General features: G+C 38.5%; 2 protein-coding genes across 4 annotated transcripts; both read left to right on the forward strand.

Annotated features, from left to right (window-relative positions):
* Positions 1 to 19,340: 19,340 nt before the first annotated feature.
* On the forward strand, positions 19,341 to 80,165 carry SOGA3 (SOGA family member 3). 2 transcript variants are annotated; one of them, XR_009223527.1, is made up of 8 exons: positions 19,341 to 19,981; positions 21,865 to 23,060; positions 23,528 to 23,752; positions 25,528 to 25,686; positions 53,789 to 53,860; positions 59,665 to 60,840; positions 62,483 to 62,789; positions 80,126 to 80,165. XR_009223527.1 is itself a non-coding variant. In XM_058566325.1 (7 exons), exons 2-7 carry the CDS (start codon positions 21,960 to 21,962, stop codon positions 62,591 to 62,593), a joined length of 2,844 nt encoding a protein of 947 aa, XP_058422308.1. In that variant the 5' UTR covers positions 19,341 to 19,981; positions 21,865 to 21,959; the 3' UTR covers positions 62,594 to 67,976. The 2 variants fall into 2 exon arrangements, 1 of the variants encoding a protein (XP_058422308.1); XM_058566325.1 differs by lacking the exon at positions 80,126 to 80,165 and having other exon boundaries at positions 62,483 to 67,976.
* Positions 62,733 to 90,838, forward strand: KIAA0408 (KIAA0408 ortholog). 2 transcript variants are annotated; one of them, XM_058566328.1, is made up of 6 exons: positions 62,733 to 62,789; positions 80,126 to 80,366; positions 84,355 to 84,717; positions 84,804 to 84,883; positions 86,662 to 87,994; positions 90,347 to 90,838. In XM_058566328.1, exons 2-6 carry the CDS (start codon positions 80,232 to 80,234, stop codon positions 90,518 to 90,520), a joined length of 2,085 nt encoding a protein of 694 aa, XP_058422311.1. In that variant the 5' UTR covers positions 62,733 to 62,789; positions 80,126 to 80,231; the 3' UTR covers positions 90,521 to 90,838. The 2 variants fall into 2 exon arrangements, with proteins under 2 accessions (XP_058422311.1, XP_058422310.1); XM_058566327.1 differs by lacking the exon at positions 62,733 to 62,789 and adding an exon at positions 74,242 to 74,820.
* The last annotated feature ends 53,341 nt before the right edge of the window (positions 90,839 to 144,179 follow it).

The following is a 144,179-nucleotide window of genomic DNA, read 5'->3' on the forward strand; positions in this document are numbered from 1 at the left end:
CAATATGGTCACTATCTCTGTTGTCAGCAGAGAAGATGAAAATTTCCTCTCTGGGCCTACTGTGTCTTCTCTCCTCTGCTCTCAACTCCATGTGTCCCCTGATTTCTCGGCTTCTAGCCCCAGGTTCATGCCTCTTCTCCTCAGCCTGCCCTGGTACATGTTGTCAAGTGTTCCACTCCATCAACTTCCTAGGACCTGGAGTTATGGGTGGAGCAGTAGGAAGCAAGTGGGAAACAAGGAGGGCTTCTTCTTGCAAGTCTCCTTGGGGTTATTATGCCAAATTTGTCACCTCCTCCTCCCTGCTTTACATTGTATTTCCAAAAGCTGACTTCTTATCCAAGATTTGCCTTATACTTGATCCTAGAAAGGATAGATGTAGAAAACACGGTCACCAATGGTTGTAAAAGCGGCAATCTCAGGCTCAGGAAGTGAGAACAATGGTTTAGTAGAGAGACTGGTCTCTCCACTGCGCACTCTCTGGTGAGGAAAGTCTTCCACCTCCTGGTAAATGGCACACTGAGAAAGAAATCCAGTGCCTAATGTGCGAGAAGAGGAGAAGAGAGTAGTAGAGGGGAATGAAAATCTGTGTGTCCGCAGGAAGCACGGGCAGATATATGCAAAAGTATAGTTGTACGTTCTCCTGGAGAAGTTGGTCCTGTGGATTTCCAGCAGGAAACTGAGGGTTGAGGAAAATGTGGGAGATGTATGTAGAGAACATAGCAATTTGAAGTTGATTCTCATGCTAGGTCCACAGGGGGAAAGTGGGGAGGATTTCATCAGTATTAGGGCCCCCATCAGAAGGAACCCATTTGGAGAGTCCACTCACTTGGGATGGTGCTCCGTGGAGGGGATATAAAGACTGCCTGGAACCAGAGACTTGGTTCACAAAATGGATTAAAGCATACCTTCTTCCCAGCCTCATCCCCCTTCTTTGAATTATCCTACAGAGTCTCTGGAGAAAGAGGCCTATTCTCCTTTCGTTTAGTTTTCGTCATAAACCCAACTCAGCTAAGGGCTGGGGTCCTGTCAGCATTAGTGATGGGCCCAATCAACCTCTCCTTTTAAAGACTGGCCTCAGGTAGAGTCATGGAGGCAGCAGTGCTTCTAAATCTTCAGCTGAGGTGAGATGCAGGGCCAGGCACAGCTGACCCAGGCAGGGACTATTCCATTCTACTAGAGGAGGACCCCCGACAGCGTGGTGAATATGAGCAGATACCCTCCATCCCTTAAACACACCTACTTGGATCTTGCTCTAGCCGTACCTGAGCTGACTTATCTGTTAGTGTCACTGAATAATTTGTGAAACTGTTCCTGATCACTGCAAAGAGCAGGCTAGGTTATGTCTTGCCATGAAGAATTTGGTGAATAATAGTATTATTCCTTTTTACTTTTCAAGGCTATAGAACTTGCCTCTAGGATGGCCAGGAATCCTACATCCTGCTTGGGTACAGAAGGGCTCTCCATACACTTTCCCAATCAGGAAAATACAACCAAATGCCACTTTTTCAGGTTCCCCAAGCTCTTGACCCCCAAGTGTATATGTATGAATATTGATTCCTGATGCATCCCAGGAGATTTCTGTGTCACCTCCAAATTTCTCTGGAAGGACGGGATGGGGTAGAGGGGGAAATATTTCAGGAGCTGCTGCTTTCTATATTCCTTGTGAAACATTTTAAAATTGTGGTTATGTGACGCATTTTTAAATAACTGCTAGGAAGCCAGATGGTTTCAATAAATATCCCAGATATACCTAGTAAAATATATCACCCACACATTTATACCAAATTAAATATATTAATGATTACATGTATATATTTTAAGGCTCCATTACAAAAAAACTTTGGCTTCCACACAAATGAGATTTACATTCAAAATGTATCTAATTTTAAATCTTACCACTCAATCAACAGCATTCATCAGCCCTTAGTTTACCAATGCCGCTAAAACCTGTTCTGATGCTGGCGGTTGATATAGGAATTGAAGATGAAACTAATTAACAAGCTGGAGTAGCAACTCTTTTTCACCTGAGGGAAGGACAGAACAATATTTCCACACATAATGAAATCTTGTTACCTCAAGGGAAGAAAACATCATATTCAAGTTACCTACTTTCTCATGATTTTTTCCCCTTGTAGATCATATCAAGATTTGAATGATCTCATCAAATAACTGGAGAGTCATCAATATTAGCCTGATTCCAGTCTCATACAGCATGGTATGGTGAATTCTCTAAAGATATGTAAATGTCTTGTTACACATCTAGTGCTCCAGGAATAAATTTATTGCTCACATGCACTATGAAATATTTCTGCAATAGAAATGTAAGCTTATACTAAAAATCATCAAATGGTGTTGAACTACATATAATCTTAAAAATATTCAGTCAAGTGGTTGTTATATTTATATAAGGAAATTAGGTTTCCCTTACTTTAAAAATTGTGCTGTAGTATGTAGAAATAATAAATACTAGAATCATATTATTTTAAATCACACATTTATAAAAGGGAAGAGCATGGCTACATTGTATCAAAATTGTTCGTGGGACCAGAGTGGACATGAGAATTCAGAACCAGGCTGACTGGCCAGTCTGCGCCCTGTGGCTCCCTCTTTCCTCTCCTAGCAGCAAACAGAGAGCAGATCTACTGCTGGCCTCTGGAGGAGCAAGCAGGTGCTCAGAAAAGGCCCCTAGTGCGTACCTACATTTTACTGCATTCATAGTAGCAACTATTTGTTTCCCAGAAAGATGACTGTGTGTCTTACCAGACTGTTTGTTGCAAACCTTGAAATCTGGCTCATTTTATACAGGATATGAAAACAAATGGCTATTTTCTGCAAAAGAATTTATCCCCAATTTTTTAAATTTCAAAGTTGTTGTCAACTTCAGCACTACAAAGCTGGTTTATTGAATATTAATTGGAATGATCCTTTAAAGGGTGATGTTCTCTTCATAGGCCCATGAAATATGTAAATTTGTTATTATAAATATATTTCCAATTTATGACACCTTTTTAAAGATTACATTAAGCAAAATAAAACTTCCTCAGTTATTACATAGAGTGAAATACGAATAATGATGAAATTCTCTAGATCATCACTAGATGGTACTATGTAACCTAGTAAATATAGTCTAGACCCCCTGTTTTTGCTGCTCTCTGTTTCAGGCCCCTCTCAGATGACTTTTTAATGATTGCAAGTCCAATTATAAGTATAGACACTGATCAAATAGTATTGCACTAGATGAGTGGTCTTGGACAAATCGATTATTCTCCCTGTGCCTCAGTTTCCTCATTGACAAAATGAGCAGATCTTTGGTCCTCATGCAGGACTTCACATCACGGCCTCATGGTCTTGGCTGAATATACCAAGGGTGAGCCTATGACCTAAGAGGACTGACTCAGAATCCTTCCCTGGGGTTTCTTCAAACTAGAATTAGCAAAAGCCAGCCAGTGTCTCCCTGGCCGTGGGAGCACCGTGATGTAGGATGCAGGTGAGGAGAAACAGGGCAGGCAGCTGTCCTTGAGCAGGGAAAAATGAAGCTGAAAAGCAGAGAGGCAGAGACAAGAGGCCGAGACAGAGAGTCCTGGCAGTGTTCACGTCCCCTGTTCCAGCTATTCCCAGACCCCCGAGACGGCCCTGGCCTCCCAGAGACTGATTAGTCACACTTCTTCAGTCACATATGACAACAAGGTGTCCCTCCAGTAGATATCCCTCTTGGCTCCAGCTAGTTTGATTTAGGTCACCAGCACTTTAACCAAAGGAATGCTTACTAATCCAGGTGGCCACTCATTTTATCCATTCAAAAGTGTGACCAAGCAGTTTAAGTCCTTACCCCACAGTCTGTTCAAGCCTAACTCCCATTGCGTTTAATACCAAAAGAGGAAAAATGCAAAGAGGGCAAAAGGCAAAATAAGGAGAATTAACAGCAAAATCACCTCCTCCAAACAAGCTGAACTTCCCACCTTTGCCCTTGTTAGGAGTGGCCCAACAGTTTCCAGCTCTCCAAGATCACAGTATTAGGACTGTCTATGAAATACCACTTCCCTCCACCCACTATCGTTAATTCAGCCAATTCATTTTTTGTCCCTTTTGAATTCATTACTTTTCTCCATTTCCACAGCTATTTTCCTAAACCAGATCCCCATGAGCTCAGATTGGATTACAGCAGTCCCTTCCTTACTCTCTTTACCTTCCTCAGATTTACCCTGTCTCTGACTGCGGGTAACCTGACTCCTTTCCTCAAGTATCCATAGTGTATCTCTGTTGCCTTTCCTCTCAAAGCAAAATTCAAATATTTTTGAGTGCTTTCTAGGCTCCTTTGTCCTGGGTCCTAGGGATAGAGGACTGGGAAAAAAAAATGCTCTACCATCTCAAAGCTCCCAATCTAGAGCAAGGAGGAAGACAGGAAACAAATCAATTAATACAGAATATGTTAGATGGAGCTAAGTGCTATGAAGAAAAGACTAAAGCACAGCAGAGAGGATGGAGATTGTTGAATGGGCACAAATGTGTATCAAGATGTCAGAAGACTGGGGCAGTCAGAGAAGGTGACATTTGAAAAAAGACCAGAGGAGATGTAGAGATGAGGCAAGCAATGATTTGGAGGAAAAGCATTCTTAACAGAGGGAAACAATGCTTCAAAAGTCATGAGTCAAGGGGGTGCTTGTAGTGTTGGAGGAACAGGATGGAGGCCATGGTGAAAGGGGAGCATGGGACGAGAGCAGGCAGAGAGAGTGAAGGAGCTAGATCATGTAGGGCTTTGTGAGCCAGATCTGCGCCTTGGGTTTTGTCTGGGAGAGATGCCACACCATTTCAAGGGTTGGGCAGAGGAGTGACATATGTTCTGGCTTATCATTGAAAAGATCACTCTTGTCGGTGTGTGGACATTACCTACACAAGAAAGAGTGCAAGGGTGGAAGCCAGGAGGTCCTTTCAGGTGTAAGTGATGATTTTCCTTTGGAATGCAGTGGTAGCAGCAAAAGCAGTGAGAAATGGATATATTTGGAATTTATTTTGTATTTTGGGCTGAGAAGACTACCTGATTGCTTGAGGCAGTGTGTAAGGAGAAAGGGAGGATTCAAGAATTTTGAATTAAACAACTGGAAAGATGGAGTTTCTACTAACCGATGTTGGAAAACTGCTGAAGATACCCAGCTACCCCTTAACAGAAAGATTCTGCATCTTTCAGTTTGGCCTCCTTCCTTGCCTTCATCTGTATCTGTCATTTCCTTTACTTAAATTCATCCTCTCATCCACAACACTCTCATTCAATTGAGAAAATCCATGAAGCATTCACAATTTGCAAAGCCCTGTGCTGGAAACTGGGAAGGAATGTAAAAATATGTAAGACGTGGCCCCACACTTTCCTAACAATCTATCTAAGAAAAATAATATATATATTTGTGATAATATAACAATATAACACAAATATGCAAATTTTTATGGATAAATAGCCTTTTGTGAGCAGACAGTGCATAGGTACAGAGGCATGTAGGGAAATAACTATGATCAAGACACAGCCCCTGTTCTCAAGAGGCTCATAACTGATGCTCAAAGTGTGACAGGTGGAGGTACCATGCCAGGGTTGGGATGTAAGAGTTTTCCACTAAGCACTAAATGAAAAGAATGAAACATCAGAATTTAAGTGGAAAGAGATCACTGTCAGCCAGGGAATCCAATAAATGGGTCAAACCTGCAGTTCTTTCAAGGCCAACTTCAGCTTTACTATTCCATATGTTTTCCCTAACTGAACGCCCCTCCAATGCGTTTCCTCAACACCTACATAAAATCAGCACTAGTCTGATTTGCACTTGGTTTATGTTTTCTTAGAAGTATACATTAGTTATACCCTAGGATGTAAACTTGAAAGCAGGAGCTTCACCTTATTTAATTTCCTTTGAACTTTATAAATACTAAATAAAGATTGTGAAAAAGTTATAAAATATACCTGAATATTATCAAATCTCTTACATTACTTTAAAATGCCTTCGGAAAAGGAATGTGAGAGGGTAAAGGAGGCTTCCCAAAAGTCCAGAAAACTTCCCTCTTTTGGAATATATGTATATTTTGCAGCTCAAAATAAGAATCGACTAAGTATTCAAGAGAATTAGTTCAGTACTTGGCCCCTAGTTCTTTAGTTCTTGGACTTTAAATCAAGCAATTGTGCTATTTCCACATATTCTGTACAATTTCTATCAATCATGAGATGTGTGATATAAAATTTCTTGAATCTGGCACTGCTTGTTTTAGTTTCCTCTGAAATAAGTCTGATTTAAACTACTATCACTTTGTGATAAAGATTAAAAAATAACAATATATGGAAACACTGTCAAGTTTCAGGCATTCTGTAAAGGTAGCATATTTTTATAAACCACTAAAACCTGCTCTTATGCAAGTTCTGTCTTCTCCTGGGAAGATGTTCTTGGTCAAGATGGGGCATTTCATCTAAAATGGCTGACACCAGTTTTTTGCTTTGCTGATTTTGCTTTTCACACTTTAGAGGTATACGTTTATGTGGTGTGTGTGTGTGTGTGTGTGTGTGTATTTTAAACAAATATACTTTAGATTTTCTCAGGCATTCATAGTATGAAGTCTGACTTTGAAAGTTGCTGAGATTGACAAAACATAATGGGAGAAATCACTGCACAAAGCTGATATTTTCACTTTCAGTCAGGCACACGCTAGTTGATTGAGCAAGAATCAAGATTATCATAATAATATAAATTGACATGTCATTTTTTCCTTAGGCTTTATTATGTTAAAGGAAAGAAAAAGCCAAAAAAAAACAAACAACACAGCAAAGAAAAAAATCATTCAAATGAAGAAAATTGGTTCACATCCACATGGACTGGCTCATAAAATTTAGTTGCTTTAATGGGTTGATTCAGTGCATGTTACACTTCTTCTCTTTTCCTTCTTTTTTCTATTCATTCATTTAGGCAACAATTTTATATTCTTCATTTCTAGAGGAAATCCAAAAGGCTTTTCATAGTCTTCATTTAGAAAAGAAATGTAAAGTAGTAAAGGAAAAAGCAATGATAATTTATAAGATCATTCATCTACATGGCAGAGACAAAAATCAACTAATTATAGTTTTCATGCATAGCAATAAATAATTGGAAAATATAGCTAAAAATATGCTGTTTACAATTGAAACAAATATTTTAGAATACATGAAAATAAAACCAAAAGAAAATTGCAAAACTATAACAACAACAACCACAAAAGAAACATTTTTAAGGACCAGTTTAAAAAATCAAAATCAACGAATAGATTATGTTCCTATACAAAAATATTCTAATGTTATAAAGACATTAATTTTCCCAAATAAATGTGTAGAGTCAGATAATCATAGCAGGATTTTCATAAAACTTGAGAGGCTAATTCTGAAGTTCACACAAAAGAGAAAAAGGAAATAAATGGACAAGAAAAGATTTAAACAAATAAGACGGGACATGCCTTACCATATATCAACATGACCTATGAATTCATTGTAATTAAAATAGCATACATTAGCATAGAAATTGATCAATGAACAGAGTGGATAGTACAAAAAAGACATCCACTAATATTGAAATTTAGAATATTTTAAAAATAGCGTGATAGTTAACAGTATGCATTCTAGAGCCAGAGCGGCTGGGTTCAGATCTGATTCTGACGCTAATTGGCTGTGTCGCCTTGGGAAAATTATTTAATCTCACTGAACCTTGATTTCCTAATGTGTAAAAAGGGGGATAATAATGAGTACCTACCTACTTTTAGGATTAAATTAGTTAATTCATATAACTAATGAAAGGCTAGACTATCCTAATCAGCAACAAAAAGATGTTATTTATAGTAATCATCATCATCATCATCATAGTAAGAAGAGCAATGATTACTATTATCAGGCCAGTGCAGAAAGGGTAACTTGTTATTCATTTGCTTAAAACGTACTTAAATCACTATATCATGTCATTCACAAAAATAACTTCAAGATGTATTTGAAACAACTAATCATTCAAAATAAAAACAAAATTATATTTGAAATTAAAAGTATGCATGAGAGTACAATTATAATTTTGTAATGGGAAGACCTTTCTAAGCTAGATGCAAAGCCCAACAGCTACAAATATAATGATTAAAAAATACGTCTGCATACTAATTAAAAATTTTGGGGCCAGCCCGGTGGCGCAAGCGGTTAAGTGCGCGCGCTCCGCTGCGGCGGCCCGGGGTTCGCTGGTTCAGATCCCGGGCGCGCACCGACGCACTGCTTGGTAAGCCATGCTGTGGCGGCGTCCCATATAAAGTGGAGGAAGATAGGCACCGATGTTAGCCCAGGGCCGTCTTCCTCAGCAAAAAAAAAGGAGGATTGGCGGATGTTAGCTCAGGGCTGATCTCCTCACAAAAAAAAAAAAAAAAAAAAAATTTTGTGCCAAACACCATAAGATCAAAGGGCAAAAGACAGTCTGGAGAAAATATTTATGAATAAAATATAGAAAAATTTATTAACCAGAATATTAATAAACTCCTAAAAATCAATAAGTAATATTGAATCCAATAGAAAAATAAGTGAAGATAAAGAGGCAATTCAAATACAAATGATACATAAAAAGATGCTCAATATTACTAATAATCAGAGAAATGTATATTAAATAAAAATGAAATATAGTTTTTTATGTAATATAATGGCAACAATTAAAAAGATATCTGGTTTTGACAAAAAGGGGAAAAATAATTCTTCTCAGGCACTGTTAGTAGGAAAACATACTAGTAATGACATTTTAGGAAGTAAAAGGGCAAATCTTTAAAATATTAAAGGAACATTTACTTTAATCAGTAATTCACTTCTGGATATCTATTCTGCAGAAAAAACAGGTGCACGGGGGCATACGTACAAAGTGGGTTTTTTTACATTATTATTTGTAATAAAAAGTTAGACAATATAAATGTCATATGTTGGAATATTCATGGCGTGATGTACTAAGCATCAACTGGGAAGGGAAAGGTATCCAACTCATATTGTTAAGTCAAAATAAACCATTTGGCAGAACTATATGCATAGTGTGACCACATTTTATTTTTTTGATCCATATATTTGTAATAAAAATTCATAAGAAAGGCCAGCAAGCATACACAGTAAACTGCCAGCAATTATCACCTTTGGGTTGGGAAATAGAACAAGTGGGAGTGGTATATGAAGGTAGACTCACTTTTTAGTCTATGTATTTGTATATTTAAAAAAATGTTTTACAATAATATATTTAGGCATCACTTATATGTAAATAGAATAAATAGATAATCCATAGTAGACCTTCCCATTCTACAAGTCTCCTTTTCAGCCAGCTTTATGATATTTTTGCTGCCCCACAGAATGCCCAGTCTCACTGATTTCTCTTTCTCCATCTAAGATTTTCTGCCACGCAAGGAACTTCAACCCCTTCCCCAACTATAATGCAGAACAATTCAACTCTGCCCCATTTTGTACCTCAAATCCAGTGTATAGAAATGTGAACAGAGTTGTGGTATAATCCCTCTCTTAAGCATATAGTTGAAGTGTTTCATAACTACTCTGAGAGTGTCTTGGTACGAATAAAATTATGGCAAGTTTATAATAGACTAATCTACTCTCTTGAGAACCCTCCACCAGCTTTCTTTCCCTTTAGACATTGTGCCATGTGGATGTGGTGCCTTAAGCCAGAACAGGGATCCTGCTACTACAAGAGGGAAAGCCAAGAGAATGTTAGAGAAGGTGAATCAAAACCTTACCACTGTTGAGTTATGAAATTAACTATTACTGAGACTGACTAACTCCGGAAATCTGCAGATAAAAATATTCTAACTAATATATTCATCAACATAACCAAAATAAATAGGTGGGTGGTATTTCCGCTGATCAAATTCCTGGGTTTTATATTTTAGAATTTAAACTTCACGTTTCAAAAACTTTTTTTTTCTATCTCTGACCTATATAGACTAGAGAGTTCAAGGAAGCTAGAAGTCCCAGCCGTCTTGGGTGGTCCCAGGACCTTCATTCTGAAAGCCTCCACTCAGGACCCTTCTTATTAGCGGCATGCTTTACCCACTCCCAGGGCCCTGCTTATCAGGAATTCAACTTGTAGTGGCTGTATTAACTCCAGCTCTCCAAATCTAAATTGATACCTCAAGTCCATCCTTAGAATTTAGTTCTGTTACCTCAGAGCAGACAATTTTGTTTCCTTTCTATTTGTAGTAGAAGCTTCATAAATGATATGAATTCTGGGGGTCCTATGGATTTTTAATGAATTTGTAATTACATGGACCAGTAATGATGTGGAGTCAGTTGTTCCATCATTTACTCCGAGTCAGATTTTTTAAAGTGTATCGCATAGTGCCGTGGTATCTTGTCATACATAGATGGTAGTCTTTCCTCCCACTTACTAATTTCTGATCAGAATTCAACTAAGCATCTAAGCATCTTAGAGACTCTCTTTATTATCAACCACCATTTAAAGATTGTCAGGTATTTGATTCAGAGACAGAGTCATTGTTTGCCTTAAGACTGAAGTACACATCTCTTGTTTTGGCATCTCAGCATCAATAATATCCCATTCTTTGGGTAACAGTGCCTTAACTTTCCTTCAGAAGACCATGAATCCTCCATTCTGTCCATGTGGACTGGTGGGATGACCCTAACACTTAAGCTTAAGCAGCTAACACATGGCGCGGACCTAGTAGTGTTAATTGCACAACCCCACCACCAATGCAAGAGTGGACTCAAGACCCAATGTGGAAAAATGAGAGTCATGCCTGGAATTTCGTTGGAGCTACTAGAAAACAGATGTCTTTATTCTTCAAAGATTGGTAAACCTGGGGTTGCTGGTAGTCCCCATAAATGGAGAGCCTGCTCGAGATGGAAGCCAACACAAGGGAAAGCAGAGACACGAGAGGAAAAAGACAAATGGGAGATATGTCTTGAGCACTAGAATCCAGGTATATCAACTGTTCCTGAAGCTGGTTCTGCCCCTAATCTACTAATACTCAGAGTTAACTACTGTCCTGAATTTTGTTCTCATTTCCTAGCTTTTCATTCTAGCTTCATTTCTATGCATGCGTCCCTAGATAATACATTGCTTAGTTTCATAAGTTTTAAACTTACATGTGTAAAATTTTTTGTGGATGTATTTTGTGATTTGCTTCTTTTTCTTAGCTCTGTATTCTTGAGAACCATCTATGTTGTTGTTTGTAGATATAGTTTATGCATTCACTGCTCTACAGTAATCCATTGAATAAATATATCACAATTTTAGTTGTTTAATTTCTAGGTTTTTGACATTACAAATGTCTCTATGAACACACATCCTGGTAAACATACAAGAAATTCTATTCCTATGACGGGTGGTGCCAGATTGTAGAAACTGCATTCCTTCAACATTTCTGCATAACATTACACTGTTTCTCAAAGTGACTGCACCAATTTATAATCTTATTTAATCTTACACTAATTTATAAGACTTCCTGTTGCTCCATATCCATTTCAATATTTAGTTTTATCAGACTTTTTAATATTTTTAAAATATGGTGGTTACAATACAGTAGTCATGTTTATTTATATTTTCTCTGTTACAAATAAGATTGAATATATTTTCTATATTTATGGGCCATTCGTGTTTGCTCTTCTGTGAATGCTTATTTGTGTCTTTTGACCATTTTTTTCTATTAAGCTGTTAATCTTTTTCTTACTAATTTATAGGAACACTTTGAGACACTCTGAATACTAATCTTTTGTTATTATAAATTTTAAGCAACTCCTCCCAGTTTGTGACTTCTCTTTTCATTCTTATTTTCATATTATCTTTGATAAATAGAAATTCCTATGTTTAATAAAGTCTAATGTACTAATCTTCCCATTTGTGTTATACACTTTTTGAATCTTATTTTTAAAAAATCCTTCCTTATCTCAGACTAAAAAATATATAGTCTCCTAATCTTTCTTTTAAAAATGTTAGGGTTTTGCCTTTCACATTTTCATTGTAAATCCATTGTTAAGTGGTTTTTCTTCATGAGGAAATATAGTGGTCCAATTTCTTTTGTTTCCACAGATTTAACCATTTGTCTTAGTATCATTTATAAAATAATCCGTCATTTCCTTGCTGATTTTAATGCCACCTCTGTTACTTCCCAAGTCTGTTCCCTCAGTTTCATCCCTGAGCCAATAGCATACTAAGTGTTATAGTTTAAATATCAATATATCATAGGGTATGATAACTCACTTTGTGTCACGGCTATTCTTGGTCCTGACACTTAGCATATAAAACTCAGACTCAAAGCGCTAAAGTTCAAAAAATAAACCTGGGGCATTTTGATTGGTATTCTTTGAACTTAATTAACAAGGAAAAAATTGACATGTTTAGGATAGTGAGTCCTCTTATCAACATTCATTAACATCAATCTATTAATTGACTTAGACCTTATTTAAGTTTTCTGAATAAGAGTTTATCATTTTTTTCAAAAAATATTATACATTTCTTGTTACATTTATTGATAGATACGTTAAATATTTTTTAGTTACAATAATATGTATCTCTTTAAATCATACTATCTATTTGTTACTGTTGTAATGACATGCATTGTAAAATGATCCTTTTATTATACAGCAATATTTCCTAACTCTAATGTTAGTAATTTATCTGCATTCTTTAGGATTTTGGGGGTAGACAATCATATCAATAATCATATCATCTAAAATGATGACCATTTTTGCTTCCATTACAACACTTAAACGTATTTTTTCTTCTATTGCTCACTGTAGAACCTTCAGTACAATATTAAAGTGAAGTAGTGATAGTTCTTCTATGTCATGGCTCTAATTTTAAATGGAATATTTTTAATTAAGCATCATTAAGAATGCTGCTTGCTATGAATAATTTTGTGGAGATACTATATCAAGATGAGAAATTTCTCATTTATTCCTAATTTGGCAATAGCCAATTATCACTATTTTTATTCAATATGAATCAGAGGTCCTGGCTAGTACCATAAGAAAAATATGTTTTAGCAAAAGCATTGGAAAGAAGGAAATTAATATCATTATTTTAATGTGATATAATTATCTACTTAAAAAATTCTTCTACAGAAAAGTTTTTGGAAATTATAGAAGAATATAGCAAGGTGTGTGCATGTAAGATCATTACACAGAAGACCATGGCCATTCTATACACTAACAACAAGCAATTAGAAAATGTGCTTAAAAAGAAGACACCTTTGACAATAGCATAAAATATAGAATACTTAGGAACAAATCTAACAAAGAACGTATAAGATCTCAAAAACAAAAAAAAAGTTATTGAGATTCAGAAAGACAATCTGAATTAAATAAAATTATTATTAATTAAATAAAAAGATATATCATGTTAATGTGGAGGTAATATTAGTATCATAAAAATGATAATCCCTTCAATTGATTAATATGCAATTCCAATGAAAATACCCACAGAGAAAATTCATTACTGGTATTGGAAGAAAGAATTCCAAACATATGTTTTTTCTGAAAGTAGAAACTTTAAGATCACCACCTTATATAAAAGATATGAGATTGTGAGGGACCTAGTAATGTTAAAGTCTGAGTTATTGATACTATTGTTGCTTATTGTGCTGAATATCTTGCATTTGACTCGTTCAGATCTCCTTTCCAACCAGGATGCTGGCCAGAATGGATCACATCAAATGGCTCCATAGTCCTCTGGATTTAATTGGATCAACCAATGGAGAGTTTCAGCAGGAGACCAGAGGCAGGGAGGAGAATGATATCATCTTGGGCTGACTGTCACCTAGTAGAAAATCACTGTTCTCCTCAAGGTGGCACGCTCCTCACAAATCTCTTTTTTCTGGTTCCAGTGACCACTCTGTCTCCTCATCTTTTTAGTACTATTGCCAATGATGTCCAAGTGTGATGATAGCTCCTACCTGTTACTTAACCACAGGTTATTGAAGTATCCATTGTGGTTTCTCCTACGTCTGATCCACATCTCGTAAATAGTTCCATTGTAAATAAATGCTCTTCAAATTATCTTAAATTAAGTGTGCTTGAATGAACACCTATGTACAATAAATATCATTGAGTGAAGAAATCAAGTCTAAGTAATCTAGCATGCTGTCAGATAAAAGAGTACCTCAGTCTTGACATGACATATTGTATTATACAAAACTTTAGTGACTAGACATTGAATAAAAACCTCACTGATATTTAAGAACAACAAGGAAAACAAGATATTAAAATATAAAATATAGGTGGCATTTTGCTTATCTTTTCTATAAGTAGACCAGTTGAATATTAAAATATTACTTTTCCAGTTTACTTAACAAATATTGAGTATATAATAATGCAAAAAAAACCCTACCAGATCTATTTACAGTTAGTAGGATCCTTGTTTGATTATGTCTATGCAGAGGACCCTTAGACGTTTTTTTCAGACAGCATGGAGGAAGGTAGGAAGTAGAAATGAAAAACTTGTACTAAAATTTCCCCGTGAAATACAGAGTAACTTAGGATGCCATCCTTGTTGGTCTGGGATAATGAGAATTAGCCTACTGTACTCATATTAGGCCAGTTTAATTATTGAAGAAGGAGGATTTAGAGTAAGTGAGATAAGTGATTATTAAAGCACTGCTATAGAAAATTTGACAATTTTGAGTTATTAAACTAGTGATATCAGGGGAAATTTAATGGTAATCTTAAATGTGTATAGCATTTACATAATAACTACCTGATTTGTTAAAAAATCTCCACTAAGATTAAGATAAGATTTAAAATGGAGTGGGGTTGAAATCAGAAATCTCACAGTATTTTGGCTATAATAAGTGACTAGATATTACCTTGAATTACCAAGAGTGAATATTCATAAGCATTTATACAAATAATACCATAGAAGTTTGACTATACAATATCCAACTCAAACTTAGACAACAGCAAAAGTATAACTAAAGCATCCACGTGGAGTAGCAACTTCTGCCATTCACAAAGCAGCCTTAACTCAATATATGAGTTAAACCATTAGTTTTTGGTCATAATGTCAAGTTATAACATGTGAACATTTACTCTGAGAGATCGTAGAGTATACTTTATTGAGATGCCTGAAATTTGGCTAAACCCAAAGTATCATATGGTTTGGGTAGCCTGCTTAGAGATAAAAAGATGAATCATGGTGTTTACAGCCCAAGGAGTCTATGATTCATAAATTATTATCTAAAATGTAATCTAGAAAGAAAATTTGGCTTGTGACTGCATACATATGTCAGTAAAGTTTAAGAAAGTGGCATATATATGCAAGCTAAATTACTCTCCAAAAACAGAGGATGGATCTGAAAACATCAGCTTTTCTCTGACACTAGAAGTCTACCAATCAATCCAGCCCCTACACTGACCAGATTCTATGTGCCCGACTCCCTGCCAGAGATAATGAGGGAAACAAGAGTCTTATTTTAAGATATTTACCATCTGGGTGGACAAGTATAAAATAATCCAAGACTAACCAAGTGTTTCTAACAATGTGACATTATTTATTAGTTCTATGGAAATTCAGAAATGGTAGAATTTGGTGTAAATAAATGTAATAATATTCCTAAAATATGAATAATGACAATAATAGCTAATATTTATTGCCACCTTACATTGCCAAGCACATAGTAATCATCACCTATCATTAGTTATGATTATTGTATGTCCTATGCACTGTGATAAGAACTACTTTCACCATTTTATAATAGTAATCACATAAATTGGGTACTATTGATGACATGAATTCAACAATATATGTTAAATGTATAGACAAATGAATGGATGAGTGAGTAGCAAAAACCTGAGGCTCAGAAAGTTTAAATAACTTTCCTAAATTCATATGACAGAAGGATTTGAAACTTAAGCTGAGCCTTAAAATACGAGTAGCTTTTGGACAGGAAAGGAAAGGGGAGATGCCAAATATGGGAAACGGCAAGAGGAAAGGGTACACAAGCAGGATGAACTCCACATGCTTATGAGAATAAGAGAGATTACGTCTAATCTCTCTTGGATTAGACAAGGATTTGTGTGGTGAAGTAATAGGGAGTACATTTTGGTATAGGATGGGAACAATACATTTCCTTGAAGTCTAGGATGAAGAGTTTGAACATGATGCAGTGACTGTAAGCAGAGAGACGTGAGGAAATTTTTGTTTAATAAAGGTGTAAACAGGCTGCATTGGATAGTGTGGATTTGACAGAAAGAACCTATCCAATATAGGAAGAATTTGCAGTAATCTAAACATAGAATTATGAAGGTCTGGATTTTGGTAGTGATCGCACAGGAAATAAAAAAGAAAAGCCTAAGAAATATTTTGAAAGAAAAAAATGGATATAGAAGAGAAAGAAAAAGATTAAGCAAGGAAGAAACCAGTGTTTAGTGGGCAAGTATATCAAATGATGATTTCACTAAAAGAAAAATAGACATAGAATATGTTGTCTTTCCTCCCTAAAAGAAAAAAAGAAAAGAAATCGACATCAGTTGAAGGAGAGAGAAAAATTTAATATTGAGTTTAAGGGGACAGTGTTACCTCCAAATGTAGATAGTCTGTGCTTAGGTGAAAAGATCAGATTAAGATACAGGGACAAAAATAGGCTTAGGGAGACAGATTTTTAAGTCATGATAGGAAAAAGAGGCACATGGGAAGAATATAAAAAGCAGACTTGATGGAAGAGAGGACCCAAGTTCAAGTTCTGACTGTGAAATTGAACTTGAGTTAAGTCGCTTAATATCTCTGAAACACAGTTACTTTTTAAGTGGAGAAGATAGTAGTTATTTCACAGTATTCCGAGCATGCAAAGACAAAGGGCTCTGCAAGCTCTAAAGCTGTGTAGATAAAGATGCTTTATATGGTTAAGGTCATGAAAATGGAAGAGTAGCTATTTCAAGCTACGTATTTCTTAAAGACTTTGAAGTTGAGACTTCAGCCTCCCTTCCTTGGCTGAAGTTCCACTTCTTACTGTGTTAGAGAGCAGATGAGTCATTACTACAGACATTAAAAGCAGCAGTTGGCCTGTCTGCTTCCAAAGCATAGTAAAAATAATACCAAAGACTTTCTAAATTCTGACAAAATCTTTGAATAATCATCTTTGGGGATTGCTTAATTAGAGAAATATAATTTTAACTAGCAAAAAAAGGAATAAGCCAGATAAATTTCCAGTTCAAAAATTATTTTTATGGCATATTTACATAAGTAAAGAAGCATCCTGAATATCACTTATATTTATCCTTTATTATTAGATTTCAACTCTGAAATTGTCTAATACTAAATTATAAATTGACACATTTCAGCACATTGAGCATGCAAGATAATCAATTCATTGATTTTATTAGACTGTTTTTTTTTTTGGTGAAGAAGATTGGCCCTGAGCCAACATCTGTGCCAGTCTTCCTGTACTTTGTACATGGGATGCCACCACAGCATGACTTGATGAGTGGTGCATAAGTCCAGGCCTGGGATCTGAACCTGTAAACCCTGGGCCTCTGAAGCAGGAGCGCATGAACTTAACCACTATGCCACTGGGCTGGTCCCTAGACTTTTTAAAGTTACTATTGCATTGAAACAAATAATACTACCTTAGGAAAAATTTGAAACATAGATGCCTGAACAGAGTACAAGCTCTTAGAGAGGAGGGACCAGGTAGGTTTTGTGTCCTTAGAGTATGTTTATAATATCAATATTTTATTTTTTTTATTATTTATTTATTCTTTTTTTTGGTGAGGAAGATTGGCCCTGAGCTAACATTTGTTGCCAATCTTCCTTTTTTTGCTTGAGGAAGATTGGCCCTGGGCTAACATCTGTGCCCATCTTCCTCTATTTTGTATGTGGGACGCTGCTACAGCATGGCTTGATGAGCAGTGTGTAGGTTTGAGCCTGGGATCTAAACCCACGAAGCCCGGGCTGCTGAAGCAGAGTGCCCAAACTTAACAAGTACACCACCAGGCTGGCCCCTCATTATTTTATTTTTAACAACTAATCTGAAAAAATATTTTTGGTTGGATGAGATCTGTGGATCTTGGTATTTCTTAAGGAAATCACAACTCAAGTGTGGGTACATAATGACAAATTGCCTAATATAAGTTCCAAATAAATTGTGATTACATTTTACTTTCTTATTTTCCTTTATTTTTGGTATGCTAGTCAAGGTCAGAGCTATTCATTATAGATGTCCATAGATATCACAATTCCACTTTCCAAAAGTATTCATAGAATTATACGGAAATTATTCCAATTCTCATTAATATGCTTGAACTTCCCCAGAATAGAACTATTTAATTTAGCTTTGCATACCCAGCACCTTGGACAGTGCCGGGCGTAAACTAGGCACTTACTATCTATTTTGGAGCAGACGAATACATGAATGATTTTGTCCTGATACTATAGTTGTCTTATATAAAGCTGGAGATACTAATCACCAGGGCTTGGATATCTTTTTTATTTTGCTGTAATGGTGTTGCTTGTATGCAAACTACTCCTAAATTGTTTTTATTTTATTTTTAATGCAAGATGTTACACTTAGAAAATAAAATCTCTTACACTAATATTCATGCTGGCATAAACAATTAGTTTTTCAAGATATTGATCTCCTTTTACCTACAAAACCACGATACTGATGTAAAAGAAATTTAATTACAAAAAATCCCCTTTCTAAAGCAGTCCTTACTTTTATTCTCATCTTCAAATTCACCAAGGAATTCTTAGCTCCCCCCTCCCAAAAAGAAAAAAACGAAACTGGAAGAGAAAAGAGAATTTTCCAGTCGTATTTTAAAAATATTATTACTGTGGAATGCTATGGTTTAGTGTACATTGTAAAGGCATATATTCTGAATTCCCTTTTTTCCCCTGAATTCTCTTTAAGCTCATATCTTATAAATACACTCCTGATGATTCCTGTTATCCTCATGCACCACTATAAAGATTACGGATCCTAGCAATTGTTCCTTGGATTCACAGTGGAAACTAGAACTTCATAAAGGGGAGAAGAAAATGTACCGAAGGCAAACCAGTCTTTAAACGATCTCTGTAAACCGATATTTATTCGGTTTGCACTAAATTAGTCGTTGCACTAAATTCCACAACAACCCTTTGTCCGCGGGACGGTGGGTCTGGCAACCATTATCTCCTCGTGGAAACGACGTCTGCTGACTCCGCCCGGGCTGGGGGTGGGGAAAGTGCACCGCGTGGAGAGCTCCACTGAGAATTAAAGTGAGCGAACAAAGAGAACTCCCAGCAGCCGCCCGCCAGCGCCTCGCAGCAGCATCATGAGACGTCAGTCACGCCCAGGACGCTGTTGGAATCCGCCTCCCTGAGAAAAGAGCTCGAGTAAATAATTGATGGAGATTGATCCAGCCCAGGACAAAGCTTTACAGAAAACCAGTGCTTCCGATTTCGAGAGGTTTGGGAATCTTCTACCAAGTACAGGATATGGGACTTTGAGCGCGACCACTGGTCTTCCATCCTGGGCGTGGCTCTGGCCTTTTTGTCTTCTTGCCCACCCACGCCTCCTCGCCCCCGTCCCTGCCTTCTTCTCTTTCCTCTTGAAAGTAGCCTCTCTTTGGTGATTTCTACCCTGTCCTCCCTTGCAATTCTGCCCCCTCCCCTGCGGGGTCCGGTGAGGTCAGCTCATGAATATCTGTGCACTTCCTGGGGAGCGTCTGGCACGGCTTGGTACCTCGCGTGTTCGCCTCCTCTGAGCCGCAGCTCCAGCCCAGCCGCGGACTGCCCGGAAGGAACTCGCTCTGGGGCTGCTGAGTCTGCACGTTAACGCCATTGTTTGGAGAAATCGAGTGGGTGTGGAATTGGAGCGAGCGGGCCCAAAGTCGTGCTCAGCCAGAAAGTCGCATAATATACTACGAAGTTAAACTTTCCTCGTCTCTGAAAGCCACAGTAATAAACCCTGAGATCCCTGGAAGATCAAAAGGAAAGGCTGTTGATTTGCATCAACTTCGAAACATCGCCTCTGCTGAGAAGTGAGCAGTTCCTCTGGATTTCTAAAGGGATGGGGATGAGAGACGGGGTGGGTCAGTGGGCAGATAAAACTGGAGTTTAAAAATGCTGGTTTGGGCCGCGCGGGGGTTGCTTGGTTGGTGATTTCCACGGGTGAAGCTTTGAAGAGACACAGCTTGTCACTTTGTAAGAACCACGTGACAGAAGCCAGATTGTGGGAGCTGGGTTCCTGGAACCCGAGCTTTCTCCTGGGTTAGAGCTGTATGGGGCCCGAGTTGAAGCGTTCTCTGGTGGCACTCAGTTCCAGAGTCATTCTGCCTAATTCAGAACAAAAATAAGGTTGTGTTGGCAATATGACTTGTTTGGTCCACATTACTGTGACCTGTGCTGATGAACTGGGCTCTACCAGGAGCATGTGGCTCCAGGAGAACATGTAGAAAATAAGTTGACCGGCAACTTTTTTTTTTTCTCTAACGTCTTCTTTGTTCACTGTTGTTTTCCAAACCTAGTTGGAAGGAGATGCTGGAAAGAGAAAGGGAGGTGGACAAGGATGCTTCCAGTGATATTCCTTTATAAAATGAGGCATTACCGCACATTGACAAATAACAGGAATAATGGGAGTAAAGTAACCAACAGGCATCTCCTCTCCTAAAAGGAGGAGTTTTTTTCTAAGTAGAACTTTCTGCCTAGTCATGCCCTTTTCAGTACTTTAGAGAGAAATTATAGTTTTAATGAAAAGGCACCTGATTGACTAGCTGACTAGCTAGCTGGATCACTAGGGAGAAGAACCCAGGAGGCAATGGCTTGCTATTTTCCGGATTTTAAAAGCCAGTGATGGATTTATCTTAGAAAAAATGCACAATGCAATTTGACCTTATCACCATGAGTGAGGCTGCACCAGCTGCCTTGGGTGCAGGGTCATTCTGCCTCAGAATTTGGTTCCATAGGAGGGACTGGGCACTTTAAAAGTACAACTTTGCTTATGATATGCCATGTAAGAAGATGCTTAAGAATGAAAATATTTTATATCTAACAATTACACTTAAAACTAAAATGATTCACAAAAACTATGGAATTTGGATAAGTTTAGAAAAAGTCATCACCTGTAATTTAAGAAATTGTGCAGAGCCTCGAATAAACTTTTCCAAAAGCATTTTAAAAATTATTTCCCCAAGCCAAAAAAAATCCCTTTAGGGTTGCTAATGACTAGACCATATAGATGATTCCTAATGCCATTATTTTCTTGAAACTGAAGTTGATTTAAAGTCATTCATTATTTATATATTTTTTAGTTCTACTCTAAAGGAAATTGGATGCATTTCTCTAACCAAGAACAACATTAAGCGTTAGAACTGTTTGAGAGAAGTGCCATTTATCCATAGCAAATTTTCTCTAGGAACCTACATCATAACTCTTTTCCTCTAACTGACCCTTGGGAATATTAATTAAATAAAACCATCTCCACTAAACTAGGCTTTAAAGTGCAGGTTTGATAGTGAGGAAAAGCAAAGTTGAAAAAGCAGGGCATTGACAATGCTAGCATGTAGACATCTCCTTTTCCTTCTGAAGCGTTGTCTTGAGCTTATCCTCTTTTTTTTTTTTAATCTCTCTTAACAATCCTTTCTGACTCCATATCTCGCCCTTGCCAAAACCTGCTCCCGTGAAGATGTTAGGTTTAGCTGCTTTCCGATCGTCATCATTCTGCTGAAGTGGAGTGAGATGGAGATAGCGCCTCCCTGGGCGAAATGAGAATTGACAATTGTGCATCCTATTCCTAAAGTCAAGGGTTATATTAAGCGCCTTCCAAATCTCATTTTCTAGGGCCTCTCTTGCTTAAGAAAATCACTCTTTGCTCTGTAACAATTCAGACATGCCGTGCGCTTCCTTTCTTTTGTTTCTGTCCCAGACTAGAAAGAACGGTTGGTGGCGGTGAGGAGGAAAGAGAATGATCCGGTGATGGACCATTCTAAATCGCATCCGGTAGATTTTTCCTAGACTGCCATGAGTCAGCCACCGACGGGGGGCGCTGCCCCTGCCGCCACCGCAGCTTCTGCCGCCACCGCTGCCACAGAAGCTCGCCTGCACCCGGAGGGCAGCAGCAGAAAGCAGCAGCGTGCTCAGTCACCCGCTAGACTGAGGGACAATTCCGTCCGACAGACAACCGCGGCCACTCGGTCCCCGGCGGGGGCCGGCACTAAGGTCAATTCTGTTCGACAGCAGCAGCTGCAGCAGCAGCAAGGCAACAAGACCGGGAGCCGCGCGGCGCCTGCGGCCAGCGCCCGAGGCGGCGGAGGCGGGGCGGAGAAGGCAGCGCCCCTGGCGCCCAAAGGGGCCGCGCCGGGAGCTGTCCAGCCCGCGCCTGGTGCTGAAGCGGCCCCCGCGGCGACCCTGGCCCCGGTGGGAGGCAGGAGGCCTGGCCCGTCGGAGGAGCCGCCCCGGGAGCTAGAACCCGTGTCCTCTAAACTCGGGGAACCCCCTCCGCTCGGGGAAGGAGGAGGAGGGGGTGGGGAAGGAGGAGGAGCCGGCAGCGGCTCCGGGGAAAGGGAGGGGGGCGCTCCGCAGCCGCCGCCGCCGCCCAGGGGCTGGCGAGGGAAAGGCGTACGCGCCCAGCAGAGGGGCGGCAGCGGCGGGGAGGGGGGCTCCCCTTCGCCATCCTCCTCCTCTGCGGGCAAAACCCCAGGCCCTGGCAGCAGAAACTCCGGAAGCGGCGTGGTGGGGGGCGGCAGCGGTGGCGGAGGGAGCTACTGGAAGGAAGGATGTCTGCAGTCTGAGCTCATCCAGTTCCATCTCAAGAAAGAGCGGGCGGCAGCGGCGGCGGCCGCGGCTCAGATGCACACTAAGAACGGCGGTGGCAGCAGCAGCAGCCGCAGCTCCCCGGTCGCTGGCGCCCCTGCCGTTTGCGAGCCCCTCGCAGTCCCTTCCTCCTCCCCAATGGCGGCGGCAGCAGAAGGCCCCCAGCAGAGCGCGGAGGGCAGCGCGAGCGGTGGGGGCATGCAGGCGGCGGCGCCCCCTTCGTCGCAGCCGCACCCGCAGCAGCTCCAGGAGCAGGAAGAAATGCAAGAGGAGATGGAGAAGCTGCGAGAGGAAAACGAGACTCTCAAGGTGAGGAGGGTGGGGGGGAACCTGGTGGGGGAGGGGTGGTGTGGGCCTCGGAGGATTAGGGCGTGTCCGGGCGGGGGTGAGAGGCTGCTAACCTGTTAGGGAGCCTTAAAGAGGGAGGGGAACAGGAAATGAGGGGAGGGGGTTCCTCGGCCTTTTCTGGATTTAAAACAGCCTGAGATTAGTAGCGTCTGGTTTTAATTTAAATCCAAATCTAGGCCTTTGTTTCTCTAATTATCATGGCTTGTCCCACTTTTTCATGGAGAAAGCTAGAGTAGGAGAGAGAGAGAAGGCCTAAAGAGGGCCCATTTTTTTAGTTTCTTCTCTTTCATTCAGCTCCGTGTCACTCCTGTCTCATGGAGAGGAGGCAATAAAGCTGAGAATTTGGAGTTGGGATGGGGTGTACGCGGAGTATGTCGGAGGGGTGGAGGGCGAGTCTCATTTTGACCCACGGCCTGTCACCGCCTCAGAACGAGATCGATGAGCTGAGGACCGAGATGGACGAGATGAGGGACACTTTCTTCGAGGAGGATGCCTGCCAACTGCAGGAAATGCGCCACGAGTTGGAGAGAGCCAACAAAAACTGCCGGATCCTGCAGTACCGCCTCCGCAAAGCCGAGCGCAAAAGGCTCCGCTACGCGCAGACCGGGGAGGTCGACGGGGAGCTACTGCGCAGCCTGGAGCAGGACCTCAAGGTCTGCGGCGCGGGGCTCGGGGGCGCGCGGCAGGGGCGGCGGCGGGGGGGCCTCTGGTCAAGGGCTGTCTGTGCTGAAGGGCTTCAGTGGTGACTGGCAAAGAGCTTTAGCGACACGGAGCTTCGCAGCGCTGACCGCAGAATATCAGGATCCGGGAAGGGGAAGAGGGAGAACAGACAGGTGGGTCTGAAGACTCGAGTATGTGTGGAAGGTCTTGACGCGAGAGAGGCCTGTGGGCTCTCCTGGGAGTAAGAGAGACTCTTCCAGAGGTGGGAGGAGGGCGCCTCCGTCCCTAGCGGAAACAAGGGCGTGGCAGGGCGCAGGCTCCGGCCTTGATCTGGCCTCCGGAGGCTGCCTTCCAAGTGAAGGCCGGGTGGAACCAGGCACTCAAGAACAGCGCGATGAAGACTTCTCTGGAGGAGTTGAAGCCCAGAATAGGAACAACACTGGGAAGATATTAGAGCTAAGATTTCTCTCTGCAAGAGCCCCGGCCCCCTTCTTCTGGGACTCCTTCCTTTCTGTGCTTAGCACTACAGTAACTTCCGGAAAGGAAAACTCTCCGCTTGCGGCCCTTCTTGGAGAAGTGAGGGGAGAGGGAACTAAATGAAAGAACCTCATTCTTAGTGTGAAGTTGCTCCTTCAGAATTAGGCCGGTGTGGGCCGTTCAGTTCAATTTGGCTGTAGGCAGATTCACTGACAATGCAAATCAGATGTTATCTTCATAGCCGTGGACAAAGAAACAAATATAATTTTGATTGTATTAACTTCATCAAGATATAAAAAATCAAGTGTAAGTATCCTATATTTGTTTTATTGAAAACTATGAGAAAATATTTTATCCAAGTCATTGTAGTATTTCTCTTTTTTTTCTTTTCCTGACGTTTGTCAAGTGCTCACTATGCACCAGGCACTGTGACAAGTACTGTTACACATATTATTATCTCATTTAGTTTTCAAGGAAAAAAAAAACTATAAGGTAGAGATTATTAATGGCATCATTTAACAGGTGCCCAAGCTGAACCTTTTCCGGAGGTGAAGTGCCTAGCTTCCAGACCTGGAACTCAACTAGTAGGTGGCTAGGCTCGCTCTCCACTCAGTCTAACCCCACAGCCTGTCCTGAGCCACTACACCAGACTGCTCTACTTTCTTCCAAGCCCTAAAATTTTCCAGATAACTTCAAAACTGGAGGCAAAAATGCACACTGTCATTTTTTTAAAAAAACTTAATCTCAAGGACTGAAATGCTTCCTAAAACTAAGCACATGGAGATACAGGGTCAAAATTCAAGCCCCATACCCCACTTGTGAAAACTTTGTTTTCTAGTCTTCAAAATGAGTATTAATAGAAGCATCTACCTCATAGTTTTTTTGTAGAATTAGAGGAGATATGTGAAATTTCTCTACACATAATAAAACACAGTTGAACATTTATTATCATGGTGTCATGTAAAGGTTAAGGGAGCAGAGTTGAGAGCCAGACTACCTGGTCATTTGTTAGCTGTATGACTTTGAGCATTTTACTTCAAATCTCTGAGATTCAGTTTCCTCATCTATAAAATATAGGAATAATAATAGTACCTATTTCATGGGATTGTTGTGAGGATTAAATGGTTTCTATGTGTGAATGGCTTATATGTAAAGCCTCTGGAAGGATGCCTGGCGTATGGTGAACACTATATAAGTATTGGCTCTTACTACTTTTAATATGAATATCACTTTAGGTCATTTATTTTGTTGTCTTTAATTATATTCTGTTGTTACAAACGCTTTCATTTAGGTTGCAAAGGATGTATCTGTGAGACTTCACCATGAACTGGAAAATGTGGAAGAAAAGAGAACAACAACAGAAGATGAAAATGAGAAACTGAGGCAACAGCTTATCGAAGTTGAGATTGCAAAGCAGGCTTTACAGAATGAACTGGAAAAAATGAAGGAGGTTAGTGTTCGATTATCTCATAATGTGCTATGTATTTTAGCTCCTTAGAAAAGATTCCCAAGGACTAATCGGACTATTAAAATAATTCAGTTTTTTTATGATTGTAGGAAAGTTAGTTGTTCTTACCCAGTATAGTAACAGATATATGATTTCATACTAATAAATAAGTAGCAAAGGAAAAATTTCGGCCTTAGCCCTGCCTCTAATTTGACATATATGAGCTGTGACTGATGTTTCATCCTGCGTCATCTAAATGTGTATGTTAATTAAATAAATTACACAGCTAAACCAAACACAAAGTGTGTCAAGAGTATGAAGAAATATGCCTTGTATTAGTGGAGGTAAAGAGCTAGTCCTGTGAGATTACTACTGAGTTCGTAGAACCACAGACTTTTAGGATGAAAAAGGTCATTTAATCTAATCTAATCATTGCTTGAATCCTTGTTGTAACAGATCCCCCAAATAATCTAATGCTGAGAGCTTCACCAGTGATAAACCCTTAAGATCTTCTGCAGAAGCCAGTGCTATCACAGCATAGCTGTTTAAAGGCTTTCTTTAGTTGAAATCTATTTAATTATAACTTTCGCCAGTTCATCTGGGTTCTACCCTTTAGGGGAGAAGGGTCAGAGTTCTCTTCCACATCAGCTATTTGAAGATTCCTACCATGTTTCCCCTGTTCTTCTCAAAGAACAAAATCAGTGTCAAAGAAAATAATTGGAGGAGAAAAGAAACTGAAAAGATCTAACAAGAAATAATTAGCTTTGTGATAAGTTACAATTTGAATTAAAATAATATTCTTCTTTGAAAACTGCCTGAGAATGTACAGTGCAACTTGTGAAAGCTAAAGAGAATTAGCAAATGCATACGTGGTACTTGGAACATTTTCCTCTGCTTAAATATGCAGAATTTAAATGAAAATCCGAATCTTTCTGTGAACTAACAGAAATCACACCTTCCATTGCTGTGCTTATCTCAAAATGGAATAAAAATATATCTACCATGTAACGGTGAAAATATCAATAGTCTGATTAATAATATTTAGTGGCAAGAATTTGTAGAAAACCGTTTCAGTGGAATGAACTATTGTGATCTAAGTTTCTACTTATTCTTATATTATCCTGACTTGAAACATTTTTTAACATGACAAATTAGGGCAAAATCATTTTAATGATATGTAATTGTTGGCTAATACCTAAAGGTGGCTGTGTGTTGCAGTAGAAAAACATGGAGACTGGGAGCCATGTGACTGTCTTCACCAGTAACTAACTGGGTGACTTAAAAGGCCTCTAACTTCTACTTGCCTCTGTTTATTCAGTTGTAAAATGCTGTTTTCGATGATTCTCAACATCTCCTGCGGCCATCATGACTTTTATCATGAAACCCAAGACATTACCATTAAAGAGCAGCATAGATTTTTTTCTAAAGTTAGGAGATCACATATGAAAATAATATAGATTTAAATATATGTTTCCTCAGCAATACTTGTCAAATATGGAAAGTTTGAGTTCCAAGAAACAAACTGAGTAGGCAGGTGTATTAGTTTGCTAGGGCTGCCTTAACCAAATACCACAAATTGGATGGCTTAAACAATAGAAATCTACTTTCTTACAATTCTGGAGGCCAGAAGTCCAAAATTTAGGTGTTGGTAGGGTTGACTTCTTCTGAGGGCTGTGAGGGAAGGATCTGTTCCAGGCCTCTCTCCTTGGCTTATAGATGGCCATCTTCACATTCACATGGCATTCTCTCTGTAGCTGTCTGTGTCCAAATTTCCCTTTCTTGTAAGGACACTGGTCTTATTAGATTAGGGCCCACACAAATGACCTCAATGTAGCTTGATTGCCTCTGTAAAGACTGTATCTCCAAGTAAGATCACATTCTAAGGTACTTGGGGTTAGAACTTCAACATATGAATCCAAGAGACACAATTCAACCTCTAACAGTAGCTATTAAATACCTTGTTACGGGCCAAGAGAAAGTTCATTGTCAGTTCCATTAGGCTTCATTCCAGTTTCATACCTCTCTTGATTTCTTCCATATTCTGTGTTTATACAATTAAAAACATTCAAGTCAAAAAACTTCACTTGATTAACAGGGATGAAAGAGAAATACCTTGTGATTTGGTATCATATGAATGTGTTTCAAGTGGGTATCTGGAAAGTTGAATTTAAGAATGGCATAAGAGCTTTCTGATTTTCATCCTGTTCCAGGAAAGGGGAAAATGCCTGTAGACTGGCTGTCCATTAGCCAGACAGATGGGATCTCTCCCATCTTCACATAAAAGCCAAAATAATCTGGCTACCAGAAAGAAGGGCTGAAACCTGGGAATGTCCTCAAGGAGAATCATTGTGAACCTGCATTTCCTTGATTCGGTTCCCCACACCCTTCCCTGTGACTATTTCCTCCTTCAGGGCTCTAACTCTGGATTGGGAAAACACTTGGAATACCAAGCAGTTTGGGTAAATATGTTCATGCCAAAGAGGCAATTCACATTCTCCTTGGAGTTATAAAAGCCGAATGCCAATCCCTCATTAGGGACTACAACAGTAAAAGTGTAAGGAATTTAGGAGCAGGTATGCAGAACATCAGCTTTTAAAGTAACCTTTTATTAAAAAGATGAGCTCTAAAATAGCATTTACAGGTTGGAATATGGGTGGTGGGGGGGGAAGAAATAGAACTAGAGAGGAAGGGTGAGTGAGTGCAAGATGAAGATCTGAGGGGTTCTAAATGTAATACAGGGAAAGTGAAAATATTCTGGCAGGAAGTTTTATAATCATTCATTTGAGGTTGACCTTCACAGTGTTCAGAAAAGTGTCAGAAGTAGAAAAAGTAGTTTAAAATTATTGTTTAGAAATCAGAAATGGTCCATTAGAATGAGATTTTTGTAATGGTAATTTCATTATCCTCCAAGAAGAGACCGAGCTGCAGTAATAACTGGCTCATTTTGCTGGGTAGGAGCTGTAAGTTTGAAGCCTGAATTGTCCTTGTATGACTGCAACAGCTCTAGTTAATCATTGGCTTCTGGGTTGTAAAATGAAAGCATATTCAAGTCCTTGGTGGGTTTTAACCACACAACTGTCATCCCTTTGTGGCATTCTACCAGTGGAGAAAATAGAGCCAGCCCAACCTTTCCATTATGAAGAAAAGACACTAGTTATGGAGTAAAATCATAAAATGTGAAATAGAATATACTAGAGAGAAGCAATCCTCCAATTCCCAGTTTTTAGTTTCTTGTATGGAGTCATATGGATGCTGAACAGCACAACTGGGACCAATAAGCCATCTGCTGAAGTTTGGAAACCATTTACTAAGAGTTTAACTGGCTTTGAGGGTGTTGATCAATTGCTCTCAAGGCTAGTGGCTGCACAAGGTCTTATGCACCTGCTCACATCCATCTGCTTATCTTCTCCCCCTAAGATTATGGAGTAGGCACCTCGAGGTAAGAAGAGTTGAGTAGAGGTAGGACAGAGGTAATTACTGAGTCTACTGCAACTCATTGCTTGTATCAAAACAGCTGATATTCTGCCAACTGCAAACTAGAGGGACCTCTTAGGATGCTGCCTTAGAATCTTAACGGCATTCTCTTCCTGATTATAAAACATTGATTGCCACTAGCAGTATGCTTTCTTGCAGTAGAAAATGCCTTTACCTTTATGTAACCTGGGAAAAATGATGGTCTATCTTTCAGCATCACAAACAACTAGAGAGACAGAGGTTTTTGTAAAAGTTATTTCATGGAAACTACGACTAGCTCTTTGAATGCCAGGGTGAGTTAATGCATATATAGCATTAAGTGAGGACATGGGGGAAGCTGGTGTAATAGGGAGGAGGCTCTGTGCGCGGTGGCTCTCTGCTACAGTTAGTTGAGGGTCACTGCCCTCCATGAAGTCCTGTTTTTCAGGACTTTATTTATTTTCAAAGCTCTATTTCAAAACCCCTTTGCTGTGCACGAGGTGGGAGGTCTTCTCATGTCACCATTAAAGGTCTGGTGCTTGGAGAAGCGCTGATGATAGATGTTTGGGAAAGAAAGAATCAGCAGAGGACCTTTGAAGATGGAAAAGGGAGAAAGAGTAGCTGAGATGGTGATGATGATGAGAACTGTCTGACAGATCTTTTTCATTTCAGAATCTGTACTCTGTGTTATCTCATCCCTCACCCTCACACAAGGGACTTAAAAGAAAATGATTTCCTTAACTTTTCCTGGTCTTTGCTCTAGAGGGCTCTTAACTGGCCTACTGCAATAGTACCATCTGTCTTGGGACTTTAGTTTTCTGTGCACTTGGTTAATATATCCTATCCATTACAATGAACTTTCATTCTAGAGCACAAAAATAATTAATACTATAAATTTCAACAGTAGTGCCTCTGTTTTTTCGGTTTTTTTTTTTTTAAGAATACATGGGGAATACGTCTGTTTACTCAGACTCTCTTTACAAGATAGAACACTTTAACAAACAAATGCTTGTCCTGCCTGTTTACAATTACCTGTTTATTTTCTTATGTAAAATAAAGAACTATTCTAGCTATATTTGGTTTTGATAAGGCATGTTTATCTAAGTTTTAAAGTGCAAAAAAGAAATATTGAGTGGTAAATCAGCAAAGAAGCGGCTCAAGAGACAGTTTTTTTTTTGATTTTTTAATAGTTTATAACATTGTGAAATTTTGGGTTGTACATTTTTGTTTGTCCATGACCATATATAAGTCTCCCTTCACCCCTTGTGCCCACCCCCCACCCCCATTGCCCCTGGTAACCACAGTACAGTTTTCCCTGTCCACGTGTTGGTTTATATTCCACATATGAGTGAGATCATACAGTGTTTGTCTTTCTCTTTCTGGCTTATTTCACTTAACATAATACCCTCCAGGCCCATCCATGTTGTTGCAAATGGGACGATTTTGTCTTTTTTTATGGTTGAGTAGTATCCCATTATATATATATACCACATCTTCTTGATCCAGTCATCAGTCAAGGGACACTTAGATTGCTTCCACTTCTTGGCTATAGTGAATAATGCTGCAGTGAACATAGGGGTGCATAAGCCTCTTTGGATTGTTGATTTCAGGTTCATTGGATAGATTCCCAGTAGTGGGATGGCTGGATCATAGGGTATTTCTATTTTTAATTCTTTGAGGAATCTCCATACCGTTTTCCATAGAGGCTGCGCCAGTTTGCATTCCCACCAGCTGTGTATGAGGGTTCCTGTTTCTCCACATCTTCTCCAACATTTGTTGTTTTTTGTCTTGGTGATTATAGCCATTCTGACGGGTGTGAGGTGATATCTTAGTGTTGTTTTGATTTGCATTTCCCTGATTATTAGTGATGTTGAACATCTTTTCATGTGCCTATTGGCCATCTATATATCTTCTTTGGAGAAGTGTCAAGAGACAGTTTTAATGGAGAATTTCTTTGGCATTTGAATATTTTCCCCTGGTTCTGGCAGTTAACTTATAATTTGAAAAAAAATGGAACAGCAGTCATTGATATTTTTTAATGAAATTGCCATAAATATTTTGAAATGCATCAATTGAACACCGTGACTTTAGTCACGTGTTCTCAGAGGCAGCAGTTTGTTGAACCATGTAGGCAGGAATAATAGAGACTAAATTAAAAACAAAGAAGAACATGCCAGGTAAGCATAGGAAGGCTTGTTTTCTGGGTCACCATATGTTGTGAATGCATTTTTAAAGATGTATTTATTTAGTAATTATAAACTTTATTGGATTTTTTCATGAAATTACATATGCAGTTGCATGCATTCTGAGGTGATTTCCAAGATGCAGTCTTGGCTAAGTGGCTCTTTCTTTCACCCAGATGCCAAGCCTCCAGCAAAAGCAAAGTAGTACACAGATGAGAAAATCTCTGTTGGTGGATTATTTTGTGGAAGATATTGAACTTTTATTATAAACTTCAAATTTCTGATTTTCTACATGAAAATACACATCAGCATCACACACCCTACATAGTTAATTAGATTCCAGTTCCTTTCTTGGCTGGAATGCTGAACTTTATATTCTTGAAACAGTAAGACACTGTACAACTATGGATTTTACCTGATTAAGCATCTCCTGTTGAGTATATATGCAGTTCCCATTTAAAATATCTGTTGATTTTGATGTTTGCACTGTCATGGCTTCATAGAAATTGTTTAATAAATGTATGTTGAAATGTTTGTTGCATTTGCGGTAAACCATATCCATGAGAACTAAGTTTTCAGCACTGGACTCTGCCAGTTTAACAGAGGTCTGGGGCTCTAGGCTGAACTTTGAATGATCTGCCCCTGAGAGATGAGCAGCTTATCAGTGTTTAAATATCTCCATGGAAGTATGTTACCTACATAGTTATTGAAGAGTTGTTTACTTCTTTACTTCTCTGACTTCTATAACCAACCTACCTTAAAAGGGGATTTGAAATGGTTCACAGTGAATTGTAACCATTGAAATCAGCGTTTAAAAATTTGATCAAGTTAGAATTCTGAGAAGATGAAGGAAAACTTAATCCAAGAGATGTACATTGTTATGAAGCAGCTCTGAGTTTAATAGCAATCAAGGCAGGGAGAGAAATATTGAAAGAAATTCTTTCCTTGCTATAACCAGATGTGGAGGCAACATCGAATTTCATGTGAAGCCTACAGAACAAGCATGAAGAAAATCAATTATGGTACAACAAAATGTTGACAATTATAAACAGATTTTACATGGCAACCAATGAATGGATGAGCCTTCTAAACAGTTGTCAAGTTCTCATCTATACAGTCAATAAATATAGGAATTGAAGTTTTGCAGAAAATAAAATTAAGACATTTTGTCATTAGCTAGAAATTTGGGTGTGGTTTATTAGAAAGTGCCTGTGTCCTGGAGGCTGGAAATTAGCTTCGAGGGCTCACCTCTCATTCCCTGTGACCTTGTGTAAATAACTCAAAATTTATAGGCCTCTGTTTCTGTATTCCTAAATGCAGAAGTTAAATGGAGTGCTCTTAAAGGTTCCTATAAAAATGGCACATTCTACTTTGTCTCTGTTTCTACATCTCTGTTCTCCCTGGAAGTTTTATTCATAGTCAGGTATGCCATTCCATTTCATTGTTATTATTTTATTACTGTAATTATCTTTTTCATTTATTCAATCAACATCTATTTATTGAACGACAATTTATAGACCTGCAGTAGTGTGGCCGTATAGATACTACAGATGATACAAAGATACAGATATCAAAGCATTGCATTAAACTCAGAGTTTGCACTCGGTGAGAGTTCTACTGAAGGGTTTTTAACCACAAAGACTAAGACCTATAATGTTCTCTCTGGTTGTTGTTTCTACTCAGCATTCAGGCCCTGGTTTAGGGTAGAAATCAGAACTGAAGACCTGATGCGTCGGGCTCAGGACAAGTGGAGCCATCCAAATAATCTGAGCCACACTTTGGATGTAGCCTTAGCTTTCCACCCCAGGAGGCCACAAAGGTCTCGTGGTAAGCAAAGAATTCCCCAACCTTTTCCAATAAGAAATAAACCAGAATATTGAGTGATGGTACCTAGACATGCTAAGTTGTGCGGAACATCTCTGAGGAGGGTTCTTTAACTACAGACTCTGGGGTGGAATCTGCCCCTGGAAGACTGCCAGGTTCTTACCATAGGGGGTGTGGCCCTTGAGTTAGCCAGGGCTGGTCTCAGTTAAACATCCAAACATTTGTTTTTTGCTGTTATTGAAATTTATTTTCATCCCCCTATGACTTCTCTGATGTTTTCTGAAGGTGAAAGTCTTTATGTTTCCGAGAGCATAATGAGAATCTCTTGAGGTCACTTGGCCTTTGTGAGTATGATGGACAAAAACCTCATGTAGAACCAACTCCCATTAAACAACTTAGTCCCTTCCTTAATGGTCTCTGAGGGGTGTAGCTGTGACCTAACTAGTCCCTGTGGTGCCTTCAGGCTTTTGGGCAGTAATTAATGACACTAATCTCTACCACTCCCCTCTACCATGACCACCCTTGGCTGCCTCGGTGGCAGAAAATAGCATATACTCTCTATCTCAGCCCTTTCCTCAAGGCTAAAAACCAAAAAACTTTGATCTGACTTTAATTTAGGAAACATTTTTTAGCAACCTTTGATTGAGTATATATATAATCTGTAAGGGGGTTAACAGTTAGTGTCACCATGAGAGTAGTCCCTGACCTCAAGTTAACTATTTTGTGATAGAAAAGACAGCCTTGTAGAGGCTGTACTTTGACAGTAGTTACCCACATGCTTTACTATACTGAATACTTTGATGGTGATTATCTCAGGACGGTGAGCTCTATGAGGACAGGCCTGATACGTGTTTTGATCGCTGTAGCATTCTCAGCATCCAGTTCAGTGCCTGCGTTTAGTCAGTCAGACCACATTCTTCTGTAACATTATAACAACCGTTATTTCATATTTAATTTGTATGTATCTTTTTCCTGCACTAGACTGTAAGCTCCCTGCAAGTAAGGACTGAGTCTGTCTTATTCATCAATGTGTCCACCACAACCGGAAGTTATTGATACAAAGTGGATAAGCAATAAATACTGTTGAATGAGATGATGAATGGAAATTAGGAGAGGTGTTTCAGGCCCTATTTTGCAGAGAGAACATGAAATGTGACTCAGAACTAGGGCTCTTTCCACGGTGCTTAGTGCCATACAAACAAGATGAGAAGGAAGCAGATGAGTAACTGCAGCCTCACCCCACTTCCAGAATTAGAGGCTTCTTGAGACGTTGTTACCTCCTAGAAACTAATAGTCCTTTAACTTGCTTCTCTCAAACCCCAGTTATTCCCCAGAATCAACAAGTCTTCCCTGAAACAAGGTCTCATAGGCTTCTTGGAGGACAAGTGAGAACAGGAGCTCAAAAACAGGAGGACAGCTCTGATACCCTGGATGTCAGCTCTGCAGTTGAACTTCTCTGTGCTTTGAGGAGTAAATGTGAAATGCAGTTTTAGAGAATGAGAGAAGACTGCAGATCTTGGCACTTCCAGAGACTATCCAACTAAATTAGCTTTAAATCATCAAGATTTGGGACAGTCAGTTCAGCAGTTAATTTGACTGGAGAGAGATGGAAAATTACTCCAGGGCTGCAGTTGCTCAATAGCCACCAGTGTTGGGTGCTAATTATAAGCCAGTCACTGTGCCAGATACTTTATGAATAATTATGCTGTTAATAGGTTCATTTTATTTATTTATTTATTTTTTCCCCCAAAGCCCCGGTAGACAGTTGCGTGTCATAGCTGCACATCCCTCTAGTTGCTGCATGTGGGACGCGGCCCCAGCATGGCCGGAGAAGTGGTGAGCCTGTACGCACCCGGGATCCGAACCCAGGCCGCCAGCAGCAGAGCACGCGCACTTAACCGCTAAGCCACGGGGCCGGCCCAATAGGTTCATTTTAGAGATGAATACTCCAGGCTCAGAAAGGTGAATTTCACTAGTCAGCAGGCTGGGTCCACACCGGTCTGTCTGCTTCCAAGCCCATGGCCTCCGCTGGCCAATGCTGCACGACCTCTCTACAGGGACTCAGGCTGTCCCTTCCACAGCCACTTCCACCTTCTTGCCCCACAAATGACCTGCCCTCTTTAGGGACCTCAATACCAGAATCTCCAAGTTCTGTACCTCTAGCCCAATTTAGGAAATGCTCTGAGCAAACATTGAGAAAAGGCTTCCAAGGTGTCTACAGGAAAAATCTATTTTATCTCACAGAAAGAGAATCTTTGGAGGAAAAAAAACTAGGAACATAGGGCTAAAAAAATGTTTTCAGGTCTGTTGATTGTGTCTCTTCTTTTTACAGACTTAACACCTGTGTTATTTCAGATAAGTCCCTTAATAGCTGACTCTCAATTTAATCACCTCTTAAAGGAAAATAAATATTTCCCCTATCTAGTCTATTCACAAGGATAACGGGAGATAATATGTGTGAAAGTGCTTTATAAACTGTAAGATACAGTATGGACATCAGATGATGTTGTTATCGCTAGCTCTAGATTAACTGATTAAGACTTAAATCCTAGAAAGAATTTTTAAGTCCATGAGATTGAATTTTAGATCTATCTAGGATTCTGATTCATTTATACACACCTTTGAAACACTTGTGCCTTCTCTTTTCCCATGAATGTCTACCACTCTCTGAAGCTCCCCTTTACATCTCACTTCACTTTAAAGCCATTCTAGCTTCCTCCTCCTGTCCCGTTTCCTCTTCCACCGGGCATGTGCTTAGTCCTTACTGCTTCACCATCCATTAGCTCACATTTGCAAAGTTCAGGGGGACGTGCAGATAATGCGGCTGCACTATTTGTCCCTGCATTCAACGGGGCTAACAATGCTGGTGTGTCTGGATAAATGTCTCTCTCCTACGTTTGCTGCTCTATAAATATTCCTCTTAAAGAGAAACACCTTAACAGAGAGAGAAGGGCTAGTGTATTCAAGCACAAGCTACTTTAGGTTGTTTTGTAGCTTTTACTGACTCCACAGCTAAATTCTATGCTCTTTGAATTTAAGAGCCATATTTCTATTTAATTCACACACAAAGACTCTTGTACATACAAAAAGTATCAATAAATGCTTGGACAAGAGAAGAGGTGTTTAAGAAAATATGATTGCTGTCAGAGGAGCTCGTCTTTAGTCCTTAAATTAGAATTTACTCAGTTCCTGTTATTTCCAGTACTTGTGTTACATTTGAGTAAGTATAACATGCAATTTCACTGTATATTAGGAAGTATTTTCCCAATTGAAAATTCAGTTATATCATGAAGATTTTAGACTTGATTGCATTTTAATGGAAATACAATCACTTATTTGATACGTCTGTTCTAATTCCATTTTTACGTTTCAGGGTCAGTTAAACTGATCTTTATCTGGATGGTAAATGACATTTGAAGATGACATTTAAAGATGTCATTTAGCTTCTCTCTTGACATTTTCCATTTTATGCCTATATATTTCACTTAATGGGGTCATTTATATTCAGCATGATTCAACTCAGAAGTGCTTAAAGTTAAAAATTCACAGTATTCTATATTCATCTGCTGCCTACCTCCCTAATTTCCAATATGTCTAGCCAATTAATTGTAGTGGTGAGTGGTTAATAAGATAAACTGCATTATTTTTTCTTTCCTTCACAAAGTAAGCATTCTTATCATTACATTGGCCAAGAACCTTGAATAATAGTAGAAATAATTAGACAGCCAAATTGATTATTATAGTCAAGTGTGTAATGAGCGACTAATGTGTTGGTATGTGGTTGTATGCACTGCCTCCTTGCCTATGGAAGAAGAGGTTTTCATAGAACTTTATCAAATGGTAGCCATCTGTGTATATTTAGGAGGATCTGTTATATGGGAAGTATTGTCTTTCAAGGATAAACTGCAGCTATTGAATTCATTTATTTAGAGGTATGGCTAGATTTAAATTAGAATAATTATGTTCTGCAATGATTCAGAAGGTAGCTATCCTATTTTTAATTCTACGGGTGGTAGCTATCCTATTTTTAATTCTACGGGTGTTAACTAAGTTTTTTTGGTGACACATGTATGATTCTCAATTTTTCCAACTACCAAAATCAAGAATGAAATAAGGAATTAAGAATTTTTTCAGTTAGTCCAACCCCTTGGATTATTGTCTGGCCTTTGTTAATTTAATATGGGATTATAGACTAAGATGGTTACTATTAAATTATTCACTAATATAGTACATAGTTTCAATTTAAAGGATATTTTTTACTTCACATGTAATTATATTGTTATATCAACAATTCTACATATCCAAACAATTTCAATACTTACTGGCAATGATTTTAAATCATAACTTCAACATTTCTGAGACCTCAATTTTAAATAATCTTTAATTGATTAGATAATGCTCTTGATTTTCTTTTTTAGGAAAAGTTTGTAGATATATTTTTTGAGCCTTTGTACTTTTGAAAATAGCATTTGGTTGACTTCACACAGGAATGGCAGAATGGAATTATTGAGTCAAAAATTTTTCTTCTCACATTATCTACTCTGTTCCATTAGCTTCTGGCATTTGTTTTGCAGTGGAGAAGTGTGAGATCTGTCTGACTTTGATTCCTTTGTAGATTAAATTATTTTCTCTCTACATATTTATGAATATTTTTCTTTACCCTTTATATCAATCAGGGTCCTCCAGTAGGGAATAAAATTCACCCTAGTTGGATCAAATAAGTAGGATTACTCACAGTGGTGAGGGCAGGATTAAGGGAACATATTCTTAATTTGGGCTGGTGAGGCATTCAGAGAAGACCAGCAACACTTGGAAACCATCAACATCTCTAGAGATGAAGATGCTGCTGAGGAAATATTGGCACAGGGGCCAGTGAAAGCTGGAACTGTGGAGGAGGGTCCACTCAATGGGAGCTGTCCTCTGGAGGGGTCTTAGCTACTGCTCAGATGTGGGGTTGAAAAAGTGAGGGAGCGAGGAGAAATACCCTGAACTGTCTGTCCTCCCACACTCCATTCCTCAGCATTTCTACCAGTGCCTCTATCGGCCAAACCCAACTGGTCGAGGAGGGAGCCCAGGTAAGAGTATGCAGAGGTTAGCCTCCTGGAGCTCAGAGCAGGGCAGAGAAGGGGCAAGAATGAATCTCAGTAGCTAAAGGAGAATAACCAGTTCAAAAGTATTGCCAGGGCTTATCTGGGTGATGGTCTTTGTTTATAACATGTCTAGAACATGTAAACCCTTTATTCTAAAAATTAGCATTTATTTATTAATTATCTCAGAGAAGCTTTCTTGAATTATAAGCTTGATAATCACATGCACTCTATTTTTTCTTCTTAGGATTTTCTTCACTTCATACTCTTTACTACTGTCTTCTGATCCTTTAACCTTCTTTTATCCTTTTCACCTGTATCCTAGGACAATTTCTAATGTTTGTTCTCAATATCAAGTGAATTTTCTGCCATGCCAGTTGGGCTTTTTGAAGACTCCAGTGCAAAATTTAATTCTTGTGTTGAATTTTAGTATCCTCTGTGAGTTTTCTTATTCCCAACAGTTCCCTACTCTTCAGAGCTTAATACTCTTTATGACCTTCTATTTTTAGTTCATAGAAGCCGTAGTTGTTATCTTATTAAGAATCCAATATTTTCTAAAGTTGCCTTTTGTTTTTCAGATTAAATAATTTTCAGACATATATTTTTGTTTTTTTCCTTTCTTTTCAGCTGAATGCTTTTTTTATTGACTCTATACATTTTAACAGCTTTATTGAGGTATAATTTACATACCATAAATTCACTTGTTTTAAGTGTACGATTTAATGGTTTTTAGTAAATGTACAGTTGTTCAACCATCTCCATAATACAATTTTAGAATATTTCTGTAACTCCAAAAAGATCTCTAGTGCCCATTTGCAATGACCTTCTAGTCTTACCTCTAACCCTAGTCAAGCAGTAGTCTGTTTTCTGAATCCATAGCTTTGTATTTTACGATTATTTCATACAAGTGTAATCATACAATATGTGGCCTTTTGCGTCTGGCTTCTTTCACTTTGCCAATATTTTTGAGGTTCATCCTTGTTGTGGCATGTATCAGTACTTCATTTCTTTTTATTTCCAAATAATGTTCCATTGTATGATATACCACATTTTGTTTATCCATTCATCAGTTAATAAACATTGGGTTTTTTCCATTTTTATTGAATAATGCTGCTATGAACATTCACATACAAGTTTTTGTGTGGATGTGTTTTTATTTCTCTTGGGTGGATATCTAAGAGTATAATTTATGGGTGATATGGTAAACTTATGTTTAACATTTTTGAGAAAATGCCAAACCATTTTCCTAAGTGGCTGCACCATTTTACATTGTCACCAGCAGTGACATGAGTGTTCCGGTTTATCAACATCCTTGCCAGCGCTTATTGTCTTTTTATTATAGTTATTCTATTGAGCATTAAGTGGTATATCATTGTGGTTTAAATTTGTGTTTCCCTAATGATGTGGAACATTTTTTCATGTGCTTATTTTCCATTCATATGTCTTCTTTTGTGCAATATCTATCCAAATTTTGGGGTCATTTTTAATTGGACTGTTTTTCTACTTGTTCTTGAGTTCTAATTTAAGCTCTGTATTCTGGATGCAAGTCTTTTATCAGAGGTATGATTTGCCATGTTTTCTTCTGTGGCTTATCTTTTCACTTTCTTAATGGTATCTTTTGAAGTGTAAAAGTTTTTAATTTTGACGAAGTCCAATTTATAATTATTTTTCTTTTATCACTTATGCTTTTGGTATCTTATCTGAGAAATCTTTGTCTAACCTGCAGGAAAATTCAGTCTACTGCTTTTATCTAAGAGTTTTCTAGTTTTAGCTCTTACATTCAGGTCTATGATCCATTTTGAGTTAATTTTTGTATATAGTGTGAGTTAGGCATCTAAACTCATCTTTTTGCGTGTGGATCTCCAATTGTCCAGCACCATTTGTTGAAAAGACTGTCCTTTCCCATCGAAATGCTTTCATCCAATGCACTTTTATGTCCTTTTCTACTTTTTCTTTCTTTTTAGAAAACATCATCATTGAACATCAAACTTTCTTTTTAAATACAATGTTGACTCAAGACACTCACTGGGTAACTTTTTTCTTAGTCTCTCTCACTGCCCGCTCTCAGATCCAAAGCTGTAGTGCAACTTGATATGCACACTCTCCCCCAATTTCTGATCGCTGGTAGACATTCCTGTAATTCTGGCCTATTCTGAAGGAATATAGGAAAGTCTACTACTGCAGCACTCAAGTACATTGACTCTGAGGAAAATTTGAAGCAGCTTGTAGTTGTTCTTTGCCTACCTTTCCTATATGGGAAACAATAAACACTGACATTGGTGCTCCCAAGGCTTTTCTCCCTATGCTTCTACCCAGGAAACCCTGAATAAGAAAAGAATATATCTCATGATTCATTGCACAATTAATCACCTAGCTCCTTCCCTGTTTTGTTCCTACTTGTACTGGAGTTTTAATAACCAGAGAGTTGCTGATTGCAAATGGGCTAGGCCACTTCTCCAAATACATGATAAAGCAGTGTCTGTGCAATATTTATGCGTGTATTGGGGAAGGTAGAGTTGGGATGTAGACGTGCCGGCTGCCTATTGTTTGTGTTTTAATAACTTTATTAAGGCATGCTTTACATCTTATATAACTAACCCATTTCAACTGTACAATTCAGTGATTTTTTAGTGAATTTTCCAAGCTGTGCAATTATGATGGTAAATCAATTTTAGAACATTTTCATCACCTCAGTAAGATCCCTCATGCCCATTTACTGTTAATCCCCATTCCTTCCCTCCCTCTCGCTACTCCAAGTAACCATAATCTACTTCCTATGTCTATTGATTTTCCTTTCCTAGACATTTCATATAAATGGAATCATACAATATGTGATCTCTTATGTTTGACTTTCTTCACTTAACATAACGTTTTTGAGGCTCATCCATGTCATTTCTTGTATCAGTAGTTCGTTCCTTTTTTATTGCTGAATAATATTCTATTGTATGGATACCATATTTTGTCTATCCATTCACCGCTAGATGGACATTTGGGTTGTTTACAATTTGGGGCTATTATGAATAATGCTGTTAAGAATATTCTTGTGCAAGTCCTTTTGTGAATACAAGTTCTCACTTCTCTTGGGTATATACCTAAGAGTAGAATTGCTGAGTCATATGGCAAATTTATGTTTAACCTTTTAAGAAACAGGGATGTCTAGTTTTGATTGGTCTGCATCTCCAGTTCTTCTGTTTCAGACAGTAAAGTCTACATAAAGGATAGTTTATATTTCCTGGTTGAATTCCACTGATGCTATTGCTAAAGGAAAATTTTCTCAGATTCTGGCAAATGCTTGACTATTAACCTTAGTTTCTGGTGTTACTACATCTACTTTTTTTTATCTCTGCCTTTAAGTATATTTTAATAGGAAGAAAGTCATTGTTTAAAGCCGTATTAACCCAAAATTCTTTCAATTTGAGTAACAATGTGAAAAGGGTGAATTTTCTTAAAAAAATACTTTAGGAAATGAATCTTGTTCATCTATGATTACTTTTCATAACTTCCTTAATATGTGGAATATGTTATTCCTATTTCAGTGATATCTCATGCTCTTATGTTCATGTATGAATTCCCCAGGTACTTATTTATTATTGATTAAGGCATTACTATACGTGTAGCTGTTAAGTTGCTCTCATGTCTGGAAGATGTGTGTGCATGTGTATATTCTTTAGCATTATTCAAAGGACTAAGTAAATTTACTTAGCCTAGAATATGGTACTTGTTTTTGTCCAAATTAAAATTTCAGAAATTTAGTGATTGTCTATTTATTCCAAAATAACTTTGAAATGAGCTGATTTGATCAAATACAATACACTTCTAAAGGGTGTCAAGATACCCCTTAATATAAGTAAAATCAGATTATAACTTATTTCAGTGAGCTTGTTTTCTGATATCTGTAATAGATTTCAAATTGTCTGTTTGGTATATGGATAGAGGTTACAGATTTTCTGATTGTTCTTGTGTTTTAGAATTCACTGAGCAATTTTTAAGATGTGCTGAAATTCCTTCCAGGACCTAAAACACATACGTACATACACATGCGCATAGACATGCGTGCTTCAACACATACACACACATATTCACATATACGCATATGCACATAGACATGCACAGACCCTCAAACTCATTTGCTCTGTGAATGTGCACATACACATACAAACAAAAACACACTCCGTGGATATGTTATTTTATTTTAAAAGCTTAGGTGCAAACTTATTTGTCCTTTTAAATATACTCTGTGAATTTTTTATTAAGCCAATTATTTCTCTCTCTACTTCTTTTGTCTTTAAAAATGGGAAAGGGCTAATTTCCCAGAAATAGTTGATATCATTGAATAAAACCATGGGAACAAGATTTTTTTCTAATCCATTTAAATTTGCAGAGAAAATATTCTATAATCATAGTTTATTCATGATTTTTACTTACTTGGAACATGGGTAGAGGTTACAGAAATTATGCTTGTCATGCTTTATTCATAAATATTTTCATGTTTTCATAAATTTGGAATCAGAAGTTAGCTCAGTCTTTCTTCTTATGCCATTTGTTTTCAAGTTATTTCAACTATGTCTCTAATAAATAAAAGAACAGCCAGGCAGAATCCTCCTTAGTAGCAATCAAGAAAGATACAGGCAAGGACAGAACAAATAATCAGAATGATGTCAACATACTGGAATGACAAACTCAAATTAATAATATGACATTTAATATGAATAGATGTGGTATCCTACAGTTTTTTTTTTAATTTTACACAAATACAAAAGGAGAGAAATATATTCATAGCTATTTACACAAAAAAAGGCTTAGGGAGTTTAGTTGACCATAAGGTAGACAGGAAACCGTCATGTGATGAATGCTTGAAAGAACTGGGGAGAATATATAGTCTGGAAAAGAAAATACTTGAGATGTGGTCACTCGCTTCCTGTGTTTGAAGGGATTTAATATAGAAGATAAAGTAGACTTATTCTTTGAATCACTTTAAGTGATTTCTAACTATAAGTAGATTTGAGATCAAAATAAAGACGTTTTATCCATTAGAATCACCTGTAAAGGACTGCGTTGCCTGCCTCCTATAGAAGCAAGCTCCTGGAAAAGAGCAGGCAGGGTCTAGGTGGTGCGGAAAGGATTCCTGTAAGGTACGGGCTGGAAGACTGCATTTCTTGAGCCCCTTCCACATGCATGAGCTTAGCAGTCCAGGGCAGAGTCTGAACTCTCCACTGTTACTAAGGGCCAAGCAGGTTATATGAATGAGTGAAGCTGTCTGTGGTAAGAGTGATGGGGCACACTGGACATTGTATGTCTCAATATTCAGTTCCAGCTCAAGGTTGCCATGCCATAACCAAGACCCAACTTTAACAGATCTTCCAGTTTTTCAAGTGAAACTGGAAATCTTGATATTTAAAATGTAGATTGTTTACATTTTAAAATTTGGCAACTAATTCCAAAATTTTTAAAGCACAATTGTGGGCTATCACTTTTTAACATAGTCTAGGAATTACCCCAGAAAATTTCCCTTTCAGTGCATTTTGGGAATTATTGAATACTCTGACCTTTAAAATTTTATCATAAAATATCTTAAATGTGTAACTGTATAAAGAATAATTTTAAAGCACCTATATAAATAATACCTACCTGCCATCTTGTAATGGTACTTGAAGCGTATCTCTTACGAGATTCTGAACTTGATACAACAATGATGTTAATATCACTGTGTTAATAAGGTAGAGGCTAGTTGAGACACAATATACAAATGACTGGACAAATCATCATTTCAACTTATAAATGCTGGCTTCAGTTTTTTTTTTTCTTTACCTCATTATAGAGAAAGGCCATGAGGAACTTCTGTCACTGCCAAACCATAATTTCTAAATGCATTGTAATTGCTAAATGCAATGTTGCTTAGAACCAAATTCATTAACTAGAGCAAATTAAGTAGAAGGAAATATAAATCTCTGCTTTTGCTGGTGACATTCATAGCTTAGTAAGCATACATTTACTGTGGGTCAAGTATCTAAGGCATAAAATAATTTTTTAACAATTATTATTTCAAAAGTCATTAACAAGATTCTCAGATTAAAAAAAAAATCTCAGCTGAGAAAGCTTCCAGTCCTAAATTCATTTGCTTGTGTGGGGCTTTCTGAGGCCTTTGCATTGTACCTGTCCAAGTGTAGTATATCAAATGAATATTAGAGAAGCACTTATCATGTTGCCTTTGCTTTTTTGTTGAGGTCATAATAGCTTATGACATTGTGAAATTTCAGTTGTACCTTATTATTTGTCAGTCACCATATAAATGTACCCCTTTGCCCCTTGTGCCCACCCCCCAACCTCCTTCCCCCTGGTAACCACCAAACTGTTCTCTCTGTCTGTGTGTTAGTTTATCTTCCACATGTGAGTGAAATCATACTGTGTTTGTCTTTCTATGTCTGGCTTATTTCACTTAACATAATACCCTCAAGGTCTATCCATGTTGTTGCGAATGGGACAATTTTGTCTTTTTTATGGCTGAGTAGTATTCCATTGTATATATATCACATCTTCTTTATCCATTCAGCAGTCGATGGATACTTGAGTTGCTTCCACTTCTTGGCTATAGTGAATAATGCTGCAATGAACATAAGGGTGCGTAAGTCTCTTTGGATTGTTGATTTCAATTTCTTTGGATAAATACCCAGTAGTGAGATAGTGGGGTCATATGGTATTTCTATTTTTAATTTTTTGAGGAATCTCCATACTGTTTTCCATAGAGGAAACTACCTCAACATAATAAAGGCCTTTGCTTTTCTAAAGCAAGATGATCTTGCATTGGGATAAGTTCATTATTGGTAATTTGGAAAACCCTCTAACAACCTATACCCTGCTCCAAAAGAGGGTTTCTACAATGATTTAAGAGTTTTTTGTATCAGAAACTTTCTCACCAGTAGCCTTGAGCCCCTTGGGGGTCCTAGAGTAGCTTAAAGAATACAGAGACTCATTCTCCATAAGGACCTAGAGATGTTTTGATCACATTGTATGAAGCACACCATGAAAGGCAGGCAGTTATTGAGTCCAAGCCTCAAGCTATGGGTCCATAGCCCCAGCTATGACAAGATCATCTCCAGTTTCCTCCCAATCCCACCTCCTCTGGTTCCATAGCAACCACATCCCATTGACAAGAGAAGCCTCCATTTATTTTCTTCTGATAACCCATGGTCCTTAAGACCTCTTAGATTTTCTGGAGTTAAGTTCAATATTTTACTTTCAAATTTCTGGCTTACCTTAATTTCACCGTACTAGTCATGGAAAATGAGTTCCAATCTAAAAACATTTAAGCATTATTAGCAAGCAATATGTTAGGAAAAGAACAGAAGTGTTCTAAAGTAATTATTGGCACCAAAGAATGATTTTTAAAGAGGAAAGAAACTATGCAACTCTAGAGCCTCTCAAAGCCATTTGGCCTTGAGGAGATAACCCTGATTCCCATATAGACAAACCCTGATTCCCATATAGACAAATATTCAAAAATTTTCTCTTTCTTTGGTGGCCTGGTTTGATAGCATGTTCTACAAAGTTCACTCATTAATATTCCTTAGCAATAAAGAATTCATAGAACTCTATAGACAGTCTGACCTATGCTATAGATATCTACGTCAGCACAAAGGGAGAAGGATGGAGGAGTCAAGGAAGGGAAATTCATTGGATTCTTTTATTTAAAAAAAAAAAATCAAAGAACAAGATCCCACTATTTCAATTTGGCATTGCTTTGAGGTTTTTACAGCAAAGATGTAGCTTTTCTACTTTGTAAAAGTTTATTTAGGCATTCAGGAGATAAGAAAAAAATAAGTTTAGAAGCCCTCATAGGATAAGAATGGGGAGCCAGCCCTGATGGCCTAGTGGTTAAAGTTGGCTTGCTCCACCTCAGCAGCCCAGGTTCAGTTCCCAGGCGCAGAACCACACCACTCAGCTGTCAGTAGCCATGGTGCGGTGGCGGCTCACATAAAAGAACTAGAAGGACTTACAACTAGAATATACAACTGTGTACTGGGGCTTTGGGGAGGGGAAAAAAAGAGAGGAAAATTGGCAACAGATGTTAGCTCAGGGAAAATCTTTCCTAGCAAAAAAAAAGATATTAAAAAAAAATATATATATATATAGGAATGGGGCCTGGGCTTATGGGACAGAAGAAGGAGATATCAGAAGAAGAAGGTTAACTTATTTTGCGGATATGGGGCTCCACCTCTGCGGCATGCACTTCTGTATGCTAGACACACGTCTTCACCTTTGTGACACGTACCTCTATGACGAAATCCAGAAGGTGGTCACCATCTTCCCCAAAAATGAAAAGGTCACAGCGTTTTTATTTATTAGTATCTTCTGGGAACAAATTCCAGATTTAAATTGTTGATCAATTTCCTTTCCCATATCTTTCGATGTTGTTTCTTGGAGTAAATGAATAAATGACGACTTTCTTTTCCTCTCTCCTCCATTGTCTTCTTTTCTAAATTCTGGCCTTCTTAACAAACAATCAATAGAAGTTTGGAAAATCTAATCCTTCAGTTACAATTAAGAATTTTCTGGGTACAGCTTCCTTTGAATTTGTCTTTGTGTTTCAACTCTGTAAATTGACTTAAGCAGGGAATCTTGTAAAGTTGAAGTTATTTTTCTTCTCCTGCCAAAGAAAACTACAGAAACAGAAGGACAAACAACATTTGCTAAAAGTAGGGTTGGAATTGACAGATATAGATTAGAAACCTAGATCCAGGGGAGAACTGTAAAGATGTCTATATCACTTCTTCCTGAAAAGGAAGAGTAAAAGCTAAGTTCAAATAGAACCAGTACTTCAAAAATGTGCTGAGCCCAATGCCGTAATCAGCCTGACTATTAGGATGAACTTTGTTAGCTTCTACCTCACATCACAACTTTGGTGCTAATTAAACACCTACTTTTATTAAAAGAAGCATCTGCAGTTTAGAACTGAAAGGTGAGCTTTTAAAATAATTTATTTAAAGCTCAGTTTTATTCAGAAATCTTTTATGGAATCAAAATATTGGCAAAGGCAGGGAAAAAATGAAAACAAAGAAAATACATTGAGCTTTATTTTTTTCCTATGTTTGATAACCCCCTTCAACTCTTTTTCTTGACCTTTTATGTATGTCTTTTGCTTTTCTAGGATTGGAATAAGGGAATTGTTTCATAAATATCATCTGAGTTCATTAGCTTAATGTCTTTTTTAATCCCAGTGGTGAAGAATATTTGGTAAATGTGTCAGCCTTTGCTGTGTAACAAACCATCCCAAAACTTAGTGGCTTAAAACAACAATCATTTATTTACGTCATTCTGTGGTCCCCTATATGTGTTATTCTGGTCTCAGTTGCTTCCACGCATGTATTTGTGGTCAGCTGACAGTCAGTTGGGAGGCTCTGCCTCTAGGGGTTGGCTGGCTATTGGCCAGCACAATGGGAACCACTGGGCCATGAGACTCTTTTCATCCAGCAGGCTATCCCAGACTTGTCACATGCAGCAGCATGTTTCCAAGAGAGAATGAGCAGAATTGTGCAAGATCTCTTGAGGGTAGAGTCAGAACTAGCATGTCCCCTCTCCTGTCACATTTTACACCACATTTTATTGATCAAAGCAAGTCACAAGGCCAGCCCAGCTTGAAGAGGTGCAGAAAAAGATTGCCATTTAACGGGCACATTGCAAATGGACCGCCTACTGGCAGGGGAAAAATACAGCCAGTTTTATAAACAGTTTTACCATAGAAAGGCTTAATCAGTAATAAAAGTCTTAAGTCGAATGCGTAAATGTAGACATTGGTTGGGGCCCAAAGGTTAAATGCTTTTATGCCCAGATTATTTTTTGAAAACTCTTGGTGAATTATATTACATGGAAAATAACTTAGTTCACATTAGAATGATCACATTGATGTTTCCCCAAGGCTAGGGAAAGTGAGAGTTGGGAGAGTCATTGACTTGGTTCCTCCCATGACTGAGGGCAAAGAAGAGGGCACTTTTGAAAGCAAGATGGAGAAGAGTCCCTGTGACCTGGGCTTGAGGGCAGGAAGATAGAAGCAGAGGCTCTGAGCACCTGGAGGGCCAATGACAAAAGAGAAATTGTGGGAGAGGGGCTGATAAGTAGAAACCACAAAGGCAGATAGGCCATCAAAGAGTGTCAGCACCAGATATTCTTTACCAGATGATTTTGAGGCCCGGACTCTGGTGAAAATGGGTGGGTAAAAATCGAGAAAAGTATTAGAACAGGAAGAAGGTGTATCATGTGTTCCATTTTAAATACTTTTCAGCTCATACATTTTTTGCTGTTCAGTCTTTCTGTTGAAAAGGTGGAGACATTTTTATTTTTCAGCTTTAAGTGGAACTTTCAAAATGGGCTTTTATTTATTTGTTTGTTTTAACCTTCTACCAACTTCTTGGGTTAGGATCCTTCAAAAACAAATCGATGTAAGAAATAAGGTTGAAGGAGCCATTTCCTCATTCAACTGATATTGTCTGAGCAACTACTTTGTGCCAGGTGTATTTCTAAGAGCCTGGAGCTCTAATAGAGAACAATACGGAGTTCCTGTGTGGGTGGTGCTCACATTCCAGAAGGAGAGACAGACGTGAAACAAATACACAAGTCAGATGGTGAGAGAAGCTATGGAGAAAAATAAAACAGGGTTAGGAAGACAAGGAGTATGTGGAGCCACAGAGTAGGGGAAGTATTTTATATGGAGGTATTTATTATTTTATATGAAGTGGTCTGGGAAGGTCTCTCTAGGGACCCTGAAAGGGCTGTGGAAGTGGGTCATGAGAGCAGATAAAGGAAGAGTGTTGCAGGCAGAGGAAAGCCCCCAAATCCGGAGCGTGCTTGGCATGTTTGAGGAACCACAAGGATGTTTGTGACACTAGAGTAAGGAAAGCAGAGAAGGAGTGTGGTGGGAGATGAGGTTGGAGGGTTTACTTGGAGTTGCGGGTGGGGCTGACCCGGTAGAGCAGGGTGGTGGTTCTCAGAGCCAGCTGCACATTATACTCACCCTGGTAGCTTTGAAGATATGCCTGAGCCCAACCCCAGAATCTATTTTAATTGGTCAGGGTTGAAGTCTGGTCAAGTCTTTTTTTTGTGTGAGAAAGACCAGCCCTGAGCTAACATCCATGCCAATCCTCCTCTTTTTGCTGAGGAAGACTGGCCCTGGGCTAACAGCCATGCCCATCTTCCTCTGCTTTATATGGGACGCCGCCACAGCATGACCTGACAAGTGGTGCATCGGTGTGCGCCCGGAATCCGAACTGGCGAACCCGGGCCGCCGCAGTGTAGTGCGCGCACTTAACCACTTGCGCCACGGGGCAGACCCCTGGTCAAGTCTTTTTAAAACATGACCAGGATAGATCCAGTGTGTAGTTGAAGTGTCCTATACCTTATTAAGCGTGACTCTGAGCGAGATGAAAATGGCTGGAATATTTTGCACAGAAGAATGACACGAACTGATCATCGTGGCATGCCTCTTTCACCCACATGCCCCTTGGCCCCAAGATCATGCCTTAGTGTAGCACTTGGGATCTGCCTCACCCTTTGAGGGGAGAGAGTTGAGAACGCCATCATGAGCAAGATTTCGGGTGTCCTCACCTGCCCCTCCTCTGCCAGGCTCTCTGGTCAATGTCCAGGATGCACAGTAATAGAAGGAAAAGAGGAGGACTTCTAGGGACAAGAACCCCTTCTGTTCCTTTCCAAAACAGGTTGGAGCCTGTTTTAGTCTTTTCAGGCTGCTATAACAAAATACCGCAGACTGAGTGGCTTATAAACAACAGAAACTATTTCTCACAGTTCTGGAAGCCGGAAGTCCAAGATCAGGTTGCTAGCATGGTTGGGTTCTGGTGAGAGTCCTCTTCTGGGTTGCAGACTGCCAACTTCTCTTTGCATCCTCACAGGGCAGAAAGAGGGTGAGCTACTTCTCTGGCTCTTCTTATAAGGGCACTAATCCCATTCATGAGCGCTCCACCCTCATGACCTAAGTACCTCCCAAAGTCCCCATCTCCTAATACCATCCCATTGGGCACTAGGACTTCAACATAGAATTTGGGGAGACACAAACATTCGGACCATAGCAGAGCCCCAGTTCCTGCCTCCTTCAGTCTCCCTCCAGCCTTCAGTCAGAAATCCCTGTCTCTCCCTCCCAATGTTACTCTGAAGTCACAAGTATTTAGAGGATGACTGTGAGAACTGATGAGTGTGTATGTCACTTCTGCTGACTCTTATGTTGAAAATACAAAAACACATTGATCATGTATAATATACGTGTATTAGTGCCTCAAACCCATGCAACCATGATATAATAGCATAGAGAAGAATATGCTCGGAAATAATGTAACCCTGCATTTTTCTTCCTTTGGAGTAACAGTGTAATGGAGTTGTTGAGAGTGAAAGCTCTGAAGCTGGGTAACTGACATCCCATTTCTAACTCTTACTAGCTGAGTGATTATCCTTTGTGTGCTTCAGATAATGGTGTCAAACTCGTAAGGCAGTTGTAAGATTAAATGAGTGGATACATATTAAGTGCTTAGAAATGTGCATGGCACACATCAGGTACTCACTAAATCCTAGATATTAATACAGTTACAGTTTCCTTCTTCATTTAATCACAATATGGATGGATCTCTCTTTAATTTTATCAAAAACATAGGAGACTTATCCAAATGTCTTTCAGTAGCATTTTAGACATTCAGTAGCATTTATTCCTCTCTGTTGTTTAATTGCTGAAAATATAAAGATACTACCTATTAAGAAGTGTACCAAATTTCAATTGAGGAAGAAAGGGAGTCTCAAAACACTTTTAGAACACAAATAAGCCATTTTATGTAATTGCTGTGCAAACATAATTTTTGGCAAAACTCTCCAATTCCTGGCCTTCACATGGATAAAAAGAACAGCAGCCTCTTTTGGACACGTTGAGGCTGGGAATGTAAAGAATTAAGACATGGACAAGACATGTTTTCAATATATTTATCTAGAGAACTATCTAAAGTGCCTACTTGGCAAACAAAGATGAAAATATGGGGTTTAGTTCTAGCCTTCTTAAACACTCACCTTATAGAGGGTCCTAGATTTAGTGGATGCAGGTGGGGCAGGATGACAGGAGGGGAGGTGACAAAATTTTATGCTCACAGGAAAGAGAGTGTTTGGACTTACATTATTTCTCCAACTTTCTCTACCCACATGAATCTCTCATCTTTGTTTCATAGGAGTCGGAAAGTTAATAAAAACTTACTGGAATATGAAAAGATTGTTAAATATTTATTGGAAATTTGAATGTGATACTTAAAGGTACTTGTAGTCCTCAAGGTGCCTTAAAGGTAATATGCCTTTATTCAAGGGAAAACCTTTTTCCAGAGCTTTGTTTGAGTTTGACACCCTACTTGAGTGATATTTAAATAAAAGTAAGATAGAAAATACCTCTTAGGAAAGAATGGCCTAGTTTCAGCATTTCTCCTATATTAATTTAGAGAGCTCATTTTAACGTGGCCTACAGGATGAAGTCTAAATTTCTCAGCTCCACAAGCTGACCTCAATCCTGTAAGTGCCTTCCCATCTCTATAGTGGCTCTCCCTCCATTACTTCTTTTCAGAAGTCATGGAATCTACAAGGCACACTCATTCCTCCAAGTCTTTGCTCTTATTTTTTATTCGGTTTTATTCCTGTTGAAATTTTCCACATCCTTCAAAGATCAGTCCTCTTGGATGATTTTCTCTGATTTCTCCGATCTGAAATCATAGCTGCTGCTTTGTTCTCTCAGTCCTTTGTTTGTTCTTCATTTATTGCCCTTAGTAAATTCTGTCTACTGTTTTAGCTAATTATCTGCATCCTTTTATCATCATAAACAGTGAGATCTTTGGAGGAGAACAAAATATTTCTCAATCATATTTTGATACCATACAATACCCTGTATATGCCAGAACTCAACAGATACCTATGAAATGAATGAACAACAAAGACCAAAAAAAAGTTTTCAGAACTAGAGCATGCTTTCTCTCATTTCCCTTGCATACAATCCCTTGATCTCATGGCCATTTGGACTGCCACCTTTGTGTCTTTGTGTTTCTTCTATGACAGTCTGATTATGGACACTCCTTGCTAAAACCCTTTAATACTCCTAATTGGCCATAGAACAATAATTTGACCTTAGTGAGATAAAATCCAAACTTTATTCAGTGTCCTTCAAGGACTATTCATTTGATGCTGTGGTTTCAGTTTCACACTCAATGAAAGTAGTGGCAGCACTATATTCCCCTGCCTTCTGTGCCTGAACACAGGCCTTCATGTAACGCTGGATATGGGTTGGAAATTAACATGTAGAGAATTTAGTTTGCAGTTCTTTGCAAATTCATGAATACTCCTCTTTTGAGAAGCCTTTCCAGCTTTTACTGTCAGTCCATACCCCATCCTCCTCTTTGACCTCAGAACCTCATATCTTATATTCACACATTAGTTCAGCATATTTTTTTCACCATCTGCCATATGACAAGTATTATTCCCATGGTGGTGATGCCCCTAAGACAAAGTCCCTGCTTCACAGAACCTAAAGCATGGCATTTACCAACTTGTCCCATGATTGTTTGCTTCTTTGTCCCCCATGCTAATTGTGAGCTTCCTAATGGTAGGTGCACTATCTAATTGATCTTTGGGTCTCCAGCTCAATATCTGGTATATGATAGCTATTCACATATATAGATTATTATTTATACAGAGAGACTCTCCGTATTATGTTGGTGCTTGGAAATGGAACCGAGCACCAGAGATCATACACTGCTGGTCTGTGAAAAGATTTGGCATTAGATATGTATTCTTGGACCTACAAAACGTTGTTTGTTTGAATTTCAATTAGGGCCAGACAATAAAACCTGGGAGATTTTACATAACAATCCAGATTTCCAGCTTCTCTGGAGAAAACCCACATTCCTGTATTAAACCAATCAGCTGAAGCTAATTCCCACTCCGCCTGCTCCTTTAGATGGAGCACACACTCTCCATTTCACTACAAACCCTAATATCCCTTATTGTACTACGTGTGTGTGTGTGTGTATATATGAGTATTGTGTTCATTTGCATGGATATGTGGTGAAGAAAGAATGAAGTTCTTCAAATTCTACATAAATCCACTGAAAGTTTATCTTTACAAATTTATAGCAATTTGACTCCAACACTGGAAATAATAGCTTATTCCGTTTTTGGTTTTTTTTCCTTAGTGATGTAGAATGCTAAGAAGGATTTGCTTTCATTTGGAATATATAGCATATTGGGTCATCAATCTCAATTTTGTCCAAGTTATTTTTCTGCATTTTCACAGTATGTTTTCTGTATTTCTCAAATTAGGTAGATAATTGCCAGCTACTCTTCTACTGTGATGTGTGTCCCACTCCAAAGTAAAAACATATCTCAATCTATCTGGCTTGTGTTCTTTTCCTCCTTTACAATTATTGAACTAACACTTTTCATTTGGCTTGTTTTTATCATATGAGATTAGGACACTTAAAAACATAAAATTGAATTAAAATTACAGTTTACCAAACTAAATATATTCATGCTCTGTTTCAGCTATCCTTAAAAAGAAGAGGAAGCAAAGATTTGCCAAAATCTGAAAAAAAGGGTCAACAGACTCCCACAGAGGTATGTGGAAATAAAATTTCAACTAATATATGAAGCACCTCTTAGAGTAGATAATAGTAAGCTACATCTGTAAGTAGACATAATAGCCAAACACAATTATGTGAAACGAAGTTAAATTATGCGTATCAATTATGTAGCTGTAGCTACAGTCAGTGTAAAGCATTCAGTATCTTTGCTTATAAAGCTGGCACTAACATCCCTGTTATAATGATTTTACATTGTAAGCACACAGAAAAATGTCGTTAGTACTTTATATGTTGCTGTATTTGAGAACTGTACCCCTGGTGCTAATCTTGTTCACTCGTAATTAATAAGGTCAATAGAATGGCTGTTTCTATAGTGTTGGGGAGAGTAAAGAAAGGAATGTTGCAGGAAGGGACGGTGGAGGGGAGAGAGAGGCTCATGATGGCTTTAGAGAGTCCTAGAATGAAGTAATTCTCTGTACCAGTGACCAGGGAAGCAAAAGCAAGGAAGTGAAGGAATAAAAATAAAACTTAAAAGATGTACTCGAGGGCCCGGCCCTGTGGCTTAGCAGTTAAGTGCGTGCGCTCCGCTATTCGCTGCCCGGGTTCGGATCCCGGGTGCGCACCAATGCACCGCTGGTCCAGCCATGCTGAGGTGGCGTCCCACATACAGCAACTAGAAGGATGTGCAGCTATGCCGTACAACCATCTACTGGGACTTTGGGGAGGAAAAAAAAAAGGAGGAGGATTGTCAATAGATGTTAGCTCAGGGCTGGTCTTCCTTACACACACACAAAAAAAGATGTACTCGAAGGGCTGGCCCAGTGACAGAGTGGTTAAGTTCGCACATTCTGCTTTGGCGGCCCGGAATTCACCAGTTCAGATCCCCGGGCGTGGAGCTACTCACTGCTCATCAAGCCATGCTGAGGCAACGTCCCACATAGAAGAACTAGAAGGACCTACAACTAGGATATACAACTATGTACTGGGGCTTTGGGGAGAAAAAGAGGAAGATTGGCAACAGATGTTGGCTCAGAGCCAATCTTCCTCAAAAGAAAAAAAGATGTACTCCACATGGGCTTGTTAAGATCCTTAGAGACAGAGCCACAGTAAAAACTAGCTCTGCTTTCAGGGAGAGCAGAAGTTGCTGATGGAGGAAATGAAGGAGATTTTGAAACAGAAGAGGAAACATTTGGGGGCAGAAGTGACATTATGGCTCTCCAAAAACATTTGGCTAAATATTGACTTTTACATGTGTAAGGTGGAATCGATAGCACTATAGCATACATTTTTTTTTTATTCCTACAAGGTGTTTTCTCATTAGATAATTTCCACTAAAGCAATATTTAAATATTCAAAATTTGAAAAAGTTGATCTCATTTTTTTACAAGCATAACATATTAAATGTTTATTTTCTGTTTTCCTCCCTCTCCTTGCTCTGTTCTTGGTTAATTTTATTCCTAGCACTTTACCATTTATCTCATACTAAGATCATTACTCGTTTTTGTGCTTTTCTCTCCATTCCCTTCATAAGTTCAAATATGTTCTGTCACCACAGCTTCCTCACTCTGTCTCTGCCATAACCTTAGCCACCTCATTCTAAATATTTTGCTGGGAGTCATTTCACATGTTGCCATAAATCCTCTTCCTCACCTCATTTAGGGAGAAGATGCTATATGCTCCCTGTTCTAAAATCTTAAGTCAGCTTTAATCAACAGTTGATTTGTTTTTAAATTCACAGTAGTCTTATTCTTATACTTCCCATGTAAAAGTTTATTTATTCTTTTCAACAATATTCTCTAATCCAGGAATTCTAAACTGTTTGTTCCTGGCTCTCCAGACCCCACTCCATGTGCATATGGGCACCTTTCTGCAAAAGACATCCACAGCTTTCACCAGTTTCTCAGTGGGCCTGGATCTTACAACAGTCAAGATACATCGCAATCAGCCAGTTTTTATTTCATGGGCACAAATGTCCTGGGAAATTTATAAGTATGCTGTTGTGGCCTTTGAAGTCCCTGCTATCATTTCCAATTCATTTATTTTTAGAGGTTATTACCTGTCTTTTTTCAAAAACCCACCCCAGCAGATTGATCAGGACTGCCTCAGATGGGAGATCTCAATTATAAAAGAGTCCATAGATGATTCTATTGCTCAGTCAAGGCTGAGGACCATTGATTCACATACTGAACATTACTGCAAGCATCCCGTTCTATTGTAATTCTAGTTACATATTCATCTTCCATACTTAGCAAGGGCATATTGTGGGCAGGGGCTATCTCATTCAGCTTTGACTTGTTGGTGCCTAGTGTCTGGCACTCTGCACATGCTTAATATGCACTTTTGAAAACTCCCATGTCCCCCTTTGCTAGGTTGAGCCATATGAAATTGCCAACATGCTATTGATTTTGACTTACAGAAATGGCAATTTTGTGTGGTTCAACATACTGTTATTTGTATAGCTTTGCATTTCATTGTGTTCATTTGCTTCAGCTTCTGTGACGTATTCCTTACGTGCTCCTCCAGCAGCACAGTGACTGTAGTCACTGAGAAATGGTATTGCATGGCAATTAAGAGCAGTAACCTTAGGGCCAGTTTTTCTAGATGGAACCCTGTGCCATATGCCAGCTGTATGGCCTTAGACACCTTACTTATTCTTTCTGTGCCTCTGTTTCCTCATCTATAAAATGGGGATTGTAATAGAGAGTTATTGTACAGATTAAATGAGTTAGTATATGTAATTTTTTAGAGTGCAATTTAGCTTCTAGTACTGGCTAAGTCAAAGCCAGGCTCACTCACTTCTTTCAGCCCTTCGTCATCTTTATGTTCTCCTTCTTCATATGTCATCTGTATCTTAAGAGTGAGTCTTTAACATACACAAAAATAAGAGACAATTTGCTTCACATCTCCAAGCATTATGATGTTTCTTGCCTACCTTTCGCAGTGGAAAATAGGAGCAAGCATTGACTGCTCAGTTACTATCAACCAGGCACTTTCCATGCAATCTCTTACCAAATGTTTTCAACGTTTATCCATGCCCAGTTCCAGATGCAGCCTACAATAGTTAGGTTACAGGCTGAGGATGTGAGGCACATTGGCACACAGGGTTCTGAACCTCTTGGCGTTGCAGAAACGATCACACTTTGTATCTTGAAAAGATTTCTTTTTAAATAAATAAAATAATTATGGTGCCCATCATTCTCCTTCCCTCATAATGACTTTGTTACATGCAGTATATGTCAAAGTTTTAAACTAATTTTCATGTTTTCATTCCTGTGGGCAGGAGAGCTTTCATATACACAAATCAGATCTCCCCCTCTTTTATATTTGCTTAACACAGCCCAGTGAAGTGTTATTCTGCTCCAATCTGTGACTTATATTACACCCACTGCTGTTTTGCTTAGATTCAAACTGCAGCATTATCCAGCATGTTTTGTTTACTGGCATATAAAGACCTAGCTCTGCAGTCAAGATCTTCTGCCTACATGTGCCCAACCTAGCTTCCCAGTCTCACCTACTGTCACTTCCCAGCAAAACCTAGCCTATGTAAGAGCATATTAGATATGCATATTATCAGTCACCTTTCTATTCAAACATTGTTTCTAATTCTTAGCTTATATGAGCTTTGACTCTTCTGGCCACCCGCCCCAACCTTTAACTATTTTTTATCTGTCTCCCTTTCTTTTCTTCTCCTCTTTGGTTGCCTGTGAAACCATCGCAGTAACTTCAGCCATCACCTCTATGCATCTCATTCTCATGTCCTCCCCTCTGGACCTGAGCTCTCTACAGGTCCAGACGTGTAATCTTTGTAATCTTGGGCCTGAGATTCCACAAACCTGTTGATAGATGTTTCCTCTAAGTATCCCTCCACTGACACACCTCAAAGACAGCATTTTAGTATACTTAAATCCATATTCTTCACACAAAACCTGCTCCTCTTTGTTCATTCTCTATCCTTGTTATTGGCAGCACAATCCATCAAGACACTTAAGTTCAAAACACTGGGGTTATGTTTGACTCTTCTGCTGATGTGAAATTAAACATTGTAACATGTCCTTGCTGTCATCCTCACTGAATTAGTTTGAGGCCCCAACACAGGGTCTCTGGAAGGTCAGCTTCGCTCTTCCCTTGTGAAGTGGATGCTCACATCAAATCCTTCTGTGACATACATCTTACCCTTCTCTCTCTCTGCTCCTGAGGTTCTCTCTCCTCTTCTCTCTGTGCTTCTCTCCTTTCTTCTAAATCCCTTCTAGAGGAAAGTATGCAAGCCAACACATCTGATTCTTTTTATTTTATCCCATTGTCCTACTTTTCTTCTCTTGTGCTTCTTTTCTAGAGGCAACATGTGCAGTGGAAAAAATATGAATTTTGGAATCAGTCTGAATATACATGTGCTCTATCACTTATTAACTTGTGCTCTATCATGTTAATAAACCTCTCTGAAGCTCCACTGCCTTATCTATAAAGTAGACATAGTATCAACTTCCTCACGGGGCTGATGTGAGGATGTAAAGATATAAGGAATGTGATGATCAGGCTCCGCACATTCAGCAGCCCTCAAACCTTCATACTAATTCTCATTAGTAGATGGGAGCACAGGAGCCCCGTGCCCGGGTCTCCATCTCTTCCATCTCAGAGGCTCTGGGCCATATTTACTGAGCATCTCTGGCAGAAGCTCACTATACTCCTCACCGTCACTACCAGTGGTTGCTACTTCTTTACCAGAATTCATCTCAAACACAGCTGACTCGGTGCTGGGAAAGGAAGGCATTTTTATTTCCATTTAAAAAATCAGGAAAGCAAAGTCCACAGAAGTTACATGATTGGCCCAAAGTACATACTTAGAATTTTGGGAAATTGTCCTTGGGAAATATGTCCTTGAAAATAATAATGTGCTTTTATATTAGCTTTCAGAAAGAGAGTTGCTTTTCATTTTTCTGTTTGTACTTTTCAATTCGGCTAATGATGAGAGTTTGAAGGTTGTCCTAGAAAGGGAGAAGAACTTCTATAGGGTCTACTCCATCGTCGTTTCACCAGGCAGAATCAACTCGATCCATTTCAGACTGATGGGAGTACATCGTATTTTATAAGGGATCTAGATGAACACCTGCCTGTTTCTTCTTGGATGGGCTGTTCCAGTGTTACACTTTCCCTACTTTAAAGGCCTTTAAAAAGATGGAGGACAGATTACTTTCCATATGGCAGGGTGCTCCTGAGCCTAAACCTTAGTGTCAGACAGAACTGAATTCAAATTTCACCTTTGTCCTTTGCCACTTATTAGCTGTGTGACCTGGAGCAAGCTATTGGACATCTTTAAACCAGCTATTTTAATACCTACTCATAAGTTTACTCTGAACATTAAATTAGGTCATATCTATAAAGAACTTTACAGAATCTGGCTGAGAGTCAGTGCTCAATAAATGGCAGTGAGTGCATATTAACCACGTGCTCCTTCCAGGGAATAGGTTTCATGTTTATCACAGTCAGGGGAATCCAAACCATGTACAAAACAAAACAAACAAGATGAACATTGTTGAAATGACAGCCAAACACTTGTGTGCAGTTACAACATATAATCTCTGAATAGTGATGACCACAGTTTTTCTCTCTATGTATTCCTTTCCCTTTTTGTTTCCAGGACGCAATATTGTCTTAATCTTTTATTTGCCAAAGGATTTAAATGATTTGGAAAAAATATACAGCATCCTACTTCTCTCTCTCGGTCTCCCATTAAATCTTAATTACGAGAAAAAGGAATTACCTTCGCAGGTGTCCTTTGGTTGCTTTCTTGATTTACATAAAAATGATCTCTATCCTCTTCCCCCCTTTTCCCCAAATGAGGAGGACAATGAAGACCTGAAATGCCAGCTGCAGTTCGTGAAGGAAGAAGCTGCTTTGATGCGAAAGAAAATGGCCAAGATTGATAAGGAAAAGGACAGATTCGAACACGAGCTGCAGAAGTACAGATCCTTTTACGGGGACCTGGACAGCCCCTTGCCCAAAGGAGAAGCCGGGGGCCCCCCGAGCACCAGGGAGGCGGAACTCAAGCTTCGGCTGAGGCTGGTGGAGGAGGAGGCCAACATCCTGGGCAGGAAGATCGTCGAACTGGAGGTGGAGAACCGGGGCCTGAAGGCGGAGCTGGACGACCTGAGGGGCGACGACTTCAACGGCGCGGCCAACCCCCTCGTGAGGGAGCAGAGCGAGTCCCTGTCGGAGCTGCGGCAGCACCTGCAGCTGGTGGAGGACGAGACGGAGCTGCTGCGGAGGAACGTGGCCGACCTGGAGGAGCAGAACAAGCGCATCACGGCGGAGCTCAACAAGTACAAGTACAAGGCGGGCGGCCACGAGAGCGCGCGGCACCACGACAGCGCCAAGACCGAGGCCCTGCAGGAGGAGCTGAAGGCGGCGCGCCTGCAGGTCAACGAGCTCAGCGGCAAGGTCATGCAGCTGCAGTACGAGAACCGCGTGCTCATGTCCAACATGCAGCGCTACGACCTGGCCTCGCACCTGGGCATCCGCGGCAGCCCCCGCGACAGCGACGCCGAGAGCGACGCGGGCAAGAAGGAGAGCGACGACGACTCGCGGCCGCCGCACCGCAAGCGCGAGGGGCCCATCGGCGGCGAGAGCGACTCGGAGGAGGTGCGCAACATCCGCTGCCTCACGCCCACCCGCTCCTTCTACCCCGCGCCCGGGCCCTGGCCCAAGAGCTTCTCCGACCGGCAGCAGATGAAGGACATCCGCTCGGAGGCCGAGCGCCTGGGCAAGACCATCGACCGGCTCATCGCCGACACGAGCACCATCATCACCGAGGCGCGCATCTACGTGGCCAACGGGGACCTGTTCGGACTGATGGACGAGGAGGACGACGGCAGCCGCATCCGCGAGCACGAGCTGCTCTACCGCATCAACGCGCAGATGAAGGCCTTCCGCAAGGAGCTGCAGACCTTCATCGACCGCCTCGAGGTGCCCAAGTCCGCGGACGAGCGCGGCGCGGAGGAGCCCATATCCGTGAGTCAGGTACAGTTCTGCCTATTGCGAGCCACGGCGATGGCGAGGCTGGTCCGCGGAGCCGCGCGCCCCGGCGGGGCGTCTCCGCGCACCGACCCCCACGCCCCGCTCTAGGGAGGTCCAGCGCAGAGCCTCGCCGGGCTTGGGCGGCGCACCTGTTCTCTCGCCGTCCTTCCTGAGGCCTGAGGTTGTCGTAACCCAGTCGCTTGGTAACTGTTGCCCCTCTGTTCTGTTTAAAAGGGAAATTCAACCCTCCTCTCCTCCAGTTTTTGTGTAAAGATTAAAGGGTTTTTAAGACATTATTATTATTATTATTATTGAAGGTCAACATTTTCAATATTATTCTACTGATTCTAATAGATCGAGATGCAAGAAGATCCCGAATGGGAATCCTCAGTTGTTGACTTGAGGTTTTCGAGCCAAGATCCAAACTGAGTTTTAAGTAATTTTTTAAAAAATTACTAAATAGGGGCCGGCCGGTGGCGCAGCGGTTAAGTTCGCGTGGGCTCGCCGGTTCGGATCCCGGTGGTGGACAGACGCACCGCTTATCAAGCCATGCTGTGGCGGCGTCCCGTATAAAGTAGAGGAAGATGGGCACGGGTCTTAGCCCAGGGCCAATCTTCCTCAGCAAAAAAGAAGATTGGCAACAGATGTTAGCTCAAGGCTAATCTTCCTCAAAAAAACAAAAAAATTACTAAATAACCAGAATTGATGCATAGCTATTGGTAAATGTAGAAACCTGTGGTAAAGACAGCTGATCCTGTGTCTGAAACCCTACCAAAAGGAACAGCTGGAAGCTGCTCCTTCACCACAAGTGGAAGTAACATCATCATTATTTCTAGAAAAAGTCACTGTCATCTCTGTAGTGGAGAATCTCAGGACTGGGGAAGGAGTGTTATACTTCAGTTTTAAGGCAACACTAATTCAGAGAAACAGTAATGACCATTCCCGAACAGGGAAACCAGCATTTTCCTTCATCCTGATTTGTAGAGGCACACCTGATGAATTGGACTGAGCTGCTGTAGCCAGGTATGGTGGCCAAAGACCAACGCATTTTGTCAGTTAACCACATAAGAGAGAATTTGTAAAACAAAACAGGCAGTGCTACCCCCTCTGACAAGCCTGATGTCCTGTCTCTATTGGAGAAAACACAGAAGTACAACAGCATGCATGGCTTTTGAGACACACAAGAAGTTTAAATTTAAAGATCAGTTAATACACAGAAGCATGACATTAGATTAACTGCCTGTTAGTCACAACTAGAAAAATTGCAACCCTATCGCTTATTTATCTTGCATGTTGCTTTGCTTTGCTTTGGGAAAAAAAATTATGATAAAACCTGTTGGATTTTGAAATGTTAGCGCTAATTCTTTTTTCTTTTTATTATATCAAATAACTGGTTTTTAGTTTTCTTGTTGAATATTTTTGAATATTTCGAGCATGTGGTTTTTCAGTTATATCCTCAGGGGAAAAAATAGAAATCAGAGTGAGAAAAAGCACTATGTATAATAGGTTTCAGATTTTGTAAATAGAGGCGTAAGGAGGGTTCTTCTTTAAGTTGAACGAATGCTTAAATTAGTTGATATAAACTTAAGTTTTTAAAATTATTATTAATTAACTCTTCTCTTTGTCTTTGCATTTACCTTCCCAGATGTTCCAGCCTATCATTTTACTTATTCTCATTCTTGTATTATTTTCATCACTTTCTTACACAACAATATTTAAACTTGTCTTCCTTTTTACGCTGTTTTTTGTACTGTAAACCTTTCCTCATTTACCATTCATTGTAGTATTTTCAGTTTGTTTGTTTTGTTTACTCTTCAAGACAAGAAGTAAAAGGAATATTATTTCTGTAGTAACCAATGCTATAAAAACACTGAAGACTGCTTATTTCTTTAAAAAGACACCTCTTACCACTACCAAATTCAGTGTGAAGCCCACGCACTAAAATATTTCAGGTAAGGAAGTGTAACCTTTTTTTAATAAATCATTTTAATTGTTGCTTATTTCTTTTACATCTTGATTTGTACTCTTCTTGATAAATAATTGTAAGAATGGCTGTAAAAATTGACTAAATCTCTCAGTTATTTCTCAGTTGTTGACTTTGATGATAATTCAAAAGCTGGACAAGTTGGTCACATTTCAAAAAAAATAGAGATTTGTAAAGTACCTTAGCTAGCTTACATCAGACTGACAAGGTAATGTTTATATCCAATAAATATCAATGAAAATTATGATGAACAAATGAAATGTGACCATCATGGAAACCACATAATTTGTTGCAATGCTGATGGTGTTCTGTCTAAAAAGATGTGTGTGGAACCACGAGAGTGGATTAAGCCTTAGTTCACTGAGGAGATAATTATCCCCATCCTACTGCATTAGACCAGCTTCCAACCAAATCAGCAATTTCTGCATTTACCTGTTAAATTTGGAGTTCTGTCCTCTATAATAGATTACCACAAAGAACTGCCTCCGGAGCAAGAAATATGCAAGAACTATAGTATGTGAAATATTTTGAGTAGGGAAAAATATAGTCATTCTCTAGAATTTCATTAAATCACAATCCGAGGCCAGTAGCATAGTTCCAGTGGGAGTTGCTCTCTAGACATAAACTTACTTTGGTGAACCTGAACATCCCCCTTTCTCCTCCTACCTGAAGTGGCCTGGATAGGTTCCATGTACCCAAAAGGCCCTATTCTGTCCGTCTTGTTGACATTTTACCCAGTGGAAAGCTGGAATGCACCACTGCCACCAAGATTCAGAGATGCCAGCACTCATTTAAGTCATATACTTGGAAATACTTGCAGGTTAGTTGGTGGATATGAAAATCTGTGGTAAAGTGAAGTATCTTGCACCTCAGGATAAAGAATATGTGGAAAATCTTTGCTCTCTTACAAAAATTGGTACTAGTAACAATCTTTTGAATCCTGGTGCCCTAGTATATCCATTTCCCTTTGAGTATTAATTTAAAAAAAATTCACAGTAGTTGAAAATTCAGTTTAAAATAGCTGCTCTTAATCTCCATGTTTTTAAATTTCTTTTTGGTTTTTATTTCTTTTCGTTTTGCGGGGAGGAGAGACCTGGAGTGAGGCGTGGCCCCCAGCATTTGGAATCTGTCACTACGTACCTCTGGCTTTTCGTCTGAGAGGTTCAAAAGGCTAGGTAGAACTTCATGACAAAAAGGAGTGAAATAACATAAGTGCTATATTTAATCAGTTATTCAAGTGTTTACTTTTTAAAAAAAATTCATCTCAGGGAAAGCAACCACTTTAAAAATCAAAATTTGTCTGTTAGATCCTTGATAAGCCTTTAGACCACCATCTCAGAGGAAGTTTTGGCAACAGAACTGAAAGGAAATGTTTGAAGGCTGAAATTTATCTGAAATGTTTATTGCCTTTGGAGCCAGATACACCCAGCTAGGCAGTGATTCTCACCTATCTCTGAAGCATTTGGTAGTTTACGGAGGCGTTGTGGGTTGTCACAGTGACTAGGAAGCTCTATTGGCATTTAGAGGAAAGGGGTCAGAACTTCAAATAATTGTCCTGCTCAAATTGCTGAGATTGTCCCTGTGGGAAAGTGTGGTGTGCAGTGCACTTGTTCACTTCAGAAATATCATGGATATTCACTACCCTGTGTGGCTTTAAGAAACTGGCTTCAGAAGTTTAACTTTCTTAATCATAAGAATCAAGAACTAAATATCTGAATCAGTGGTTTTCAACCCTAGGTGCCCATTAGAATTCCTGGGGTGTTTTTAGAATTGAGACCCTACTTCACACTAATTGAAACTGAATGTACAGATCGAGGCATTTATATTTTTTAAAACTCCCAAGAACCACTGCTTTAGAAGTTTGAATTATCTAAAATATGTATACACAGCCTATACCAAGGTTGCAGTAAAAACTGTATGGTACTAGCTATGTAGAACCATCAGTTGTCTAGGTTTGAGTAGACTTTAAAGTTCCAGCCGTTCAGTAGAGTCCACATCCTCTCTAGAGCATTTCCGCCTTGGTCATATGGCCTTTGCCAGAAGACCCCAATGACAAAGCAGTTCTATTTTTCACACTGGTGATAGTGTTGGAAAACTCTCCTTTCATTAATACAGGTTCTTGAAACCAACAAAATGAGAGACGACAAATAGGAATAATACATGACAGAAAGGAGAACCAAGATGAATATTGTGTGTGTGCAAGGTTACACACACACCTGGAGATACAGGCACACATGCACACTGAATTAAAGCCTCCAGATGATCCCACACACCCCCCCTGACAAGCCACCACTTTGTCATTATACAGTTATCTCTGCCACAAAGCTTCCCTGTGTCAATCCAAAGAAAGGATATGGTATGCCACAAATCCACCAGGAATGATGGATGCCTGCTGAATCTACCCTCCAAACCAAGATGAGAAAGCATAGACAAGAGATGTGAGAATGGAGCAAAAAGATAGAGCACGGCTCCTTTGTCTCTTAGCAAACATTGTGAAGTGTTGGCTATGTCAGGTATAGAGGAAAGTGAGGCTCAGTTCCTACTCTTTTAGAGCATTCGATTGCTTGATTAACCAGGACAGACATGTAAGCAGCTAACATGTACTCTTACTGAAGTGCGAAAAAAAGGCTTGTGGTTGCAATTTATTGTTTATTGGACACCTGATAGCGTGTAAGGTTTCCCTAAGAAAACACAGTAAAATTCCTAGGCATTCTTGGATGGAATGATGCCATAAATAAATGCAGGGGTGGTATATATACCTCAACGATATCTTGTGACCTGAATAAGAAAGGAGAGGCTAACCAAGAGAGGTCTTGCTCCCAAAACGCCAGCCTCGTCTTCAGATCTCTTGTTAGGAATTAAAGTCATGCTGGCAATAGGAGTATTAATCTTACCTATGAACTCCTAAGGCATTGATTTTATAGAAGAATTTCGTGAGAATCATAAGCTCCTTCCAGGCCCTCCATATATGGAACCCCAGTAAGAGATTGGGGAGAGGAAACAGGACTGACTTGGCTACTGCTCACAGATTCTGGAGCATCTGGGGTCGTTCTGACAGCTCCTCTGAAGTTAGTGAGGCAACTGTATAGTCAAATTCCAGGGAGGCTCTTTCCAACTCTGCCCTACCCACTGCATAGCTGAATTCCCAGTTTGTGCCTGCTTGAATGCACACACCTCTACCACACTGTGGTGTGCAATGAGAGATGCATTCAACATCAGGGAATTCAGACCTGCCTCTATCTCGGGGGACTGCTGGGGGCCAGTAGCTGGGAGGTGGTCTCAGCAAACTGCCAGCGGGCACCAAGTGACCTTGTCCCTTGCCTTCTTCTCCCTGGAACTTCAGCTGTTCTGTGGGCAATCAGGAGCTAGGGTGCATCTTTCCTTTACATCACAGGACATAGACTTGGGGAGAGAAGTTAACAAGGCTGGTGCCCAAGAGCTTAGAAAGAGAATCCCCAGCATGTCTTTCCCCTCCTCCCCTTGGATCCTGTTACTCACATGATCTTTGTTGTGTAAAGCTAGTTCTAAAAGAACACTCAGGCTGCTTTGTTCATCAAGAGAACAAAAAGTCCTCCAGTTATTGAGACAAAGAATCTTCTCCTGTTTGCACCTTGAAGCTGTGCTGTTTAAACATCATGCTAAAAATAAATTCAAACAAATAAATCTTATTGTAGAAAATTCCCTTACATGCACATTCTTGGGTGTAGGAAGAAATGTCTTTGGTAATTTGGCCTAGATTTAAGAAAAAAAGAATTCAGTTGGCTATTTTTAAGCATAATTGACTCAAACTCCTAAATCAAAAGAAAATTCAGTGCTGAGCCTGGAATGTGTATTGGCCTGTGTTCCCCAACCTTCGCTTCAATTTGTGTGGTAGAGTGGGATACAGTTATTTAATCAGCCGCCAGTGAAGTTTGGAATGTCAGTTTGGTAGCTAAACCTTAACTCCAAATATTCATGCAGGGGTCGTAGCTATAGTCTTAGAGAATTACAGTCCACTTTCATCCGGTAGAGTTGTGCTTGGGGTCAGATGCCCTAATTGAATTCAAGGATTGAAGAGAAAGGTGGTGGAGGATAGTATCAGAAAGTGAGAAAAGTTGACTGTTTATTAATCTACTGGGATTTAGTAGAGTTCAAAAACAATGTTCATGAAGACAGTGCTGCTTAAACCCTGGTTATAAACCAGTTAGGTCTAATGAAAGATAGTTTTAATTCTATTTTGTAATTTTGATCTAGCTTTTGATAAGGGAAGTGATTGCGTACACATGTTGATGAAATTAACATTTCATGAGTAGGTCTTGGGTTCTCAACAGCCTGCTTGTGGAATTGCAGAGGGAAACTCATTCAGAGTAAGAAGGCTTTATGGCCTGGCCATGGCAGGAAAACCTTTGTAGTTACAGTAGTAGATGTGGTAACATACTCAATGCTTCTAAACAGTACTTTTGTGTTGATCAGTTGGGAGAGGAGGACATGGTGTTAGCTGTTTTAAATGTTGGCCATTCTAAAGTGTGTGTAAAATCATAGAATCTCTACAAGTCCTTTCCATGTAACTTAATACATACTTTTTAGTCCATGCCGTCTCTGTTTAGGGACTCACTTACTCTAAACTACTCACTTGCAGTTTTAAGAGAACATTGTGGCTGTTCTAGGGAAATTGTGGGTAGTTTTTAAATCACTTCCAGGAACAACTTTCAAGTAGAGTAGTGTTATGGCCTCACTTGGTCAGAGAATAGGAGCAGCCTCTTAAAAATAAGAAGAAACTTCAGAAATTTCCACCTTTCACTGCCCGCTGTTAAGCCAGGCTGTGTTGTCCTAAAGACCCTCATCTTATCTTGTATCTCAGATATGTATGGTTAATTAACTTAAATGTAGTGACATTTCCTGATTATACAATTTCATTGTTACAATTATAAAAGGTTTTTTAGCTCATAGATGTATGAGTTTTCCTATAGCTATTTTTCAAAATAAGGTATCATCAAAACCCAACATCTGAAAATAAAATTGCAAGATTTTATAAATTCATAAAATTTACTGTGACATAAGAATATATAATTAGTGGTTTTAGCAATTATTCAGACTTTTCAAAAAAATTCATGTAACTTCATTGACTTGTGTATTAGAATGTTTCTTTGAATGTTGTCTAAACCAAAATTTCTGTTTAGGGTATTTCAGTTCATATTTTGCTTTTGTTTTGATTATTTTTCTTTTAAATTATCAGTACATTTTTAAATATATTAAATAAATAATTGAAAGTTTTTGTCTTGTGCCAAAATAAATATTAAATAAAAAGTAAATTGGAGGATTGCACTTATTTAAAAACTAGAACTTTTCAGAAAAATTTAGAACACTGACTCATTTCACAAAATGGCAAATGACCCTGAAGTATTCAGGAATGGTGCAGCTATTTCAGGAACTTTATTCTACTGCATATGCCAGAGATGGAGCTCTGGAATTTATTGATTCTGAAAAAGTGTGTGTTACATGTTTGTTTTCTGTAATCTTTTCTGAGTGTTTTGACTTGAGCTGCTTATAATCTGTGTTTACAAACAAGATGTGTAAGTGGTTATCAAAGACTGGCAAACAACATTTGTTCCTTTCTGAGGTTGTCCAACGTAAGGTACCTTTAAAGTCAGCAAGTCAGCTCTTAAATTTCATGTTTAAAGTACCTCCCTTAACCTATGCCTTTGAAAATTAAGAGGATGTGAGGGACAGAGAGAAGTGCATCAGTTTGCCCACTTGCCTCAAATGATTTAGAAAGGGAAGAGAATGTATGCTTTTTAAAAAATATATATATACTTTATAGTCTTTTATTTCTTAAAGTCTGAAAACTCGGTTTAGCATCTAGTTTACCATTCTCTCTCTTCTTTTTCATTAACATGTGAAGTTTTTGCACAATTCATGTCATTTCCTCTGTACTACTACCTCCTGGACAGATAAAACAGAGTTAGATCTTTAAAACAGAACATCCTATGTGTCAGCCTAAATCAGATATTTAGAACTTTGGAAGGGGAGTTTAACATGCTGTATGAGTGGGTGCTAGATTTTGAGGAGTTCACATGAGAAGTGTTGGTGCCCAGGTGAAAAGACTTGTGGCATCATGATGTGAGATCTGGAGATGAGGGTACAGAAAAATTAATTTATTCTGGATTTTAGGTGACTCCTATGGATCTGAGCTCTGTTACCTGAAAGGAAACTGTCTCTGCCGAGGGACTATGGCCACTGCGTGGAGAGTCTTAGCATTACTCTGACAGCTTAGACTCCACAGGGTGGGAAAAGCCACAGTGAAGCAACCAAAGAAGATAGTTGAAGGAAAGTCGGGATCCCCCGGCGTTGGACCTCACAAATCTTGAGGTGACAATGTTCTCTAGGAGGAGAAGCTCAGGTCTATGGTCACACTCCTCACTTTAGAGGGAATGTAATTTATTTATAAGTAGCTAATTGTTTGAAGTACTAATATTTGTAGAAAGTAGATGGATTCAAAATAGCAAGGTGGATTCAAAATGGTTGGAAAAGAAAGAATGAAATTATAGGCATCTGATCATGCAAAATATTTCAATGGCAACAATAACAACAGAAGAATAGAGTGTAAGGGCCAGGCTCAGCCATCAAAGTATTGTGTTTACAGTCTCGTGTGGACTTCCGGAGACCTTGGTGTGGCGAATGTTCTGACTGGCTCTGCAGAAGTCCTCTGATCAGAGTGGGCCCAAGGCTATACTGAAGTGTGACTTTGGGCCTCCCTTTCTGTACCCTCATCTCCGGATCTCCTGTCATGATGCCATGTGTCTTTTCACCTGAGCACCAAGACTTCTCATGTGAACTCCTCAAAATCTAGCACACGCTCATACAGTTCCTCATTCTGATCTTCCCTCCCTATCCATACTCCATGCCCCATGAATAAAACAGATTTGTTTTGCGGGCTCCAATCAAAACTTACGTATATTGACTTGTCCCTTCCAGTCCTTTCTGTGTGTTAGCTGTTCTTTTCTGTGCCAAGGTGTGATAGCTAGTAACTGCATCCTCTGCCAATGGCACGTTATTAGACAGTTACTGAAAATATAATGCTATTACCTAATAGTGATAAATCTAACATTTCTGGGAGATGATGTAGGTGGGCTAGCAACTCTATGGGGCGGGAAGAGTAGGGATTAATTACTGTGTCCTTCAAATTGTACTTGCTAAATAGCCTCTCTTAGCCCTCCTTCACTGCTAGAACTACCTAACAGAGAGGAGTGACTCAGGGTGCCCTCTTGTGGTGGACAGACATTCCCAAGGCCCTTTTCTGGAATGAGAGGTAGCCCTAGAACTGTCCCTTTATTATTTAGATTTTGTTGTCATCATTAGCAACATCTCCCAATTCAAGAATCTAGAAATAATATAATGAGATGCTAAAAACAAATTTGAAAACAAGCAAGATCTGTCTCTAGTTTTAATAAATATCCCACATTTCTCAAATGTTTTATTGTTTTGTTTCCTCAGCATACAGACCAGTATTTAAAAAGAACAAATAGCTTGAAACTGTTTCTTTTGAATATTTCTGTCATCTGGAAATGCCTGTACATAAGCCCCATGACAGATCTGCTTGGCTGAAAAATCTGTTGACATGTTACCAGCCCTCAGAATAGAAGAGAGAGCCAGCATCCCATGATTCTAGGGGGAAAACATCCAGCCCTGGGAAAATAGCACATTAGCTGAAACACAGCAATCTAAATATGTAACTTCCATGGGTGATAAATACTCTGTGTGTGACTCTCATAATTTTATAACCCAAAACAGATTCTTGTAAATATCAAGATTATGTTTCTTTTACTAACACAGAGTCCAAACTCTGCCATTCTAGGACTCAACACAGGATTAAATTTGACAGAATCAGTTGTGCAACTTTATAAAAATTAAGAAACCTGGGCCACACCACTGAATGGTCTGATTCAGAAAGTCTGGGGGAAAGTTCCAGCATTAGTAATTCTTTAAATAATTCTCTGAGTGATTGTGCTATACAGCAAGGGCTGAGAGTAACACTATACTGTCCCCTTGAAGTAATGCTGTGGCGACTATGGAAGGGGCTCTCCGCATTTGTTTGTAAATTTATTTCAAGGTAGTGAGCTATTCAGGATGTGGGCAGTCATGCTGTAGGTCACATTTCAGGGATCTTCAGAGTTGACCTAGCTTGCTGAGGACAAGGACATGTCTTATTCTTCTTCCAGTCCTCCGGATCTAACACTACACCTGGCACAGACTTGGCTCATGAATATTTGTTAAATGAAATGTTAATTGGAGTGTCCAAGACCTCTCCCTAGGAATGGAAGATAATTTAAGATTCAAGAGACTTCTACTAAACAACTGATATCATATATCGTAAAGTGCTTTGAAAACTGCAAAGAGCAAACATTATTCTAGAAGGAAGGATTATTTAAAATATGTCACCTATAATAGCCTCTAAATTTTAATATGCATAAGAATGAGTTCAGTTTTTCAAAGTCATCTTTTTTCCAATTTTTTCCATCTCCTTTTCAATGAAAGTAGAAATACAGTACCCCTTTACTGGTAAATATCTTTAAAGAGTAAAGCAAGAAAGGACTGAAAAACTATACAAGCAAGAAGTCAGAAGCCACCCAGTCTCATGCACAGCCAGTGTCATCATAGCATTAAGAGATTAAATAAATAACTGCTTTGTGATGCTTCAAGATTTTCCTGCCAACAGGATACTGTAAATTAAATGTGTACTAGCATGCTAAAGGCAAAGTTGGTGCATTTATCCCTGGATTTTTTTTCAACCACTAAGTTAAAATCCTTTTGTCTTCGTATTTTGACCCAGGATTTATATAGCTGAAGACACAAGCCTCTTTAGATAAATAGTCATCAAGATAAATACTCTGCTATATGACTCCTATGTTATACTTGGAAGATGGAGTATCATCTCCCTCATTTGAACTTAGAAGAAAACTGAATTTAAAATTTAACAAAGCCAGAAATCAACCTCTTATGACCAAAACTCTTATCCCTTTATTCTATCCCCTTCCCTTGAACTCCTTGGAATTTTGAACTTCAAGGCACTCCACGAGGAATGAGAAGACCTGGCTTCTATTCCTGGCATTTCTAGTAAGTGGCTTTGTGACCTTGGGCAAATGACTTAACATCAGGTCCTCTTTCCTCAGCTGTAAAATGAGAAGGATGGCTAGATGATTTCAGAGGTTCTTTCTGGCTCTAAATTTCTATAAGTCTGGGAACACCTGCTAGTGACATTTATGCACTCAGTACTCCTTTTTCACTCTTTCCAAAATGTTTTAGTTTGTGGCTTAATATCATTATTCATATAGACCTTTTCACATCCTCTCCAGGATTTTCTTTTTTGTTTCTTGACAGCAGCTGTTGTTTCTACATTTACTTTACACTGTCTTGTTATACACATTATTTTTACATATTTGTTATGCATTGAAATAGGATTAGTGTGTCATCGGATTCTTCCAAATTCTCTCCAATACATAGAGCAATCATTTGGGTCAATTTAGTATTTGAAGGTTTAAATATTTAAATGGTTTAAAAGTAGCCTGGATTATGTAACAAATTGCATCTTTTCCATAAGATTTTCAGCATTCTGACATCTGCTTGAAAATGTCAGGGACTTTTATTTAACTCTGAATATCACTATATGGCTGAGTACACCAGCATCAGTCTTTTAAATCCCTTCATTTTATGTACGTAACAGTAAGAACTTTTCTTAAAACAAAAGCTTTTAGTGGAAAGGTTCAAAAATACCTGTGCAGAATATTTATTGCCTTCGTATGCCATCGTCTAATTGTGTGACTTTATTTCTTTTGGGTATGAAATATAGCATGGAAATTTTAGCTAATATATATTTTTAAAAATTCAACAGAAAGGGTTTGTAAATACTAGAATAAGTGGTAGACTTGGAGTGAAATTCTTGTCAAAGTCTTTCCCTAGTTTTTGAATCTATATATAATTTTGTGTCAACTTTACCATGATAAAAAACAAACGAATCCCCTGCAGTAAATAATTACTGGGACATCCATGAAAAAGGGCAGTGAAATAGGTACTATTGAGTGATAGTATAGAGTATAGCTCAACATAATTTCTCCTATAACTTAGCCACATATTATCTGAAGTTCTGATAGGATTTAGAAACAGTCTTAATTTTACAAAGGACACGTGGAAATTAAGAAATCTAGAGAGGAAGAGAGGGTAGGGGGAACACTGTTATTAGGTAATTCTGTAGAGATGCTTTGAGGCAATCCCCCCAGGATCTTCCTCCTGTCCTCATAAGGATGGAGGCAGAAATGAGCTAACATAACTTGTGTGCCCGGCACTCATACTCTTACAACAATTTCATGAAGTAAATATGATTATCCCTTTACAGAAGAAACAGAAACTCAAAGTTCACACAGATAATTGGTGGCAGTGGGATTGAAACCAAGATCTCTGTGACAAAATTCAGAGTTGCAAGAAACTGGTTCCAATCCCTACTTCTCTGCATGGGTGTGCGTTTCTGTGCACTTCCGCAAACTACATTACCTCTCTGAGTCACCGTTTTATCAGTAAGATTGGGTTAACAATACTTAGAGACATAGTTGCTCTGAGGGTGAGCTATGATAAAGATATATTCAGAGTACTTAGCACAGAGACTTGCAGAGAGCTATCCCTCCATGAGTAATCACTATTAGTACTATAACTGTTATTGTTGTTGTTATTGATTTTGAGATTATGATGCCAGGCTTTCAAGACACAGAGTATGATTTCATTCAATTGTCCTACATGTACTAATGTCCTACTATGAGCAGGTTATTATTCTTAAACTTTTTAGCTCCCCATGAAATATTTATCTGAAAGCAAGCAAAAATAATGTGAAAGTGAAGATGTAATGCTTTAACGACCACACAGAGAAAGTTCTTCAGACTTGATGATAAGCCTTATTATTTAAACTCTTATCTAGGTTATTTTGAGAATTAGACACAAATTGCTGTAGATGCTTCCTTTAACTCCATTAAACCAAACATGAGCAGATGCATGTGTGTACAAGTTCACACACAACCTGGAAATGTTGCTGGGGGGGATTTCCAGGACAGATGGATCTGGTTATGGTTTAGGGAGCCTCTCCATACACTTGGGCTACAGCACACCTCAGTTGAAAACAAGCATGTGAGTATCTCATTGGTTTTTTCCTTCCCTTAATAAGTATCATCCTTTCCCATGGGCTCCAGTTTTTTCTAGCAGAAAGACATTACTACCACTGTAGATATAGGAAGCAAGCTGTCATAGAATCACAAAGAGCTAGGAGGTTGGTGTTTGTATATGTCCCATTTCTATTTTATTTAAAGACAGAAGTTTTTAAATCTTTTTGAGATCCTATATATCTTTTGAGATCACAAATCTTTTGAGATCATATATCTATAAAATTGCTACATGTGTTGTTCTGCCACATCCAGACACCAACTTCTAAAGGCACTGAAAAGTGCATTCTGACACGAGCTGAGAAGGGGAAAGAGAGAGATGCAAGGAGATAATTCTTGACTGTAAAAAAGGAGTTTACTTTTCCAAATAAAAGAAATCTAAAATGGGCCACTGTCTTTGTGTGCTGTTAACACCAGCTCTTTTGGAGAGTTTGAAAATGCTCGGCTCCATGATAAAAGCTAAAAATGTCCTGGACGTGGAGTTGTTTACCCAGAGTACGAGCTGCTCTAAAGTTACAGAGCTCTGGTTGGAAGCGGTGGCTGGAATGCCGCCTCCGGGTCACTGACGTCACAGTAGTCTCAGCTGCCGCTGTGATACTGAATTGAGCAGCTTCGTGACTCGTGAAAGTGGTGAAGGTTCCAAAGGGGCTTGTCAGTACCGCTCTGTTGAATGGTCAGACTTATTTTGCATTCCCATTTCTTGCAAAGAAGCAAGATTCACCAAGCTGAGACTTTTCTCTTGAAAACAACTAGCTGTCCTTTCATTGCTAGGTTGACCACTGGTCGAACATCCATAGGATTTCTCGCTGGAGCAAAAAGGTATGTTTCTTTCGGGCAGTTTGAATGCAAGTGACTAATTGTGGCAAAATATGGAGGGACTGCTGCTGCCGTGTTGTAAAGTGTGGATACTGTTTAAGTGGAGGATGATGTCAACATCTGTCTGTTTCAGTGTCTGTGTCTGGGTTTGAAAACGGTGGGGCGGGGTGTGTAATGGATTTTACTGACTCCCGGGGAAGAGAGGGTTCAGCTGCTGTGAGTGGATTTCTCAGCTCTGGACTGATGGTGCCATCCGCTCTCTGAGACAGTGTTTTTCAAACACGGCTTCTCAATACTTTGAACAGCACTTTGCCTACCGTGGGATTTCTCTAAATATATTTATTAGAATGCTACTTTCATTAGGATGAGGACTTTTTAACATTTGCAAAGTAGAGTTCACAACCCTTGAGATTGCTGATATTTGAAAATTGCAATGAAAAATAAATGTAGTTTCATCCAAGATGATGGTTTGCTCCCTGCATGGTGAGTGTTTCTGTAATTTGAGTTAAGTGCATGCCATTCATAATGGGTTCATCTGCAATTAGGAGAGAACCTTACCACTACATCTTCTGTTTAAACTGGTTAATTTTAGATATTTGTTTACCCAAGCTGAAAATTTCTTTCAAAGCCTCTATTTTATAAGTTAAGAGAAGTAAAATCAGTGCACCTATATCTTGGATGTTTTCTAGTTTGAGTGTATAAGTGGAGAGAAAACAAGGAAGGAGAAGATAATAAAATGAGAATGCAAAGTTGGTTTCTTTGGAATTGCATGTGGCAGTATTGGAATATGAAGAACATGCTGAAATAGCGAGAAATAGTAATAAAAAATATTCCCTTTTGCCCTGTAACAAAATCAAATCATGGTTGTCTTTGGAAAGATGCATTTGCCAGAGAACAATAAGGGAGGAATAAGGTCTGTTAATCAGTTGAAATGATGCAGGTGACTCATAGTAGCCTGGATAAAGGGCTAGAGAAACTTGGAGGCAAATGGTGCATAACTCTGATGGGTATGGGTGTGGGGATCCTAATTCCTCAAAGTTCAGAGGAAGCAAAGCATCTCCAGGGCAATGATTCTTCTAGGAATTGTGAGATTGACAGCACCTACTCTGTGTGGCATTCCTATTGGAATATGTAATCTCCTACAAATGAAAAATCTCCAGTTATCCGAAAACTAATATGTTAGGAAAAGGAAGTAGGAGAGCAAGAAACAAGTATTCTGAACAAAAATCTCAGAAGAGAGAAGTAACATCGGAGTCAGCTCCCCTAACACTGTTTCATTTGTCTGGCTGAAGTCCAGTTTCCAGTGGGGCAGTGGGATCTTGAAATGGTAACGACCAAGGTGTAGTAAGAATGGAACACCCCTCCCACAAAGAAGTATGATCATGACCAAATTGAGGCTAATGTGGGAAATGAAAATGAGTTATTGTGAGACTCCTGTGGCACATTAAATCTGCTTAATAGTAGGGCTGGAAGGTTGGCAGAACTATTTTCTTCCCTTCACCGCACTTATGCAGCCCACTCACAACTCTACCGTTCTGGCTTCCGGCTGTGGGGAGGGGGAAATGGGTTGAAATGGATTAGGGAAGGCTGACTTGGAGTTGTTGGGTGAAGAACGTGTGCAGGACTAAGTAATAAAGCTCACTCTCTCCTTTCACATTTGCTCTAATAAATTTTTATTCTGAATGCAATTCTAGAAGGAGTGAAATGAAATGGAGAGTCAAAGGGACACCGGAAGGGGTGCAGATAGCAGAAATCCTTCCTTCTCCCCCACATAGATGCCAGTATCTGTGGGTGAAAAAGAGTGACAGCTAAGAACAAAGAGAACTTTTATGTTTGCCTCAGTCGAGTCACTGAAAGTGAGTTTTTGAGTCTGCTGAACCACATTACCCCGTAACTTCTCCTTGCAGAACATTCTGTCCCTACCAAGCTGCCCCATTAGTTGGATTTTTTAAAAAATAATTAAGGAGAATTATAACAGGCAGTTTTATATAAGATTTGTTTATTCAAATTTTTACTAACAATAAAAATTTTCCTAAATATTTACCTTGCCGTGTGTCCTTAAGCTACTTGAAAAATACTGAGAGCAAAGAAAAATCATTGAAAATTTTTGTGAGTTCATACAATTAGACTTGCTTTTATCAATTTTCTAATTAAATAAAGATCAAAATCATCAGTTTTATGCCAGAGAAAGAAAACAGAGAGAGAGATAGATGAAGGGAAGGAGGGAGGGAGAAGACAAGAAAAAGGTGCAGGGAGAGAAGGACAGAAGGAAGAAATCAAGAAACAGGCATTTATCGAGCACCCGCTATGATCCAAAACAGGGTCAGGCACTTTTATTAAGCATTCTCTCTCTTGCTCATTTAAGCCTCACAACAACTCTATGGCCCCCCTTTATTTTTGTTAGAGGAGAAAGCATATATTCAGCCATATTGCATTTGACATTTATGACAAGACATAGATGCAAGGAAGGCGAAATAAATCCTCCCACAAAACTTGGCACAGATATTGCTCTTAAGAATTTTCTTTCAAAAGCTTATTTTTGATCCATAACCATTATAATTCCTGGCACTAGAAATTGCTCTGGCCCTGAAAGGGGAAACTCTGTAGATTGGCCCTTCTCCATATTAAGTGATGAGTTTGGCTCTTTGCAATTAAGTGCAGGATTCTGTCTGCTTCGGGAACATTGCTTGGGTTCATGTATAGTCTTGTTACCAGGAGCAAGCCTGATTTAGAGTTTTCCTGGATGAACCTCTTCAGGTAGGTAAAAAAAGAGAGGGGTCTGATGCCTTTAACCCTGGTCTGGAAGTGGTTCAAGGAAAGTTAGAAATAGAAAGAAAAGTTGTAGCCATTTGCTACATAATTGTAGGAGAAACTTTATAGTGATTTTTGGACATTTCTAGTGTTCAACAGTTAGCGTGAAACACGGACTAGCATAGCACCTCTTCCAGGTAGCTTAAAATTAGTCTGCTCCCTTTCTATAACTTCCTTGGTTAGATCTGCAGCTATCTCTTGTTCTTAAACTGCTCCACTCTTCCTAAGAAATTCCAATGTTACATACCTGCTAGTAAGCAAGATGGATAGTTTCAGCTCACAGTTAATTATGTACAGTTTTAAAGCAGTCTGTAAGTCTCTGAAATAAGCACTGTCTGCATTTCCTGTGAATAGTTATAAGATGAACCTAAAAGATTGCTGGGTAATCAAGATCAATGACAGATTCACCAAAACAAACAAAAACCAGAATTCTGTATATTCTTTACTATCTTCATTTTGTTGGGTCTTCATTGAGGTATTTATTTGTGGACAACTTGCGCTTGCTACGGCAGGTATCTGTACTCATTGGCTTATAGTTGTGGAGGGCAGCGAAAAACAGGAAGGATGACAGAAAGGGTAGAAAATGAGATTAGAAAAGAGCATGGCTAAGTGGATAAAATGAGACATGACAGCATCTTTAACGGCTAAATCCGAAATTACTCCTTTTTCTTGATTGAATTAATCATAGTATTGTGAGTGCCAAAGAAATAGGTAAAAACGATCAAAGTATCTGTAGCAAATTGTTTGAGAGAAGAATAACAATACGGATCCCAATATGTTCGAGTGTTTTTGAAGGTGGAGCCCTGCATATAGCACTAACATTTTTTATCCTTATTAGTCTAATTCACTGATAGATTGCAGCTCAAAAAATATATGTTCAAAACAGTTTGCCACTCGCATATTCATGTTCGGAACAGTCTGACAAAAATAAAATTAGTCTTCAATGTTTATCTTTTATTTGGTAAATGAAATATGCAGCCATCTTCTGCATGTTTTGGGACTGCAAAATGGGGCCTGCTGCCTGGTTACGTCAGCTTTCTTCCACAATACCAGCACCCAGGCAGCTACTGACTCTCGGAAACTTTGCTCATAGTTAGCGTAAGCTGCCACCTGGTAAGTTAGGGCATTTTGGTCACAGCCTAGAAAACTGAAGAATTAGACTTCTTATAGGCATGATTATCTTATATGGAGATTCAAACATTTTAAACATGTTTTCTATCCATTAAAAAAAGTACATGACTTTATTAATAAAAATTATTTTTAGAGCAAGATTTTTTAAATTTCTCATACTACTTTGCATTCCATATGTTATTCAATCTTTATAACCACCCTGTGACTGTCCTCCATTTTAATGTAAACAAACAAAATCTCAGAAATTTTAGGTGACTTTTATAACAGAGTTACCAATCTGGTATTTTATTTTATTTATTTTTTTAAAGATTTTATTTATTTTCCCCCCAAAACCCCAGTAGATAGTTGTATGTCATAGCTGCACATCCTTCTAGTTGCTGTATGTGGGACGCGGCCTCAGCATGGCTGGAGAAGCAGTGTGTGGGTGCGCACCCGGGATCCGAACCCAGGCCGCCAGCAGGGGAGCACGCGCACTTAACCGCTAAGCCACGGGGCCGGCCCCAATCTGGTGTTTTAAATTGCATCTTCAAACCCTACATACACCAACACTAACTGCTAGAAATCGCGTTATTTCAGTCACTGCTTTATGTCATCGAGGATATCCTTGCAAACGGAGCAAAATGTTTTCTTTAGTTCTTTGTATTCAGTATCCTAAATAGGTTCTCATATATAGTCTATCAGAAGGAAAAGAGAGCGTGGATAAGTTTTAACATACTGTTCCCCAGATAGTTTTGCTGCTTTTACACTTGATGAAGTAAAAATAATGAAAACATTTTTTATGATTAAAAAAATGTTTGGTTTCTTGCTGATACATCAATCCCAGACTACCAACTCTAGGGTCTTATTAATACAGTAATCACATTTGGCATGAGCTTGAACTCTGAATATAAAATGGAGACTGTAGTCCAGCACTGTCTCAGGACCTTAAGTCACAGAAATATATAATCTGGTTGCATCAGAACAGAAGGAGTAAATTTGTTGCAGCAGAATCTACCACAGTTGTGTAGCTATGACCATACAGTTGAATTTCCTACTTCCACTCTTAGATATTCATGAAGAGTTCTATCTTTAGATTAGGTGGTTAGTTAAAGGAATACTTATATCTCACATGTGCATTTAACCGTCTTGTCCACTATAATTTTGCTGTCTGGTCTCAGAAAGGGGAAAAAAACACTTTGCACAATACTTATTTTTTGACTGTTAGTTTCTTCTTCTTAAGCAGATTGTTGTCATCTCTTCTCTTCTTTTGAGTCCAATTTTCCTGTAGTTTATGTCGATGGCTCTTGACGAAATGATAAAATGTTTCCAGGAAGCATGTGGATTGGAACTCTCTCTTGTTATGTTTATATTCGGCTTTATTTTAAAGGCAAGTGAGACAGCTTCAAATAAAACAACCCCAAGCTTCCAAGAAACAGTTAAGAGAAGGCAGAGACGAGCAGGAACACCCCTTCACTAACACTCACGCAGTTGCCATGGACCTTCATAAGCAGTGGGAGAACACAGAGACGAACTGGCACAAGGAAAAGATGGAATTACTGGACCAGTTTGACAATGAAAGGAAGGAATGGGAAAGTCAATGGAAGATCATGCAGAAGAAGATAGAAGAGGTAAAAGTTGATTTGTTTTGAATGGATTGTAAACTTAAAGCTCAGAATGAAAATTCTGTTGAAGTTTGTTTGTGTTGGAAACCATTTTAATTTTCCTTATTCCACCTAAGAGATGCATGTCTCCATGACATTTACTAGACCAAAAATAGCATAACCTCACCCAATGGTATCACAGGGACTATGCTTATTTTATAGCCTTGCATGAAAATTAAGAACTTGAAATGTCACTTTAAAGTGTATCAATTTATTATTTTCTGACTAGAATGCCTTATCAAAAGTGAGGTCTGTATTTTGCATGAGTTTTCAAATACAGGGCCCAGGAGGAAAACGTAGAAAAGACATAATTGGTGGGAAATATATTAGCGAAATTACAATTAGGCATTAAAACAGAGATCTTTCCTAAGACGATTTATGAATAATGTCTACTAAAGGAAATTACATATTAGATAATTCAGTGTAATCAAAATGAGTGTCATATAGCAAACAGAAAATGGCAGTAGACATGATATTTATTCTGGCAGGGTGTGCCACATTTATTAGCGCATTTATTAGGAAAGGGCTTATGAAAAATGACATGCCATGACTCTGCTACAAATGGTTATTTTATCCCCATTAACCATCCCTCAGCCTGTTGTGCCTGGAATATTTCCTTTAAGTATTTACAATGATGTATATTCAAGCTTGTTCCAACTGGAAATTATTTATGCTTATCTTGCTTTCTTCTGATAACATCCATGGTATTGACTTATATGGTTTTGTGCACGTTGCCAAAGTCGTTATTTTAACAGACTCCTTGGCCTTTATTCGCAGGCAATCAAAGCTGGCGCTTTATGTGTTTATAGTGCAAATATTTTTCTTATTAACAGCCATATAATTGGTTGTGAATAAAATACAAATTGGCATGCTAAATGGAAAAATTAAAAAGAGTAGATATTAAACTATTCCTCTGAAATAGAGCTGAGATGGCAGGCGTGTAGTGTACGATTAGAGATTGAAAGGAGAATCCACTTCTTGTCTCTCTAGAGTTTGGAAAATGTGTTTTGCTCACTCTCTTAGCTCTTCCACCCAGAGACTCAGATTGGATCCCCAGGAGATGCCTAGGTCAAATCAGAATCCAAACTCCAGTTAGAAACCTGAAGTCGTGGGTCATTGGCTCCCAAAGGTTTGGAAGGTCCACATAGCAACAATCTCAGATAATTCTAGCTTCCAAGCAAAATAATTTAAGGAGTCAGGTTAGTCTAGCCAATTGTTTAAGCCATGTAGCTAAAACAGTCTGCATCTGGTTAATTTTGTTATCGTCAAATAATTATTCTGACATCTCTGTAGAGTCCATCTGTGGTAAATATTAGCCATATCAATTAGCAAGAATTAAACATACTTTAAACAGGATCATAGTCCATAGAAATACTGTCTCTTTCTGCATCAAGGAGACAGAATGGCTGTAATTTTTTTTTCATCTTGGACAGTAGCTGTGGTGCTATTTGTGTCTTGCTGTCTGCAGTATACAGCTCCATACCTGGGAATATGTTTAGATAATGATCTTACCCATAATACCCATAGATGATGCTCTTCAATACCTGAATACTAGCATTATGCTCCCCTTATCATACTAATATATATTTCTTTTCTACTCCCAGCTTTGTAGCCTGTAAGAACGTACCTTTTGTACATCCCTTCTTAGAGGCTGCAAAGCTGGTAGTAGAAAAGATTGAGGAAGACAGCAGGAAAGTATCCACACATGTCACAGAGAATCAAGACAATTTTTTAAACTAAAATTAAAAAATCAACACTTGAAAAAATTATAACATGCCACAAGCATAATAAACTATTTGTTTGACATTTATCACTAAGTTCTTTGTATTAAATCAGACACAAATTATTAAGCCGTGTATTAGAGAATTGTAGATTCCTAAGTGCACACACATAACTTTGGTGATTCCAAGTGATAATATCATCTAGTAAGAGGATCCAGCGTTGGGTAATTAAGACGCTAATGATTCTCTGTTTAGCCTCTATCCACAACCATTGCATTTGCTTTGCAAATCCAAGATGTACATACTTGGATCATTTGAAACCTGATATAATCCAGATAGAATCCCTGGATAGAGTTAACACACGCCTCGGAATTTCTTTCACTCACACTGTAATCTTTCCTGCTTGTCTTCTGTGTTCAAATGATCAGATAACCATCAACAAGGGCTGGGTACAGATTCTCTTATACAAAATAAGTAGTTCTCCATCAATAACATTTTGTTACTTGTTTATTCATACCTGGCTTAAGTCCCCAAGAGAACTTAAGATGGCATATAAAATTCTATATAAGGTAAAGTATGCCGAAACTAGAAGAGAAAGATGAGGTGAAGACAAGAGGAAGGATTGCATGTGAAATGCATGCAGCAAGTCTATCTTTCTAGTAACTAACACAAAAATTATCAGATGCATATTTCTCAATATTCAAAACACAAAAGCAAATCTATTTACCAGGAGTAGCACTTTTGTCCCTGATTTTAAACTAAAGCAATTTTGTTTTTACCCATGGCTCTTCAAAGAGAAGACAGTGTCCCCAACAGCATCCTTAGATTTAACATAGTACTTTTGAGGGTTGCTTCTTGCAGTATCCCTCAAGGTCAGCCAAAATCATAATGCCCACAACAGTTCAGTATAAATAATTTTACAGCGGCCAACACAGTTGATTCATGGCTGCAATTTGATGCTATTCTGACTTCATCCTGTGGTGGATTTCTGAGTATGTAGGGAAATAAATGCGCTGTGTGTCCTTCAGGCATCAAGTACGTATAGTGCTTCCCTCATCTGAGATTTGGGTAAATACTGAGCAGCAACAAATCTGTATTATATTCCTTGAATAATAGATGTAGTGCAGACATAAGTTATGGCCGTAAAATGTACAGTCACATGTTTTAATAGTTGTCTGACTGTCTCCTTTGAAATTTGACAAGCTTTCCCAGAATTCAAGCCTGAAGAGAAAGCCAGTCCTTCCTCTATTCAGGAGTGAGCTGAATGAGTGCCTGCAGGTTAAACTAAGTCCTTGTCTAGAAATAATTTGGGGTCTGCTTTAACGTAGACTAATAGATGGTCAAAGCCTTAGAGTTCTATTGTATCACATAGGACAGGGTCACATTTGTTTTAATTAGGAGAAACTTTTTTAGAATGTGTATGGCCTTGGCATTAAAAAAAATCTCAGGGCTGGCCCTGTGATGTAGTGGTTAACTTTGCATGCTCCACTTCAGTGGCCCGGGGTTCACAGGTTCGGATCCCAGGCATGCACCAACACACCACTTATCAAGCCATGCTGTGGTGGGGTCCTATATAAAGTAGAGGAGGATGGGCACAGATGTTAGCCGAGGGCCAATCTTCCTCATCAAAAAGAGGAGGATTGGCAGCAGATGTTAGATCAGGGCTAATCTTCCTCACCAAAAAAAATCTCAGTTAATATCTAGCCCTCACCAAGGTAACTTCCAAAGGAAACATCATTTGATTGCAAAATGTCTACTTAGAGAACAGAATGAACTGACTTAACATATGAGATTCTCAACTTTTTAGACAGTTAAATGTCGGCATACAGGTAGGATCATACATTTCAAAAACATGACTGTAATATTAGTTCAATTCTTGCTTCTCTCTCAAAGCAATTAGAAAGCATGGCCAGTAATTGATTCAGGTCATTCCAATTTTGTGACAGTGCTTCTGTATCATCATGACATCTATATATAGATACACGTTTATTTTATTTTTAAAAGAGTTGATTTCTACTCAGAAGATAGAAATTACCACCCATGCTTAGTCTTTTTGGTTCGTCAAACGGTTCCAGCTAATCCAGATTTTAGAAGCACTATTTGGAGGCATAAGCATTAATATTCCAGGGTAGTATACAGTAATATAGCAAAGAGAACTCAAAACAGTGTGCTTAGTATCAAAAATATTGACAGAGTGAATTAGGGGGAAAAAAAATTCTTTGTTTCTCTTATAGCTTTGCCATGAAGTAAAGCTTCGGAGGAAAATCAACATGAATGAACGTGCTAAGACCATTGATCTTGATCATGAGAAGGCCCATCAAGATAAAGTGGTAGAATCTTCTCCAAATTACCCCAATTCAGGACAATGTGAATTTACAGGGATGAATCACAGGGATGGTCTGGAAAAAGAAAATAAAACAGAGCAGAGCTTACTCAGTGAAGGAAATCAAATGTGTAAGGAACAAAAAGCAACAAAAAAATCAAAAGTCGGGTTTATGGGTCCTTTGGCCACAGACAGCCAAACGGAATGTGAGGCCTGGCCTGACCTGCGGACTTCTGAGGAAGAGAGCAAGAGCTGTTCTGGCGCCGTCAGCACAGTAAGTGAGATGTAATTGGCCTAGAACTGTTGCTAAAGAAATATTTACATTTCGAAGTGCTAACATGCTATTGCTTATGTGTAAAGGCTCTTGAGGAACTTGCCAAAGTTAGTGAAGAATTATGCAGCTTTCAAGAGGAAATTCGAAGGCAGTCTAACCACAGAAGGTAGGCTGGTACATCTATGATTATTTTATTTGGAAAATCAAGAAAAATATTATTTTCAGTTAATGAGTCCAAACTACCTCCTCCTTACACTTTGTTAGTGAAAATTAACGCGTTATTAAAATCTGTTACCTTAGAAGATAAAAATTTTAATCGTATATTTCTCCATTCACTAATTCTTAAAGCAAATCTTCTAATTCTCTTTATATTTACCCTTTTGGTGTTTAGTTAGGGTGTACTCTCCATGATAAATTAACAAGTATCTTCTAATGTAATTCTTTTTTATTTTGGGTATTTGGCCAGTGGAAAAGTATACAGCTGGGCGAATCCAGTTAAATACGTTTTTAAACTATGTCAGATTTTACAATGTGGTGTTTTAATTATACAATGATGTTCTACTGAAATATTTTATACCTAAGAGTTATTTATTTCTCTACATTCATTATGTATATAATGGAAGCATATATAATTTTCAGAGCAACATATTTATAAGTATGTACACACATATATACAATGCTATAAAAATGGTGTTTCAGTTCAGAAACACCTATATAATTGTAAAAGTAAGTTTTAGCTAAATTAAAAAATAAGTTGGAATTTTCCACAAGTAAAGATGGATTGTTCTAGAATCAACATTTATCTCCCAGTGAGACAGTATGCTTTTCTCTTTGAAAGCTATAGCAATGTATACCCTTATTTTTCTTTAGTTCTAAGGAAGCTCAGAGAGAATTTGTACTAACTTACAATAGATTTTCTCATCCAACCGTGTTTTATACGTAATTTTACCCTCTACTTGTCCATTTAGCTTTTGCCTACTATTCTCTGTTAATGCGTTTATGCTTTATTGTAAGCTTTCTCAGAATATTTTATAAATTGAAGAGATATAAATATGATTTATATTTATCAATATGATTAATTAACTTTAATTTATGAATCCATATTGTTGCTATATTTAGATTTTTATTTTGATTGAACTCAGAAAAGACTTACTTGCCAATTTTCTCTTACAAATCACACCTGGTATAATGTTCTCCTTGTTAATCCATGACCTTTAGAAAAAAGTTCAAAATCCTTAATATGTAATTCAAAGACATTCCAATTTAACCTAGTGTTTCTCTCTTATTTTCCATCATCCTCCCTACCCTGCTTTATAATCCATCCACACCAAAGTACTCACTGTTCCTTGAATAACCACTCAATTTTTATTACAGCTCACTTTGCCTATATGCCCTCTACTCCACTCATCCAAAAAATTCTTACTTTTCTTTCAAGCCCAAATGACACCTTCCATTTGGTATTACTCATGTCTCATTGCACTCTTATTCATATTTCTGTCATACTACTTAGAATGTTATTTCAAATTCAAGGGGTGGAACTTGAACTCACATGACATAATGAATAGGAATTCAGTAGGCAGAGCTGAGGTAAAGAAATGGCAAGAAAAAACCTATAGAAATGAGAAAGCCAATAGCAAACACCCACACAGTCTAGTCTGAGTGTAGGTGAAGTTTCAGATAATAGAAAAAATAAAAGACAAGATTGGAAAGATAGTTCGGGTCAGAGTATGTAGAGCCTTGAATGCAACACTCTGAGGTGGGCTTTATCCTACTTTAAAAGGGACTCAGAGGTTTTGACTAGGGGATTTATATAAAAATGATGTCTGAGGAAGTTGTGACTCCTTTTCCTAAAGCAGAAATCCATTGCTTAAGCTATGGTTTCTTTTAAGAGCTTATCCTAAATAAAATTATTACTAATATATACCATGTTTTATAATTATTTAGGATGAAGTCAGATTCTTTTCTCCAGGAAATGCCAAATGCAATGAATATGCCTCATGGAGACTACATGATCAGTGATGGCCAGTGCATTCTTCCAATCAATTTAGAGAAAGAAAAACAGAAAAATAAAAAGAAACTGAACTGTACCAATGTGCTCCAAAGCAATTCTGTGAAAAAATGTGGAATTGATACCATTGATCTGCAAAGAAATGAAACTCCACCAGTTCCTCCTCCAAGAAGCACATCTCGAAATTTTCCCAGCTCATATTCTGAACAAGCCCATGAAAGTCTGAAGGAAAGTTTAGACCACAGCAGCTGGGTAGCCCAAAAGGGTCAAGGTGAAAGGACCTGCAATCCTCATTTCCTTTTGAGGCACAATGAGATGGCTACACGGTGTCTAAGTGAAGGGAAGACTTTGAAAGATGGTATCATGTTTTCTTCTCTGGCACCAGAAGCCAGAATAGATAACAAGCCTCCATATGATGAAAATGTTGGGCTTAGCATGTGGTCATTCGACATTGGGAAAGGTGCAAAAAATAGCCCCTCTACATTGTGGTTTCAGAAAACCTGCTCTACTCCCAATAAGCCAAAATATGAAAAGGTGATCCCAGATCACCCTGCTAAATCTCATCCTGACCTTCATATAGGCAATGACTATAGCTCCTCAGTGACACAGAACAGTGGCCCACTTAGAAGTTTCAGTTGTGGCTTTGAAAGGACTACGAGGAATGAAAAGCTAGCAGCAAAGACTGATGAATTTAACAGAACTGTGTTTAGAACAGATAGACATTGTCATGCAATACAGCAAAATCAAAGCTACTCAGAATCATCTGAAGATCTTAAGCCCTGTGGTACCTTAATTACTCATGCAGGTAACATATCAGAAAATGACAATGTGTCTGGTATTCTGAAAACCAGTGCCCACATGCCTGTGCCCAGGGAAAATGTGGCTGATAATCCCACCAAAAAATCCACAACAGGCCTGGTGAGACAAATGCAGGAACACGTAAGTCCTAGCAGTTATCGTAATATGCTCCACGAGCATGACTGGAGACCAAGTAATTTGTCTGGCCGGCCAAGATCAGCTGATCCTAGGTCAAATTATGGTGTTGTGGAAAAGCTGCTGAAAACCTATGAGACATCAACAGGGTCTGCATTACAAAATTCTAAGTGCTTCCAGGATAATTGGACCAAATGTAATTCTGATGTCAGTGGTGGGGCCACATTAAGTCAGCATTTAGAAACGTTCCAAATAGAACAAGAGCTTCAGCGAAAGACAACCATGTGTGGGGCACAGCAAGTGAAGCAAGGAGTAGATCGGAAAAAGATAACAGAGGTGAGAAAGCAATGAATATATTTGGTAGAACTCCATCCACGTTTGACTCCGAGTTCAGTCAATTGCCCGTTCATGTCAGTGGAACGTAGGCACATGTTTTGGCATCTTCTCAAGTTCTTGACATGTCATTTGTGAATAAATATGGACCTTAGAATTATAACTCAACATGAACTTTTTAAAGTGTAGTTTTTAAGACTGGAAATAGCACATTATAACTTTTTCTTAAATTCTGAAATGGGACAAAATAAATATAATAAATGGACTTAAGAACCTCATATCAAAGGTTTTTTGTAAATTTCTTTCTTGAAAAAATATTCCAAAGGTGATTTGTTGATTATAGAATTTTATTCTTTTGAAGTGTTTAGAGTTTAAGAAGTATATGGGAAATAGTTTTAAAATAACTTGCACTTTTCAGTTGTTAGCTATGATTGGTTCAGTCATCCCCAGCGTTTGATTTACGTTCTTTCTCATAGGATTAGTCACACGAATGTGAGTATGGGTAAAACACATCATTTAAAATAGTGCCTTATAAGGTTCTCTTAAAAACTTTAAGAGCTAAAAGGCAAGTACAGGAAAACAAAAACTAATGTGATAACTTAAGAATGTTTAAAATTGTTCTTATTTGTATAAATTCTTAGCGTGGAAATTGCCAAAAAAAAAGAGGATATTTAAATAGACTGTTATCCTTTTCTCGTTCCAATCTGTTTGCAAAAGAATCTAGTCTTCGTTAACAGGAGAAAAAGGGGTTGAAGAGATTGATATTTACAAAGAAGAGCTACCCAACAGTCCTTTTTTATGCATAATTTACTGAAAGTTACAAGGTGACAAATTGTTATAATTAGCCAATGCTTCGAAAATCCTAGTTTTACATAATGCAGTGTGTATGCAGCATTGTTTTAAGCTATGCAGGTTGCCTCCTGATGTAAAAATATTATTTTTATGTGGCTTTCAAACCCTACGAAAATATCAGTTTTCATCTGTTTTATCAGAAAACTTGCCTGTTTGCACAAGGTACAAATAATTATTCTGCGTTTGTATTTCTCTGTTTTTTTGTGTGTGTGTGTGAGGACGATTAGCCCTGAGCTAACATCCAATGCCAATCCTCCTCTTTTTTGCTGAGGAAGATTGGCCCGGGGCTAACATCTGTGCCCATCTTCCTTTACTTTATATGGGACACTGCCACAGCGTGGCTTGACAAGTGGTGCGTCAGTGAAGCAGAGCGCGCACCCTTAACTGCTATGCCACCGGGCCGGCCCCTGTATTGCTCTGTTTTTTAGTTGAGCCCATAAATACCTGTACGGTTCTGTAGCTTCACATGGGAAATGGAAACATTTATACAATAACTAGCCAAAATTCTCATTAGCTAACAAGAAATATTACTAAATATTTCCCATTTCTGCATTAACTGGGGGTTAGGGAGGAGTCCTCTATTGTAGTTCCTTAGTAGTAGTTCTCCATCACCCTTCCCCAGAAACAAATCTAAAAAAATAAAATTCCAAAGAGATAAAAACAAATGCATGTTATTGTCGTAGAAACAGAGACCAACCTCACTGTCCATCTCAGATGACAGAGCACAGGCTTTGTTAAGAAGGTCAATAAGAACCGAAGGCATAAAACGTGTCATGAAAGCCTTTTAATTTTTTTTAATTGCAAAGGTCCAAGGATGCTTTTCTTCCATTAAAATAAAAAGAAAGAAAAGAAGGAAGAAATGAAAGAAAGGGAAGGAAAGAGAAGGAAAAGGTTTTCACTCATCAGAAGATGCCCAATATAGATAGTAACCCTTTATTAGCAATTAGAATGAAGTTTTATTTAAAGTTTTTTAATGGTAATGTTGAAACTGTTTAGAGATAGTAAGTGGTTCTTAACGAAAAAAAAGATGGCATCAGATAAATCATTTAGTGGTTTGTGTGCCTTTTGCTTATGACCTCTAAAAGTGTCAATAACTTGACATAAATGTACACAGTTTCTTTTGTCATCTTTTTATTTTTAAATAACGCTCAAATATCCTAATATCCCACTAAGAAACATCTATAGTTTTATCATATCAAAGTTATCTAACATGAACTTTTGAATCCTCAACTCATTAGTTCTGAAAAGAGATCAGTTGTGTTAAAATTTGTCACCATGAAGAAATCTACAAGATTATCAAATGCTATATTCGTATTAAAAGTGAATTGCTTTGATTAAGATATTCAAGACCACAAATACTATACAAATACCTTCTTCAGTTTTTGATGCTTTTTCTTGCTTGTAAATAAGCTACTACATTAATCCCATAGTTGAGATGCATAATATATTGAGCCCATTGTTGGTGCCTTTATAGTGAGATGAATGTCTTCATTTGTGTCATAGGAATCCATGGCAGTGAAGTCCTCACATGGAAAAGGATTTTCCCGACCTGCTAGACCAGCAAATCGCCGTCTCCCGTCCAGATGGGCATCCAGATCTCCATCGGCGCCCCCTGCCTTTCAGAGAACTGCCCACAGTTATGCCATTTCTCTGCGATCTGAAGCATCAATGGTCTGAGTCTCTGGCCTGGATTGCTTGGTTACAGAAGTCCCAATTGCCAAACAGAGCATTCTGAGTGTTTACAGCCAATCCTGTCTCTTACAGTATCTTTCAAGATCACTGGGACAAACAGTTTAAAACTTAACTTCCCATCAGTCTTCAGTGTTTTTAATCTATGGAATAATTATCTTCCTGTATTTTGATTTCTTAGATCAGAATTTTTTAATGCCATCTTCATGAGATTTGCCAACATGATTTAAGTTGAAACAATGTACTATATTGTATATTCTAACTTTCTTGCGAGTGGCAGAAAAAGCAAGTTTATGTGCATGCCATGTGTTTGTAGGTGCATGTGTTGAAACAGGAAATATCTTAGTATGTATTTAGATAAGAAAAATTTATGTGCTAGTGTTGACTTTGAAATTATAACATGTATACCTATATATTCTTTGTGTTTATTTAAAATTTTTTAAAATATACAGTATTATTTATATTTTGTATACCTTTTAATAGGTATCCACTTAAGGCATTTGAGATATATATATTAACTAATCACTTCCTTGGCCCCAACTACATTGAAAAATAATTACACACGTATCTAACATTGGTATATTTCTATATACAACTCATAGTTTCTTAACCCATATGAGGATAGACTAATACCATTGATCTCCTTGTTTTCTCTTTTAAATAAATAAAATTGTCATGGGTTTAACAGATCAGCCTTCTAAAGCAAACATAAAAGTTCATAAAATCTTTGTTATATCATTTGGTAGTCTATTACGGCTTTTACTGAATACTCGATAGAGCTAGTATCATGAGACTGCCTTATAAACGATATGACTAAGTAATGAATTTATTTTGTCAACTTCAGTAACAAACATTCCTTAAATGGGATATGAAAAGAAATTCAATTATGTTGAATTCTACTTTTTGTTAAAATTATTGTAAACTTTTAGTTCAGCTACTTTATTTGGAGTCATACATATTGAAAGGTAAGTCCTTTACTTTTTCCTTTTTCTAACGTTTCCCCTAAAATTAGTAGATAAAAGACTAATTCACTTTTTTTATTAATAAGGAAAATCAGGAATGACATTTCACTGAGAGCTGAAATATAATATATTTCTTAGAGTGTACTACATTAAAAAAGCTTTAAGCTAAACTTTGGCATCCTTGAGTAGCATAAGAAACAGAAACGATTTTTTTGGCCACAATTTGCGAACAGTGAACACAAAATCTGTATTGAGAACTGACAGAAAAATGAATGTTGAAGTGCTTGGAATTCTACATGGAAGCTCTTAGAAGCAACTTTGCTCTCCATTGTCTCTTATAAAACCAACGATGTTATTAGAATATTAATTCTATTTAAGCTTTTCTTTTACTACAAAAAAGGTTAAGGAATTCTTATAACAAAAGTATTCAAGGAGCCTTCTGCTTATGATATATTCTCACAGTTTAGAGAAATTCACTTCATTGTACACCATGACTTCACGTAAAGTAATAATTTTACAATCCCAGACTGCCTTAAAAGGCTCAAGACTGTTGCATAGTGATGGACAGATTCATACTTTCCAATAAAGAGAGTTTCCAGGAATTGAGCTGAATTAAACTTCTAGAGCGTGAGGTTGGAGCAGATGCACATGGTAAGTAAGGACTATGGATCCACTCTAAATTCTTATTTCTTTCAGGGATATCCTTTTCCATAGGAAGCCTATCAGAGAAAAGTAACCTAGACGCCAAACGATGTCACTCATATAATATGCTTTTCATCTAGAGGGAGAAAACACTGGGGAGGTGGTATCCTGTGGCATAAAGTGATGGACGTGTTAACAAGATGCTGCTGTGTAATATTGGAGAGCCTGCCTAAGAATCATGAGACATCTCTGTTCCTCTCCATTGCTGTATCCCAGGTAGTCTGATGTGGATCTGTGGTTCTCACCTTCAACTACTTGTCAGAATATTGAGGATCTCTTTTTAAAACTTAGATTCCTAACCTCAACCCATAATTACTAAAGCAAAATTTCCAAGGGTAGGGAGTGGGAATCTTGAATCTTTAATAAAACAAAGCAAACTCTTTGACGATTAGGGAGCTTTAGAAGCAGTGACATTGATTGATACCCTAATGGATGGGTACGGTTGGGTAGTCACGCTACTTCCCTGGAACTTGCCTTTGTTGTCTGTAAATTAAAAGGGTTCTATTGTCAGGCTTCACAATTTTAAGCCACCTTTTCTATTACCATTTGAATGAAACAGTGGGACACAAGTTTAACATTTTATGTTGACTAAAATCATAGAATATTAAAGCTGAAAAAAAAGCATCTGGTCCAACTCCTTAATAGTAAGGATGAAGAAACTAAAACAGATTATTTGAATGTTCTGCTTTGTCTCTTAAAATATTTTATAGTTTTTTTTATGAAAACAACCTATCAGGTAAATGGAAATTATCCTTGAAAAATATTTTCTGATGTATTGTGATTTGTAACCTGTAGTTTTTCTACTTTGGATGGGCATTTTCTTCCCAACAACATACTTATGCTATCATTGCTGGACATAAGGGATTTGTAAATATTTCAGAAATATTTCATTAGAAGCACTTGTGTTGGCCGGCCCCGTGGCTTGGTGGTTAAGTGTGCGCGCTCCGATGCTGGTGGCCCGGGTTCGGATTCCGGGCGCGCACCGAGGCACCACTTCTCCGTCCATCCTGAGGCCGAGTCCCACATACAGCAACTAGAAGGATGTGCAGCTATGACATACAACTATCTACTGGGGCTTTGGGGGGAAAAAAATAAATAAATAAAATCTTAAAAAAAAAAAAAAAAAAGAAGCACTTGTGTTAATAGAAGTTTTCCCTAGCATACTTTTGGGGGAAAAATCTTTAAAGAGAAGGTTGCTGATATGGGTTGATCTCAGAAAGGAAGAAGAGTGAGGCAGAGAAGAGCACTTGAGTTTCTGTGTGTGTGTGTGTGTTTGTGCGTGTGTGCGCATGCACAACCTTGCATGAGTTTTCTATATTGCCTTATGTTCAAAGCCAAATATAAAAATATAAATAATTTTTGCATAATTTACCTTATAAAGAATTGTCCACAACTTTCGTTTGTTTTTACATAGACCATGAAGATGACCAGATATTATCATGCGCCAAACACAATTTACTTCTCCATGGAGGATTTAGCCAGACTCCATGTCATCCTGAGAAAACACCTGGACCTCAAAAAGAGAATCTGCTTCCCTGCAAAGATTTTTAAAATTATTTTAGGCACATTTGCTGACAAACAACACTTGGTATTGAAATTTCCTTCAGCCACTGGAGGCTATCAAATAAAATAGGTGTGGAAACACCTACTGTGGCATCTATATACGTTGAGAACATTTTGATTTTCCTCCTTATCTACAGTGATCTCCATTCAGCTGAGAATTTTATAAAGTCTAAATTTAAATATGTACACAGTTCAAGTACTAGCTTCCCCTAAAATATCTCTATATAGTAGAATCTAAAAGCAAAGCCTGCCTGAATTCCTGCACACGCACAACCCCTTATAATTTCTTATACACTGACATCCACTCTGTGCCTATTTAATTGCTTATGGAGTCTGATTATATTTTGTTTGAAAAAGGCATACTCCTCTGAAATTTGCCTTTACATAATAAAATTCATTAAATTATTTTTAGGTAGATTCAGATTTCTATTATAGAAATATTTTGCTTCAAATTCTGCACGTTTCTTCCTAAGTAGCAAGTAGCTTTATCTGACTTCGCAACTATGACTTATTTATTTTATCATACCCCATAAAATATGCCCCTTCAAAAAATGGGCTTCATAAAGTAAAAATCAAAACAAAAGAAAGATTGGGAGGATGACCTTTCAGGCAAGTATCTACACATTTTTTACAGTAGGAATTTTTCTTATCATAAGAAATAATTTTTATTTCACTAGGGAAAAAATGATAAGGCTTAAAATCTGATACGCATTGCAGTGATCTTATGAATCAACAGGTAAGATTGGCAAATTCTGAAAAAACTTCTGCTTATATAAAGCTAGTATGGAATCTAGAAGTGAGGGAAGAGTCTAGAATAGGAAGGACCTTAGAAGTCACGGAGAACAGTCTCAGTTAGAAGTGAGAAACCTGAAACTCGGAGCGGTCAGCATGGCTGCCAAGGTTACAGGGATGGGAACTAAGCCAGGTTCCAACACCAGTGTCCTGCCTTGCTGTATACCCATGTATACAGCGTCTGTGATTTGGTGGTTTGCAAAGCAGGTTCATACTCCTTGATTTGTTTGCTTCTTAAAACGAAACTTCAAGGCAGCCGTTGTGATGTCTAATTACAGAAGAAAAAATTAAACAGCCAAAATAATAGAATAAATGTTTCCCAAGATAATATTTAGAAAGAAATAGGTAGCTCTGCAGACTCCTAGTCAGGCTTTTTTCTCAAAGAAGAGGAAGAGAAAGGCAAAGAGCAAACAGTTGTGTTTTATGCATGATGAAGTTGTTTATTTTGTTGACATTGACAGTTTCTCTTAATTTTGTCTTTCAATGACCTTAACTGAAAGTCATCATTCATAATTTATATGGTTTCAATGGTTTCAGGAGATCATATTCAAGAAATCATGAAGAAGGTTCATTTTATCAAAATATTTTTCATTTTTAATGCTTATACTCTGATATTATATAAATTTTGTATGTAGGCCAAAATGTTGAAGGTAAAACCAATAAGTATTTCAATAAGCAGCCAAAGCAATCCTTATCTATAGCATCAACTAAATCCTGACCTCCTCAGTCTTACAGAATCACAGAAAATTTTCGTGCTATGTGACTTAAATGTGCTCCAGAGTAAATGAGAGCATCTTGCTTGAAGCATGTAGTTATTTTCAATTTATAATCTCAATCCAACCTTAATTGTGTCCCACCAATTTCTTTTTGAGGCTTTATTCTCCAATTAAATTATTTACTCATGCAATTTTATAAAAATCATTAAACAAATTTAATCCAGGTATTTGGGATCTGCAGATTTTTTTCTAGATAATGCTATTCGGCTTCAAAATAATGCCAAATTACATAACCTAAATTATATATATTTTCATGTCAATCTTTGCAAGAAATTTTGTGTTAAAATTAACTCAGTAAAATATTCTCTGAGTTAATGATATCTGGAATGAAATAGTTAATTAGCAATAAAAGCCAGAGAACCATTAACAACATTTTTTTGTGTGTGAGGAAGATCGGCCCTGAGCTAACATCTGCCAATCCTCCTCTTTTTGCTCAGGAAGACTGGCCCTGGGCTAACATCATGCCCATCTTCCTCCACTTTATATGGGACGCTGCCACAGCACGGCCTGAGAAGCGGTGCGTCTGTGCGCGCCCGGGATCCGAACCGGCGAACCCCGGGCTGCCACAGTGGAGCGCGCACTTAACCGCTTGTGCCACTGGGCCGGCCCCAACAATATTTTTAAAAGAGGGTTACATGTAGGAGTGAAGGGGGACAATAGTCTGTATACGTTAAAACTCAGGAGATAAAGCACTGGGAATAAAGATTCTTCCTTGGAAATCCCAGGCAAGGAGAGGGGAGTTGAAACCAGACAAGTCACTTTGTTAAAAAGGAAGCTGGTGGTGGTGTAGCCCAGTGACCTAAAGCTAAAAGAATTCATGACGTATCCAACTCAGCAAAAGCAAGCACTAGGCTTTCCCTGACAGTTCAAGAACCTGGGAAAAACACAACATCAAGGACTCCAGGGTGGACCATGCTCAGGAGTCAGGCAGGTGGTCATCCTCGAGGAGATTCTTCATAAAACAGCAGACACTCGACACTGAGTCCAGGGCCAGGGGAGGAATGAAGTGTCCAGGAAAGGATATTGGCAAAAGCGAGATACTGGATCAAGAAGCCCAGTCCTGGGAATCAGCATGTAGGAAAGTTAAGAGATGAAGCTAGAGGTAGGGAGGGAAGTTTTCATTGGAAATAGGAATGGAGAGGTCTTCACAAACACATCAGATCTTTACTGAAGTTGGGAGCCAAGAAGACTTGGGTAGCAAGTCAAGCACCCATTTGAAGGCAACGAGGAGTGTAACCATCACGAAGCTGAGATAAATGGAGGGTCAGTGCAGCTTGAGCTCTCATCTGGGATATTGTACAGACTAAAATTGATAGGAGGCCATCAGAGGTAAAGATGATGAAGTGTGGACCAAAACTCTCTTCTCTTCACCTTCTCTTTATTGTTATTTTCTTGTGATTCTATCACCACAATCTAAAATTTTTATCTAGATAAGCTGAGAAAATAAGCCATCTATACCTTCATTTAATAGACCATACAGCAAAATTAGATACCTCGGAAATTGAAAGTGATATTTTTCTGCAATAAAAGTTTAAAGATAGGTACATAATCAAAGGGTAAGACCATTTTTAGAAGAATTTAGAAAATTACACAAAATTGTCTGTATATATGAAGTGAGTGAGCATAGGGAACACCCAGATTGCATCCGAGAATAGACTATAGTCTCAAAGAAAAAGAAATGCAACGTGATTATAACTAAAAAAGGGGAAACTTAATGGACTGCTCTGATCTCTGTTTGAATGGAAACGAGATGGACTGCATGGAGCCCAGGAAAAGGTACCCCAAGAGCAAGAATATCCAGTGCTGATCCACTGCTGTCCAGCAGAAAAGGCCAAGGTCTGAGAACATTAAATTTCTGGCAACAAGACTATTCCATTCTGTCGTGGAAGCAGGCGGTTCCCCCAGACTGATCTGTGCCCCACAGATATCCCTCAAGGTCATCCAATTCCATCAGCTCACTTTTTGCACACTAACTCAAGAAGCCTTCTGACTCTCAAATTAACTACTTAGATATTTAGGGAAGTAAGAGAGCATGTAGACTAGTGTTTCCTGAATGTTTCCAGAAAGTTCTCTAATAGAGAAAAGAAATCGCTATCCAAATACCAATGATAGTGTCTACAATTCTTCAAGTTAGGGGAGTTGTAACTGGAACATTTTTACAATTTTTAAAACAAAACAGATTTTGTCTGCTTTGTTCGGGGATTGTTCCAAGAACTTAGAAAAGTGCCGGCAGATAGTAGGCTCAATAAATATTTGTTGACTAAATTAACAAAAATTTTAAATGTTTTAATCACTTGCTATCAGGAAAAACAAAACAAATTTTCCTCTCTTCGGCCTTACTTAATCACAGCTGGAGTGAATTTACTTATTTCATAAAATTGAGCCAACCTGAATTTACATTGTATAGTAATTTCTCTTGTCAGAAAGACACCATATTTTGAAACCGTAAACTCACTTAAAAATGTGCATGCAAACTGAAATAGTTTTTTGACTGTTTTTGCAAACTTTATAAATATAAGGCAAGATGATGAGAACACTACCAAAGAGATAGTACACTGGAATGTTGAGAGAATTGCTGGTGGACATTTTATTAAGCGTCTTTTAACTGAAAAGTCAAATGACTTATGTCATATGAAATATTATAAGGCTGTCTCTTTTATTGTTTCAGGGGAAAAATAGTTGAAGGGCCTTTTTGAAGGAAAAAAAATGACATTATATGGGCTAACTTTTAGCACATGTAATTGAATTAAAGTTTCCAAAATTTCCTTCTCGATAAAGTCAACTCTTCACAACTCTCACACGTTAATTCTGCTGCAATCTTATCACACCAGGTGAAAACTTACACAATTTCACTTTCACAAAGAAATCACCCTTAAAATATTTTTGCTGAATATGTCAACTTTGAGAACTATTGTTTATCGTTAGGCAACGCAATGATTCATCTTTTTAACCATGTGTTAATAATTGTTATACTATGTCTTTAAATATCCGTTTAAAAACGATGAATTCCACTAATTGCAAATCTGATCAGTGTTTTTCTCTACCTAAGCCAACACATATATATGTCAAAGAGCAAGTTTTCACTCATTTCGCATTTCTTTACAAATTTGTCTGTAAAGATAAGTATCTAAATAACTATGTCTACTAATTTTCAACAAAACTCAGCATTTCTTTCCAGCCCATTAATACACAAAGAAAACAAGAGACAAACTCTTTGAGAGGAGATATTGATGGGCTGCTTCAGAGCTGCTGATCCATACAGGATACAAAAGGATGAACTTTCCCGCCAATGTCAGCATCATAGATTCATTTCCCTGCATGCACCCATCAATATGTGCTTTTCCATTCATTAAAAATAAATCTCATATATATTTAAAATATTATTTTTACTGAATAGTTTACTATAAATTATCCTTATAAAATTAATGAACAAAGATCAGTATCTAATTAAATTGCTAAATTATTAGTGTCCATGCTTTCCAATTTAAAATAAAGAGTAAGGTTAGCATTCAGCTCTCAACTAGTCATTCTAGGATATCCTTCTGGAGCGTTAGAACTATGGAGCATCATTCAATAAGAGTATCTTTTTCACCTTGGCAGTTTCTTTTTAAGCCCCAACAGGTTTGACCATAACTATAGCATGGAGTTTTATCAAGTTTTTTTTTCTTTAAATAGACTTTATATTAATCCTCAAGCAATTTTCTCTTTTTAATTGTGCTTTTCATTCCTAGCCAATATTTTTTTTCTTTTGTTGGTGCAACATTTTCTGGTTGTTTGAACAGTTCATTTTTAATGTTACCCACAAGAACAATGATGTTTTATGCAATTATTCTCAGGATTTTAACCACTGAAAGATATAAAGAAGTAGATGTTTGGCAGTTCCACAATATTATAGCTCATATTTTAAATATGCCTCTAAGTACATTCTACTATCTTTAGATGGCAGCTACCTGGGACCAATTCAGTAGTAAAGAGAATAGTCTTTAATCTTTTATACCATCAATTTCATTGGTAAGGCCTCATCTCTCCCACCTTCGCTGGTTTCTGGATGTACTAAAAATTTTAAATCATCTTTTCTATTTTACCCAATATCCAGCTTCTGATCCAAACTTCCTGTATTAAATCACCTAATGCATTTCCTATTATAAATATAATTTTTAAATTATTACACTTTAAATGTATAATTCAAAAAAAATAGTAACATCACACATAGTACAGATTGGCAGGAAGTAGACCTAAAAGGAATCAAGCACTTATAAACGAAATATAAAAATGAGAGTAATTGTTAGAAATTCTTAAACTCTATTTTTGAATCAATGACTTTGGTGGGGTGTAATCTAAATTTTAAAAACAAAACACTGATTCCTGCAGTAACAAAATAATTTCTCAAAAGATTAGCCATGCGGGTCTGTGGGGATACATGATGAAATGACACTTTTCAGCCTTTCCACTCCAGCAGCCAGTGCCATGAGCAACCTTAGCACACTGTTCTTTTCCTAGTATCGTGTTCAGATCAATTTCCTGGGACTCCAGTGTTGACACCACTTAATTCCTCAAGCGCAGAAGCACCAAAGTTTCCAATCAACAATTGCACAAAAGATGTTATGCTTTCTGAGCTTACATAAAGCCACAAAATATTCACCAACAAAGAAAACCAGATTTTCTTATTTTCATTGAGTTGGCATGTACCAAACACATTTTTTTATTTTGAAATAGCAGACTCATGGGAAGTTGGAAAAACAGAACAAAGAGTCCCAGGCACCCTTTACCCAGCCTCGCCTGATGATGACATCTTATAAAGCTGTAGTATAAAGTCATAGCCAGGAAACTGACCTTGGCGCATTGCCGTTTTAAAACCTGCATCCATATGTGTGTTTGTGTGTGCAGTTCTGTGCACTTTTTTCCAAGTATAAAGTTGTATGATCACCACCGCAATCAAAATACAGATTTGTTCTATCATCGTAAAAGAACTCACCTGGGCTACCTCTTTGTATTTGCATGCCCCTCCTCCACTACATTGGTCCCTATGCCCTGGCAGCCACTAACCTATTCTTCATTTCTTTAGTTTTATCATTTTGAGAATGTTATATGAATGATATGTAACATTGTGAAATTAACTTTTTTTCACTAAACATAATGTCCCTGGGGTCCATCCAGTTTGTTACATGTATCATTAGTTCATTACTTTTTATTGCCAAGTAGTATTCCATTGTATGGATACTAGCGCTTGTTCAACCATCCATCCACTTAAAGATATTTGAGTAGTTTTTAGCATTTTACTATGTAAACTGCTCTGAACATTTGTATACAGGTTTTTGTGTGAATGTAAGTTTTCGTTTCACTGTAGTAAATGCCGCAGAAGAGTATAATTGCTGGGTCATATGGTGAGTGCAGATTTAGTTTTGTAAAATCTGGAAGACTATTTTCTAGGGTGGATGTACCATTTTACATTCCCAACAGCAATGTATGAGAAATCCAGTTTCTCCACATCCTCACCAATATTTGTTATTATTATTTTTTATATTAGAAGTTTTAATAGGTGTGTAGTGATATCTCATTGTGGTTTTAATTTACATTCCCCTGATGCAACAGAATGGAGGAACCCAGAGTACCACCCAGCCCACCTCATACCACCTTGGCCCACCTTGGCCCACCTTGACGCCAGGCAAGGGTGGAGGCTCAGCTCCCCGCTGGGCTCTGATGACAGCAGGGTGGGTGGGTATGCAAGTAAAGACTAGCCCATCTTGCACCTCCTCATTCTACTTCATTGATGCCAGGTTGGTGTGGAACTAGCTCTGAGTAGAACCCCATTAACAGGAATATCAGACTATTGCTGCATGCCTCATCTGAGTGGGAGGTAGAATTGGCTCCCCACTCATCTTTGCCAAAACCACGGAGTGTGTGGAGGCTGGCCCGGTGGTGCGTAGTGGTTAGGTTTGCGTGCTTCTTTGGCGGCCCTGGGTTCTGTGGTTTGGATCCTGGCACAGACCCACACACCACTCAATCAGGCCATGCTGTGGCAGCACCCCACATACAAAATAGAAGAAGATTGGCACAGATATTAGCTCAGGGACAATCTTCCTCACCAAAAAACAAACAAACAAAAAAAAACCATGAAGCGTGTGCAGTGAGTGAGGTGGAGAGTGTATTGTATTATATTGGCATTTTTCTGGAGTACAGTAAATGTCAAAAAGCTTTTTGTTCTGTTATGCTACCTTTTACTGGTCCTTTGATCAGGGCAAATAGGCTTCTCTTGGAATTATTTTTGTCTGTGCCTGTTGGTGGTCCAGGTTGAAAGCTTCCCCAGTGCCCTGTCTGGGATATATGGAAGGCAAAAAAAAAAAAAAAAAGAACAGAGAACTCAATCCTGTGTCGTGCCTCACATCCTGGGGTAACTGGTCACTCTTCCATCTTTATCCCAGCTTTCAGAGTCTTCTGACTTTGTTTATTGTGTTATGTCCAGGGTTTTTAAGGAAGAAGGACCTGGGAAGAATTGGGCTGTTTCATCTTGGCCAGAACAAAAAGTATCTCCAAATTATTTCTTTTTTATAACAGCTTTATTGAGATGTAGTTCATATACCATAAAATTCATCATTTTAAAGTGTACAATTCAGTGTTTCTTAGTTTATTAACAAAGTTATACAACCATCATCACTACCTAATTTTAGAACCTTTTCAACAACCCAAAAATAAATCCTATGCTAATAGCAGTTACTCTCCATCCCGTCCTCCTACAAGCCCCTGGCAATTACTAATCTACTTTCTGTCTTTATGAATTTGGCTATTCTGGAAATTTCATATAAATGGAACCATATAATATATGGCTTTTTATAATGGGCTTCTTTTGTTTAGCGTAATGTTTTCAAGGTTCACTCACATTGTAGCATGTATCAGTACTTCACTTCTTTTTATTGCCAAATAATATTCCATTGTATGGATATACCACATTTTTTTCCATTGGTTAGTTGATAGGCTTTTGAGTTGTTACCATTTTGGAACTATTATGAATAGTGCTGCTAAGAACATTTGGATACAAGTTTTTGTGAGAATATATGCTTCATTTCTCTTGAATATATATCTAGGAGTGGAATTTCTGGGTCATATGGTAAGTCTATGTTTAACATTTTGGGGAGCTGCCAAATATTTTCCCAAAGTGGCTTCATCATTTTACAATCTTACTAGCAATTTATGAAGGTTGCAATTTCTTCACATCCTTGTCAACACTTGTTATTGTCAGATTTTTTGATTTTAGCCATCCTACTGGGTGTGAAGTGGTATCTCATTGTGGTTTTGATGTGCGTGTCCCTAATGACTAATGATGTTGAACATCTCTTCATGTGTTTATTGGCTATTTGTGTGTCTTCATTGGAGAGCCGTCTGTTCAAGTACTTTCTCAATTTTTAATTGTGTTGTCTTTTATTGTTGACTTGTAAGAATTCTTTACTTATAGGGGATACAAGTTCTTTATCAGATACATAATTTGCAAATATTTTCTCTTATTCTGTGTGTTGTCTTTTTATTTTCTTAATGGTGTCCTTCGAAGTAAAAAAGTTCTTAATTTTGATGAAGTCCAATTTGTCTATTTTTTTCTTTTGTCATTTATACTTTTGGTATCATATCTAAAAAACTATTGCCTAATGCAAGGTCATAAAGATTTACCTCTATATTTTCTTATAAGCATGCTGTTGTTTTAGCTATTACATTTAGGTTTATGATCCATTTTTAGTTAATTTTTGTATATGGTGTGAGTTAGGGGTCTAACTACATTATTTTGTATGTGGATATAAAATTTCTCCAGCATCACTGATAAAATTAATTGATATACATATATATATAATGATGATTTATTTCTGGACTCTCAACTCTATTCCACTGATCTGTATGTCTATCTTTATGCCAGTACCAAACTCTTTTGATTGCTATAGCATTATAGTAAGTTTCTGGGCCCCTTACATTTCCATATGAGTTTTAGTATCAGCTTATCAATTTCTGCAAAAGAAGAACACAGCTGGGTTTTTGCCAGGGATTTTATTAAATCTGTAGATCAATTTGAGACTATTGTCATCTTAACAATAGTTTTCTGATCCATAAACATGATATTCTTTCATTTATTTAGATCTTCTATAATTTCTTTTGATAATGTTTTATAGTTTCTGGTGTACAAGTCTTACACTTCTTTAATTAAAATTAGTTCTATGTATTTTATTCTTTTTGATGCTATTGTACATGGAATTATTTTCTTTTTATTTTCAGATTGTTTGTTACTAGTGTATAGAAGTACATTTTATTTTTGTATATTAATCTTGTACCTGCAGTCTTGCTGAATTCATTTGTTAGTTCTAATATTTTTGTGTGTAGGGTTCCTTAGGTTTTTCTACATACAAGATCAAAGCATCTGCAAATAGACATAGTCATATTTTCTCCTTTCTAATATGGATGTCTTTTATTTCTTTTTCTTTACTACTTGACATGGATAGAACATCCAGTAAAATTTTGAATAGAAGTGGCAGGAGTGGACGTCCTGATCTTATTCCTAATCTTAGAGAAAAAGCATTCAGTCTTTCACCATTAAGTATTATGTTAGATGTAGGTTTCTCATAGATCTCCTTTATCAGTTTGAAAAAATTTTCCTTTTATTCCTTTTTGAGTGTTTTTTACCATGAAAGGTGGTTAGGTTTTGCTTTTTCTGCATCTATTGAGGTAATCATGTGATTTTTGTCTTTTATTCTATTGATATGGTGTATTATATTGATTGATTTCATATGTTAAACCAACCTTGAATTCCAGTAATATGTCCTACTTGGTCATGGTGTACAATCCTTTTTATATGTTGCTGGTTTCAGTTTGCTAGTATTTTGTCATTGAGAATTTTTGCATCTATATTCATAGTGGATATTGGTCTGTAGTTTTTTGTGATGTTTTTGTATTGCTTTGGTATGAGGTTAATATTGGCCTCGTAGAATGAGAAGTGAAGTGTTCTCCCTCCCTCCTTCTATTTTTCGAAAAGTTTGTGAAGGATTGATGTTAATTTTTCTTTAAGTGTTTGGTAGAATTCACTAGTAAAATCATCTGTGCCAAAACTTTTAGGACTGAAAAAGCTATTGTCTTTTTAAAAACATATCTTCAAGTAAAACTTACATTCCAGAAAGCTGTGTTGAGTTTATAATATGAAACATCACTTCCGTTTCCATTTCAGAAGCATGACTGTACTTCATTATTCTTTTGTGAAATCGTATACCTTGTTAAAAAAGGAGCATAATTTTTGAGGTGCCTTTTCATTCTGGTGTCAAAGACAGATATTCTGTTTGTAGTATAGGATTTCTAGTAGCTTCTTATCTGTACTTTATCAGTCAAGATCCAGTCAAGAGAACAGAAACAACAGTAAGAATTTAAATACATAACAACAGGAAATTGATAACAAAGGTACCAAAATATGTGGAAGAACAAACTGGTGATGAAGGCTAGAGGAGTAAGAAGGAAGAAGAGATGATTCCTAGAGATTAGGAGCTGCTAATGCTCCTGGCCTGGAGCACACACTTGATGCTGCATTTTTGGAAGCTCTGGCAGTGCTGATTCTGGAATGCTAAGTAAGGACCACTTCATATAGAAACGTGCTGCTTCCATTCAGACTGTAGAGTCTGAAATCACCTGACCTCCACTACCATTGCAACAACTACCAGCAATTACCATGGGTATGAGCTGGAAAGCAGAAGCTTCTCTCTTCCTTTATCATTTCTGATCTCCTGCCAGTACCAAAGGAGCCCAGGATATATAATTTGTAGTCTCCCAGCCCTGGCCAGGCACAGTAGAGTATATAAAGACAAGTGGGAAAATCCAAAATGCTTGTGCCGAACTTATTCTGAAAGTAAACATTTGATTGAAAATGACTTAAAGAATAGGAAAAATGATAGCAGATGGTTTCTGTTGGGTGACTTTCAGATTATTCCATATTTTGGAGCAAAATAAAATTATCCCCAATATGTAGCAGGATCATTTACTTACAGTAAAATCAACAAAAAGGATTTATAAGCTTAAATTGGCAGAGGGTGCTACATAGAAATTTTAAACTGCTAGAGAAGAGAACAAAGAGATTTGTTTTTTTGTTTTTTTTTCAAATTGTACTCAGGATATTAATTTGTTCACGTGAAGGAAGAAAGCAAGGACTAAATCTTTCACCATAAAAGTACTCAACCCATTCCAAAAAAAAAAAAAAAGAAGATAAAAGATTAATAAAGTCATTGAGGATTATTTTTTAAACTACATTTCATGTCTGTGCCGTAAGCAAGCACCTCTTACCCAGTTCATCCTAAATTAATTTACGAAGCCTGAAAATATATTTTCTCACCTAATATCTCTTTTCTAACTCTGTCATTTACACTCTAAAATGTTCATGGCTTATTAAACAAGGCTTCCATAATTCTTTAAATCTCAGGCTCATTTCAAGAGAGAAAAAAATATATTAGGGGCAAAATCTAATTGAAATCTTGACATTTAAAATATTTATTTTCCTTAACAGTGCTTCGACTTTCTGAAATTTTAAAAAGAGCAAAGGGAAATTTTCAGAATAGAAAGAAGGACGGCTTTTAAGAGATTATAATGAAGTGATTGGATTTTCTGGTTTCAGTCTGGAATTGGGGTCAGAATCTTTTAGGTCTCATAAAGTAAAATGAAAAGGCAGATCTGGTTCTAAATCATACCACTGTTATTGTCCCCAAATTCAGACAGTACATGTCATGCAATGGGGGCACAGACACACGCAACATTGGCAACTAGAGGCATAAAATAATGTGGGTGTCCTGGGAAATGCATAGGCAGGGAAAACAGCGAGGCACAGACCATCCCACTGACCTGCATATCTCACAGAGGTAAGCTGAGGGGGGAGCACGACGTGTCATGGAAAGGGCTCTAGGAGAAGAATCTCACAAATACTATTATTCTACATATTGATAGAGACAGAGGGGTAGAAAATGGTCACTCGATTGTGACAGTGTACCAAGGGGAGCTTCTTTTAACAGTGTCATGGGACATTAAAAACATAGCCTTGTTAGAAAGGGGGAGACCCAGATCTCAGGCACTGCCATCAGCCTTTTCTTTTATCAAGCTGACTCAGACCAGTGTCTAGCCAGCTACCAAAAGGGGGAGGAAATGAGCTACCAACCCCAGTCATCTCGAGTTGTCTCTCCTTATTCTATTTGTGAACTATAGCAGCCAGGGCAAGGAGAAAGAAGAATTTAGAGGACAACTTTGCAGGACTTAGTAGCAAATAGGCACTTACTCTTTTGACTGTAGGAAAAAATGTTGCTATATTGTAAAATGGAAAAAAATAATGAGATCACTTACGCACAGCAAAATATTTTTGTATTTTCTACTCACAAATATGTGTAAAGAGAAAAGCAGGTTTAAAAGATATAAACAAAATGATTTACTTTGTTTAGTCTTTCAAATAATGTTTATCTTTTAGTGTCCTAATTGGAAAATTAATTTCTAAGGAATAATCTTTTTATCTTATAAATTAGTCTCTCTCTATTCATTTAAATTATATAAGCATTAATTGTTAATTTCATTGTGTTTAATTTACTAACTTAATTTAAATAATAGACTATAAAATATTGAGTTACTCACACTGACCCTGATTAAGAAATTACCATTCCCGAGGAAAACTGTTCCAATAAGCATGTATGTGATGACCATACATGTGGGGTTGCTAGATTTAACAAATATAAATACAGAATGCCAAGTTAAATTTGAATTTCAGATAAACAACAATCAGTTCATAACTACCTTATTGATTTATTATTCTCTGAACTGATTGTTAACACAAAGTTGGCTAGATGAATAGATAGATGATGATAGATAGATAGATAGGTAGATAGATAGATAGATAGATAGATAGATAGATAGATAGATAGATAGATGTTAGATGATAGACAGATAGATAAATGCAACGTTTGGGACATATTTATACTGAAACATTTTTTTGTTGTTTGATGCTTCCTGAAGGAGCATCAGAGGATAGAGAAAAGGAATATTTTAAAACCAGAAAGCAGAGACCAAAGGAAGGGCTAACCAGAACTAATGATAAACTGGTTGCTTTGAAAAGCAGGGGAAGTTTTAATGGGAGACTGATGGCGCTCCTAGTTGTAGCAAGATGGTACTGATACGTACTTTCCAGGCTTAAAACTCTGCAACGTGTATCTCAGAAGAAAATGAAATAGTATCCAAGTCAAAAGAATTTGGAGAGGAGAGGAGCTGACAGCTTAGAGTAGGATAAACCAATAAAGTAGTTGTAAACTGATTGTTAACAGAAAGATAAAGAAATCGCCAATTAAGAAAACAGAAGCTAATTATAAAATGAAATATTTTTCCATTATAAGCATAATAAAGTTCATTATGTAAAATTTGAAATTGTTGGAGAAATATAATTAAAAACACAATGTTTTCCCAGCCCAAAACGATAATAGAGAAAGAAAGCACTTTTATTATTGAATAAGCATTAAACAGAATGTAAAGCATATCACAAGGGAATCTGCTAAGTGATTACAAAGACAGAAAGGAGTTTCACTACTGTATATAGCCAAGCTGATACAACCCATTACATACATGTTTTTAAGATAATAATGACTAGTCCTCAAGTAAGAGGACTGAACAGCACCCTTTCTCATACATAGTTCATCCTAAATTCACCTGGGAATTGGGGTAGCCATCTGTGTTAGCTAACTGACTTTATCCAGAGGAAAAACAAACATCTCATATTTTTACGACAGAAGATAGTTTTGCAACTTGGAGCAAGATGTCCACTAAAGTTAGGCTCCTGCCCTCCCACAGAAACTGGGAGATAGGGGTAAGCCATCTCCTTTGATATTTACATTTCCTTTGAGTGTGTGTGTGTGTGTGTGTGTGTGTGTGTGTGTGTGTGTGTCTAAAGGGTGGCTTAAATGATAAACATTTATTTCCCACAGTTCTGGAGGTGGGAAGACCAAGATCAAGGCACCCAGCAGATTCCGTATCTGGTGAGGACCCTTCCTGGTTCATAGACCCAGGTTCATTCTTCTTGCTGTGTCCTCATATGGCAGAAAAATTTGATGTTTACATTTCAAAGAGACGGTTTCCAGATCTTTGAGAGAGATGTTCCTGGGTTATAAAGCTGACTAAGGCCTATCTAGGCTTCAGGTCTTCAAAAGGATTTATATATATTTCAAAGAGGAAGTACTTTTGTACTTATGAATACAAGTTTTCTAAAGTAAATGTTCTCAGAAAAGGAGAGGAGGGAAATCTCTTCCCTTATTTTTAACAGAGAGAAATAAACTTCTTGTTTTTAAATTGTATTTGTCCTTACATAGTATACAGAAAAGTTAAGGAGATAACTTGGTACTACCTATCCCTAGATATAAACCCATTAGCATTTTGGTATATTTTTATGTAATATTTTATATATTATTTTGTTTGCTTTTTATAGCTTTACTCATACAGTATAACCATAATTTTATGTCCGAGTTTTTTGTCAACATTATCCCATGTTATTATAAATATCACTTTTAATGGCAGTATTTTAATGGTTGCATTATGGTTCATTTTATACAGCAGATAATATCCTGGTGAACAAAGCTCTTATTCCTTCATATTTATTGTTATTTCCTTTTGAAAGATTATTGGGAATAGAATATCTCAGTAAATAAGAATGAACATTTTAAAGCTGTTAATGGATGTTGCCAAATTGCTATTAGTTATTTTTCTAAATAACACAATATGTTTTATCCAATTGTTTTTCATCCCTTGTTCTTTGAGCAGTTGTACAGTTCCTGTGATTTTTTTTTTTTTTTGTGAGGAAGATCAGCCCTGAGCTAACATCCATGCTAATCCTCCTCTTTTGCTGAGGAGGACCGGCTCTGAGCTAACATCTATTGCCAATCCTCCTCCTTTTTTTCTTCCCCAAAGCCCCAGTAGATAGTTGTATGTCATAGTTGCACATCCTTCTAGTTGCTGTATGTGGGACTCGGCCTAAGCATGGCTGGAGAAGCGGTGCGTCAGTGTGCCCCCAGGATCCAAAGCCGGGCCGCCAGCAGCGGACTGCACGCACTTAACCACAAAGCCACGGGGCCGGCCCACAATTCCTATGATTTTTAAATCGACTTTAACAATTCCTTCCTCTTATTGCAATTGAATACTCTAAATTGTTCAAAACCACTGGGAATCATGAAAAGGACATCACTGTTATTCTTTTTTCCCTCTTTTTAGGGAGAGCCCAACCCTCTGCCCTCATTGGAAGGACAATGAGCCATCACTAACAGCCTGATAGCAGCTGTCAAAGAGGGGAGGAGAAGGAATCCTAGGTGAATCTCAGATGGCCTTCAACTATGCTTTAAAGCCTTAACGAGCACTAATTTTATACTCATATAGAGAAACAGATTGCTCAATCTTGTATTAGTAACCAAAAGGTGGCTTTTTAAATAATCTATTTGGCTATCTTACATATTTTTCTTGCTCTGTTCCAGACTGTCACGTTTACCCCAGAGACCTACTAAAGTAAACCCTGGAGACTCCACTGACTTGGGTCCCTGAAGCAGCCACTGATGTCCTGTGATCAATAGATAAAAAAATAGGTCCCTAAAACAAAGCATCTTTTCTCTTTTTCCCCACCCACCAGCTTTTCCACTTTCATCAGCTGTTTGAAACCTCTAATTAAAGCCGCTGTGTTTTGATACAAAGCCAGCTCCCAATAGGTTTAATTACAAGTCGTCCTGCAATTAGAGACTCAAGACTGGGTCTCAGCTTTTAAAGCTAAAACAGTGGATAATAGGCAATATTTGATCAAATTCAGCATTGGTTTTCTGGCAGAGAAATGAAAGGGAGGGTTCTGTAATTTTTTTATTAATGTACAGAACATAGCTCTTCTTTGTCACAATAATTATGTTTTAAATTACCTTAGATCCCCTGTAATTAACAACAAAAATTAATTAAGCACTATCTTCACATATTACTAACCAATGAACAAGTTATCAAATGTGAGATACTCTGGAAGCATTTCATCACTGTTTCAAATCCAGTCCATCAATTGACAAACATTTTTATTCATATAAAACAGAAAGGATACTAGGCCAGACATATCGAGGAGACAAAGCAAAAGAACTATACAGCATTCTTGAGGATTTCAGGATATAGATGGAGAAATAAGATATTTGCACACAAAATGGTAAATAATATAAACACTATGGGAGACCGAACAGAAATTATAATGATATACCTAATATTTCTATAACTTTTTAGAGTTTACAAAGTTTAACCTTCACAACGGTGAATTTGGTATTATTACCACCATTCAATGGATGAAGAAATTGGGATTTAGGAAGATAGGCACTTGCCTAAGATTTCACTTCTAGTAAGAGACAAGGTCTGACATCAAATTCATGATACTAGTATTCCAGACAATTAAATGTCCAGAAGATCAGAACAGGAGCATGGCCTGATCAGGGGAGCATTCATAACAGATGTTGGATTTGGCTGGATCTAGGCACATAGGTTATGTTAAGTGCAAGACAAGTTTCTTGCCAAAGGCGTGACAATGGGAATTCTTGCAGCCTCCATTGGAATTTGGAGGGCAGGGAGTAGACCAGCTTGCCTGGAGGGGAGACTTCAGGTGAGGCTGGAATGACAAGGTTAAATTATTTGTATTTTATTCAGTACACCATTGGGTAACTAATGAAAATTTTGGAACAAGGGAGTGACATTATATCTTTGAAGAAAATGGCAGTAGGCTTCAATAAGGTACATGAGTCAGAAGTGTTTTTTTTTTTTATAAGTTACTTCTAGGAACTCAAGACTGCCATACTATGACAGAATAAATGTTCAGACCATTAATCTTAGCAAAAATGTTATAAGTATCATTGAACTGTCAAAGTCCCTTCATAGATGCTCCAATTCTGTTTGACAGTAACTACAGGATATCCACTTATGTCCATTGCTTCTTTGTAGCAATACTCAGAAATCCTAAGAATGATTTTTTGGATAGGCAATTTGGATCATTATCATCTCTAATAAATAGTTTTTGTTTTCAATGAGTCTGAACATTTTCTGAGGCACAGTGCTGTTTCTCAAAAGCCTTGAGATTCCCAGGAAACTGGGAAGAGGCACGGTAGAGGGGAAGTGAATGGCATTGGTTTGGAGTCTATAGAGTGAAGTTGTAAGACCTACCAAGGATTCAGATCCAGGGCTAGGGAACATTGCTTCTTTGTCTTTCTTTTCCAGGTCAGAGCTGAAATACTTTGCCTCCATCTTGCTGAGGAAACAAAATAAAGGCCTACACCACTGGTTCATTCTCCAACAGAACTTTGCCCGTCTTCTAAAATTCTCTGTCGGTGAAGCTTAGGGAAAAGGGTTTAAAGGATTATGGGTTTAAAGGATTCACTAAAATTGTTCTTATGAATTCAATACCAATCACTTTTATAACAATATATGGAAGCAAGACACAACAGGATGAATAAGATTAATTAGGATTCTGAAAATATTCTCAATGCTTAAATAATTGGAGATAAATGTTGAAGCAATATAATAGAAAGTTATCTTTTCACTCCATCCTCTAATTCCACATTTCTTGATATTTTAAGGACACGCAAGATTTATTTGTTCCTAAATGGGTCTTGAACAGCTTGGTATAATTGGTACCCATGGATAAGATTATAATTTCTATGGTGTTATTCGACTCTCATAATTAAAAGGCAGTCATCACTACACCAAGTCAACCTATATTTATTAAGCGTCTGTGCACTACCATTTTAGCATCATAGAAACCTGGTCCTTTGCCCTGAAGTATTAAAACTTGATTAGAGAGAAAAATACACATTCCTCTGAAGTATTTCCAAAGTTAGCAGTCAGTGAGCATAAAACATATTGTAATAGCACAAATTAAACACATACATATAAAATAAAATTAGAGTGGAAATGACAGACTAGACAGATCGAGTAATAATATTTCTGACCACAGATGGTGCCCACGTCCCAGCCAGCAGATGGAGAGTTGTTCAAGGTCCCAGGCTTTGCCAAGCCCCATTCTATGCCCTAGAAGAAATAGGTCATCTTTGTTCAGCCTGACTAAAACCCTGGTGACATTGCCAGTCCTGAAAAAAAAAAATGATGTCTCTAACACGGTAACCCAAAACTCTCAGAGAGATGAAGAAATTTCTCCAGATTCATAGAAATCCCTAAGGAGATGAACAGTTTCTTTAGCAAACCAAAAGATCCAAAGAAATACCATGCACGATCACCAGAGAACAGAAGACTTCATTTATTTCATTCAACTAATATTTATTGAGCATCTTTATATGCCGCATTGTTGTAGGTCTTGGCAAATACAACCATTAGCAAAACTGATCAAATCCCTTCCCTTGGTGCTTACAGTCTAGTGGAAGAAGAGAGACCAAAAACAAATACATAAATAAAAGATGTAGGACGCCACATGGTGATAAGTAGTATGCTGGAAAATGAAACAGAAAGAGGATGGGGTGTGCTGGAGTGGAGATTCACTTTACGTAGAGTGATTAGGGAGGCCTCATTGAGAAGACGATATTTGAGCAAAGACCACAGGAGGGGAGAGGGTGAACTCTATAGATGTCTGAGGAAGGGTCGTCTAGGTAGAAGGAATAACAAGAAGGAATAACAAATGTCCTGAGGCAGCAGGGGGTCTAGTGTGTTATAGGCACAGCAAAGAGGCCAATGTGGCTAGAGAAGAGTGAACAAGAGAGAAAGAAGGAGAAAAGAAACTAGTAGGGTTATGGGGAGCCAGGTTGTGTAAGGCCTCTGAGATGTTTTAAAGACTTAACACTTCCACTCTGAGTAAACTAGAAAGCCGTTGTGGGGCTTTAAGCAAAGGAACAACATGATTTACACATGTTTTAAAGGGATTGCTCTGACTGCTGTGTTGAGAATTAAAAAGAGAAAAGATCTACACATATAATTCTCTTTTGCCTTGAATACAAGGAGTCCATAAACGTATCACGTAGCGGCTGAAAAAAGAAATACCTTGTCCTTTGTACAAAGATGTGGCTAATTCATCCCCATTTAGCCATTTGGCTGAAAAATGGTGGTGAAGTTGGATCTGATCCATCCACTCTCTCCAGCCTCGCCGTCCTAGTGGCCAGTCGTACCCACCAAGGAGCCAGCTGGCCGGGATTAGGTGCTTCGTTCCCACGCTGGGGAAGGAGAGGAAGCTGTGAGCCTCAGGAGCTTATCATTGGCAGGTGTGAGTTGAACTATTTATCTCTGCTCTTGCTTCCCCCAAGATGAATATCAGCTTACTCTCAAGAACAAGTAAACAATATTTTTATTACTAAAAATAAGATTTCTTTACTTAATAACTTTCTCTAAAAAAAATAGCGCACAATCATCAGAGTAAAATGCAATATTCCAAACCTGACATTCAAGGCTTCATCCACAAAGCCCTGTTCTTGCCCATATTTTCTATTTTTCCTGAACACAGACAATGAACGTTAGCCAAACCAAACAGCTATTTTCTGTTTCTTTGCTCACGCTATTTGCTCCACCTAAAATGCTTCCCTAACTCCCATTTCTCCTGGTCCGAATCATACCCAAAATGAAGCTGAGAGAGCAAGAAGTTAAAATGAGGAAACCTAAGTGACTAACTGTTCAACTTTGGTCCTGTCACTTAAACTTTCTCAACCTGTTTCCTTATCTGCTATTACCTACCTCATAGAGTGTGTTATACACCAACTGGATGATATATGTGAAAGTCCTTAGAGATTGCAAAGAAAAAAATGCAACATTAATTTATTTAGTCAATGAATATTTATTTCATTGAAAGGGAAAGGTTAAGGAGAATAGAGGGAATGTGGGAAGACATTTAGGAATATGAAAACACGGTGGTAAGTGCAGTCACAGAGGGGGTCTATGGCTGCCTAAAGATACTCCCCTCCACTGTACCTGGTCATGTGGTGGAGAGAAAGTAATCAGTACCCCTCCTAACACTGGGGGGACTTGGGGCAAGAATACAAATGGAGGCCCATATTCTGCATGTTACATACCTTTATAACAACAAAATTGTAAGCTATGTTTAAGACTATGGTTTTTATATGACTTGAAAGTCTGAAAAATACCAAAGTTGGCTGAATTTAATTACTGTTACATACGTCTGGTGTTCTGTTTATAGACTGGTGATGTGATGAGAAATAAAGCTAAACATAATTCATAAATAATCATACATTCCATTAAATGCATTTTTCTCGTCTTCGTTTTGACAAAACCACTAATGATAAGCTGTAAGTATAAAATCCACACAGAATTGGAAGAATTGCTACCAAAAAACCAGAATGTAAAGTATCTCATTAATAATTTTTGTATTGATTACATATTGATATAATATTTTGGATGTATCGGCTTAAATAAAACATTACTGAAAGTTTTAAAAAAATATATAGCACACTTTTACTTTCACATGCTTTAGCCAAAACTTGGCACTGAGCAGTCGACAGCGAATTGGCAGTAACTCCCCTTTTCATTTTATTTCTGAGGCAGGGAAGACAGAACATTTTTAGGGATTACTGCTCCTTCAATCATTTCCTTGAACAGACATAAGAAGAGCATGTCAGAACAAGGCCTGGAGGTGTAGAATTTGGCTCAGGATCGGGAGGCCTAGGTTCAAAGCCCAGTTTCGGCTGTGCTGTGCCCTGATTTCTCCCCATCTATGGAGTTACTGTGAGCCTGATTCCGCAACTGTGCGGATGGGAGGTGGGGAGGACTCTGAATCCATTTTGGCTGGTGAATAGGAAGAGTCTGCAGCACCTGGAGCGTGGCACGATCTCAGAGCTGCCAGGAAATCACACCCAGAGAGACCTCCTTCTTCTCAGAAACTTGAAATCCTGGAAAGAATTTCTAAACTAAAGTCACAAGAGGAAAGGGACAGCATCCCAACTACCTCCCATAAAACTGTATTTCCTGTTTTATATAAATCAATGAGTATCTTGTGAAATCAAGGACTTCAGAGTTCCCAGAGATAACCCTGAAATTGAAAAGGAATTGGAAGTCACTTACCTTCTGTCAGAGAGGTTCTGGATCTTTAAGCATAGCACTCGTATGGATTATTATCTGGCTAATTCAAGTAAAGCTAGCAGATTCAGATACATCTATCTTAAAAAATTTAAATCTCTCTCTTGAATCTGGCTCATTTAGAACGTGGAAGTAATCAGGGATTTGGAACATTCAGGATGTGCGGGCACAGGATGGGGCCTGGGGTTTGATCACAGGGGCAGGGAAGTGAATTTCCTTCCCACCAGAGTGGAGAGTTTGAGGGAAAGGTGTTGAGGTATCTATGTGGAGTCTGCACTTCTCATGGAGCAGGCTGGGAGGCAGGGAGAGTAAGGGTTAAGTTCGCTTCTCAGCATGACCTTGCAGTGGAGCAAGATTAGAACATTAGCGCTGACTGGGGAGAAGGTCAACTGGTCACAGGAGAGAAGAAGGCAGGAAATCTACTTTCTTTCTCAATCTCCTCCCTCCTCCCTTCCAGCCCATAGACACATGCAGACACATATCGTGGGAGAGCTATTTCCTGAGTGTTTAAATACCAGGATGGTATCCAGGACACACTTTTGTTTTCATCCGAAGGGACACAGGCGAGAGGACCTCCCCTTTTCATCCTTAAGAAAGTGGTAATGATGTGCTTGAAAGAAACGCCCATGGTAGACTGCACAAACACCCTCACAGAGGTGACGAGGGACGTCAAAAGCACAGGCGTCAGGCTCAAGGCCCAGCGGTGATAGTCAGGAACTCTTCATAGGCCAAGTCGGAGGCCAGGAGGCCAAGCAGCCAAAGATGTGGCAGATAGAGAGAAAAAGAGGGGGGAGGCTGTTGACATTGAGTAGCTGACCAACTCTTATAAAAGAATGTTGTTTGTGCAAGTGGGAGACAAAGGAAAAATACAATTGGTCTTCTAACAGGTGGGACACAGGACTCCTCTTCCCGAGCTGTGAGATTTGATATGTAGCTCTAGGCAGGTAGAGAGAAGACTGAGATGAAAAGGATCAGATGAGAAAGGACATAAGAACCTCATCTAAACTGGGAAATTTTAACAAAAAACATAATATTGGTATCAGGGCTCAAATGGATGTTAACATAGAGAAAGGCAGGGCAAAACTCCTCCCTGAAATTTTTGTTGTTGTTGTTGTTGTTGTTTTTTGTTTTGTTTTTTTATTGATGTTTTAATAGTTTTTAACATTGTGAAATTTTGGGTTGTACATTTTTGTTTGTCCATCGCCATGTACACGACTCCCTTCAGCCCTTGTGCCCACCCCCCACCGTCCACCCCCATTGCCCCTGGTAACCACAATACAGTTTTCTCTGTCCATGTGTTGGTTTATATTCCACATGTGAGTGAGATCATACAGTGTTTGTCTTTCTCCTTCTGGCTTACTTCACTTAACATAATACCCTCCAGGCCCATCCATGTTGTTGCAAATGGGACGATTTTGTCCTTTTTTATTGCTGAGTAGTATTCCATTGTATATATATATACACCCCATTTTCTTGATCCAATCGTCAGTCGAGGGACACTTAGGTTGCCTCCACTTCTTGGCTATGGTGAATAATGCTGCAATGAACATAGGGGTGCATAAGCCTCTTTGGATTGTTGATTTCAGGTGCGTTGGATAGATTCCCAGTAGTGGGATGGCTGGGCCATAGGGCATCTCTATTTTTAATTCTTTGAGGAATCTCCATACCGTTTTCCATAGATGCTGCACCAGTTCGCATTCCCACCAGCTGTGTATGAGGGTTTCTGTTTCTCCACATCCTCTCCAACATTTGTTTTTTGTCTTGGTGATTATAGCTATTCTGACGGGCGTGAGGTGATATCTTAGTGTTGTTTTGATTTGCGTTTCCCTGATGATTAGTGATGTTGAACATCTTTTCATGTGCCTATTGGCCATCTGTATATCTTCTTTGGAGAAGTGTCTGTTCATTTCCTCTGCCCATTTTTTGATGGGGTTGTTTGTTTTTTTGTTGTTCAGTTGTGTGAGTTCTTTATATATTATGGAGATCAACCCCTTGTCAGATGTATGTTTTGAAAATATTCTCTCCCAGCTGGTGAGTTGTCTGTTCATCTTGATTCTGGTTTTGTTTGTGTTGTAGAAGCTCTTTAATCTGATGAAGTCCCACTTGTTTATTTTTTCTTTAGTTTCCCTAGTCTGGGTAGACATGTCATCCGAAAAGATTCCTTTATGACCAATGTCAAATAGTGTGTTGCCTATATTTTTTTCTGTGAGTTTTAGAGTTTCAGGTCTCACCTTCAGGTCTTTGATCCATTTTGAGTTAGTTTTTGTGAATGGCGATAGCAGATGGTCCACTTTCATTCTTTTGCATGTGGCTGTCCAGTTTTCCCAACACCATTTATTGAAGAGACTTTCCTTTCTCCATTGTATGTTCTTAGCTCCTTTGTCTAAAATTAGCTGTCCGTATCCAAAATTTTTTATATCTTTAAATTTGTGTTATCCTGTCTGTAACAATCAAAGTTAGCCTGTTCGTTACCCTTCCTCCTGGAGGGCAAATATGCAGATATATGCGGGAATTTGCCTTTTTTCCTTATTTATTCAACAAATATTCATTGGCCTTTTCTTCTAGTTAGATCACAATAAAAATGAAAATAAGAAACTTTCTAATCTCTTGACTCATCTCTTTTTCCATATAATGTAAAAATCCATATAATGTAAAAATAATTCTTCTAATTAAACATTTCTGAAAGAGGTGATATTCTCACAAGCCTCTGAATGTGGAGAATATTTATTTTATTTTTTCCTTCCAGGTCAACAGAGCAATTTGGAAAACTGTGCACATAGCATTTACAAGGTCATATTTGGGCAAAAGATAATTGATAATTATCTAATTGGCCACAAGAGAGGCAGGAGATTGAGAAGATAGGCCATTCTGCACATTATCAAAAAGAGATCAGGATTCAGGGGCACCTGCCAATCATTGTCAGTAAAGTATTTTGAATCTAAATTTTCCACATGCCTTAGACATAATTTTATTATTGTAAAACATTATTTTAAATTTGAAGAAAATATATCTCATTATATATTCATTGATTTTCATTATATAAACAATAAAAACATGTACTAAAAAGGCATAAATAATTATACCAAAGTGCTTCCGGTGTTTTTGTTTATGTGATGAGATGTGTTCTTTCCTCTGTTTTCTAAATTTTAGAATTTCTTCTATGATGTAAATAATAAATGTTAGGAGGAGGGGGAAGTCTTTACAGCTAGCCATGTTATTCATCTGGAGAAATATCAGATTTCTGTCAATCCAATAGTTTCTTTTGTCTTGTCTGTTGGGACTACTGAGCAAGCTAGAGGAGACCCCACACCTCTGAAGGTTCTTGTGTTGCCACAAGGGGCAACCTTGAAGTTTACCTGGGCCTCAGTGCCTGACACGCTTTTGGTTTTCCCAAGTCCTCTCTCTTCCACTGCCCTATGGGCATTTCAGTCCTCCACTTTTCCCAAACCCTCGACTTCACACCTCCTCCTTGTTTTCAGCAGTTTACCTCATCTCATTTTTAATTGAAAGAAAAAAAATAGAAGTCATTCTGCAAGAACAGGATCACTTTCTCCCCATACTCACGTCAAGCCACCCAGCCTTGACCCCCACTCCCTCCTCTCAAAGGCTGACTCTTTCTCCTGTGCCCTGGATGCTATCTCCTCCTACTCCCTAAAGGGCTTTCCCTCCAACCAGTGTCCCCTCCTTTGTTCCTGTGATGTAAACCTTTCCCTCTCTACAATCTCTTTCCCATGAGTCTTTAAATATGCTCTCTTTAAAACGTGTCCCCAACTCAACATGCCCCATGCCGCAAGCCGTCTCCCTTTTCACAATCATGATTCCTGTAGAGTTGTTTGCCTCACAGTTCTTTCTTAATTCACAGCATTCTGGCATGAACCCACATTAACCCTATAAAATTATCCTGCCCCAGGGTCATCAATGGTCTCTTTGCTGGAAATAATTTGGAATATTATCAAATTATAGTCAACCTCTTTGCAGCCTTTAAAGCACTGATTTTGCCCTTCATCTTGAAAGATTCTCTTCCCTTGGTCTCCATGACATGCAGCTTCTCTGTTTTCTTTTCAGAAAACAGCTTTGTTTTCTTTGCTGTTTGAGCAAACAAACAGCTTTGTTTGAGCTTTCTGAAGCTCTGGCTTCTCCCATTTGGTATGCTTTTTTCCTTCCTCTGATCTTCCCTTAAATATAGACGGCCCACAGCTTTCAGTTCTCTTCTTTTCGTACTTTTTATATTTTTCCCAGGAAGTCTCACTCACCACTACGGAATTGATTAATATCTTTATTCCAGTTTTTTTATTTTTGATTGCTCCCTATATATCCACTATGCCATCTTACCCTAAAGTTACTTCTCCACACGTCAGAGGCACCGGATGGAGAGCAGATCCTGCAACTCAGCAAGCATCCAAGTGGTTGGGTAGATGGAAGTGCGGGGGAACATGCTAGCTTTCCCGTGAGAAGGGATAGAGGAAAGGAGGATTTTCACTGGTACCCTAAGAAAGCAATCTCTCTTGTGGTCTCTACCCTGTTCTAGACAAAGGAGACTGAAGAGGTTATTCTCTCTGCTGGAAAGTCCCTTGTTGGCAAATCCCACCATGAGGATATCTAGTGTTATTCTTTCCCAGACATGAGCAATCACTACAGTAAACACTCACTGGAGCAAGAAAGGGCCTCAATAGGTACAATGCCTTCATGTTATTCACTAATTTATTTAACAAATATCAAATGTCCTTAAAAGTCTTTACAATCAAGTGGGAGGACACATATTAAACCAGTAATTACACAGATCATTATTTAATTATATTCTATTAAATGCTCTGAAGGAAAAATACAGGATATTGAGAGTATATAACAGGAGACCTTGCCTAATCTAGGGCTTCAAGAAAGGCTTCCCTGAGAAAATGTGAGTTAATTGAGAAACAGAGGGTGAATAGGAGTTACTTAAGCAAACTGATGGAAAAAGTGGTCATAAAGCTTGCCCTGAGGCTTGATAAGCTATAAGAATTGAAAGTAGGTCAGTGTGGCTAGAGTTTAATCACTGTAGGGGAGCAGAATTTGCTACCTCAAAACGTGTCTCTTTAGGTTGATTATATTTAAGAACAAAAGACTCAGGAAGAAACTTTTACCTTCCCGCTAACTCCCTAGAAGAATTTAAGATAGAAAGCCTGTTTCAGGAAGAAGCTAATACTATAGATAACTATAGTATAATATGAACTAGGTGTGGTAGACAGGGAGGAACCTAGCAAGGCCCATGTGATCAAAGTCCTCTCTGTGTCTCATTGTCTCTGAAGGCATGGCAAACATTTGTGTACCAAACATTTACTTTTCCGTCTCCATGTGAATTTTCTTCCTTCCCTTTGAAGTAAACCACTATCCCCAACATCCTCCTTTGTCTTTAGCTGAAGGAGTTATTTAAGGTTGTGGCTTTGGCCATTTTGGTGAGTTACTCAATTTTCCTGGGTTTCTCCCACGTATACATATTATTAAACTTGTCTGATTTCCTCCTGTTATTCTGTCTAATGTCAATTTCTTAGAACAGCTGGAAGAACCTAGAAGGGTAGAGGAATATTTCTCCCTCCCCGTGCGACCAAGGAGAAGAAAGGCTAAAGAAGGAGTTTTATAGGTATGCTGGGACCAGATCTTGGAGGAGCCTGCTAAGGATGTTGGATCTTATCCTATGAGCAATGGAAAGACATTGAAGGATTTAAATCAAGATTGGCCTTATTTGCACATTAAAAAATGCCAATTTCAGCTTTCTTGTTACCAATACCGAATAAACCATTGCTATTTTAACTCACGAAAATGCATACCAAATTCCAGGAATACATTGTAGTGTCAGGCCTGACAGTTGGCTTTTCTCTTTTTGTAATGCAAGTGCCTGACTTAAGCTTTGATTGTCCTGATGCATCCACTTCAAACATGGCTATCTCAAACAAACACATTGCCACCCACACAACTAAACAAGAATCCAGGCTGCCTGCCTCCTACTCCCCAAGCTCCTTTGTTTTAGAAATCTTGGTTGATTTCCATAACTGAGTTTTTGGCTACTGTTTTTTTCCTCTTTCCATGCTTTAAATTCCTGCTCATATGTTTTAAATTCACCTGAAAAGAGTGAGTCTGCAAAATCATAGGCCCCTACCTCAACCCCAGTAAAAGCAGAACCCAAGGCCCTCATGCTTGCTTTCTCTCTCTACCTGCAACCTCGCTGTGTGGCCCCCAGTGTGCCATGTAATTTCCAGATCCTGTAAATAATAAATCTTTTTATTTTTCCGAAGTTTCCTGATGATTATTGCTGAACCACAAGGGGTAGTCCAACCACAGTGTTACCACACAAAAATGGGGTTCTCCTACCTGATGCCCATAAAAAAGCCAATAAATTATGACATCAACTTTTGGGGAAAGAAAACAGCTTTATTTGTGAGATCCATCTGCAAGGAGACAGGAGAGATCTCTCTCAGATCTGTCTCCCGATTCAGGATTTGGGGAGAAATTTAAGAAGTTTGGGAGAAGAGGCTGGCACACAGAAATGCTGGTGGGACAGGTTTTGATTAGTGGGCTTTAAGCATTTATGGTAAGGTTTTAAACATTTATGGTAACGTGGGGAAGGGATTTTAATTCTGGATCTTCCTGGATGACGGACCCCTCGCTTCTGATGAGAGTCTGACTTTCAAGTTCCAGTCATGTCCTGGTCCTCTGGTTCCATGGGGAGGAGAATCTTTGGTTCTGTGGTCATTTCAGGTCAAGCTTTCTTCTTCTGCACATGCTCTGGCTACATGACTTTGCAAATTTTCTGAAAGACAGTTCTTAATCACTCTGTTGATAAGTGATGGGGCCTGTCTGACCTGCTTCTGATGGGCCCGTGTTTATAACAGTGTTGGTTATTAATAGACTGAGACTGGCACACAAAACATACATTTACTACTGTACTGTTTCTTCTTTCTAGTTATCTAAATCCCACTCGGTTGAATGCAGAGCTCACCATTACATCCTCCACGAAGACTTCTTTGAGCATTTCAGGGCTCAGTGATCTACACCCTTGTGAATTCTTAGAGCCATTGGAGCCACGTAGGCTCCTGCCAGAGCATCAGCTCCAGGAGGGCAAGGATTCCTGTCTGCTATGTTCACTGATTTGTGCCAATCACATCAAACATGGCCTGGCCATAGTTAGTGCTCAGTAAATATTTGTTGAATGAAAGAACATACTGCCCTCAGTGAGGTTTTGGGATTTAGGACTTGTAATATCCTTTTTGAAATGAGTTATATTAATTTATTATGAAGCATACTTTGGCTGAAAAAAAGAGCAAAACAAAGACTCTGACAAACTTAAACGAATATGTACATTTGTGACTGGCTACAAACACAGGTTCATTTACTCACCACACAAGAGAGAGACCAAAATAAAAACAGGAACGCCAGGCTTACGGCAAGAAAAGAGTTTTATCAAAAGGCAGCTAGATGAGGAGATGGGAGTGAGTTAGAACTCAGATCCATCTCTCCAAAGGGAAAAAGGTAGGGGTTTTTATTTGAGGTTTTAGGTAGGGAGAGGGAACTATGACTTTGCAGGTCAGTTCTTGCCCACCAGCATGCATTTGGCCTTGTGAGGCTGCTTGCAGGGAGGAGAATGGGGAGATAAGAGAATCCACAGGCGAGTGTCCTTGGTTGTCTGCCTCTGTGGTGGAGGGTGGATTGTGGCGCCAGGAAGCCAAGGAGTTGGGGTCTGGGAAGCTTCAGCTTCTTGATACTCTCTGGATATCAGGTTCCCTGTAACAAAACTTCCAAGGACCCATAACTAGCCAAAATATTAGCATGAGGCCACTTTGGCTCTAACAATCTGTAACTTCTATCTGCCTTATGAAGTTCAGGGATACAAAGGTTTAAAAACTGATATTTACATATGAATGTAACTTACAGAAATAGGGAAAGAGGATGGGTGCTTTTGGCTTTAACCCCATATATGCTGGGTTTAATGTGGGGGAACTGATATCAGGGCTGGCATACACCCCTTTAAGATATATATGTTTATATCTTCATAAATGTTCTGCTTTACATGTAATTTATATATAATATAGTAACTTATTCATATATGTTAAATATATATTTATATTTATGCAAAGTAGAACTTTTTGAAGATACAAGCTCACAGAATTGAAGGAAATGCTAAATCAGATTCCAAGAAATACAAGACCCAGGGCATATCTGGGGATCTCAGCCACAGAAATCCTCATGTGGGCTTTTTAGGGCCCTGCCTTCTGTGCTTGCGTGACTTGGCTTCAGAATCCCGTTTTTAAAAGGTGGTGATTAGCACAGTTTGGAGTCAATGTATTGCTTGCCTTGCACCCCTTTGAATTTGGGATGAGGGAGGGACAATTCCCAAAAGGAAGAGCAAGGTGCCATTAACAGACACTGGAAAAGCTGACAAGGGGACACCTGCAAAAATAACAGATGTCCAACACATTCACTTTAGCATGATGTAGGGTCTTCCTTTAGTCAAGTGCTATAACAGACAACAAGGCATGGGCACAAATAGGCTGCACTTCAAGAAAACTTAGAACAATAGGGAAATATTATCTGTATTTATGTAAAAGAATAAGTATTTACAATTAATAATTTACTTATAATTTTATATTATTCATATTAAAATGTAGATCAATGTGATGGATTCTAAAAATGGCCACAAATTCCTTCACTCTCTGAACCCATGTCATTGCAGTTGGACTTTACAGATCCTCCCACCAAAAGGTGGAATCTATTTTTCCACCTTTGATTTGGGCATTAGCAAAGGAGACACAAGCAGCTTGACAAGCACTTGTGCGTGGAGCTTGCTCATGCAAACAAGCTCACACAGCTGGTGAGGCCAAGGATGACTGATCACATAGAGAAGAGACAGGCCATGCCGGCTGAGGCCTCCCGGACCAATCCCCAGCCAACCTGAGGAAGACCTGCAGACTCCAACCAGTGGAGCCCAAATCAAATTTCATGTGCCAAACAAATATTTGTTGCTTTATGGCACTAAGTTTTGGTGTGGTTTTCCATGAAGCCAAATCCATATGATAAAATCAGTAAATTAAAATTTTAGGCATAAGAAGTAAAAAAAACAAAAGCAAGTAGAGTGAATCAAATTATAACTAGGTGTGCTGTCTCTCTTCTTTGTCTGACCCTGGGAAGTGTGCTTTAAATCAACATGGTATGTGATAGTAAGCAAATTCTAGACTAACCTTTCAATCTCCTTTTATTATTCACTCTCTTAACAAGAACCACAGTATCTTAGATTTCAGGAAGTCTGATTCTTTTCTTTTCACAGTAACTTGCACCTGTAAGGTTCTAGGTTCTGTTGTTGGTTGGTGTGTTTGTTTTGTTTTAATTTACAAAATTAAGAAAAGTAGAGCTGCTCTTCCTCACTGATCTTTAAAAAACAACTCTTGACAGAGCTTCCTCCCGCAATTCTTTCTTGGATGCTTTCCACTGTCTGAAAAATCGGAAAGCAGATTTTCTCTTTCAGCCTCTCCTTTGCCTTTCATGGTGATCGTCTCTGATGATACTCTCAGTTGTTCGCAAGGAGGTTCACCGATAAGCACTTCCAGTCCTACTCGTTGTTTATTGTAGCCCATGGAAAATTCCTTCCCTTTATAATGTCTCAGCTTTCTTCCAGTTGTGAATGAAGGTTAGCAAGACACACAACAAAGTTAACAGCGAAGACAGAAATTGACGAAGACAGAAGTCTGGCAGATCTAAGTTCAAATACTGGCTTTGTCACTTATAGACCTTGGGTACATTATTTAACATTTCCATTTCTCATTTTTCTCATTTGCAAAATGGGAATAAGTTATAATTTATAGAATTGTTAAGAATAAATGAGTATTTATAAAAGTATTTCAATGATGCTTGCTGTGACAAAATTCTTAGTAGAGCTGTTTTATTGTGGTTTTCATTTGTTTAGTATTTATCCAAGTGCATTGATTCCAAAGTTATTTATTGACCATCCAGAGAAGATGAAGGCAAGCCTATAATGTTAACATTAATAATAATAATAAGAAGAAGAAGCATATGTAATACTTCAAAACATTCAAAACACTTTTATTAGTTTATCTCAGTTAAACTTTAAAATAATCCTGTGAAGTGGTTATTATCATCCTCCATTTAATAGATTAGGAAAGTGAAATTTGTGTCCTATGTAAGTTCACACAGCTTTGAAGTGGTCAGAATCAAACAGAGACCCATTTGGCTCCCAATCCTGTGCCCTCTGACTTTACCATGCTGGAACACAGTCTGCTATCACAGAACAAACATCTCACGTGTTTGTAATCTGGGAGGCAACCCTGAAAACCATTGTACATAGTCAATCCTTGCTCAACTTATAACTCAACTAGCGAGGTAGAAGCCCTGGGTCTTATAAACTATCCCCAGAGTTGCTGATGCCACATCAAAAGCTCAGAAAAAGCTGTCAAAATTTATACAATATGTCTCATATCAAACCATACTTATTTCTTTAGAAATATTGGCTAACATACTAAAAAAGAAAAAAGATAGTTCTTTGTCTTTGCTGTCTCTCAAATAGGTGCAGAAATACAAAAAGCCTTCTAGAAGAAAAAAAGTTACAGAAAAACCCAACAACACTCATTTCAAAATTGCTTCTTTGTCGGTCATAAGGTTTTATTCAGGCTCTCTAATAAGAGAGTGCATCCCAGGCTCTCTAATTTGCATTACTTAAAGTACTACAGTGTGATCTCTACAACCTGCATAATGCACTAAAGAAACAAAATTGGTCAGACTGCAGTTTCATTTCATTGTGTAATAGCTTGTCTTAGAATCAGGGTCCATTAATTTATTCCCAAATTTACCCCATCTTTGTAATCTAATGTAACTAAACTGATATTTTTGGTCAATGAATATACAGTATTTCATTTTGAGAAGCAGAAAGTCATTATTGGATCATGTGATAAAAATATCAATTAAGAAATATATGGTGCTTCAAATTGCTTAACAATCGGTGACGAAAGCAAAGTTTTACTGCTGACAGCTGTGGCAGAGTGCAAAGGGATGTATCGCCAGAACTGGTAGGTGTACTGAGCTAACGAGCAGCAGATGCTGGGCAGACAAATATAGATTTTACAGTTGCTTCCATGATTTCAGCAATATTTAATTGTGTGATTAGCACCTCAGTCCTTGTTAACATGCCTTAAAGGCCAAGAAAAATATTCTGATCCAGCATAGGATTCTCTGATTTACAAATTCTATTAGAGGTCTTTTAGTGTTGATGTTTTTTTAATCCACAGACGTGTGATTAAATTTTTTTTTTAATGAGCTGCATATTTGCTAAAAAGAGAACATTTTAATATTCTTTCTCAGTAGCACAGTAAGCAATAATGGGGAATATATCCAGAATGCCAGAACAAGTCTTTGGGTTATGTTTTAAATGTTAAAATGTAAATCTTTTAAATGGCTCCATAAAGCTGATAAAATGAAATGACCGATTCCAGGACTGGGGCAAGGAAGTTACAAGATGAACCTGAAACTCATTGTTGTACCAAAAATTAAGGAAGTGCTCGCAAAAAAGAAAAAAAAAATGGAGGCATAAATAAAAACACAGACGCCAGCCTGAAGTGTGTCTGCTTTGGCAATCTGAGACATTTTAATTATCCAAGCAAATAAGGACAGTAATCTCATCAAATAAAATAGGAATCCATGGGTCCACAATGGAGATCAATAAATATGGGAGAGGAAAGGGCTCTGCCTTAGAGTAGAATGACAACTGATAAACACGGAAGGAGTGCTGGAGGTGGAAAATCGTTATTTTGCCTCCATTATAGTAAATATTGGTTTGGGTAAGGGTAATCAATGGATGGATATGAAGGCAGAGGGTAGAGGATGAGTTTGATGAAGAGCAGAATGTTTGCATGGTTTCGAAGTGTCTCCCCACAGGTTATTTATCAGTTTCAAGGGGGAATTAGTAACTACGTAGTGGAGAAATTTTGGTCACGTTGACAGGTGACCAAAATTAACATCACCAAGGAGGGCTAGGTGGACATCATGTGTCTCCAGACATGGCACCCTAAAAGGGACACAACATCACTTTTATAGCATTCTGGCCAGGAAGGTATTACCTGAATCTAACTATGAGGAAGCATCAGACAAATAAAAATTGAGGATCATCCTATGAAATAACTTGCCTGTATTCTTCAAAATATCAATGTTGTTGGCTGGTGAACTATTCCCGATGATAGAATACAGAGACATGACAACTTCCCACAGTGTATGATCCTAGACTGGTCTTGTGCTGAAGGGAAAAATACTGTATAAACATTATGAGAAAATTGTCGAAATTGTAATACAGATTATAAGTTTGATAAAACTATTGTATCGATTCTAAATTTACTGAATTTGATAACTGTACTGTAAGTTATTCAAATTTTTCTTACAACTTTTCTATAAATTTGAAACTATTTTAAAATAAAAAGTCTGGAAAAAAGAAAAGAACATGTAAGAAATACATTATTCTGTTCCCATAAGTCATAGCATTTTATAATAGATTACGTAGATACATCCATAGAGCAATAGACATTTGCACCTAATTAGCAGAAAACCAAATTTCTTACTGATGTAATTTTTTTAATATAATGGCTTTACTTCCCTGATCATGATCTAATTTATTTTTAATATGTGTGTTCCAACCTTGTTCAGGCCTATCCATCTGCATCCATTCTAATTTCAATTATTTTAACGATTAGTGTTGCAAGTTATCTGTGTAACTGTTTCAATTAATTAAAAAATGGATAATATTGGAAAGCTGGACCACACTTCTAATTAAGTATCCCGGGTTAATGAACTAAGTGCAGTAGGGACGTGGTCCAGCTTTCCAGTATTATTATCAATAGCAGGAAATAAACTTTTTTTTTAAGTTAGTATCTGCACTGTATTTACCTATCCTTTTATCTCCTGATGATTGAGAACTAAGCAACACCATCTATATTGGTGAACACTGTTTTTTTAACTACCGAAAATGAAGAATAATAATTGTTCTACAAATGACCTCAGGTTTTATACATTCTGAACTGAACTCTATGCTATATTCTTGGACTTGCTTAAAGACGTTTCTACTATATGCAATATTTATTCTATTTTCTAAGCTAGAAAGCTTGGAGCTTCTTTTTCCAACATTTATCCAGTTAAATAACTTCTAGTGATGTTACATCAGGCTGAATTGCTTTATTCTGCCCACATAAAAGTGCTCATTTTTTCCCAAACATCACAGGTTCCTTTTATAACTTTATGCTTTTGTACATGCTGTTACTTGCAAGGAAGGATCTTTCTGTCTGGCCAACTTCTCTTATCCTTCGAGTTCTGTCTCAGATGTCTCCACGCATAGTAGGTAACACCCTCTCCTGTGCTCCAACAGCAATTTTATCATTTTTATGGTATTCTGGTATTGTAATTTATCTGTTTACATGCCTGTCTGACACAGGAGACTATGAAATCCTCCAGAATAGGGACTATATCTTATATATTTTTGTATATTACCCAGGGTGTGGAATGTGCATCATATAAGGCAATACTCAATAAATGTGGAATTGGATCCAGCCCGGTAACATAGTGGTTGGGTTCAATGCACTCCACTTCAGTGGCCTAGGGTTCTGGGTTTAGATCCCGGGCATGGACATACACCACTCATCAAACCATGCTGTGGCAGTGACCCACAAACAAAAAAATAGAGGAAGATTGGCACAGATGTTAGCTCAGGGCCAATCTCCCTCAAGCAAAAAAAAAAGAAGATTGGCAACAGATGTTAGCTCAGGGCCAATCTTCCTCACCAAAAAAAAAGAAAATGTGGAATGAAGGAATATACAAATGAAGAAAAAACAAATGAATGGATGAATAAAAATAGAATGAAATTAAAGAGCTAATCTCTATGAGGGAGAGGAGAAGGAGCTAAGACATTTTAGGAAGTAAGAACTAAGGATTTTTACCCATTTGAAATTTACAGAATACCAGTATATGTATGTGTACTGTCATTTTTTTGGAATGGAAGTTCTCTGGGGTCCAGAAGAAGAATTCTTACATCAAACTTAGGAACAACTCAAATCGATGGCAGAAAGAAGGCCTGAGAAACCAGCCAGCCAGGTCCTGGCAAGAAGTCTTTCCTCTCAAAGATGGCATCCCTCTTGCACAGTAACTCACTGTAAGCTGTCTTCTAGCCTGTGACAATTCTTAGTTTTCAGGCATTTTTACAGTGCAGACCATCTCTCTGTCTTTTACCATTCCTTGCCTACTACTCCGAGTCAGGTACCTAAGAAGTGCATGGCCTTGTTCTGCATAAAACTCGACAACTTCACCTTGGTTCATGGCATAGCCTTGTATCTCTACCAACACCTGGTCTGGCCTCTGTTTCCTCCCATCTAAAATATGGGAGAGAAACTCCAATGATCCAGAAGCTTCCTTCTAGCTCTAAAATTTTGTGATTCTAATGTTAATAATGGTAATATCAGATTATACTGATAACATAGGTTATCTGTTGTGTTGCCAGCTAAAAATCACTAGTCTGTACCATGACTAAAGGTCTCTGAGATTGATAGTGATATAATAACTCAAGGAGACTTTTGCAGTGGTCAAGCTGAGAGAAGCCACACTCCTAGTGGGCCACCTGGCCTAAGCAGGCAGCTGTGTCAGAAACAGTGAGCTAGGCTTTACTGTAGAAGACTGGGCTTCTCAAATGTCTTTGAGTCAATGTGGCCGGCAGAGCTAAAACATTCTAAATAGCTCCTATGTCTCCTAGGCTCAGTTTTGGCAGATGTAAAATTAGAAGAACATTGTGGATTAGGTTTTCCATAAACCACAAACTGGAAATACCAAAACACGAGTTTCCACTGGAAAAAAGGGGTAGGAGTTTGTCATCCGCCTTGTGTGAGGGAGGCAGCAGGATAATTGATATGCCTGTTATTTATAGCCAGGTGATGATATCATGCTGGCAATTTGAGCTGTATAAGAAAGGAATGTTTTTAATTTCTGAATAAGTCCTGGATCATATTTAAATGATATCAAGCATCCAAATGAGAATAGAAAACTTTATGTGATCAATGAAAGCGAGAATGAATGAATGCCTATTTGCTTGATATTTTCAGGCAAAATAGCTATATATTTGATGGGATGCCGTACATCCACACAGAACATTCTTGACATAACACAGATGTGGCCTCAGGCTTTGCCAGAGGTGAACCACTCATAGGCAATTAGGAGCTTTGGGAGACACAGTGGTGAACAGGTGTCTGTGAGCTGGGTTGGATTGTGCATACTCTATTGCTATGAAGTTTCCACCTAGCTTGCTAGCACACAGTCACTGCAATGCAGTGCACACTCGTCCTCTCAATTTGTCTGTACATGAGGGGTTCCTGGCTGCGTGATGACTCTGAGACATCATATTCTTAGTCATGGAAATAGCGACAGCATTGCAAAAACGGGTGATACTCTCTACCCCAAACTATAGCTATTGCCTTCTGTTCCTTATTCAATCACAGTAAAGTGTCCAGAGATTTCTTGGCCCTATAAAATGTGTGTTCTCATTCAAATGCAATTTCTGGCTTGTCTCAGTCCCTTTTTCACAAAAGGCTTTTTTTTTCCCCCACAGGGAAGGATTCGCCATGAGCTAACATCTGTTGCCAATCTTCATCTTTTTATTCCTCCCCAAAGCCCTCCAACGCATGGTATATCCTAGTTGTAAGTCCTTCTAGTTCTTCTATGTGAATGGCAGCCACAGCATGCCAACTGACAGACGGATGGTGTGGTTCCATGATCAGGAAATGAACCTGGGCCACAGAAGCGGTGAAAGCGCCGAACTTTAACCACTAGACCGTGAGGGCTGGCCCCACAAAAGGCATTTTGAGTTCATTTATTTTATTAGCTCTAGTAGAGAATAGAATATCAAAATCTGTCTAACATGTTGAATTAAATTCTAAGAGAAGTGTTGTTAGTATATTTTTATATAATAGAAATATTAAATGTTAGGAATATGTCTTGCCATATATCTCTTTCTTCAACATCTTAAAAAAACTGACATGTTCAAGTTTTCCTCTCCATTCTTAATAATTTATGCCACTGATGACATTAGAATGCAGCTCTTTTAAATATGGCTTTATTAATTTTTATTTGCCTCCTACAGGAAATTACCAGTTAATTGGTAATTTATGAACCTTGGGGATTAATTTTAAGTGAGGTTTTTTAGTTTGTTTAAAGAAGCTAAAATGAAAACAAAGATAGAAATCTTTTAAAAAGTCACACGGTAAAAAGAGCATGATTTTTTTTTAAAGATTTGCCCTGAACTAACATCTGTTGCCAATCTTCCTCTTTTTTTTCCTCCCCAAAGCCCCAGTCCATGGTTGTGTATCCTAGTGGTAAGTCCTTCCAGTTCTTCTATGTGAGCCGCAGCCACAGCATGGCAACTGACAGACTAACAGCTGCAGCCACAGCATGGCCACTGACAGACTAACAGCTGCAGCCACAGCATGGCAACTGAAAGACTAACAGCTGCAGCCACAGCATGGCAACTGACAGACTAACAGCTGCAGCCACAGCATGGCAAGTGGTGTGGTTCTGCTACCAGGAAAAGAACCCGGGCCACCAAAATCGTGAAAGTGCCAAACTTTAACCACTAGGCCATCAGGGCTGGCTCAAAAGAGCAGGATTTTTAAAATCAGACATCTCTAGCTTTGAATCTTAACTTTGCTCCTTACTAGCTCTGTGCAATGGGAAGAATGACTTGACTTCCATGAATCTCTGTTTCTCCATCTTTGAAATAGGAAAATACTTCGTATGGGAAATATCTTTGTGAAGATTTAATGTGATAGCATGTCAAGCTCCTGGCACAGTGAGCTAGAGACTAGGCATCAGTAAATGTTAGTTCCCCATCTACTCCTCCTTCCTTCTTAGTAGCCTTAGATTTCATTAAAAGAACTCTCTCTGTCTCTCTTACTTTTTACATCCACTAGAATAATAACAATTTCTAGACTCTAGCCATTATTTTGTTCAATTCCAAAGTGCCTCACAGAAGAAACTGGTTTGGAGCAGGGTGCCAAGCAGTGAAGCCTAGAGGATACTGAGTTGCCATTCTGTGGAGAATCTTCTCTTCAGCACCCATGGAACTGAAGCTGTGGGGGTCTCACGCTCTCAAAGTCCCTATATGTAGCTGCACAATAAGAAGAATGAGAGTGAGTTAGAATCTCTCTCCTGGAAAAATTCTCAGAGGCTTCCCCTGAAAGTTGTTGTTATTTTGGTTTCTGGTGAAGAGCTTGGCGAAGCCAGTGTCTGATTACTTAATTACCTTATTAAGGAAGAATCTGTTTCACAAGCTATTCATTCAGCTGTCCTGAATGAATGTGCTCTGTATACAATTTTGTCCTCAATCCAGCTTTGACCTGGGGAAGATGGAATATGAAGGGTGTGTTGTTTGTCCAAATGGATATACTCGGCTCTACAGGGAAGATTAATAGTGACCATTCAGACAGCCTTTGGTGGTAGCAGTAGGGAGACTATCACTACTTCTTCTGCTGTGACCACTATTCTTTATGCAAGTCTGAGAGCAAGACAGGCCCAGCTGGTGTGGGAATTCATCAAGTCAATCCAGGAAGCAAGAGCTCTTTCTTGGACTTCACAATTAAATTCCCAAGTTTATGATTGCCTTCTGAACAAGAGGGGGAGCTCCAAGTTGATTCTTAACTAAATTCTCTTTAAAATATATTTATATCCATTGAATGAGCTTAGGAAATAAAATTCTGTAAATCCAAAAATATGTGTATGTGATATAAAACATATATGGAAACATAGTCAATTCACAGTTTCCTGTCAAATCATAGCTAATTTGTGCACAAGAAATAGGACATACTAACAAACCAAGGTAATTATTTATGTTTAATTGAATAAGGGAAAAAGGTTGCTTGCTTTTCAGAGATATATCTTGAGATGTTTAAAATGTGAGTATTATATGAAAGATAATAGCCCCTTGCTTTTAGGTAAGAGGATTGATATGACACCAAGTTATACAGACTAGCAGTGACCAGATTATAGAGGATCATGTTAGTGCACTGTACATTATCCTGAAGGAAAGGGAGAGGCTTTGGAGACTCACCTGAATGTCACAGTGTAGATCTGACACCACAGTCAGACCTGACAACTGACTAGTTCAACAAGGAATAATCAGTGCTGCATAAGTTCCTACAGTTTCTGTTATTAATATATATAATGCATAAAATCTGATTGGTCAAACCTAGTTCTTATGCCTGCACTGTAGATGTAAAGGAGTTTGTGGGTGTGAGTTTTCTGGCTTCTATCTTAGGAAGGCAGGACTCATAGTTTGAGGAATTACAAAGATAAAGGGAGGTATTGAAAGGAGTTGGCCAACCACAGGGAACGAATGTCCATTCAATAGCAAAAATAGAAATGGATTTTCAAGGTAAGATGAAATTTCAAAATTTAGATTTTGGGGAGAATAGACAGGAAGACATATTTAGTGGGCTCTTTAGAGCTAAGATATCTGAACTACAGATACACAGGTGAGAATATCTATAAATAATCTGTAAATGTTGAAGCTAAGGTAATAGATAAAGCTGCCTAAGAAAGTGATGATGTTAAAAAAAAAAAAAGGGAGGGCTGATAATGGGGCTTTGGAGAAGAGTTGCACCCAAATGAAATTTAGGAATTAGCAAGGATAGTTTCAATGAAGAGGAGAGAACCCACCTCCGTGGGAAGAATATAGGAAATATTAAGAGGTAAGGAACTCTGAAAGGAAGAAGCGATAAAGTTTGGCACTATCCGTGATTGTCTAGGGAATTTTTCTGATCCTCAGCACAATGCAGAGTAATGGAGATGGGTATTAACCGAGTGCTCACTAGCTGGCCCACCGTGCTATCTAGAGTGACAGCACAGGCAGAGATCTTTACAGCAGATTCAGAGTGTTCACACTGTTAACAGACATGAGTCCCGTGTTTTACACAAGGTTGTCTTTATTATTTTCTGCTCTTCAAGTATTCTTTTTCTTTTGGTGTGAATTACACTGGTGTGTAAGAATTGACTGAATGGAGTTGGTTTAAAGAATAAGACTGCTATCGAGGAGACAACACAGTGAACTCTACAAGCTTATGATGCTTCCTGCTTCAGTAAAAAGACTTCAGAAAGTAAGGCCCGAGTGACAAAGCCCTTGAATGTGGCTAATTAATAGATCCTTCTGGGTGGATCAGGACTGAGAGTGCTAGTCACAGAGCACTCTACTTTCACTCTGGCTGCTTCCATGCCTATAAGCTTATCTGCTCATCATGTCTCTTCGCGACAGGCATCTTCAACAACTTTGGTATTTTTGGCACCTTCTGAGCTGATTACCAGACCCAGAGGTCACCTTTCCCTGGGAGCCAACCCCAACACTAGGAAGTAAGGGTTCCTAAGGTCAATATCTGTAGAAAATGTCATTGTCAACATAGCCATAGCTATTTTATCCAAAGGTGGATTCCAGAGCCAAACTAGTCAATCAGAAGAGGAGAAAGGGAGCCTATGAGTTAGTTGAGCTCAGTTCTTTAGATGGCAGGGAGAATCTAGACAAAAGTGTTCACTGTCTCCCACTACTGGGTTGCTGAATCTGCCTACTTCCTTCCCTTCTTGCACTCTGAATTTTCTTTTGATTTTGTGAGATATGTCCAGAGTCTTCCAACAAATTCCCTGGTTTTGCTTATGCTAATCAAAATTGTTTCCTACTGCTCCCGTCCAAAAGAATTTAATGAACGCTGTTACAATTGAGATGACTTGAAGTTAAAGAAAGACACACTTCTTGGAGGTTGCATGGTAGACTTAGCATTCTCTGCTTTATGGTGGAAGCTTGAGCCAGTGATTGTGTACTGCTCCATCAGAGCACCTAACTACCCCGGTACTTTAATTGTCTGTTTCATTGTTGGATCCCCCACTAGACTATAAGCTTCATGGAGGAAAGGACATTACTGATTTGCACACCAAGGAATCCCATGCACTTAGCACAGGGTGTGGCAGTTAGTAGTTGTGCCAATACTGTTTATTGAGGGAAAGAGTTAATGAGCTAGACACCTTGTCATCCTTCCCATGGCACATTCGGCAAAATCAGCTAAGTTCATTTTGTATTGCCACAACATAACTACTAATACTATTTTTATTTTAGGGCTTCCATTTATTTTGCCTTATAATTTTCCTCTTTTACTAAATCTTAGAGCTAAGTCAATTCCTTTGTTTTACGGAGATAAATTCATTCTGAACTCATATTATGAGCATAAGATCACAGCATTACTCAAACTGGGTTTCAAACCTGAAGAATGAAGAAAATGAGGTGTAGACTGACAAAAAAAATAACAAATAAAGTAACTTGCAAGAAACTACAAACAGCTGAGCCAACAAATTATTCTTTCAGGTCCACTCTTCTATGTGAGAAAGAGGGGAAAACACTTTCCATCTGATCCTCTCAGTCAGTGGGAAATCAGCCCTCTGATAGTAGGCATCCAGTGTAGCTAATGCAGTTTGCAAAGCATGAGAATCAGTAATCTCACCTCCTGGGCTTAGCTGAAAGGAGTGAGGGAGGTTATTTTCTGGTGAGTGATCTGGGGCTGTGTTAAAACAGCTGTGGAACAACTGGATCCTGCCTTGCCTATTCACAAATTTTTCCTTCCTTCCAAGATATAACATGTGTAAACATCTGAGCTAAGAATAAGGGTCTGACTGTGGGTGCTGGTAAATGTTGTACACTAGCTTTCTCAGGAAAAAAAACAAAAACACAAAACACCCCGGTTATAGCATTGGCCAATTTCTATGACATAAAGTGTTTCTATCACGGCTAATTTTCAGATACCAATGTGATGTCAACTTGCTCACAAAATTCCTAAATATTTATCAATTGACTCTCATGAGCTGGTATAAGCAAACTCTGGCACATCACCGATTCTCCTTCTTGTAGGATTCTCCTCTTCAGCCCATTATGGAATTTGGTTTCATTTACTAATGCATGCATACTTATATTCATTTACTAAGCTAACACTTATGGAGTGTCTTGTGACAGTAATGGGAGATAAAAAGATTAACCCTACCCTATAAGGGTCAATCGGCCAACAGAGACAAATTTTCTAACAAGTACATGTAATATTAGAGGTATATACAGGCCATGGGACCACAAACAAGAAAGTACTAAAGTCTACCTGCGGAGGTCAAGGAACACAATGTTAACAATTTAATCATTAATGAGCATTCTTTTAGCAGTGACTGTGTGCCAGGAACTGCTAAGTATTTGGTACTGCAAAGGCAAATTAGATACTTCTATAATGGGCTTCACACTCGCACAGGAAAGACAAGTAAGTAAATGATCATAATCTAGTGTGAGTGCAATTATAGAAGTGGATATTAGAAAGAGTGATGGCACATAAAAAGCATAAAATCAGAGAGAAGTCAAGACAATGGCGTAGGCAGACTCTGAACTCACCTCCTTCCACGGACACAGCCAATTTACAACTACTTGTGGAAAAATTACCCCTGAGAGAGAACTGAAAACTGGATAAGAGGAACTCCTGCAACAACGGACAATCCTAATTGAGGTGGAAGAGGCAGAAACTCCCCTCTGGAGAGGAAAAACACCACCTTCACAAGCCGCCAGCTTCTCTGGAGGAGCAGGGCCCTGAGCTGGGGAGCACCCCCGCTGTGGGCATTTTGTGGACCCAGCACAATAGAGACAAGTGGCATAATATCTGACTTTGCTCACTACTAACAACATTGTGGAATACCCACAGAAAAGATGGTTCACAAAGGAATTAAAGGCGGCTCTCAAAGGGCCCATGCACAAATTCACCCCTCTCAGAAAGCAACCTAAAATCACCAGAAAGAAAGGTACACAGTCCTTTGGTAAAAAGAGACTCACCTGATAGGCTCTGAGTGGATCTCGGTGAGAGGTGACAACTCTCCAGGGACTGGGAAATTGGCGGCAGCAAATGTTGTGGCCTGGTGTGGGCGTGCTGACACAGACGGCATTGGAGTTCTCCCTGGAGCCTGCTAGCCCAGGGTCTGCCCCACCCACTAGAGCACCGATTTAATCCAGCTCAGCCAGGGCAGGCAGCCCACCCCAGGGGCTGGCCCCACCCAACAACAAGCCCTCGGGCAACTTGTGAGCCTGCATAGATTGGTGACTGGATTCTCCAGAGCCTGGCAACTGAGCCCACTTCAGTGGGGCAGGGTGTGCACAAGGAGCTGTGGAGAGTGTGGGGTGTTGGTGGAGTGTGTGGGGCTCCTGCCTTGGAGAGATGGGGTCCACTTCAGCGGGTCGGGGCACCCATGTGGGGTAGGACTGTGTTGACTGTGTGTAGAGACTTGTGGGCAGTGGGGCTTGTCAGCTGCAGAAGGCTTAGAAGGATTGTACTTCTCAAAGACCCACATAGGGGGTTTGGCCCACCTTCCAAAGCCTGAAACAACTGGGTGCTCCCGTGCTTGAGGCCAGCCCCACCCTGCTGCAATCCTCAGAGAGCTGACAAGAGCCTTATAGGCCAGAGGCTTATAGCAATTGTAAGCCCCTTAGCCTAACAACCAGCCACACTGGGGGCCTACTCACTTAATAGAAAAATTGCAACAGGAATGTGCTATTAGACCTTGCAGCCAACTGTGCTGGGGCTCCCCACAGCTGATAAAGAGACTGAAGAGCCCACAACAACAACATGGAGCTGAGCATTACAACCAGCTGGGCAGGAGGACAGCTCAGCCTCCCTAGGCATGTACAAGAAGAGCAACCCCGCCACAACAGAAGGATACATGTAGCCCACACAGGGGTCACTCTTGAAACATTTGGAACTGGAGAGGAGAGGGAAGCACACTGCTGGGCCTCATAAGGCATCACTTACATAGGGCCACCTATCCAAGATCAGGAGATGTAGCTGACCTACATAATACTTAGACACAAGCACAGGGAAAGAGGCAAAATGAGGAGGTAAAAGAATACATTCCAAGTAAGGGAAGGGGACAAAACCCCAGAAAAGGAACTAAATGAAGCAGAAATGAGCAACCTACCTGACAGAGAGTTCAAACAAAGAGTGTTAAGGATGCTCACTAATCTTGGGAGAAGAATGGATGAACTCAGTGAGAATGTCAACAAAGAAATGGAAGATATCAAAAAGAACCAATCAGAAATGAAGAATACAATACTGGAAATGAAAAACTCACTAGAGGGAATCAAAAGCAGAGTAGAGGATACAGAAGAAAGGATCAGTGAGCTGGATGAAAGACTAGAAGAAATCGCCCAAGCTGAACAGACAAAAGAAAAAAGAATTAAAAAGAGTGAGGACAGTCTAAGGGACCTCTGGGACAACATCAAGCACACTAACATCCATGTTATCGGTGTCCCAGAAAGAGAAGAGAGAGACAAAGGGGGCAGAGAATCTATTTGAAGAAATAATAGATGAAAACTTCCCTAACCTAAGGAAGGAAACAGACATCCAGGTACAGGAAACACAGAGAGCCCCAAACAAGATAAACCCAAAGAGGCCCACACCAAGACACATTATAATGAAAATGTCCAGAATTAAAGATAAAGAGAGAATCCTAAAAGCCTCAAGAGAAAGACAAGTTACGTACAAAGAAAATCCCATAAGGCTATCAGCTGACTTCTCAGCAGAAACCTTACAGGCTAGAAGAGAGTGGCACGATATATTTAAAGTGCTAAAAGGAAAAAACCTACAGCCAGGAATACTCTACCTGGCAAGGTTATCATTCAAAATGGAAGGAGAGATAAAAAGTTTCTCAGACAAGAAAAATTAAAGGAGTTTGTCACCAAGAAACCAGTTCTACAAGAAATGCTAAAGGGACTTATCTAAGGGGGAACAAGAAGACCACAAATAAGAAAAATTATCTATTTCCATGATAAGAGGCTAATAGATACAAATGCACAAAAAAGAGGTTAGATATGACATCAAAAACATAAAATGTGGGAGGAGAGGAGTTAAGGAGTACAGCTTTCAGATAGAGGTCAAACTAAAGAGACCATCAACTTAATATAGATTGCTGTATACGTAGGTTACTGTATATGAACCCCATGGTAATCACAAACCAGAAACCTATAATAAATTCACAAAAAACTAAGAGAAAGGAACCCAAACATAATACTAAAGAAAGTCATCAAACCACAAGGGAAGAGAGCAAGTGAAGAAGAAAGGAACAGAGAAGAACTACTAAAACACCGAGAAAAAAAAAAGTTAAAAAATAGCAGTAAGTACATACTTATCAATAGCTACTTTAAACATCAATGAACTAAATCCTCCAATTAAAAGACATAGGGTGGCTGATTGGATAAAAAAAAAGCAAGATATATATATATGCTGCATATAACAGACACACTTCAGACTTAAAGACACTCACAAACTGAAAGTGGAGGGATGGAAAAAGATACTCCATGCAAATGGCAATGAAAAGGAAGCTGGGGTAGCAGTACTCATATCAGACAAAATAGACTTTAAAACAAAAACTGTAAAAAGAGACAAGGGCATTACATAATGATCAAGGGAACGATCCAACAAGAGGATATAACACACAAATATCTATGCACCCAATGTAGGAACACCTAAATATATAAAGCAATTATTAACAGACATAAAAGGAGAAATAGACAGTAACACAATAATAGTAGGAGACTTTAACACTCCACTTACACCAATGGCTAGATCATCTAAACAGAAGATCAATAAGGAAACATTGGCCTTAAATGACACACTAAAACAGATGGAACTAGTAGAATATATACAGAACATTCCATCCAAAAACCAAAGAATACACATTCTTTTCAACTGCACATGGAACATTCTCCAGGATTGATCACATATTAGGCCACAAAACATGTCTCCATAAATTTAAGAAGATTGAAATAATACTAAGCATCTTTTCTGACAACAACAGTATGAAACTAGAAATCGACTATAGGAAGAAAAATAGAAAAGCCAGAAATATGTGGAAATTAAACAAAATGCTACTGAACAACGATTGGGTCAATAAAGAAATCAAAGGAGAAATCAAAAAATACCTGGAGACAAACGAAAATGAAAATGCGACATGCCAGAATTTATGGGATACAGCAAAAGCAGTTCTAAGAGGGAAATTTATAGCAATACAGGCCTATCTCCACAAACAAGAAAAGTCTCAAATAAACAATCTAACAGCACACCTAAAGGAACTGGGAAAAAAAGAACAAAGCCCAAAATCAGTAGAAGAAGGGAAATAATAAAAATCAGAGCGGAAATAAATGAAATAGAGACTAAAAAAACAATAGAAAAAATTAATAAAACCAAGAGCTGGTTCTTTGAAAAGATCAACAAAATTGACAAACCTTTAGCTAGACTCACCAAGAAAAAAAGAGAGAAGGCTCAAATAAGTAAAATCAGAAACAAAAGAGGAGAAATTACAATGGACACCTCAGAAATACAAAAGATTATAAGAGAATACCATGAAAAGCTATAGGCCAACAAATTGGATAATCTAGAAGAAATGGATAAATTCTTAGACTCATACAACCTTCTGAAACTGAATCAAGGAGAAATAGAGAATTTGAATAGACCAATCACCAGTAAGGAGATCGAAACAATAATCAAAAACCTCCCCAAAACTAAAAGCCCAGGACCAGATGGCTTCCGTGGTGAATTCTACCAAATATTCAAAGAAGACTTAATATCTAACCTTCTGAAACTCTTCCAAAAAATTGAAGAGGAGGGGAAGCTCCCTAACTCATTCCACAAAACCAACATTACCCTTATCCCAAAACCAGACAAGGACAACAAAAAAAAAAGAAAATTACTGGCCAATATCACTGATGAACGTTGATGTAAAAAATCCTCAACAAAATACTAGCAAATCACATACAACAATACATTAAAAAGATTACACACCACAATCAGGTGGTATTTATTCCAGGAATGCAGAGATGGTTCAACATCTGCAAATCAATCAACGTGACACACTACATTAATAAAATGAAGAATAAAAATCACATGATCACCTCAAGAGATGCAGAGAGAGCATTTGACAAGATACAGCATCCATTTATGATAAAAACTCTGAATAAAATGGATATAGAAGGAAAGTACCTCAACATAATAAAGGCCATATATGACAAACCCATAACTAATATCATCCTCAGTGGTGAAAAACTGAAAGCTATCTCTCTAAGAACAGGAACAGACAAAGATGCCCACCCTCACCACTCCTGTTTAATATAGTATTGGAAGTCCTAACCAGAGAAATCAGGCAAGAAAAAGAAATAAAAGGGATCCAAATTGGAAAGGAAGAATTGAAACTGTCACTGTTTGCAGATGACATGATTTTATACACAGACAACCCTAAAGAATCCACCAAAAAACTTTTAGAATTAATAAACGAATATGATAAAGTTGCAGGATACAAAATCAACATACAAAAATCAGTTGCATTTTGGGGCCAGCCCAGTGGCGCAAGCAGTTAAGTGTGCGTGCTCCGCTGCAGTGGCCCAGGGTTCGCCAGTTCGGATCCCAGGCATGCACCGATGCACCGTTTGGCAAGCCATGCTGTGGCGGGGGTCCCATATAAAGTGGAGGAAGATAGGCACGGATGTTAGCCCAGGACCAGTCTTCCTTAGCAAAAAGAGGAGGATTGGCAGATGTTAGCTCAGGGCTGATCTTCCTCACCAAAAAGAAACAAACAAAAATATCAGTTACAATTCTATACACTCACAATGAAGCAGCAGAAAGAGAAATTAAGAATACAATCCCGTGTACAATTGCAACAAAAATAATAATATACCTAGGAATAAACTTAACCAAAGAGGTGAAAGATCTGTACACTGAAAATTATAAAACATTGCTGAAAGAAATTGAAGAAACACAAATAAATGGAAAGATATTCTGTACCCTTTGATTGGAAGAATTGAAATAGTTAAGATGTCCACGCTTCCTAAAGCAATCTATAGATTCAATGCAATCCCTATCAAAGTTCCAACAACATTTTTCACAGAATCAGAACAAAGAATCTTAAAATTTATATGGAACAACAAAAGACCCCAAATAGCCAAAGGAGTCTTGAGAAAAAAGAACATAGCTAGAGGTATCACACTGATTTCAAAATATACTACAAAGCTATAGTAACCAAAACAGCATGGTACTGGCACAAAAACAGACACACAGATCAATGGAACAGAATCGAAAGCCCAGAAATAAACCCACACATCTATGGACACCTAATTTTTGATAAAGGAGCCAAGAACATGCAATGGAGAAAGGAAAGTCCCTTCAACAAATGGTGCTGGGAAAACTGGACAGCCACATGCAAAAAAATGAAAGTAGACCATTAGCTTACACCATACACAAAATTAACTCAAAATGGATTAAAGACTTGAATGTAAGACCTGAAACCATGAAAATTCTGGAAGAAAACATAGGAAGTACACTCTTAGACATTGGTGTCAGCAACATATTTTCAAGTACCATGTCGGACCAGGAAAGGGAAACAATAGAAAAAATAAACAAATGGGACTACATCAAACTGAAAAGCTTCTGCACAGCAAAGAAAACTATCAACAAAATGAAAAGACAACCTAACAATTGGGACAAGATATTTGCAAACCATACATCAGATAAGGGGTTAATCTCCAAAACATATAGAGAACTCATACTTCTCAACAACAAAAAAACTAACAACCCAATTAAAAATGGGCAAAAGACCTGAACAGACATTCCTCCAAAGAAGATATACAGATGGCCAACAGACACATGAAAACATGTTCAACATCATTAACTATCAGGGAAATGCAAATCAAAACTACAATGCGATATCACCTCACTCCCGTCAGAATGGCTATAATTAACAAGACAGGAAACAAGTGTTGGAGAGGATGTGGAGAGAAGGGAACTCTCATACACTGCCGGTGGGAGTGCAAACTGGTGCAGCCGCTGTGGAAGACAGTATGGAGTTTCCTCAAAAAATTAAGGATAGGGGCCGGCCCTGTGGCTTAGCGGTTAAATGCGTGCGCTCCACTGCTGGCGGTCTGGGTTCGGATCCCAGGTGTGCACCGAGGCACCACTTCTCCGGCCATGCTGAGGCTGCGTCCCACATACAGCAACTAGAAGGATGTGCAACTATGACATACAACTATCTACTGGGGCTTTGGGGGAAAAATAAATAAGTAAAATTATAAAAAAAAAAAAAATTAAGGATAGAACTACCATACGATCCAGCTATTCCACTGCTGGGTATTTATCCAAAGAACATGAAAACACCAATGTTTTTTGGCATACATGCACCCCTGTGTTCATTGCAGCATTATTCACAATAGCCAAGACTTGGAAGTAACCTAAGTGCTCATCAAGGGACGAATGGATAAAGAAGATGTGGTATATATACACAATGGAATACTACTCAGCCACAAGAAACGATGAAATCCAGCCATTTGTGACAACATGGATGGACATTGAGGGTATTATGCTAAGCGAACTAAGTCAGAGGAAGAAGATCAAATACCATGTGATATCACTAATAAGTAGAAGATAAAAACAACAACAAACAAACACATAGAGACAGAGATTGGATTGGTGGTTACCAGAGGTGAGGAGGGGAGGGAGTGGGGCGAAAGGGATGATTAGGCACATGTGTGTGGTGATGGATTGTAATTAGTATTTGGGTGGTGAACATGATGTAATCAATGCAGAAATAGAAGTATAACGATGTATGCCTGAAATTTATACAATGTTACATACCAATGTTACTGCAATAAAAAAAAAATTAAAAAAATAAAGCAATAAAATCCACACTGCTTGGCATAGCTCACAAGAC

Source organism: Diceros bicornis, chromosome 23 (genome assembly GCF_020826845.1).
Source record: "Diceros bicornis minor isolate mBicDic1 chromosome 23, mDicBic1.mat.cur, whole genome shotgun sequence".
Lineage (NCBI taxonomy): Eukaryota > Metazoa > Chordata > Mammalia > Perissodactyla > Rhinocerotidae > Diceros > Diceros bicornis.

Coding starts and splice junctions, on each gene's coding strand:
- SOGA3 (XM_058566325.1), top strand. CDS start 21,960: ATGAGTCAGCCACCGACGGGGGGCGCTGCCCCTGCCGCCACCGCAGCT. Junction 23,753..25,527: donor GCCTGGAGCAGGACCTCAAG/GTCTGCGGCGCG, acceptor GCTTTCATTTAG/GTTGCAAAGGATGTATCTGT. Junction 25,687..53,788: donor AACTGGAAAAAATGAAGGAG/GTTAGTGTTCGA, acceptor GCTCTGTTTCAG/CTATCCTTAAAAAGAAGAGG.
- KIAA0408 (XM_058566327.1), top strand. CDS start 74,672: ATGGTCAGACTTATTTTGCATTCCCATTTCTTGCAAAGAAGCAAGATT. Junction 84,884..86,661: donor AGGCAGTCTAACCACAGAAG/GTAGGCTGGTAC, acceptor ATAATTATTTAG/GATGAAGTCAGATTCTTTTC. Junction 87,995..90,346: donor ATCGGAAAAAGATAACAGAG/GTGAGAAAGCAA, acceptor TTTGTGTCATAG/GAATCCATGGCAGTGAAGTC.